The 144179-nt window shown below is 42.5% G+C and overlaps 5 protein-coding genes across 5 annotated transcripts; 2 read left to right on the top strand and 3 right to left on the bottom strand.

The window, feature by feature from the left end:
* Positions 1–62781: 62781 nt before the first annotated feature.
* On the top strand, positions 62782–63450 carry LOC306935163 (ubiquitin-conjugating enzyme E2 R1-like; the record flags this gene model as incomplete). Its single annotated transcript, XM_079518075.1, has 1 exon — positions 62782–63450. The coding sequence occupies one exon, from the start codon at positions 62782–62784 to the stop codon at positions 63448–63450; it is 669 nt and encodes a 222-aa protein (XP_079374201.1).
* A 5002-nt stretch (positions 63451–68452) lies between these two features.
* On the bottom strand, positions 68453–82956 carry LOC306934935 (uncharacterized protein). The gene is made up of 8 exons (XM_079517758.1): positions 82627–82956; positions 80979–81154; positions 78746–78990; positions 77082–77449; positions 74963–74998; positions 73148–73326; positions 70208–71709; positions 68453–68920 (listed from the first exon to the last, which is right to left on the bottom strand). Exons 1-8 carry the CDS (start codon positions 82751–82753, stop codon positions 68551–68553), a joined length of 3003 nt encoding a protein of 1000 aa, XP_079373884.1. The 5' UTR covers positions 82754–82956; the 3' UTR covers positions 68453–68550.
* A 1091-nt stretch (positions 82957–84047) lies between these two features.
* Positions 84048–109898, bottom strand: LOC306935308 (actin-related protein 3-like). Its single transcript, XM_079518294.1, has 12 exons — positions 109744–109898; positions 104185–104240; positions 99052–99164; positions 95707–95817; positions 95004–95099; positions 94262–94369; positions 92793–92936; positions 91409–91582; positions 90739–90831; positions 89052–89177; positions 87766–87849; positions 84048–86293 (listed from the first exon to the last, which is right to left on the bottom strand). The coding sequence occupies exons 1-12, from the start codon at positions 109785–109787 to the stop codon at positions 86198–86200; spliced, it is 1245 nt and encodes a 414-aa protein (XP_079374420.1). The 5' UTR covers positions 109788–109898; the 3' UTR covers positions 84048–86197.
* Positions 109899–114977: 5079 nt separating this feature from the next.
* Positions 114978–118050, top strand: LOC306935114 (uncharacterized protein). Its single transcript, XM_079517988.1, has 4 exons — positions 114978–115220; positions 115522–115565; positions 116715–116995; positions 117865–118050. The coding sequence occupies exons 1-3, from the start codon at positions 114989–114991 to the stop codon at positions 116991–116993; spliced, it is 555 nt and encodes a 184-aa protein (XP_079374114.1). The 5' UTR covers positions 114978–114988; the 3' UTR covers positions 116994–116995; positions 117865–118050.
* A 9814-nt stretch (positions 118051–127864) lies between these two features.
* Positions 127865–128236, bottom strand: LOC306935867 (microtubule-associated protein 1 light chain 3 alpha-like; the record flags this gene model as incomplete). Its single annotated transcript, XM_079519159.1, has 1 exon — positions 127865–128236. One exon carries the CDS (start codon positions 128234–128236, stop codon positions 127865–127867), a length of 372 nt encoding a protein of 123 aa, XP_079375285.1.
* Positions 128237–144179: the final 15943 nt, after the last annotated feature.

The following is a 144179-nucleotide window of genomic DNA, read 5'->3' as shown; positions in this document are numbered from 1 at the left end:
CTGTGCTTAACTGACCAGCCAACTGGCCTGACCTGAACCCCACAGAGAATCTAGGTTGTATTGTCAAGAGGAAGGAGTGAGACATGAGACTCAACAATACAAATTAATTTACGGCTGCATCAAACAAACCTGGGCTTCCATAACATCTCAACAGTGCCACAGGCTGTTCACCTCCATGCCACACCCTATTGATGAAATAGATTGTTCAAAAGTAGCCCAGACCAAGTATTGACTGCATACATTAATATACTTTTCAGATGGTCGACATTTCTAGTTTAAAAAAAACATTTTTTTACTGTTCTCGTAAAATATTCTAATTTGTTACATATAGTTAGGTAAAGTTAGCTTAACCCTTGGGGTGCCACCCCCAATAGCAGCCCTTTTGTGACATATATTCATATTTTTAATTCATCATTTTAATGCCAAAAGAAAAATCCGCGGTATACACACTATATCTCATTTTGACGGGGCAAGACCATAGTATTGGGACAATCAGTCCTGATGGTGGCGGTAACGTCACCATTATGCCGATTCTGACCAAATAGAGCGAGTGAGCGATGCCGACTTCCGGTTTGGATCAAAATATCCGGTAGTATCTTTGCTTCTGTACACCATCAGATGTCCGGAATGCTAAGCTATCATCGTATTTTTCATAACTAAGTCAAATTAAGCTCTAATCAAGCCCAAAACATCGCATTTTACGCAGCGATGCATGCGTGATCATGCGCGTGCGTGATCGACCATGCACGCGCGGATTTCGGCCAGTTTTAGGAACATTACATCGGCCGTTAGCCAAATTAGCCCAAAAATGCTACATTTTGCGACATTAAGGTCTTGATTAGGCTCCCGATTGACAGCCCGTCAATTCCGTCAACGGAAGGTTTGGATTTATTGATTAATTCCGTCAATCCCGTCAACGAGAGTTCAAGGGTTAAGTTGTGGCAAATCTGCAAAAAATGCTTACCAATAGCTTTCTTCACAGATGTGTTCATAAAGGTGTCTACTATCACAAAAATTGTTCCAACCCAACTCCCTTGGGAAACTTTGTGACAGCTGCTGAAAGTCGGGGTACCATTATCAACCAATATAAGGCAAATCATTCCAAATTTCATTATACTTTAAGTAGCATGTGACATGTCAAACTAGCGGGTTTTCATGATGCTGAATCCATTCCAATAGGCCATAGCCACTTGCCCTATGTGCCCAAATGTGCTGACCTCAACACATTTGTGATGATGGCTATGGTTTTTTGCGCAAAACTAATGCTTGCAATGGATTCAGCATCATGAAAACCTCCTAGTTTGACATGTCACATGCTACTTAAAGGAGCATTCAGTGATTTGGGTGATTTGGAAAACCACCCAGTCCGCCCCGGTAACAAAATGTGCACATGCACGCTCTACAGTGGGGGGAAGTGCAACAGGCCAACAGCATGTGCACCAAGGCCCGCCCCCAGTCGATCATGATTGGAGGAAGGCCCCTCTCATCCTGATTGGATGAAGGCTTTGCCACCCGCCACCAAAACTGAAACTAGGGTTTTTTTACCCCAGGGGCTCACTGGGGACAGGGAGGAACTCCTTATATGGTCAGCACACTCTATAGTAGGGAGGATTATCCAGAAAAAAAGAAAAAATAAGTGATATTTGAATTAAGTAAAATCACTGAATATACCTTTAAAGTATAATGAAATTTGGAATTTTTTGCCTTATATTGGTTGATAATGGTACCCCAACTTTCAGCAGCTGTCACAAAGTTTCCCAAGGGAGTTGGGTTGGAACAATTTTTTCTGTGATAGTAGACAACTTTATGAACAAGAAAGCTAGTGGTAAGCATTTTTTTTCCAGATTTGCCATAACTTAAGCTAATTTTCCCTTATTAATATGAAAGTTTCACTTTTTGAAAGTTTTTACGGAAGAAAATGAACTTTTACACAATATTCTAATTCATTGAGACGGAGCTGTATATATCTTTAAAAAAAGGGTAATTTCATCGTCTACTCAGGCTTTTGTGAACACCCCAGAAGTTTTTAAATTGCTTGATTCAGTATTTAGCTATTTGATATTCGTTTTAGCTGCCCCGCACCCTTCCTTTACAAACTCAAATGTAACTTCAAACTCCATTTTAACCATGCTAGATTCCTCTAAAACGCCTATCCCTGGTTCTCTTAACCATGGTAGATTCCTCTAAAACGCCTATCCCTGGTTCTCTTAACCATGGTAGATTCCTCTAAAACGCCTATCCCTGGTTCTCCTGACTGATATCGTCCTTGCAATACGTGAGGGTGGTGTGTTTTTTTAAATTACTTTCATTTATTTTATTATCTATTTTTGGAAAATGAAAAAAAAAAATCATAAGAAAATCCGCAAACATCACTACAAATGGCTGTCAAATGTACAGAAATATAAACACGCACGCACACACGCACACACACACACACACACACCTCTATAATTCATAGCTCCTCTCCCCTCACCGGAGTCGAGACTTTGCTGACCCCATCTGGCAGGGGATTGGCTGGCAACGTGTACCGACTGGGCCACCCAGCAACAACTGCAGCCGTGATTGGATAATCCATCACTCGCTGATTTGTCAAGCCGTCTGTTGTTTTGTGCGGGCGAGTATCGTGTGCGTGCGTGTACATGCGTGCGTACGTGCGTGTACATGTTTGCAGTGTGTGGAGGAAATTACAGATTGCTGATCCGTCTCTCTCTCTGGAAGTTAAGCGACCAGCGGCTGCAGAAGGCTGTCAGCCTGGGCCTGCCACCCACCCTGCACAATGCAACACATGCACGCACGCACGCACGCACGCAGTCTGTGATATAGGCCCAAAGCCTCTGTATGGAGGGAAACAGCACAAACTGTGTCTCTCTCTGTGTGCGTGCGTGCGTGCGTGCGTGCGTGCGTGCGTGCGTGCGTGCGTGCGTGCGTGCGTGCGTGCGTGCCAGGTTGGCCTGCCACACTGGATTAGGATCCTCATGTTGCATTGCGTTCCTGCATGTGTATTATTTTCCCTTGTATGTATATATGTATATACGATCTCTGGAGCAGGGCCTGCTCGGTCAGATGAGATGGGTGGGCGTATACGCGGCCCACCCATATCTGACCACCTGCGTAGGATCAAGGCCACAACACTACCAGGGTAAGGAACAGCTTCTTCCCTGAAGCTCTGAGACTCTGGACCATGAACTTGTCATCATTACTAGGAGGGATGTTAACAATTAATTAAAATGTATTATTAATATATATTTTTTAATAATTTTTATCCCACAATTTTGTAACCCATTTTTCACCTCTGTGTCAATTATCTAATGTGATCCTGGGCTCTATACCAACCTGGGGAGAGCAACGGACTTGAACTGCATGCATCGACACGTTGTGAGCTTGTAGATTGGCTATTTTAACTATTCAAAAAATATTTTCAAAATAGTAAATAAAGGCAAAGAAGTTTAGGGATAAGGGGTTTAGCATGGATGAAAATAGAGCCCTTTGTCTTTTAGTCTTTTGAATAACACTGTTTATTCAATGCATCACAACTCTGCTATTTTCTGGTACATTTTATAGAGGGTCTAAGTGGTTTAACTGAAGTGACGTTGATAAATTCCCAATATCAAAGCGTAATCTTACACGTGTAAGTCTCTCTGGATGAAGAGACTAAATGCCTCATCATGTGGGTGCAGCATATTGCTGTGCTGTCAAGCAGAAGCCTTGTATCTCCATATTTCAACTTTTGAAAGTTTTGTTTAGTTTAGTTTTGTTTTCCTAAATGAATGCCCTACTTCATCATACTACAGCGTCACACAAAAGTAGCAAATATAAATAGCCAGAAAATAAGAGCATGTGACTAAATAATAACATCAATTATTTTGGAACACATCTCTGGAAAAGTACAACCGTTTTGGACATACAAGGTTTACACCGGACAGCGACGATATGCACGTGTGTGTGTGTGTGTGTGCACGCGCAATGTTGTGCATGCGTGCATGTGGATAAGGAGAGGGTTGTGTGAAGGTAGGAGGAGGATTAGAAAGAACACTTCAAAGTGCTGCTCGCTTCTATAAGCTGTCGGAGGCAAAATGGCTTTGTGTAAAAATACAGCAATCCTTGCTCTGTGTGAAAACCTGGATGACACACACACACACACACACACACACACACACACACACACACACACACACACACACACACACACACACACACACACACACACACACACACACACACACACACACACACACACACACACACACACACACACACACACACACACACACACACACACACACACACACACACACACACACACTTGAAACAGAATAACTCACCTTGACTTCACTCAGCTCTACACACATGTCCTGGCGTACTCCTGCATAACTCTGAATGTGAGTGCTGTGTGTGTGTGTGTGCATGAAACGTGCGTGTCTCCTTTCTGAGTATCTATTTATGTATGTATTTATGCCACACACACACATCTGGCCCTCATAACTACAGTAATACCTGGTCCCACACACACACACACACACACACACACAGAGAGAGAAAGAGAGCGGACAGTGGATTTATGTGGCATGGGGCGGCCTGTGGTCAGAACGCAGTAGATGGTCTGGGCTGGAGGTTGTGCTGATTCATCGTTCCAACACAAACCATCTAATCATTCCAATAGAGAACGCTTGATTTATGCAGAGGAATGCACGCCTTATAACCACCGGGCCAAACATGTCAAAGGTATATATAAAATCAAATGAAATATGGAGATACAAGGCTTCTGCTTGACTAGCCTGGTTAATAAACCAGACCGAATCAGCCGTTGGCAAAAAAAAGTTGCCTACCAGCGGATTTCGGTCTGGCGAGGCTCAGTAGCACGCCTCTTTCCTACAATCGAGAACAGGTCGGACCAATCGGGACACGGTATGCAATATGGGCGGGCTTTGGTACAGTGACGTTCAATGCTTGAGACTTTTGACTGACAGTAGCTCTGACCAATTGCGTCAAAGAGAAAATGTTTGAACCCGCCCCCCGGGAAATGAAATCCAAGTGGAGCCAGCCCAGACTGATATACCGCGACAGTGTTGTGTGATATTAGTCTGGCTTATTAGCCAGGCTACTGCTTGACAGCACAGCAATATGCAAGTATATGCTGCACGGACATGATGAGGCATATCGGGCTCCATTTTCGTAACCGCTAAAGCCCTTATCCCTAAACTTCTTTGCCTTTTTTTTACTATTTTGAAAAACATTTTTGAATAGTTCAACTAGCCAATCTACATTGACACGCTGTGATCTTGTAGACTGGCCATTTTAACTATTCAAAAATGTTTTGCAAAATAGTAAAAAAGGCAAAGAAGTTTAGGGATAAGGGGTTTAGCGGTGACGAAAATGGAGCCCTTAGTCTCTTCAGGAACAGAAATACATTCTCTGTTCCAGTTCTAATTGTGTCTCAGTCATTTCTTTGTGTCATCACTTCCATAACTTATCCTGTGTGAGTTCACTCACTGGATGAATTAGGCATCTCGACCTGAAAATACATTTTATGTTTATTAAAGAGCTGGAGAGACAGGTTACTGTTACTGAACAAACACTCTATAGCAATGATTACTATCACACACACACACACACACACACACACACACACACACACACACACACACACACACACACACACACACACACACACACACACACACACACACACACACACACACACACACACACACACACACACACACACACACACACACACACACACACACACACACACACACACACACACACACACAACAGCAGCAGTAGACCAAATATTTTCACTGCGTCTGCATCTAATGATGATCATTTTACCATCCTAGTTATACGCTGTAGCAGACTGTTTGAGACTGGCATCGTGTGTGTGTGTGTGTGTGTGTGTGTGTGTGTGTGTGTGTGTGTGTGTGTGTGCGTGTGTGTGTGTGTGTGTGTGTGCGTGTACACACATCGGGTCACCCTGCATTCACCGGTTCTACTCCACTACGTCTCAGAAGTAAATGTTTTCTTTTGACAGCTTTAGTTAGTTATTTTGGAGATTTAGATTATTTTCATGAAACATACCTAATGTATAAGAAAGAAGGGTGAAAAAGGTAAAAAAGGAGGAGAGGACGGATATAAAATCAGCGTACTTTATTAAAGTTAAAAAGCCAACATGTTTCGACTCCTTAGAGTCTTTGTACAGTAGACTGTGCACCTGCAGTTTTATTTTCTTATACCTAATTTATTCAGCTATTTGAAAATAGCTTAATTAAGTAAGTCAGTTCTATAAGTACATCTTCCAGCGAAGAAGTACTTTGATGTTTTATTTAAAAAAATATATAGCAGATCTACAAGCTCATGACTCATTGCAATGCGACGAGTCGAGAGCTCATAGATCCGCTATTTTCAAATAGCTGAAGTATAAATTAGTGGTTATAATAAAAAATAATACATTTTTATTTGTATAGCAAGTTTTATGACATGAAATGCAGCTCAACGTGCTTTACAGAGCAGTAGAGAAGAAAAAAAGAATAGAAAAGCAAAGGAAGGTGGCAAAAGAAAATTAAAGTAAATAAATATGCCTCAAAACTGTACTTTGGTACAGTTGATATAATATATTTTAGGTTACTTTTTACCACCAGGAAGACGGCAGGCCGCCCTACAATCTCCGTCCACCCCGTCAAACACTGTGCTTGGACACAGAGTCATTAGTGTCACAGTGTGGAGGACTAGGGAGGGCACAGCCACAGTCCCTCCCACCATAGCTGGCTTGTGTGGTGGACATTTTTGTCAAAATTCAATTTCTGCCACGGACATACAAAATGAGTGGACATGGACAATAATATTACGTGAAACACAAATAGCTAGTGCTGAGTACAACCTTGAACCTGAATGACCCTAACAGGTCTGTAACTCTGAGAGTGTACTAGTTGGACTCCTGTCGTAGTAAATAGGTATCATATATTTTCTGAAATAAAAAAAGAATTGAAAAATAAATAAAACCTGGAGACTTGACATTCAATAAATGATCAAAATAACAATACAAATTTGCCACGGACAAGGCCAAGTCTTGCCATGTACACATTTATGTCTGTGAATGGACATTTTTATGGATTAAAACCAAATAAAATCTCATTTTGTATGGCCATGTCCTAATTTGTCCGATTTGCAATTTGTGTAACAGTGTGAAGGTAGCCCCACAGTCCCACTCCATGGGTGCTTTTGTCCATATACCCAGTCTGTTCTTTGAAGTCGGCCTCCCACACGCATGAGGTTATCTTCATCCAAAAAGGGTTTCAAAGAAAGCACCTTTGATTTTCTGTCCAATTCTTTTCCATTTTTCAAGTCTCTCATTTCATTTGAATAGTGTTTGTTTTGTGTCACCTTGATCCAATATTCTTCTGCTGAAATGATTTCTTCTGTACACAACTCTCCACTGCGCTTCTCCACGCTCCTTGTGTTGTGCGTAAATCTCTGAATCCATGCTGTAATTCTAAGCACTCTGGTTAGACTACTGTATTTCTCCAGCAATAGAATAGGTTCGGTTGTTAAGTCCTTATTTGTGTTTTCTGTACAAATCTGATTGTGTGATACACTCATCATCACACTCATCATCATTTTCAAATGTCTCTTTAATTGTCCGCACACTGTCCACTTCACTCACCAGCTGCGTGGTCGCTCCCAGCCAGTGTGGTCCATTCCACCATAAGAATTCATTTTTCAGTGCATCTGCAGTTATTCCTCTTGTTCCTCGGTCTGCAGGATTGTCTTTTCCACTGCAGTGTGTCCAATTTTCTGGCAATGTCAAACTTTGGATTTCCACCGCTCTGTTAGCAACGAATGGTTTCCATTGTTTTGTTGCACTCTTGATCCAATGTATGGCTATCATAGAGTCCGTCCAATAGTGACATTGTACATTTTTCATTTTCAGATTTTTGCTTACATTGCTGCCAAGTCTTGCGCCAATTAAAGCCCACAGCAACTCCAATCTGGGCAGAGTTATTTTCTTTAGAGGTGATACCCTCGTTTTGGCAGATATTAGACTAGTAGTGCATTCCCCGTCCACGTACAAACATTCATTTAGCGAGTTAACTATTCTTCTTCATATTGTCTGAGGTGGTGTCTAATGGTGGCTGCTAATAGAAATGGGCTAGATGATACTCCGACTGGAACTCTTGTCATTCTCAGAGTCGTCACTTTAATCTCATTTTGAAGCATTGGCTTTTCTTGAGTCCATAGAAATCTCAACACATCTCTATCTCTCTTGTTCAGTGAGATTTGTAGAAATGCCTTTTTTATGTCTGACATCATGGCAATTTTGTGCTGTCTGAATCTTATCAAAATACCCAAAAGGTCAGGGTTTAAATTGGGACCTGATAATAAGCATTCATTTAATGAACAGCTGTCTTTCTCATGTGAAGCTGCGTCAAATACGACTCTTAATTTGGTAGTCGTTCTCTCTTCTTTTAGCACTGCGTGATGAGGTAAATAATAAACTGGGCCATTTATTTCATTGCTTTCTACTGGCTCTACAAACACCCTAAGCAATTTAACTCAAGATGTAAAGTTCAGATGTTTTACAAATAATTATGCTCTACCTGTACATACGTACTGCCAAACAGGTGACGAAATCGCAGATTGAGGCTTTAACCTTTTGCTTTTATGAAATATATACTTATGGAAGACACTTCTGAACGTTTAACAACTTCAAATGCTCCAATCTTAAAATAATAACGGAACATCTACAAGACCGTTTAACAACTTCAAATGCTCCAATCTTAAAATAATAACCAAACATCTACAAGACATGCTGCTGGCTTCTATGGAATCCAAAAGACTGAATTCAGTCGTGGCGACTGAGAACTTTACCATGCATATTGATGAACGCTGCCTCCCACTACACCGGAGAGCTCTCAAATGCCACATCATGTCCTGAATGTAAAAGAGAGACTCCAGTCCAGAGCAGCTGTTGTTGAAAACTGGCATCCTTATGTTGGCCATGACGCGTGATTATGAATCCCACAACAGTTCTAAGGAGACACGCTGTGATTGGCCAGCAATCGTTGTGATTGACAGTTCTTCCTTCCTGGCATTTTGTGTGTGTGTGTGCGTGTGTGTGTGTGTGTGTGTGCGTGCACTCGCATGTGAGTGAGTGAGTGCGTGTGAGCACACACACACGCAAACATATTGGGGGGTCTCCTCTTTTGTCCTGTAAGGAAAACGCTTTTCTCCAAGGAAAAGCGGTTGGGAACAGTAGTGTAGTAGCCTACAGTACTGCATGTTCTCTGTATGGAAATATCATTGACCTGCACTATAGCTGGCCCCCTTTTCTTCTCTAATGGACATTTGATTAGTGTCAAATGAATCACGGTAGCAACCGCTACGGAGGGCTATTTCTGCTTCATTCTTTTGGCACGTTATTGAAGAATTATTAGCAAAGTGGGAAGGCGTTTTAAAAGATGCTTAGTGGAAGCGCCAGCGGACATATTTACCGGTAGAAGACTGTAAGTACTGTGAAAACTTGAGTTACTAGTTACTTTGTGACATTTAGATTTATCGTTGACAAAACGATGAATCTACATTAAGCCATTAAGATCTGAGGCCAATGTTTACAAAAGCCTTCTAAATCAGTTGTACTGCCCTGCAAAGCCAAAGTGCAGTAACTACAAACGATGAGTTTACTGAAAAACGTGTTTAAAAGTGTTTCAACTGGTCAGCCAAATGAGATATTAGCATACAAGTGATATTACACTAAATGTAAATCCGTTCTTGAGGTACTGTAATTGTTGATACCCCAAAATCACAAAGTCTAATTTTACTTTTGGTTTTGGAATACACAAATAAGTCTGTGTGTCCAGAAACGTAGTTGCACTTTGGCTTAGGAGGGCAGAGTAGTTCTCACGTTTTTTTTGGAAAAAAGTTAGAAATAGCAGATGTGTAAGCGAGCTTGTACATCTGCTATTTTTGAATAGCCAATGCCAATTACATGGATGCTTCCCCGGTTTTAGTTGTGATAATACTCAAATACTTGACTATTTCCATTTTGTGGATTACCGTACTTCTCCACTACATTACTTTGTAGATTTAGATCATCAATAAAATACATACTTTAACCATACTTTTTATTTTATTTTATATTTTACAATTGTGATTAGAGTACCTTTACTTGGGCACATATTATATTTAGTATATTTCGATGTCAATACTTTTTTACTTCACTTGTGCAAAAGTTTGAATGCAGTCCTTTTAATAACAAATTATTCTTAAATTGTGGTAAAAAAAATGTGGTTTAAAGTACTAGGTACATTTACTAGGCACAAGTACTGTACTAAAGTTGATATTTATTCATTTTATTTACTGGAGTATTTACTACTTGTACTCCACTACATCTGAGGCAAATATTGTACTTTTACTTCACTAGAATTATTTGAAAACTTAAGTTACTAGCTACTTTGTAGATTGTGCTTATTATTGCAAAACATGCGTTACCCACTTCAGTCCTATAGGCCTACAGAATACTTATCCTAGGCCTATACTATCTACAAGCTCGCAACATATCCATGTCACAAATCCACGTGTTGTGCAGCTTTGCTATTTTTCCAAAGACTAAACCTGTACAGTACGTGCCCGTCGGCTGTCGGCCTACTTGAGAACGATGCAACTTGGGAACCTAATAATAATACCCGTTGTCAACTATCTGTCTGTGTCCCACATGGAGATATCTGTATCTGCCGGTCTGCCTTTGTTTCAAGAGTGCAAAACTGACTGTGAAAAGTGGAGTGGTTAAGTAATCAATTTGCAGGTGTGGGGTTGCCATGGCAATTTGAGGCAGAGGCTGGAAATTGCACAGGTGAGGGGACTTTGGCTCATTAGGCCCACTGGCAGAGCCTGAAAAGAGCCTTTTGTGGTGGTTCTGGAGAACCGTGGGTCCGACCGACTCGATACCGGGCACTGCAATCCCTGTGGGGGTGTGGAACGTGTGTGTGTCGAATTTGAAGTCGGTGGGGCAAACGGTTCACGAGTTACGTGCATTACAACCGTACACACACACACGCACGCACACAGACAGAGACGTGTGTATGTATGTATATATATATATATATATATATATATATATATATATATATATGTGTGGTGTGGTGTGGTGAGAGCAGAAGTGGACCTCAGGGGCCCGTTTCACCAAACTTGGATTAGAGATTAAACCGGGATTTAACAGATATCCTGGTTTAATATATCCTGGATCAGCAATTAACCGGTTTCATGAAAGATGGGTAATCTTGGCAGATTAATTTAGCCAGTTAACCTGTAAATGTTGAGGCTTGATTCGGTTTCATGAAAGCAATGCCACTAGTTATCATGGAAACTAATGCTGTGGATTTAGCCTGCTCCGGACCAGGCTAACAGCCAGGTTTAACCTAATCCTGATGTCTTTACTGTTCATTAAGCATGCAGTCAATCTGATCACAAACCAATGATTTTTTCCACACTTATTCAATTATTATGGGTTCATGTTGCCGTATTTTTTTTGGTCTGCATTAAAACATCATATTGGTACACATTGCCATAACGGACTAATTTAAGCGCTATACACAAAATCAAAGAACCAAAATATATAGGCTGCACAACCTCATCATGACAGCTTGTCGGCTTGTAGATCAGCTACTTTTGGTGAATATTCCCCCAGAATAGGTTTGCTAAATTGTTGAGAAGAATTTATTTATTTGTAAAAGTGAAAACATTACTAAGTATTACCATTACTCATTGTATTTTCTTATACAACATATTACAATTGTAACATTTCACGCACCAACGGCCAAGAAGTACATCACCCCAAGCCAGGATTGAACCCATGACCCATGGTTCACCAGTCTGGGCAACAACCCACTTCACCAAGGTAGCTCCCTCAGAGGAGACAAATATATCACAAATATTCAGCCAGGCTTTATGATCCTGGCTCGACAAATCCGCCCATTCTAATCCTCGCTTGGCTTTAGTGGAACGGAATAAACCAGGCTGTACAGACCAGGATTTAACAAGCCTGGTTTTGGTTTAAATCCTGGATTAGTTAATCCAAGTTTCGTGAAATAGGCCCCAGGTGAGACGTAGGAGGAACCCGGACAGGAGTCAACCCACAGAGCCTAGGCCTTGCACACACCAGACCTCCCAGTCCCGGCAGAGTAGTTCGGGAGCGGCGGACTGTGTGGTCCTGGTCTTTCCCTCATGGGACTGATCGTGGGTAGCTACTGGGATATGTGTGTGTGTGTGCGTGCGTGCGTGCGTGCGTGCGTGCGTATATATATATATATATATATATATATTTGTTTTACTTGGGGGCATTCTGCACATTGAGTACTTTAACTTTTTATAGTATAATTTAATCCGAATACTTTCTGAATACCGCACTTTTACTTAACAGTAGTATTCCTACATTGCGGAACTAAAGGGATAGTTCACCAGAAAACAATACTTATTGATATTTCCTATCGATTTTTCAACCCACATGGAGATTGATTTCATGGATTTTGTATTTATTTTTTGCATTCGTAAACCGATAATATGATGACCAGCAGTGGTTCCCCCTCTGGAGACAAAGAGTCTCTATCCCTTTAATACTTTATGTAAAGGGTTAGTTCAGATTTTTTGTCCTAATTCCGTATGAAATACTTGCCATTAATATAATGAATTGCATTTTTATAGCGCTTTTTTATAGTGCTCAAAGCGCTTTACAATGGTTCATTCATTCATACATTGGGAGGTGACGCGGCGAACAGTCGACGCCAGCATCCTCACTTCCCACATTCACACACCAATGGTGGCAAGCTCACACCAACCAACTCATTGGAGGCAATGTAGGGTTCAGTGCATGTCTTGCCCGAGGACACTTCGATATGTGGACAGGAGGAGCCGGGATTCGAGCCGCCGACCCAGGGATCATTGGACGACCTGCTCTACCTCCTGAGCCACAGCCGCCCCAATATAGTGGTTGGAAAGGCATTAACTGCTTGCCTGAGTCCTGTGGTGGGAGTTCTGCTCTGGTTTTGGTGAATATTAAGTAGTTCTGGTCATTTGGTGGGGGGGGTCTGGGGGCAAAGCATTAAAAACAAATGAATCCACAAAACTAGCATAATTTGTATTGTTGACCTATTTCTACCATATAGAGCAACTTTAGTTCAACTTTGACCCCTCTGTCACATGGAACTGTATTTCGTGTCCAGTATCACTATGCGAGCAGCAGCAGCACAACAACACAGTTGTTAATACCTTTGCAACCACTATATTAATGGCAAGTATGTCCTACAGCTTTAAGTCCAAAAAACTGAACTAATAGTCGACAGGCTTCTTTTGTTTAAAGTAGGAAATGTGTCTTTTTTATTGGCCTAAAATATTGTCTATATAAATACATTAATGAATCCACTTGCTGACCGTCTGTCGGTGTTGAGCAATTTGTTTTATAGGGGTTTATATGTGATCCTACCATTAACATCCTATATAAGGCACGATTTTCACATTTTCATTATGCTTTATATAGCATGTGACATCTGAAACTAGGGGGTTTTCATGATTCTGAATCCATTCCAATCATTAGTTTTGCACAAAAAACACTCCTTCGGCTAAAAACGGCCATAGCCACTTGCCCAAATGTGCCCAGAATGTGCTGACCTCATCACATTTCATCACATTTGTGATGACGGCTATGGACGTTTTTAGCACAAGGAGTGTTTTTTGTGCAAAACTAATGCTTGGAATGGATTCAGAATCATTAAAACGCCCTAATTTGACATGTCACATGCTACTTAAAGAATAATGACATTTTACATTTTTGCCTTATATATAAGGATGTTAAATATATAAACCACTATAAAACAAATTGCTCAATACCGGCAGCCAGTCAGCAAGTGGATTCATGAATGTATGTACTGTATATAGACAATAATGTAGGCCAATAAAAAAAGACTATACAAATTTCCCACCCCACAAGCATGGATGCCAGACTATAACCCTTAAATGTGCACGAGTAGTGTTTAAATCAGTGACTCTTGGAAGGGGGATAGATGGCTGTTTTATTTCAGACGTTCTTTGTAGTTCTCTCTCTCTCTCTCTCTCTTTCCACGTTATTAGACGTTATCCAGTCACATGTTATTCTAATAGAAGAATCTGCATGGCTTGAAAACACATCAGTGGAACCTACTGTAAGTGGTAGTTATGGATTAATTGACCCCAGTGGTCTCTCCTCTCTCTTTGTATTGGAAATATATTGCACTATGATTCACCAACAGGGTCACTTTAAGTTCACTGGCGTTTACAGTAATAAAGCCATGCACGCACACACGTACACACAGGCTGCGCGCACGTGTGCTCGTGCCTGTGTGTACGTGTGCATGGCTTTATTACATACACACACACACAGGTTCATATTAATATACTTATAAACATTTTAAGAGAGTGATGTTATGAATACTTTATTTTAAAGCCAGAATGGCAATTCTCCGATGCACGACACCAGCTGTAAGGGTTCACTATGTCATATACTTGTGGGGACATTTGGCCCTCACAATCACACACACACAATCACACACACACACACACACACACACACACACACACACACACACACACACACACACACACACACACACACACACACACACACACACACACACACACACACACACACACACACACACACACACACACACACACACACACACACACACACACACACACACACACACACACACACACACACACACACACATTTCAGCGACGAGGCAATTCAAACCATTTTACACAACACGACGAGCAATACATTTATTACACGCTGATGCAATGAGACGGAATATGTTGCACTGCATGCTATGGTTAAGTATTTTTAATTGCCCTGGTTTTGCCTTTATGTCAGTGGTTCTCAAACAAGGACCCCCAAATTATTATGAATCTGAAAATACACGATTTGTATTAGAATGTAAAAAAAAAAAAAACTATAACGGAAAACAAAGAAAATAAATCAAGTTGTCGCGACACATGATCTGTGATCTTAGATGAGCATTTTTAGAGCACATTTGATTGATCTGTCTGTCTGTCTGTCTGTCTGTCTGTCCATCCATCCATCCATCCAGTCGCACAAAGGGAGAGCCCCACGCTCAAAGCATTCAAAAGACAATTGAAACAGTGGTTACAAAAATAAAACAACCAGACTTGTACCAGATTATGGTGAAGTGAGTCCCTGTAATACTCACGGCCAGTGGGGCCCCAGCGCCACAGGTTGAGAGTCCCTGTAATACTCACGGCCAGTGGGGCCCCAGCGCCACAGGTTGAGAACCCTGTAATACTCACGGCCAGTGGGGCCCCGGCGCCACAGGTTGAGAACCCTGTAATACTCACGGCCAGTGGGGCCCCAGCGCCACAGGTTGAGAACCCTGTAATACTCACGGCCAGTGGGGCCCCGGCGCCACAGGTTGAGAACCCTGTAATACTCACGGCCAGTGGGGCCCCGGCGCCACAGGTTGAGAACCGCCGGCGCCCATAACAATAACGCTGCCTCATGTTATCTGACACGGAAGCAATTTAGCAGAACGTACGCTTCCAACAGAACATTGCGTTTAATTGCTGAACAATGCCTCATGTTTAATGGAGCCATGGAGGCCCCATTGTGTGTGTCTGTCTGTTGGGGAACACAACAATACCACCTGATTGGATCAGAATGGAACCCGGCGGGAGTTAATCGCCGGCCGGATCGCTCGCTTGTCCTCGGATCCTTAGCCGCTCGCCGCCGCTCCCGGCCGGGGGCAGGGGGAGGTGCCCGTTGTTGCCAGGATACGGGCCCCCATGCCTGGGGTCCCACTGCTTTATTGGGCCACACGCTTGACCCCTGTTGGCCCCCCCGACCCCGGCCAGTCGGACCTAATCAGTCCAGCCATGCACACACACACACCACACGTCGCTATGAACTCAGGCTGAGATTAAGCACTGCCTGCCTGCCGGCGTGGTGTTACCGGTGGTGGAAAACGTACTCAAAATGTTTTACTTTGTAAAAGTATCAATTACTGCAATATGGAAATGAAGTAACAGTCAACAACATTTATTTCCTTTCCACCACTGCCAGCGCCTCGGCATCGCAACTGGTGAAAAGTGACGTTTTTAGTAAAAGTACATTTTGTCGCTGATGAGAAGAAACTTCCTATTTCCATATATTTTTTTTGTAGATCTGCTACTTTTGCCATTTTTAATTTGAATCCTGAAAAAGTGACAGTTTGGGACATATTAGTGTTGATTTTGTCGACTAGAACTATGACGAAAAATGTTCGTTGACTAGTTTCTTTTGACAGAGGAAAACTAAATAGAAACTAAATAAAAAATAAACTACGATGACTAAAACTAAGCGCCGATTCATACTCCTATTTTACCGCTGTTTCGGCGCTGTAGTGCCGAAATGATTTCGGTTCGTCAGAAATTTTCAGTAGCACCGAAGAGCCGACTTTAGGACGGTATATCCGCCCCCCCGAACCTCAAATGACGTCACATTGTAGGCTCTACAGAGCCGAACCGACTTTTATTCGGCTCTAAAATAGGAGTATGAATCGGCCCTAAGACTAAATATACTGACATTTTCATCAACAAATAAAAAGTAGACTAAAATGTTAGGAAGGGACTAGTGATGGACAAGAGATCCAGTATAAGTAATTTTACACTTGGTTGCATGCTGAAAATAGCAGATCTACAAGCTCACACAAGCTACAAGCTACAAGTAGATCGGCTATTTTCAGCAAGTATAAAATCAGTCATTACGACGGCATCAAGGCCCGCCAAAATACATTTTAGTCGACTAAATCAACTGTAGATTTTGTCGACTAAACTCTTATGATACTTAGCTGACTAAAACTAGACTAACACTAAAACATTCCAGGTGACTAAAATGTGACTAAAACTAAATGAAAACTATTCAAGAGACTATATGACTAAAACTAAAATCAAAATGTGCTGCCAAAATCAACACTGGGACATATGATGTTTCCACCTGACAGACTATATACTCTACTACATAAGTGCAGTTTTTTTATATCGCAAATACTCCGGTGCAATTATTTGACAGCTTCTATGAGTATATTTTGTAATGCAATCAAAAAACAACAAAACAGCAAAAGCATAAAAACATAGTACAAACAAAGTATAAGGTATAAAGTGCATCTATTATGGTTTAGCAGTGTTTCTATAGGGAAACACAGAATCATAACTAAAGTCAATTGTGCATAAAGTGCATTATTGCTTTCAAGTAATCCAGGATACTTATTATTGACCATCAGCCCCATTTCACGCTTCTTTGTCTCGTAGTGTAATGTGCTTCACTGCCTGCCTGTTTTGTTTTTATGATTTGTGTGGGGACTGCGGAGGAAAATTAGCATCTTTGCTAAATCCAGTGTATTTGCAATACACTCGACGAATTTACAATTTATTTGTAATGTCCATTAATATGCTTTGTCCCGTCAAAATAAATAAATAAAGTAGAGTAAAGTAATAATTAGCTGAATTATTTTTTTGTTTACTTTTTTTTTTATTATTATGAAACCGGGCATTCTGCATAATGACATATTTTAACGTCGCTACATTTTTATATATTTTAGATTATATTTTAAATATTTTTAATCTGTGGTATTGTTACTTTTACTTAAAGGATGACTTCCACCCATTTTCCATATTTTTATCCCATAAATGAATGCCCTACTTTACAATTTTTACAATTTTACAAGCTTGCATTGCAACGTGAGCTTGTAGGATATTTTCACCACATATTTATAAATATATTATATATATAGGTTTGAACAGTCACAATATTTTCATAATGTGGGATTAATCACTCCAGCTTGTTTGCGTATCATCCATAATAATTAAACAGTTGAAGGCATGTTCATGGTACAGTTCATACTATTTCCACAGCGTATAAAATAAAGCATTCATGTCACATACTGTACATATTATAGAACCATATATAACCATAATATATAACATCGATATTGACACTGAAAACAAAATAACGTTGTATTTTCAGACCGTTCGAACATCTGCGCAACGTTAAGTCAGCTTAAGCAAGAACTCAACAATTAGAGTAATTCTATAATTGTATTCTGTCATGACGGGAAATATTATGAAACCGCATGCTTCCTCTCTTCTTTTGCATAGTACATCCTAATGAAATACACACACACACACACACACACACACACACACACACACACACACACACACACACACACACACACACACACACACACACACACACACACACACACACACACACACACACACACACACACACACACACACACACACACACACACACACACACACACACACACACACACACACACACACACAATCTTGCCATAGCACCTTCCCTAGCCTCGACGACCTTACAAGCTTATGCAAAGGCTACAAATGTAATTTAGATAGCATTATGCCATTCAGGCCAATATTGATCCGGCATCCTAGTGTTTATAGTTTCAAGATTATTTATTTTCTTTGGATATTCTACCGTTAGACTGATGTAAGGTTCTTGGTGGTATCCTAGATGACTATTTCTATGCATTTTGTGTGCATGTGTTGTTCTTTCTTACCTGAAGTCGCTCGGGATTAAGAAGTGTGTCTGCTAAATGCCTAAATTTTAATCTATCTCACAATGCGTTGTCATCGATTAGACAGTGAAATTATGGCTGCCATTTGTTTGCCCTTTTTTGCACTCTTTGTCCTATCTTTTTTGCCATTGTTGATGTTATCTATGCTGCTGCATTGTCTGAAGGAAGCCAAACAAAAAATAGGTTTACTCTTATGTACCTGTACACAAGATGTAACAATTAAGTTCAACCTTGGACCTTGAACTTTGAGACCCACTGGTGTGTTAGCAGTAGGAGTGTTTCCAGTGAGCCAACATGCACATATATAGCAGCACCCCGACTGTTTGACCACAATGCAACGGAGCCTTCATTAGTATCATTGGTAACACCTGTGAAGGAAGTAGGGAAGGGAACTGGAAGTGGGAAGAGTTATTCTGTGTGCACTGTGACACGTCTTATTATACAGCGAAAGCTTTTCCCCCACAATAACAGAAAACAGAAAGGATACTAGCATACAGACCTGAGGGACATTATCAATGATTCATTCAATGTTCCATTGATCCAAGCCGGACAAAATCGATTGACTAATCAAGAGTTTCAAGTGAGCCCTGAATTACAAAAAAAGGTTGGGAGCAGAAGTGTTTGAGAACCATTGGTGGACATAGTAGTAGTATTGGACATGGTACATTTACTTAAGTACTCTACTTAAGTACAATTTTGAGGTATTTGTACTTTACTTTACTATTTCCAATACTTTTACTTCTACTCCACTAAATCTCGGATTCAAATATTGTACCGTACTTTTACTCCACTAGATTTATTTGAAAACCTTAGCTACAGTAGTTAATTACTTTGTAGATTTGTATTATTACTGCAAAACATGCATTAACCACTTCAGCCATTTCGTCCAGTTGAAAATAGCCGATCCACAATGGGTCCACAATTGCAGTATTGATACTTTTACTTAAGTAAAACATGTGAGTACTTTTTCCACCACTGTTGAGAAGGCAGGCTGCCATCTTCAGGTGTACTCATCAGCCCAGAGTCCCCCAGAGAGAGGCAGGCCAGGCTGGCTCCAAAGCTTTGCTTCCAATCGAACACAATTATCGTGTTAACAGACAGGCAGGCCGGTGTCAGAGGCAGGTTAATAGTGAACCAGTCTATTATGTGTATGCTCTGCCTACAGCGGAGCATGCTACGGGCCAGTCGAGTTAATTTGATGCTTCTATAGCCAAAAGACCTCCAATGTTCAGCAAAGGAAGTTCCAAGGTTTCTGTATTGTTAGGTTTGTTATTTAGATATCTAGATGAATAGGTTTGTTGTGTACAAGTGCATGGCTATCTAGCTCTCTTCTTAACCTCTCAAGGCGTGTAGCATAGGCTCTGATGCTCGACAAGTCCTGTGTTCGATTCCTTTGCTGCATGTCACACCACAACTATCTCTCTCCCCGTTTAATAAGGGAAAATTAGCAAAATGTGTGGCAAATCTGCAAATCTGCAAAAAAGAAATGCTTACCACTAGCTTTCTTCACAAATGTGTTCATAAAAGGTGTCTACTATCACCTATCAATTTGTTCAAATGTGTTTCCCTTGGGAAACTTTGTGACAGCTGCTGAAAGTTGGGGTACCAACAACAACCTATATACGGCAAAAATAAAAAAAAGCGTTATGCTTTAAGTAGCATGTGATGTGTCAAACATGATTCTGAATCTGTTGCAAGCATTAGTTTTGCACGAAAAACACTCCTTGGGCTAGATTCAGCCATAGCCACTCTCATCACATTTGGGATGCCGGCTATGGATGTTTTTAGCCAAAAGAGTGTAATTCATGCAAAACTAATGCTTGCAATGGATTCAGAATCATGAAAACCCCCTAGTTTGACACGTCATATACTACTTGAACCATAATGAAAATGTGCCTTATATAGGTTGTCAATGGTACCCCAGCTTTCAGCAACTGTCACAAAGTTTCCCAAGGGAGTTGGCTTGGAACAAATTGATAGGTTATAGTAGACACCTTTTATGAACACATTTGTTAAGAAAGCTAGTGGTTAGCTGTTTTTCTTTTGCAGATTTGCCACCCATTTAGCTTATTCTCCCTTATTATTTTCCCCTGCTGCCACCTGTGTGTGTGCATGCACGCGTGCATGGTCCATGTGTGTGTGCCTACGTTCAAAATAAGCTAAATGTGCAAGGTGAATAGAAACTAATGTTGATCAGATAACAGTGGAGTAAAATAGTACAATATATTCCTATGCGATATTATGGACCACAAAAGTACCTCAAATTTGTACTTATACTACTTAGGTGCAATACTTGAGAAAAGGTAGGCTACTTTCTAGTTTTCACCGTTGAATACTGAAACAAATTGCAAAACAGTACCCCGTCTGTCTGTCTGTCTGTCTGTCTGTCTGTCATCCATCCACCCGTCTGTCTGTCTGTCTCTCTCTCACTTCCTCTCTCTCACTCTCTCTCTGCCAGCATATTGGGTCTCGTTGTCATGTTTTTTTTTCTTCTTAAGCGCTCATTCGTCCGTCCCAATGAGATTAGAGGGTGCGTGAAGCTCTCCTCTTCCTCACAGGCCTGGGAAGAGCCTGCGAGAGAAAAGCAAGCGCTGATTTGGTGGAGAGGAAACCGTGGCCTGACCTAAATTTATATGTTAGGAAGGGAATCTGGATGACAGCACATGGAGGGAGGGAGAGAGAGAGAGAGAGAGAGAGAGAGAGAGAGGAGAGACACAGAGAGAGAGGAGAGACACAGAGAGAGAGAGGGGGAGGGAGGGAGGGAGGGAGGGAGGGAGGGAGAGAGAGAGAGAGAGAGGGGAGAGACAGAGAGAGAGAGGAGAGACAGAGAGAGAGAGAGAGAGGGAGAAGGAGGGAGGGAGGGAGGGAGAGGAGTGGAAGATACAACGGGAGAGCAAGAGAGGAGCCATGCAGAGAGCGAGACAGAGAGAGATGAAGGGAACAAGGGAGAGAGGGAGAGAGAGAGAGAGAGAAAGAGAGATGAAGTGAACAAGGGAGAGAGTAATGGAGTGATGGAAGGAGATGTGAGGAGCATGAGCGAATGGTGTAGGGCGGGTGTGGGTTTTTTGTGGGGGGGTGCTTCTAAGCCTGTCAGGCTGCGTGGCACGAGAACCAAAGCGACGCCTTCATTCCCTCATCTAAAGAAACAGAGAAAGAGTGATTTCATCTTCCTTCATTCTCATTTATCCTCCCGCTGAGAAACTGAATGAGAGTTCACACGCTGTCTTTATAGCGAGTGAAATAATTCACTTTCACTGCAGTACTGTAAAAGTCTGTAATTATGAATTCACTTCAAATTCAGTTCAAAAGTATTGGTATCAAAATGCAGGGGCACCCACCAGTGACCATTTGGTTGCTCCACGCGTGATATGTTCATGATGCGACGCATTGTTGATTGTAGATTGGCTAGTCTCTGATGGCCGAAATGTATATAATGTATAAGTGGTTAATCTATGACTTGTATACATGTGTTTGTGTGCAGGCACACTTTATTTTTTATTTTTTTTAATGTTTTTTTGTGGCTTTCGCCTTTATTTTATACTTTTTTATGGAGGGACAGACAGTAGGCTGACAGGAAATGGGGAGAGAGATGGGGGGATAACATGCAGTAAAGGCCGTCGGGATCGGGAGTCGAACCAGGTTGCGGCCGAAATGTGTTTTCTTCGACGGAAGTTCAGTTACACGAGAGAGACTCGGAGTAGAGTCGCTGCTTCTTCGCCTGGAAAGGAGCCAGCTTAGGTGGTTCGGGCATCTGATTGGGATGCCTCTCGACCGTCTCCCTAGGGAGGTCCTCGAGGCACGTCCCACTGGGAGAAGACCTCAGGGCAGACCAAGGCACAGTTGGAGGAAACACATCGACTCACTGGCCATGGAACGTCTCGGGATCCCCCAGGAGGAAGTCACTAATGTTGCCCTGGAGAGGGAAGTCTGGAGCTCTCTGGTGGAGCTGTTGCCCCCGCGACCCGACTACAGATAAGCGTGAAGATGGATGGATGGATGGATGGATGGATGGAAATTACGCTCATGCGCATCTGCAATTTGCAGCGTCGGCAAAACATTTGTTTTGCCTTACGCTACAAGTTGAAGCCGTGCACTAGCATCATTTACAACCACCAGCTGTTTAATAATGACACCTGGACTAGGCGTTTTCTTGCCACCTCTTGACGCGAAAGTGTGCCTGCACCCTTTGTGTGTGTGTGCGTGTGTGCGTGTGTGTGTGTTATGGGGTGAGCTGGCACGGGACGCTGGCCATGCCATGCTGTGTGTGCCAGTGTTCCTGCAGTGTACTGTAATGTACAGTATGTACGGATGGATGGCACACACACACACACACACACACACACACACACACACTTACAGTACAGTATACTGTAGCTTGCGTGATGGGAACAAAGCGAGAGAGCATGACAGAAAATCCCTCAATGCCTGGCCCGTTTAAAAATGCACGAGGTCCATGCACGCACGCACGCAGCAGCGACTAAGGTAGATGTATAAATTATGGGACCGAAAAATAAAAAATAAAACAGAAACCCTACACTAGTACTCCATCCCTGACTGAAAAGGAAGGAGAGATCCCCCACATGAGGCCGAAAACTTTATTGCACGTTGAGGGCTGTGGGAGAACCGGAGTGCTGTCCTAGCGAAGGCCAAAAAACGATCTACAAGCTCACAACGTAATATTTTAAGTAGTATTTAAAGTGGAACAGTATTCACTGTGTGTTGGTTCTTTATTATTCAAGTTGCTGGTCACATCTGCTCTGTGCAAGTTCTGTTTACAAACCCCTAAAGGGTAAACAGAAACATTTTTTTTTATTAAGAAAGATATGCAAACATTTCTTCCTTTTTAAGAAGATGGAATCCACTGTGACATCAGAACATGTGCTATGAATAAATTACTTGTTTTTGACTACGATAGTTTTCCTTTTTTTCAGCTACTAAAAGGTTTTGACAGCAAATGCATCTGAAGGTTTGTGTACGACCGTTCAAAGTATGACGACTTACTTAAAAGTGCAGCTATTGTTTCTGAAGTAATTTTGGAGATAAGAGCCAAAGAGTTGCATGTCAAACTACCAAATGCAGTCTCTATCCTTCAGCAGAATGAAATGTTGTAAATTGTGCCTGCATATTATAGGTTGTTAATGGTACCCCAACTTTCATCAGCTGTCACATATTCTCCAAGGGAAACATAGAATTTCAGTCTTTGTGAGATGCGTTACTAACTTACTAGTATTGGTAAGGAATGTATTACCAGAAAAGAGAAATCTCCATGGGACCCAAATAAAAAATAGGAAATTAGGAATTAATATTAAAGGTGTATTCAGTGATTTGACTTAATTCAAATATCACTTATTTTTTCTTTTTTTCTGGATAATCCTCCCTACTATAGAGTGTGCTGACCATATAAGGAGTTCCTCCCTGTCCCCAGCGAGCCCATGGGGTCAAAAAACCCTAGTTTCAGTTTTGGTGGCGGGCGGCAAAGCCTTCATCCAATCAGGATGAGAGGGGCCTTCCTCCAATCATGATCGAGTGGGGTGCCTTGGTGCACATGCTGTTGGCCTGTTGCACTTCCCCCCACTGTAGAGCGTGCATGTGCACATTTTGTTACCGGGGCGGACTGGGTGGTTTTCCAAATCCCCCAAATCACTGAATGCTCCTTTAATCATTTGAAGGAGCATTTCAATAATAGTGAAAATTCATTTTTTAGAAAATCTTACAATCTGTACAAAATAAAATAAGGATGTATTTGTATTTTATATTAGAAATCAAATATAAAATGTAAGGCAAATAATAATTAAAAGAAATGCTGCCCAGTGTTCCGGTGACCTGACCTACAAACATTTAAAATTAAACATATTTCTTGCGTTGATGACCGGGAAAGCACCTGTGTCATTTTAGATTAATCACAACTTTATTTGATACCAATAACTTGTAGATATACTGTATTTTGAAAAATTGTGCAAATCTCTCTCTCCCCCCTCTCTCTCTTTGTAGAAGAGGCAAACTAGGCCCAGGCGGTGGCGTAACCGTCTGGGCACCCGACTGGTAATCCAGTCGCAGTGTGCCGCGGGTTCGACTCCCGAGCCCGACACGGCCTTTACTGCATGTCTTCCCCCATCTCTCTCCCGTTTCCTGTCAGCCTACTGTCTGTCCCTTCAAAAAAAAAACAATAAAAGGCGTAAGCCGCAAAAAAAACATCTTAAAAAAAAAAAAAAGAAGAGGCAAACTAATATTGTTTATGCCGTTTGCTTTGATTGAATGATTGATTGATTGAACACGTATTTGTATGATTTGATTTGGGTGTGTTCTAAATTAAAGTGTTGATTATCGTGTATTAATCTAATTATAGGAAAACTAATACTATTATACTAAAAAGGGATCAAGGGAAAGGAGACCTTTTTACAGTACAATAATGTTTCAAGTTTAAATAAACAGCATAAACAATATATTAGTTTGCCTCTTCTACAAAAAGGCAAACTATAAAAGTTACTGTCGCGCGTGCCAAGCTGTCATTCTCTTGTATTACAGTATATCGTACTTAACTCATTCTGGGCGGGAACCCCTTTTGGTGTTAGCATTATGTTATGCTTTAGCTATTGAAAAATAGCAGATCTACAAGCTCATAGCGCGCCACCGAGTGGCGCGCTACGAGCTTGTAGGTCTGCAATTTTTTTATTTTTTTTATGTTTTTATGTTATGTCTTTATGTTTTCACATAAAGATGAATGAAAGGTATAAATTATAAGCACAATACAAGAAAACAGACAAGAAAAACAAAAAGCACAGAAACAAAACAAAACAAACAAACAAAAGAAAATGGCGAGCAGCACACACAATACAGTCAGTTATTCATTAGGGAAAAATATATAAATACAAATATATATACAAATATATACACATATATATATATATACATACACAACACACATGGGCACATCAGAAGGCAAATTGCAAGAGTACAGCTGGGGCTCTCCAATCCAATGAATCACTTCCTTTATAAATCACAGTAGATAGATAGGTCTGCTATTTTTGAAAAATCAAAGAACGACTGACATAGAAACATAGCTTTTCCAGAAAACTGTCAGGATGTAGAAGAACATTTTTAGAATCTGATCTCAGGTCAAAATGGGTTAAGTTGTATTATTTATTTATTTCCCATCACGGAGTAACCTCTTGGCAGACAATCCAGCATATAGCTATCCACCTCGGAGGAAAGTCTGGTAAGGCAGTGTCGGTAGGCCAATCTGAGGCAGGCGGGGCGTTACCATGTCTATGCTCGGACGTAGAATAGATATACGCCCTGTCAACCAAGTACATATAGGGCTTGAGTGGTTGAAGTTCTCACTAGTGGTGGATATTGCTTGCAATCTCACGATAGATATGTATCACGATACAGAGGCCACGATATGATATAACACGTTTATTCAAAATAATGACCATGTTGCACAAATAAAATAAAACACTCCCACAGAGATCTTTAAATTAAAATAAAATATCTAAACATCCTAACAAAGGATCTGGGAAGGGAGTGCATTGCAACTTGCAAGCTTTGATAACGTTAAACAGAGGTACATTTGTCAACACTGCATCACAGAGATAATGCAGCCTCTCGATCGATTCACCTATCGTCCGGATTTTCGATCGATATATTGCCATATCGATTAATTGAATGCACCACTAGTTCTCACAGGTGTAAAACACAAACGTAACAACAATCAAAGGTACATTACATAAACATGGAACGGCAAGAAAGAAAGAAAGAAAGGGGGGCAAAAAAAGTAAATTTCGCACAACTTTCTCACCGCAACCGAAAATTGACCCCCGATTTATTTGTCTTCTTTTTTTTTTCGCTCCAGTAAAATAGGACAAGCGTTGCATGCGCTGTCGACATATTTCATCTATTTTTTCCTCTGAGGGGTGGGTTATGCAACCCTCTGTTAATTCCATCAAAGCGTGGAGAGAGAGCTTTCTAATTGGGCCTCTCTATTTTTGGTTGTCTTCCAGTGCCTCATGCATTCTGCTGCCTGTGAGAAAAAGCAGCGATAGATAGTGTACGTGTCTGGCTGCCAACGTAGCGCTGCATGTGCACGGGTGGAAAGTAACTAAGTACAGTACGTTGTTGATGTCGGGCAGAAACCTATCTCCATATTTTAACCCATTTTGACGTGAGATCAGATTCTAAAAATGTCTTCTACATCCTGACAGTTTTCTGAAAAAGCTATGTTTCTATGTCAGTCGTTCTTCGATTTTTCAAAAATAGCAGACCTACAAGCTCGTAGCGCGCCACTCGGTGGCGCGCTATGAGCTTGTAGATCTGCTATTTTTCAATAGCTAAATTATAACATAATGTCTAAAACACCAAAAGGGGTTCCCGCCCAAAATGGGTTAACCTTTTGTGGGGTTTTAATTTTGTGTACATTTATGCCCTACTTGATCATACTACAGCATTACACAAAAGCATCAACAGTAGCAGATTCGCAAGCTCAAAACGCGACAAAATCGGCACACATTTTTTGCCGTTTTTGAATTTGAATTCTGAAAAGTTTTGGGTTTTTTGGACACATGCACTTTCCACCCAACAGATGATAATTATGTACTCGAGTACTGTAGGCTACTTGGTACAATTTTGAGGAACCTTTACTTGAGTGTTTCCAATTTTCAATATTTATACTTCTGTTCCACTACAGAGGCAAATAATACAATATTGCACTTTTTACTTGACTACAATTATTTGGAAACTTTAGTTACTACTACAGGTAGTTACTTTGTCGATTTAGATTATTATTATTATTATTACAAAACATATATTAACCACTTCAGCCCTAAATAAATACACATTGTGAGCTCGATCTGCTGTTTTCTAAATATGTTTTTATACATTTTAGGAAACAGATGGTTCATTTAGCATAATTCAGTACTTTAATTTTGGTACTTTATAAGAATACTTTGGTGCCAATACTTGTATCAGAGCATTTTTACATTGTGGTATTGACATGTTTACGTGGGTTAAAATAGAGTGAGTATACCGCCACTGGCACATTGCGATAACAGGCTGGCACACATTCGCCACAGCACTGTGTTTGACCCGCACTTGCACCCGACGCCATGACGGATCTGGGCGCACATTCACCCACCTCCGTGACGGATGAGAGATGATTCACATGCCCTGCAGCTCTACAGCATCCAAAAAAATAAAAAACCCACTCTCATCACTCTGAACTCTCTCTGTGTCTCTATGTCTGTCTCTCACTTTTCAATCACATTCAAAGGGGCTTTATTGGCATGAGAAAACATACCTTTGCATTGCCAAATCAAAAGTGGAACAAAACAATCAAGTATGCGTACAATTAAAAGGGAATACATACATGTGCAAAGAGAGAAACTTAAGTGGGAAAACTATCACAAAACCATAAGAATTGGCTATATTTTTTACAAAATAATGGCAGCAATATTTCAACGTTTTGCAATCACTTTGCAACAAATAGAGGATCATATTTGAAATTGCACAGAAATAGCAGCATTTTTGATGCGTTTTTTCATGTTTAAAAGCATTTCAGTCAGGACAACTCAAGAATGGATGGAATATATATTTATTGAATATAAAATGAGCAATATATTTATTATGGTTTGGCGATGAATTGGATCTGCTTTTTAGGTACTGAGATCAAGCGCATCAGTCCCAACCATAGGGACTCCGAATCCCCAGTACCTGTCCTAAACAGCAGATCCAAAACGACAGGTGGTAGCTGGGGTGGAGGAGGGTAAGCAGCAAAAGTTTAAGCAGACAGCAGCGCAGCAGTATCAGTGTGCAGCAGCAAGTAAGCAAGCAGATTGAGCAGTGCAAACTTCCAGTTTATATAGCCGGTATGAAGATGGAATGAGTGTGTGATTGGATGAAGTGAATCATGTGAATGAGAACATGATGCTGAGGCGGCCCAATTAACGGCCGGCAGCAACTGCACTGAGTTTCCTGACTGAACTTGCTCTGCGCATGTCTGTGACAGACAGGCACCATGTCTGTGACAGACAGGCGCCATGCTCATCTGTTATGAAACATTGTACCGAGATCACTGGGTGCAGACAGACAATGATTAGTAGTCTGTAAGGTCTCTCTCTCGCTCTCTCTCTCTCGCTCTCTCCCCCCCCCCCCCCCCCCTAAAGGAGGGAGGGGGGCATTGAGAAGAGGTGACTCACACCTTTAAACAGATCGGCTCAACATACTGTGTGCGTGTGTGCGCGTGTGTGTGAGAGAGAGAGTGACAGCACTATGCTTGTCACTTGAATAGAAGAGGATTTAGGCAGAACTAAAGGCCACGTTGTGATTTAACACCACACACACACACACACACACACACACACACACACACACACACACACACACACACACACACACACACACACACACACACACACACACACACACACACACACACACACACACACACACACACACACACACACACACACACACACACACAATACTGTAAGATATAAGATTTAAAAAAGCCTTTGTAGGTCGACACATGTTGGGCGTTTGCCTTGTATTTCCTACGTAGTTAATTTAATCCTCTGCTTTTATAAGACAAGATAAAGCTTTACTTATGCCACGTGCGCTAGCACACAAGACGTATGATGATGAGAGTACATAGAGAGACATGAATAAACGGCTTCTCAGCTTTATGAAATGATTATGGAATAAACGTTCATAAACATATGCGGCTCCAATCAGGTGGATTCACTCACTAAAAAGTGCAATTGGTACACTCTTATCGATTCGAAAATCAAGTTGCCAAATATATTTGCCAAAAAAGTGTTGTGAGCTTGTATAGATCAGCTATTTTTGGCGATAGTATTGTTAATCACAATTCATTTTGCCACAATAATGCTTACTGGTCAGCACAAACGGTGAACTTAAAAACAAAACAGGCATGTCTCTTTTTCACCATGTGATTCATTTAGACCAGAAACTAAGAATAATACAATAAGCTACAGAAATTGAAGTAAAGAATTCGTCGAAACTCATCGATGGGTTAAATTTGTCTGGCACACCCCACACCCCCCAGAGAGACAGAAAGACAGACAGACAGACAGACAGACAGATCGAGACAGAGAGAGAGAGAGAGGAGAGTAGCACTAGCCCTCCATTTCCTCTTCTGGCTGTGTGTGTGTGTGTGTGTGTGTGTGTGTGTGTGTGTGGAAGGGGGGGGGGGTAGGACCAGTGAGCGTGGCTAACGGGTCAGGACAGTTTCTGCTTATTATAGCATCAGCAGCACAGATAGAGATAATAGCGTCAGAATCAAGCAGCCAGCCCAGCGCTCCTCTCCTCTTACATTTTTAACCTGCTGGAGAGTTGTCTTCTCCACAGCCGCGGTGGAGTCGAGTATCACCCCGCTCGCGTGCAGATCCTTACTTAACGAGCCACCCGGGGGCCCGGGGCCCTGCACAGACAGACACGCATGCAGGTGAGCTGCCCAAGCTGCACACTGCACATCATTACACTTATGGCCCCTTCTCCTCGGTCAGTGGAGCGAGAAATACTCTCGGATTGTTTTACTTAAAGATGGAGTGCCATAGTTTTGTACTTTGTACTCTGTTTTTTGTATGTGTCTATGGAGTTGAGTCAGTTGACATTACTCTAATAGACCCCCATGTGTTTTGTATGTGTCTACAGTATGGAGTTAATATGACTCTAATGGCGCATAGCAGTGGGTGTAGTTTAATTATTTTGTTTTATGTTCATGATTCACCAGGATCCTGGATGGCTTGATTCTATAGGCTTAGAATACTTATATTAGATACAAATATTCTTTTGTAAATCTCTATGGGAAAAATGAATTGGAAAGTTCTCAGTGGGAAAACCACACCCACTACTGTGCTCTATATAGACCAGGTGTTTTGTATGTGTCTATGGAGTTCACATTACTCTAATAGACCCCCAGGTGTGGTTATAATATTTAAATATGTCTCGTCTTCCCTGTGTATTTTTGGTTTCTTCCTGAAAGCTGAAAAGGCCCCATCGAAAAATACACCACTTTAGTGGCATTATAAAATCATCCATTCCCCTAACCCCTTTCCCCATTATCATATACGACAACAGCTGTGGGCGAGGCTTAAGTTCAGGTGGAGTGCTGGGAGTCTGGTGCAACAGATTGATCTACTGTACCTCCCAGTCCCGGCAGAGTAGTTCGGGAGTGGCGGATTGTGTGGCCCTGGTCTTTTCCTAATGGGACTGATTGTGGGGACGTAAGTTAGGACTTGATCACCCCGGCTGGGTCACCTGAGTGAGGGGTATGATGTTGTGAGACCTGAAACCCCGATGACCTTGGGATACATTACTGAGGATACGTCCCAGGTGCATCCATGCAATGTTTTTTCGTTCTTAGGTTATTAGAGAAAGAAATCTGCTGTTTTCAGAGCGCAACACCCGAGACACACCAAACATAAAATTACTTTCCTTTTAGTTCTACTGGATCTCTTCTCCACTAGTCCCTCCCTAACATTTTAGTCTAGTTTTTATTTGTTGACGAAATCGTCAATAGTCTACATTAAATGTATTTTGGTCTTACTTAGTTTTTGTTTAGTTCTTGTTTTTTGTCAGTGAAAAAAGGAAGTTGACAAATGAATGGCTTAATGTCACCGTCCTACCTCTGTGCCCTCCCATCATCCTGCCTGTGCCAACGTCCCCATCTGTCTGCTTACTCAGCCCTTAATATAACCTGCATGGCCCGTTTACCTGTGTGCCCGGCACACACGGACACACACACACACACAGACGCAAATGCACACACACAGTTCCAGAATGACCCCATCAGCGCACTCCATCCAAGTGAAACCTCTGCAGTGGTGCTGCAGAGTAATTAGGTACCATACTTATGTACAACTGTAATTTACTTTACTTGAGGATTTTAAAAATGCCAGAATTGTGTTAACTAGTCGATCTGTTTTATTTTATTAATTTATGTATTTTTGACACATTTGTAAAAATGTGAGTACTTTGATAATGCAAGTAGCCTACATTTATAATGTGAGTACTTTGATAATGCAAGTAGCCTACATTTAAGAGTACTTTGATAATGCAAGTAGCCTACATTTATAATGTGAGTACTTTGATAATGCAAGTAGCCTACATTTAAAATGTGAGTACTGTGATAATGCAAGTAGCCTACATTTAAAATGTGAGTACTGTGATAATGCAAACTGCCTACATTTAAAATGTGAGTACTGTGATAATGCAAACTGCCTACATTTAAAATGTGAGTACTTTGATAATGCAAGTAGCCTATATTTAAAATCTGAGTAGGCCAACTGTGATAATGCAAGTAGCCTACATTTATGGCAATGGAATACAAGTCATTTCACTTTGTAATAGAGTATTTTTATGTTGTGGTGTTGAAAAATCGGAGTACTTATTTCACCACTGACCTTTTCAAAACCTCCGACAACCTGTTTCATGTTGCTCTCATTCTTGTCCCCCAATCTGCTCATACTCACCACACGCATGCATGCATGCACGCACGCACACGCGCACACACACACAAACACACAGAACAGCTGACAGCCTGTGATGACTCAGTAGTTAAGCTCAGGGGCCAGGGCATCAAGACTCGTCATGCTCTGGTCTTGCCTACAGTGTGTGCAAACTATCTTGGCTTTATGTTTGCGTATCGTCACTTTGGGTAGAAACACACAGATCTGCAAGATCTGCAACTCGTCTGTGATTATCAGTCCAGGACTGGCCACTAGACGCAATGTCCAGTGGGCCGCCCAATGAATATTTCATATTCTTTTGGGCCAAATGTCAGGGATTAATTTTTGACCCAGTCCAGCCCTGGTGATTATCAGGATCGAACGGGAATTCGCGCCCGCGGTGTTCAGACGAGAACTCAGCGTAATTAACGCGGAGAACAGAGTGTGTACAAGCTCTGATAGTCGTGTATAATTTATCGTCTCTTAATCCTATGCTTCCATTTGGTGACAATTTAGCCGTTTACAGACTCGACCAACAAACCGTGTTTTCCGTTGCAGATGAACATCTTTATCCACTAGTAATGTCATGGGTCCTTTTCTCAGCCTCTTCAGTTGTGAATATACATGAAGCCATTAAAAGAAAAATCCTATGGAATTTTACACAGCTGGTGCCAAATGATTAATTGATTACATCACTAGCAAAAGACGCAAAACTGGGTCAATTCAATTAGTATAAACAAGTTTCAAGCATCGCGGTGTGAGCTTGTAGATTGGCCAGTACAGGCAGTGGTATACTTCAATTATGATGATATATAGTGTAAAACTCACTATATACAGTTATAACTACATCTCAACTCATAACAAAAAATAAAGTGGCACTTTACAGTTTGTACAATCTAATCTAATCTGTCAAAGCTGCCATCTAGTGGATGAATAGTTGATTGCACATTATAGACCCACACAAGCCTATAGCGACGCAACTCACGCAGGGACTCTGTAGGACTAAATAACATTGCGTGTATTGTGTGTGTTTTCTCTCACCCCTACGCAAGGCAAAACGGACTCTGTCGAGGCCTTTAGAGTTATAGGGTTAGATTTAGTCGGACCGAGGCCACGTCGAACGTCTCTGTGTTTCCTAATCACAGCCAGTAGGCTCCCAGTATACATGCAGTAGGTCGATAAGGTCGTCTTGATAACAAAATCAACTGTAGATTTAGTCGACTGACTCAAATCTTATATTAAATGGAATTTTATTCAAAACTAAATCAAAATTAACACTGGTCTTCACTCAGAGCGTGTGCACACACACACACACACACACACACACACACACACACACACACACACACACACACACACACACACACACACACACACACACACACACACACACACACACACACACACACACACACACACACACACACACACACACACGTGTGTGAAGAGAGTTAATGACATTATGAATAGTCTGCCAGGTGGCCAGAAAAGGAAACAATGGATGATTTAGCTGCAGAACACGTGACGGGCATCAACAAGAAGCTCGTTAGCTAGGAAGAGATGATTATAGGTCTGGAAGAGCGTGTGTGCGTGTGCGTGTGTGCGTGCGTGCGTGCGTGCGTGTGAGAGAGAGAGGGGGCAGGGTCATGCGAGTGAGACAGACAGACAGAGACGGGAGGGGGCGTGCGTGCGTGCGTGCGTGCGTGCGTGCGTGCGTGCGTGCGTGCGACAGAGAGAGATAGGTCAGGAGATTATTATAATAATTCTGATTAAAATTATGATTGATTATTATTGTTATAATTATACTAAATTCAAAGTTACAGCTAACCTGTCTTGTGTTATGCTCGATTTATATGTAGTGATACGCCGGTGAGTCATATCACTAGCTGATCCATAAGACCACAAGGCGTTGCGTATGCCAGTGGTTCCCAAAGTGGTTTCCGGGGACCCCCAAGGGTCCTTGAGGGAGTTCCAGGGGTCCCCAGCTAAATTATAGTTTGGAACCAAATGGACCCTTATGAGTCTGTAACTCTGAGTTAAATTAACTCTGAGAGTCAAGAGCCCTTGAAATTAAACAGGTTGAAAATCACTGCTAGAGCCGTAAAAATCTTCTCTTATGGGGGTCCTTGGCATATCTTTTCAAATGGGGGTCCTCTGTAACCTGACTCCGCCAGCTGGTGGCAGCAGTGAGTTCCTCCTCCTGCTCCCATCTGGTCCCTCCGAGCCATTTCTGACCGGAGAGATATGCGGCCGTATGCGGCCACTAGAGGCGGGATCAACACGATACTGATGATGTATTGAAGCGCTGCCACAGTGCAAATGTAAACGCAACCTAACAAGACTACATCTCGAAATTATTATGTAGATATTATCATTTTTGTCCCGCTGCTTCCGGTTTATCGTTTCTGCTTGAGAGAGCCCAGATCCAAGCAGGTGGAGGGAACTTGTCAACTCAATACTGGTCTGGTGCCAAAAATGGCACCAGACCAGTTTTAAATTAAATGGTGAAAATGGCTGCATGATCTTACAAGCTCACAATGTTTCACATCAAGGAAGATAGAGGAGGATAGAGTGAAGGATAGAGAGAAGGAAGAGAGGGAAGAGGAAAGGGATAGAGTGAAGGAGAGAGAAATAATAGGGAAGGAGAGAGAGAAGGGAGATAGGGAAGGAGAGAAATGAGAAAGGGATAGAGAGAGGGAGAGAGGGAAGGAGAGAATGAGAAAGGGATAGAGAGAGGGAGAGAGGGAAGGAGAGGGAATGAGGAAGGGATCAGGGAAGGAGAGAGGGAAGGAGAGAGAGAATGAGGAAGGGATAGAGTGGAGAGAGAGAGAGAGAGAGAGAGAGAGAGAGAGAGAGGGGGGGGGGGGGGGGGGGGGGAGAGGGGAATGAAGAAAGGAATAGTGAAGGAGAGAGAGAAGGAAGAGAGGGAAGGGGAAGGGGAGTGAAGGAGAGAGGGATAGAGGGGAGGAGAGAGGGAAGGAAGGGAGGGAAGGGGAGTGAAGGAGAGAGGGATAGAGGGAAGGAGAGAGGGACGGAAGGGAGGGAAGGGGAGGGAAGGAGAGAGGGAAGGAAGAGAGGGAAGGGGAGTGAAGGAGAGAGGGAAGGAAGAGAGGGAAGGGGAGTGAAGGAGAGAGGGAAGGAAGAGAGGGAAGGGAGTGAAGGAGAGAGGGAAGGAAGAGAGGGAAGGGGAGTGAAGGAGAGAGGGATAGAGGGAAGGAGAGAAGGAAGAGAGGCAATGAGAAAAGAGAGAGAGGGAGGAGGAAGGGTATAGAGCCTGGGGGAGCATGTAGGAGATTATTAAGTCTAATACCCTAATTTGCAGAAGAGCAAATTACAGCAGGGAGAAGAGAAGGAGAGTCTTTATCTGATGATGAAGAGCCAACGCAGATATGGGTCAGAAATAAAGGATGTATTAATAGAAGTACAGGTCAATTAAAGTGACCTCGTCGTCAAATATTATGAAGGCTACTGTAGTAGGTGGACAGAAAAAAAAGGAAACAAGAAGATATCTGTGTCACACGATAACTACTTAAAATCACTGCCTGACAGTGCTGCATTAACCCATTTTGTGCGGGGACCCCTTTTGGTGTTAGCATTATGTTATGCTTTAGCTATTGAAAAATATCAGATCTACAAGCTCATAGCGCGCAGGTCTGCTATTTTTGAAAACTCGAAGAACCACTGACATAGAAATATAGCTTTTTCAGAAAACTGGATGTAGAAGACATTTTTAGAATCTGATCTCAGGTCAAAATGACTAGAGTAACTAGAGTACAATTTGGATGCATTTGTACTTTACTGGAGTATTTCCAATTTCTACATCTCAGATCCAAATTGTACTTTTACTCAATTGCATTTATTTGACAGCTTTAGTTACTAGTTACTTTGTCAATTAGGATTAGTATTACAAAACACTGCACATTAACCACCCTAAATACATTTCGGCCGTTTGAATAGCACATCTACAAGCTTGCATTGTGTCGCATCATTTTCAAAAGATTTTTAATTATGTGACAACTTGAAATGAGACATTCTGCATACATTTGAATTACGGACTTAGTATACTAACAAAAATTGATACTTTTAAATAAGTAATAAGTACTTTTTACACCACTTCTATATGGCTTGGAGCCAATCTGCAAGCTCACAACGCGCAGTATCAACTTTATTTATAAAGAAAACCAAAGGAAAATACAATACAGTAATCATGTAAGACAGTCAATGATAAAACAACAGACAATTATTAGTACACAAGCAATAGAAGCTCATTGAGAGCAGTTAAGAGCAGCAAAGAAAAAAAATCCTATACACTGTATCAACGTAAAAGTGCAGGATCATGAGGGGATCAAAGGCTTGTGAATATAATTTTAAGTCTTGATTTAAAAGACTCAACGGAGGGAGCAGACCTAACAGCGAGGGGAATGCTGTTCAGTGTAGGGGCTGAAACAGCAAAGGCACAGTCGCCCCTAAGCTTGTTTTTTTGGTGGTGGGATGTGTAAAGTTCCCCTGTCTGCTGACCTGAGGGTCCTAATGGAATATGATAGGAGGTCGGTGATGTATAGGAGGGGGCCAGCCCGTTCAGGGCTTTGGAGACAAAAAGGAGGGTTTTGAAATCTATTATGGGAGTTATAGAAAACTAGGGCTGTGTGCCAGGGTTCACATGGCACTCTTAATACCTTGTATGCTTACCCCATCGCTTGACAAAACGTGCGTGTCTCTTCCTTTGACCATGTGACCTTGCCCTGTGTAAGTCGCTCCAGATAAGAGTGTCTGCTAAACACCTACATGTAGCAGGGGTGTGTGTGTGTGTGTGTGTGCGCGTGCGTGTGCGTGTGTGTGTGTGTGGAGACTGAGAGTGGTGTTGCCAGATGTTGCAAAAGAAACAAGCGGACAATTCTACAGAAACATAGGCCCAAATAACATATTTGCCATTTTGACCACTTCAAATGCTCTAATTTTAAAATAATAACCGAAAACAAGCTCTCAATGAGTCTGTGATGACACATTGAGAGCTTGCAGATCGGCAATTTTCGCCGCACAATCTGCTGAAATCAGTCTGCGTGCTTGTAAGAAGCAGACTTGGCAACACTGGAAAGAGAGGCCTCTGCCTGTTTCCCATAGTCTCCTCAGCAGCAATCCCCCGCTGCCCCTTCCTACCAAATTACAGGAAATTGCTAACTTTGCAGTTATTGCCGTGAATTAATTCCGTCCTGAGAAGGGAAGCAGGCATGTACCGCTAGTCAACACATGTTGTCTGACCTTCCCCGGGCGGGCTGGGGAAGATAATGTCCATCTAATGACCGGTCCGTGGCTGCCTGAGAGATCTCATTTCTGAAACAACAGCCCCGTTAATGGCGGAGATGGCGATCGCATTACACTACAATTGGATTGAATGCATGCACAATATTTAGGTTGTTACCCCCGAGATACACTCATACCAACACCCCGCCCTCGTCTCTCCCTTCAGCAAACCATCATATTATTTATATCGAGGTTGTTCTTTGTCCTCCACGACCCAGTGTCCAGTCAGACCGCAGTTTGTCATCCTCGGACTGAATTAAGTGCCGGGATATACGTTTTTATAGTGTGTGATTATTATTATTTTATAGTGTGTGATTATTAACCGATCTACATAGGTAGATCGGTTGGAGTCACTACTGAATCGGACGTCATCCGTTGACATCTGAATTCAATTATTGTGCTAAAACTAGGTGGAAACAATGTGAAAATGTAAAAGATATCAGCATCACTTCAATGTTTTTCAGATCAAGGACCCTGAGAGAGAGATGAAGCAGGGGCCATGTGCTACAGATTGTAAAACTGAGGGGTAAAAAACAAAAACAAAAAACAAACAAAAAACACATTTCTGGCTAATAAAGTATTAAATCAATAAATCAAGCAAGCAATGATGGTGACAGGCCTGGTTGTACCATAGTTGAGAGATAGAGCTCAGCTTGGAGGCAGCATTCATCCTGTGAAAGGTGACGCCCGGCCTCCTGACTGGCCGGCCCGACCAGAAGAATGTTTTCCAGTGCGTAGGGTCATCCATCTTCATTTGCCCTGCTGAGGGGCCTGTTAGCAGGGCCGTACAGCACTAATGCACACCGCTCCCGGTGTTTGGATATCCCACTCGCTCCGCACTAATCACACTGCAACCGTCTAACACAACAGCCATCAGTCAAAACCAAAGGGGATAAAAAATAAAACACTGCTTTGTTAAGAGATTGGCCTTTTACTTTTAGTCTCCCTCTCCTTCTTCCCCTCTCTGTCCGTCCATCTGTCTGTCTCTTTCTCTCATTATACAATGGTTTCTAATTTGTTAGTATCGGGATCGTGCCGCCTTGTGAGGAATGATACTTCACTGATGTCAGACTTCTGCAAGCGATGCTGGCTGGCTGGCTCGCTGGTTTCGCCAGCCAGTGATTAAATGGAAGTGTCGTCAATATAAACGGGGTGATCCACGCACTCTACTCTAGCGCTGTAGCGTAAGTTATGTGTAACAGAAGGCAAGGCAGAAGGCTTTTTACACCAGAAGCGTTGCTTCGGCAGCACTACGGGCCTGGGAACACTCCACAAAACAATCTATAAATGGACCCAGAGGCAAGATCAATCTCTCCCCGCGCATTGATTGAAAGAGCGTCTAATCTAGCTCATTTATTGTGTTCATAATTCAATGACACGTCAAATGCTCACTTGGAAAGCGTTCATCATCTCTGTGGCGATGTGTGCTTTTTAAAAAATGTGAATAATGCATATGTTTAACAAACACATGCTTGTTGTTGCTCATCAAATACGGTATGACTACTTCTTCAAATACTACAACACATTTTACCTTAGTGTTGTTGTTATGAAACTAGAACACACTACAACGTACTGCCACTCCATGTTAGATGGCATGACAAGGCTGAAAAAATGGGCATTAAAAAGAAGACTGTTAAGTTGGGTTCAGAGTCAGACTTGAATAGTTATACATACAAAGTCAATGCAAAGACGAGAAGTTGCGCAAACGGGCGCGGCGTGAATGGGGAGACGCAAACGAAGCAAACGGCTGCATGGTATCCTTGCGCACCCCAGAATGGAATATACATGAAATTGACTGAAAAAAATATTTACAAACCCTTGCAAAGGTTGCTGCTCATAAATGAGATTAGCAGTAGCAGGAATGATGTTAAATATATTGAACTGAGCCGTCTTGGGTGAATGAGTGGGTCCATTTGGTTACTCTCCCAAAGTTAAATTACTGTGTCTACATCGAATCGTTTTTTTTTTTTTACCAACACTGACCTGCGTGACCAAAGTGAAGGGTTGAAGCGACTGGAAACGAATATATATCTTCAGTTTTTAACACACGTGTAGGCCTCTTACTGTCTTTGTTCCTAGCAGTCACTTATATGCTATTGCAGCAGACAAACGAGCATCAGTAAGTTAAATAAATTGCACTTTTATCCAAGGAGCTTTACATTATGGTGTTCTGCCCCTCCCCCCCCCCATCAAACAAAAATGTTTGGTCAAACCATGTGACTCCCATTGGAAAAGCATTGTGGTGGCCTAAAAAAACAAAAAAAATTACCAAACATTTGCTTGATTGGTGTTTGATACGTGTGAATGAGGCCTAATTGGTTAATTTCATTGTGGCCAACATGACCATGAACAAGAAGTTGTGGAGCTAAATTATGTTACCTCTAATCTACAAGCTCACACGCCGCGACGGGTTGTGAGCTTGTAGATTGGCTATTTTCATGCCATTAACGTGCTGCCTTCTATGGAATCCATAGAAGTCCACGCACCTCTCTAACCACAAGGGTACTTTTTTTAACTTTAGTCCATGCACCGTTTTAAACCAGGGTATGTTTTTTACAGTGTGTTAGCCATCTGTAACAGTGCTGCCACACTATCGAAAGAGCTGCGCACGGTCTCGGCTGCGCGCAGCTTAAATTCCGAGTTTTTAGACAGCTGGTGGATGGAAAAGAAGCTCCACCTCCGCCGACTTTTTGCGCGACGGCCAGATTCCCGGAAACGCTCTCCTCCGCCCAAAAAGTCTGCGGAGGTGGGGATTATTTTCCATCCACCAGCTGTCTAAAAACTCAGAATTTAAGCTGCGCGCAGTTTAAGAAGTGCGCAGCTTAAGACCGTTTTGCGCTAAGGTGTGGAGACGGTGTAAGAGTGTGTGCGTGTGTGTGCATGCGTGCGTGCACGAGCATTCGTGCGTGAATATGACAGACTAAAGTGACCAGCGTTGATCCTGTGTCTGAAGTCTTTGGTCTTGTTGTGATTTTGTCCAGTTGTGTTTTTCTGTTTGTCTGTTGTTTATTTTTACATTTTACATTATGCTGCTGTAACGTATCAATTTCCCTGCGGGGATAATAAAGTACATCTCATCTCATCTCAACGTTAATACATGTATATTTGTGTGCATGTGTAGCTTATATATTCTGTACATTTAGGGCTTGTTTGGATCCAGACACTGAGACACATGTTTCGAGTGTGTGGGACATCAGAAGCAACTGAAAAAGTATCTGTGCCCTTGATAATGTATTCTATAAATGTGGACTCAAATAAAGACATTGAAGCGTGTGCACGTGCATGTGCGTGCGCGCACGTAGATAATAAAATAAACCGCTTGCAGTCCTCATATATGGGCATTTTACTACAAGCTACAAAACTACAACCTGACAATGGCAGAATGAATATTGTGTAAGATCAGGTCCGTTGCAGTGAGTGGAGCTGCAGGCCTGAGATGAGAGCCGTCCTCGTGGCGGTTGGTTTCTAGGGGCAACAGATCTCCGATCAGCCTCAGGACCCGTTCCGTTTCCATCGCCAGCCAGCCATGTTTTATTAAACCCCCAAAACTAGGCCAGCAACACACACTGTTCTGTACACACACCAGGCTCTCCACTTGTCCTTTGCCTCCAGACTGTCAGCGGTTTATTGTAGAAGGGACACATGTACAGTGTTGGCTTCGTCAACTAAAACTATGACGAAAAATGTTGGTCGACTATGTTTTTTTCAATGACGAACTAAACTAAATTAAAAACTAAGCTACTGTATGATGACTAAAAGTATGATTAAAAGGAGAAATCCACACCAAAACACATGTGGCCTGGGTTTGCTTTCGATGCAAAATGAATGACCAAATGAGTGTGGTGCGAGGGAGGGCGGGGCCTTTGTGCCTCTCATGTACAGTAGCTAAATGCTACTGTCAGCCTGCCTCCATTTACACTGTACACATCTGACCACATGCACCTAGTCCACACCGGTTGCCTCCCGTCTCTCTGTGTGTGTGTGTGTGCGTGTGCGTGCGTGCGTGCGTGTGCGTATTACTTCAGAAATAGACAATGTTATGGTTAAAACAAGAAATTATTACATAGTAATATTTGTCAGGTGAAAGAAGTGCTGTCTTCGTTGTGTTCTTGTCTCCGTAGTCTCCCCCCCCCCCCCCCCCGTAACGTGTATGTTTCTGTGTCAGAACCTCGCGGCCGTTTCCGATGTTCTGTTCGTGGTTCAGTCATTGTGTTTTGTTGTGGCTTTGCTGCTGCTGCAGCTACTGTAGCTCATAACACCTCATGCCACCGTGCCACGCACCCCCCACCTTGGCTGCGCTGCACTGTTTCTCCCACCTTTAGTATGAAGTTATATCAAGTGACAATTTGAACATTGCAAACGTGTCAAAAAACTGTAGTATGCGCCGTGTCGTGGACTCGGGGTGAGCTCTTCCCTGTGAGTGTGATCTGCTTTGCTGCTTTGATCTGCACTGTCTGCAGCCTGCATGGCTGGCAGAGGTATTTGACGTTGCTTGCTGTCTCATTGGCCAGAGACAGCCAATCAGGACGTCGCTACTATGATGGGCAACCAATCACGAGGAGGTCACTACTATGATGACTAAGTCGTCTACATTTCATGAGCTTTCATTAGTCAGGTTTCACCTGACAAAAATCACACCCGTGTGAAGTGAACGATGGAACATACTGTAATTGTTATACTGTACTGAACTCCTGTACTACTTGTACTGTACTCTGTAGTGTACTGTATTGTACTGTACTCTTCTGTACTTTTACTGTATATATATATATATCTCGAGCGTCTCCCTATAGGGAGGTCCTCGATGCACGTCCCACTGGAAGGATACCCCCCGGCAGCCCAAGGATCAGATGGAGGGATTATATCTCCAAAATGGTCTGGGAACGCCACAGGATCCCCCAGAATGAAGTTACTAATGTTGCTCTGGAGAGCAAAGTCTGGAGCTGAGTGTGTGTGTGTGTGTGTGTGTGTGTGTGTGTGTGTGTGTGTGTGTGTGTGTGTGTGTGTGTGTGTGTGTGTGTGCGTGCGTGTACCGCAGGTACCGCAGTGCCTCTTTGTTTTTCGTGTATACTCAACTAAATTACTTACGGTAAAGTGCGTGGTGTAAAAAAAAATGCGACTCTTGTGGTGTACATGTGGCTTGTGAAAAAAGGTCCCACTGGGGTACGTGGGATCCGCACACACGCAGCCCTTGCTGGCACACAGAAGCAGCAACCATGCAGCCACCCAGGCTACCGTTAATTACAGCCCCTAATGACAGGCTCTGGGCTCTCAAACAACTTTATCACGGCACACATAATGGCTGCGTGTGCTAGTTAGCAACTGCTGGCACAACTGCAACCATCTGCTGTCTGAAACGAACACATCTCTCATGGAATCAACTATGTATACTCAAGTACAGTATATCCTCTTGTATTCTCAATTACGAAGTACACGCTCGTTGTCAGACATTTTCAACAATTTGCAATTTAGGCATTTAGCAGACGCTCATAATACAGAGTGACTTACAGTAAGCAAGAACACAATGTTATACATCAAATGCATATAGAAATAGTCATCTAGGATCATAAGTAAACCAATAACCTAACATCAGTTCACTATAGGATGCCAGATCAATAATGACCTGGCATCAGTCAGTCTATACTGTAACATGCTATCTAAATTACATATGTTAGCCTTTGCATAAGCCTGCAAGGTTGTCGAGGCTAGGTCAAGTGCTACTGGCTAAGAAGACTGAAGAGGTGAGTTTTCAGACTACGGCAGAAGATTGGGAGTGAGTCTGCAGTTCGAACTGCAATGGGGATACCAATATAGTTAAAATTACATCTTAGGCACCAAGAGTCCCTTCCTAGTAATGTAGTGGAGTCAAAGGTAGGCCTACATAATTTCTATTCAAAATGTAGTGGAGTTAAAGTCAGCCTGCTCCAAAAATGATTTACTTTAAGTACAGTACTCAAGTAGCCTAAATGTACGTATAATACTGCCCACCACTGGTATAATGGCATGCATGGAGTATCCGTGTATACGAGTCGGTATTGATTTTGACAGGACATTTTCATTTATTCTTAGTCATATTTTTGTCATCTGAAAGGTTTTAGTTGTCGTCTAGTTAGTCGACTAAATATCATGAGATTTTAGTCTTAAATCTACTGTTGATTGTGTCAACAAAAAAGCATTTTGGTAAGCCCTATTTCATACTTTGAGAATAAAAATCACGATCTTGGATTAATTAATAATATAACAATAATGTATTCTAAATCTGCAAAGTAACTAAAGCTGTCAAAAAATGTAGTAGAGTAAACCACATGTATAAAGCAAAAGTACCATGAGTTTGTTCTTGTGTACTCAGTACTTCATAATATGATTTATTACAGTGCTTCAAACCAGACAGGAAGCAGATACATGCTTTAGTCTAATTGCTCTAATTGGCTGGGCCATTAGGTTTCAAATGAGTGGATTGAGTGGACATACATTTAATATTCAACTATATTGATCACGCAGTGAACACAAATTCAAATACAGCATCCTTAAAACTAACTGGTGCAAACCACCCCCAGATAATTAGAAAACCAAAGCGCAGGCTATAATGACAGGCTAATTGAATCAATAAGGGCCGTCGCTGGTTCTGTGTTTTGCATTATATTTATAATGGTAAGAAAAACATTGTTGTGAATTAATTAATCAGTGTAAAAGTGTGATAAATGTGTGGTAGGTTTCACAGGCGACACAATGTAAATGGTTGAGGAATGCAATTGCAAATGGAGGGGGAAAAAAACATCTTCAAACTGACGGCAGTAACAACCCATACAGTCCAGAGGGCACTTGCCTGGAATGCCTGGCATGGGATGAGGAGAGTGTGGAGATCTGACATGGGAGAAGACCTCAAGGGGCGGCTGTTCGTAGCTACAGTGGAGTCAGTGCTGCTGTATGGGGCCGAGACATGGACCCTCAGTGGAGTCAGTACTGCTGTATGGGGCCGAGACATGGACCCTCACAGTGGAGTCAGTACTGCTGTATGGGGCCGAGACATGGAACTTCACAGTGGAGTCAGTGCTGCTGTATGGGGCCGAGACATGGACCCTCACAGTGGAGTCAGTACTGCTGTATGGGGCCGAGACACGGAACCTCACAGTGGAGTCAGTACTGCTGTATGGGGCCGAGACATGGAACCTCACAGTGGAGTCAGTACTGCTGTATGGGGCCGAGACATGGACCCTCACAGTGGAGTCAGTACTGCTGTATGGGGCCGAGACATGGAACCTCACAGTGGAGTCAGTACTGCTGTATGGGGCCGAGACATGGACCCTCACAGTGGAGTCAGTACTGCTGTATGGGGCCGAGACATGGAACCTCACAGTGGAGTCAGTACTGCTGTATGGGGCCGAGACACGGAACCTCACAGTGGAGTCAGTACTGCTGTATGGGGCCGAGACATGGAACCTCACAGTGGAGTCAGTACTGCTGTATGGGGCCGAGACATGGACCCTCACAGTGGAGTCAGTACTGCTGTATGGGGCCGAGACATGGAACCTCACAGTGGAGTCAGTACTGCTGTATGGGGCCGAGACATGGACCCTCACAGTGGAGTCAGTACTGCTGTATGGGGCCGAGACATGGAACCTCACAGTGGAGTCAGTACTGCTGTATGGGGCCGAGACATGGACCCTCACAGTGGAGTCAGTACTGCTGTATGGGGCCGAGACATGGAACCTCACAGTGGAGTCTGTACTGCTGTATGGGGCCGAGACATGGACCCTCACAGTGGAGTCAGTACTGCTGTATGGGGCCGAGACATGGACCCTCACAGTGAAGTCAGTACTGCTGTATGCTGTGGCGCGACAGCAGAGTTAATATCACCGCAGAGCTCAAGACCCGGCCGCTAGACAGGAGGGAGTGGAGGCCTGAGCTGGTGTTGGCTACCAAAGAGCGTGCTCTTGCATCGCATCATCATCTCATATGAGCTGCACTTCTGTTTCCTAGATACCAAATAATAAAACAATAAGCACTGACTGAATGTCTGATCTGTCCACAGAAGCAGTGACGTATACATGCACAGTGACACATTAGATGACTCATCTGAGTCACTGTCATACAGAGATATGAGTGTAGGGGTGGAAGGACACCCCCTCCCATTTAGGATGGGAAACCCTTTTGGGGGTTTTACCCTTCCAGACAGGAACCCATTTTTGTGTTCTTGTTGCTGTACAGTATACAGTATATGTATTAGGAACATAACATTTTTGTAGTTTTTTAGAAGAGATCCAGTAGAATTAAAACAAAGACAAGTCATTTTTTTATATGTGGTTGCGCTCGGGTGTTACGCTCTGAAAATATCTACAATAGGCTATTTCGTTGTGAGCTTCTACTGTACATGCCATTTTCAGTATGCAACCAAGTGTAAAATTATCCATTGTGACGACAAAATAGATTATGGTCGCTATGGTAGCTTTAGTTGACTAAAATCTTGTTATTTAGGCAACTAAAACTACACTAAAACTACAACATTTCACATGACTAAAATATGACTAAAACTAAATGGACTTTTTTTCAAAAGACTGACTGAAACTAAATCAAAATGTGTTGTCAAAATCAACACTGCGTTGTGTGTGTATAAATAATGGTCACTTGACAAATCCAAGGCAGGACGTACGTACAGTACTGTTCTCACTCCTAACGTGACAACTTGGCTCAAGATGACGTTTTCAGCAAAACGAAGAAATATCCCAACGACAGCTAAAATAAATAAAAAATACATTTAGCTGACAAACGAAATACAGCAAACTGGCAGATTAGTGAAAACAGACATATTGACCCACTCCCTCCTGGGACAGGACAGGAGAGACCCTCACAGCATTCCTCATGTCTGCATAATAAACACAAAGTGTGTGTGTGTGTGTGTGTGTGTGTGTGTGCGCGCGCGCGCGCGCGCGCGCGCGCAGTGCCTCATTGTTTTTCGCGTATACGCAACTAAATTACTTACGGTAAAGTGCATGGTGTAAAAAAAATGCGCCTCTTGTGGTGTACATGTGAGCGGTGAAGCGCTGACCACCGCGGCGTGACGTCACGTTGTAGTTTTCGGTGGTCACCTTTAGGGATGCCGCCGATTAATCGATTTTCCGATTAATCATCGGAGTTTCATAATCGAAAGCCAAAATATAGGCTAATAAGTAAGGCTGCATGATATATCGAACATGTACCTTCATCACAGTGGAGAATATAAGTATAAATCAAGTTGAGCAAAGGCACTCTTCTCTGCCCCTCTCTCTAACAGACACAGTTCATTAATCGATTATTAATCGGCAGAGCTGTCAATTATTCCATTTGGCTGATGGTCACTTTCTGGCATCCCTAGTCACCTTATCACCTAAAACTAATCAGTCAGATGGTACCGCTTGCAGATCTACTGTTTTCACAACTTCTCAAATGCTTTGCAATTCATGGAATTTGTTTTGTTTTTTTATATTCTCGTGAAAAGTGTTTCAGTTTTTGTGACGCCCCAAAAATGGGTCTGCGACCCCCAAAACGGGTCCCGGCCCATTGTTTGGGAACCACTGGCCCTAACAGTACAGCCACCATCAATTCCGCCGCCCTCTTCTCTTCCCGTCTTCCCTTCTCCCCTTCATGCGATGTCCTGCTATCCAAAAACAAACACAACGCAGTCCAAAAGCATGCTTTATCAATCAAAGTGACCTCCTTTTTCTGCTGGCGCCTCCATTACCCAGCAGCCTCCAGCCTCCACAGCGCGGCCTCATGGGTAAAGTATAGCATCCGCAAGATGAGCAAAATTTGAGCTCATCTGGATTTTGTCCTTGGAAAGGAGTTTCTGAAATGGGCGGGATGGGACCCGTAGATTTGTCACTATAGACGTGGGTACAGTGAACCGAGAGCAACTTTCCAAAAGTTGCTACAAAGTATAAATCTACTTTGTAGTTCGTGGCACGACGGAAACAGACGATCCGTAAGCTTTGAGAACAGCTCTGAAAGCTCACAAAACAGCTGATCTATAAGCTCACAATTACACAATTAACGACGACGATTAATTAAAAAACACTGATAATATGTGATCAATGATTTTGTGTTTTTGCCCTTGGACATTGGAACATATGAATAAAAGCATGCAACCAAGTGTAAAAATAAATTATCCATTGTGACGCCAAAATAGATTATGGTTGACAAAAACAACTGTAGCTTTAGTTGACTAAAATCTTGTTATTTAGGGCAGGCAACTAAAACTACACTAAAACTAAACGATTATGATGATTATGACAAAACGATTATCTCAAATAACTGGAATTAGACGAGTATGTACTAATAATTGTGTGACATGCCTAACAGCGGATGAGTATACTTGCCCTCAGACTAAAAATAAAATCTTGTTATTTAGGGCAGGCAACTAAAACTACACTAAAACTAAACGATTATGATGATTATGACAAAACGATTATCTCAAATAACTGGAATTAGACGATTATGAAATAATTGTGACATGCCTAACAGCGGATGAGTATACTTGCCCTCAGACTAAAAATAAAAAAATCACACCCGTGTGAAGTGAGGGGCGCTCTTATCATCTTACAACATCGAGGAGGGAATTCTAACTCATGTTGCTATGATTAGGTAATGATGATGTAAAACAAACGGTGACAAAACAAACATTAAATTCTCTTTATTGTTAATGGTATTTAATGTTTGTGTTAGGGACAAGATGACGTAAAATTTCCCTTCATTGTCAATGGTGTTTTTAAAACAAACATTGAACTAAAAACAAACATTAAACCTATGAGGGGCTAGCGCCCCTCAAAAATAAAAACACCTTAAATATTGTATTTCTTTCATAAATAGAGAATCTTTCATTCAATAGGGACTTCTCCCGTCGCAAGTTGATGTTGTCATATCTGCCCATGTGTGGTCTAGCCCTATGGAATGCATATGCTAATACAAACCCACTTAATACTTCCTAAGGATAATATGAGCATCAAAGCAATATTTGAAATACTTTGTTAGCACGTGCGTTCCACATAGGACATATGACATCATCAACTTGCGACAGGAGCAATCGGATAAAGCGGATTTTCATGAAAAGGAACAATGATGTCGGTGCGGTCGTTCTTCAAAGGTTATTAGTGAAATCTAGGCAGTGAACGGGGCATTGCAATTAATTAATTCCGCAGTCAAACTGTAAATTTCCGGGCCTGTTGAGAACTCTAGTTTTCACCGGCTGCCAGGCACAGCTGCGCTAATGACTTTGGTGCGGGGCCATCTAGAGTTTGAATGGGCGGCCAGGTATCAGTCAAAAGGGAGACATCGAAGAGGAAGGACGGGTGGGTGGAATATCAGAACAGGTCAGCTCCATATATGGAGATCTAAGGGTTTGAGGTCAGATGTAAAGTTGCTGGCCGGCTCCATATGATCTAGGTGATGATCCAGTCTTCTCCATGTATGGCTATCCAGGGTTTGATGAGGTCAGTGTCGTGATCTTCATATATGGAGACGGCCATATATGGAGCGTGTTACGAGGCGTGACGGACTGACAACCATATGGAAGCGTGACGGACTACTTGACAGGTTTTCATAGTACTGTAACTGCGACCTATGGCCGCAACTAGTTCCAGACAATCTAGCATTCAGAGATTGTGGGATTGTTGTGTGGCTACGTGAGACTATACCTCTTGGCCAAAACGGTCTGCATGAACGGACGAGAAGAGAGAGAGTGGACATGGCGGAGGCGACTCCAGGTTTGGTGGAGTCACTCCTCGGTGGGACGTTAAAGTCAAAGTCCTTTCGAAAATTCTTCAGGAAGACGTACAGTACGTACAGGAAACAAGAAATGGATTTTAATAAAGGGATAACGCTTCTCCCGGGGATAGCCCATAATAACGTCTGGAGCAGTTAGCTGTTCTAACGTTGGGAGCAGAGCCTCGAGGAAGTCGTCAGGCTTCAGGGGATTTTATTTGTCGTCTGGGCCAACCGTTCGGCTCACCGTTCCACCGAGCACTGACCCCTGGACGCGAACCCTTTTTTAGGTTGCAGCTGCCCGATGAATCACTCCCAGAGAGCTCATTTTCTAGCGGCGAGGCCGTGCGAGCTGCGAGGTGACAGGGTAAGGGGGGTGACGAGGTGAGGGGGTGACGGGGTGAGGGGCCACACATCCAGGTGTGAGGTGATACTTTTACTGCTCACTCGGCTCGGCCGCCCGGCACAGACAGGTAGGTGTATGTATGTATGGCTGCCGAGGGAAGCAGTGGAGGATTATCTTTCATATGCACGCATACATATCCCATTATGGTAATCCCATTATGCTAACTAACCATGTCTAGACCGATATCATCGGTCTGCTGCCGATGTATATGTAATTATTTGCCCATATAAGGTCAGTTTTATGTAGATGTGTTGCTGACATCACTGTGTACTATAATGTCAGCCATATGCAGCTGTGTTGCTTACATCACAGTACTATTAGGTCACCGTATGCAGCTGTGTTGCTTACATCACTGCTTGCATCACTTTCAACCTGGCGTCCCCATTTTGGGCATCCCTATTATAGGTGAATGTAACACCCAGGATTCGAACACGGGTCCCCCCGCGTGGAAAGCCAAACATCTTATCCACTAGCCTAAAGTAGAATGCCCACTTAACGAGGACTGCCCATAATTATTTTTTCTTGATTTTTGTCAAATTATCTAATGTAATCCTGGCCTCTACACTCCCTCTGCCAACTTGGCGGAGGGAGTGTAGTGCGCGATTGGACGTAGCGCGTGGAAGGAACACGTATTTTCAACCAGTTCCTTTCCCCTCCATCAGAGGCCCTATTTTGCGTGTCTTAACTACCCATTTAGGCCTGACGTCGAAATTAAAAAAATGTCTTCTAAATTCAGACAGAAAACTTCATTTTCTGTATCAGGAACAAATATGTTGTCCCAGGGACCCTGGAACAACAAAAATAGCAGATCTACAAGCTCGTAGCGCGGCACTCGGTGCCGCGCTATGAGCTTGTAGATCTGCTATTTTTCAATAGCTAAAGTATAACATAATGCTTAAAACACCAAAAGGGGTTCCCGCCCAGAATGGGTTAAGACAGTGAGGCGTGGCCAATGCTGTTTGGCCACTCAAAACAGCCAAACAGCATTGGCCACGCCTCCAGGTATTAGGTTAAGTCATAAGACCTGGTACTTAAGACACGCAAAGTAGGGCCCCAGGACTAGTGCATATTTCTTGTGAGGGTACCTACCCTATAGGACACGGGGACAACATGCAAACGCCACACAGAAAGGCCCTTTCGCCAACCCCACTTAGGGTGCCCATAATTCCAACTACCCATTAATCCGACTACGTGTGTTTAGGGACAGGCTTAGTAATGGGGCGAGTCTGAATAATGCGCCGTCTGAACAACGACACGGCACCCCCTTGACCGAGGGCAGACGTTAGGCTTTTGGTCATCAAGCAGAGGCTCCGAGCCACGACTGCATACACAAAAACACACTCAAAGGTTTTCAAACTTTTTTTTATTTGCCAATCTACAAGCTCCCTCTCCATAATTGCGATCGGCATGAGACCCAAAAATCTGGCATCAGTCGGGCTAGTCACTCATCTGAGCTGCTGCATTACCTCAGCGGCTGTCATCATGAAGGTCTTTCATTGCACTATAAACCTGAAGATTAATGCCGGCGTAATAATTGATGTGGACCGCGTTGTTCCGTTGTGAGAGAAACCCCGTGGTTGTCACGCTGTTGGCACAGTGTGTACCCTTCTCTGATTACCAGCGGTGGAAAGTAACCAAGCAGTACATTACAGTACTCAAGTACTGTGCTAAAAGCAGCACTATGTAACTTTATTTTAATGAATACAATGCAAAATTCTAATGCTAATCTGTATGTGAGTATGTGAATACAATATAACTTTATACAGGCAAGCTCTATTAGCTCAATCATAAAAACTTCTGCACACACTCAGGAAATCGAGTCAGCTTTTGACAAATGTTTAGTCGTAGTCTTTTGATCAAAATTACATTTAGTGTGTCATATTTTGATCATCTGAAATGTTTTACTTTTAGTCTAGTTTTAGTTGATTCAAATAAATCTAGATCCATCTAGATTTAGTAGATATGATTTTGGCGGGCTTTGATGTAATTGTAGCTTTCTAGATCAGCTACCAAAAATAGCCTGCGATTGGCTATGTTCGGTGTGTGACACGCAAGTGCAGCCAAGTATAAAATTACCTTTCTTAGTTCTACTGGATCTCTTGTCCACTAGTCTCCCCAACATTTGAGTCTAGTTTTTATTTGTTGACGATGTTGGTAACAAACGGTATATTTAGTCATCATAGCCTAGTTATTTACTTTGTCAGTGAAAAAAGATAGTCGACGGACATTTCCTGTCATAGTTTTAGTCTACACAATGAACACTGCATAACAAAGTAAGTAAGTAAGTACATTTTATTTATATAGCACCTTTCACAGAGGACTCACAAAGTGCTTTACATGATGCAATAAAATACAAGAGAAGGAAAACAAGGCAGATACAAATTGCTGTACAATTCAAATAAAATGACAATACAAGCGTAATGAATCAATAAATATACGATGAAACAGGAAATTCAGGTTGAACCATCCACAAATGCTTGTGCAAAAAGGAACGTTTTAAGGCTGTTTTTAAAAATGTCCACAGAGGGTGCAAATCTCAGGGTTATTGGAAGAGAATTCCAGAGTTTGGCTGCTACAGCCTGAAAAGCTTTGTCACCTTTTGACTTTAGTTTGGTGGAGGGTGGGTCTAATAGACCCTGTTCTGCAGACCTGAGGGCTCCACTGGGCACATAACGTGGCACCAGGTCAATTAAGTAACCCGGCGCCTGACCATGCATGGCTCTAAAAGTGAGCACCAGAACCTTAAACTGGACCCTGAACTTCACCGGGAGCCAGTGTAAGGAGTCCAGGACTGGCGTGATGTGGCAGCGTCTGCTGGGCCTGGTTAGAAGTCTGGCTGCAGAGTTTTGGATCAGTTGGAGGCGGTCCATGGAGGTTTTGTTTAAACAGGTAAAAAGAGAATTGCAATAGTCCAGGCGTGAAGAGACAAATGCATGAATAATGAGTTCCAGTTCTGTGTATGAGACTACGTATATGGATGAGCTTGGCGATGTTTCTGAGGTGGAAAAAGCATGTCCGGGTAACTGATTTGATGTGAGTGTCGAGGTGCATTGACTGATCAAAGTAGACGCCAAGGTTTCTGAGGGTAGGACGCACGTTGGGTTTGAGTGGCCCAATACAGTCTATCACCTTGGGAACAATGTTTTCGGGGGCTACAATGAGTACTTCTGTTTTTTCATTATTCAACTGCAGGAAGTTATCTGCCATCCAGGCCTTAATGGCTGATATACAGTCAAGTAAAACATTAAAATTAAAATCTGCTGGGCACTTGGTGTTAAAAGAATAATAGAGCTGGATGTCATCTGCGTAAAAGTGGTATGAAATATTATTAAAAGTGCTAATGAGGTGTCCTAAGGGTAGCATATAGCGAAAATAAGGTTGGACCAAGCACCACTGAAAACTTCCTGCCTACAACAAACAAGAGGTGGGACAGAGAAAGAGCATGGCTTTCTAATGCAGTGTGCACCGAGCTGCCACACACACACACTGCTCAACGGTCCCTTCTCTAATTACCAGCCTTACGGTCTGTCCCCTACCGGTCCAGATGCTGGGAATGAGCCAGATGTTTGGCCACCTGCTGCTGGGACGGATCAGATTGGGGGAGGAGAGGACGCAGAGTTATGACCGAGGGGTCCGAACAGAACACAACAGCCCTGACCACTAACTGCTGTTAATGGCACACAAATGGCCGGCCACTGGTGACACATGACTGAACTGTGTAGTAGGATGGATGGATGGATGGATGGATGGATGGATGGATGGATGGATGCGTGTCTGTATATACTCTGTATACAGTATGTGCCTGTGTACCGTATCTACAATTTAGGCATTTATCAGACGCTCTTATTCCAGGGCGATTTACAGCAAGCAAGAACACCACAAGGTAAATAATACATCAAATATAATTTCCTTGATGACAATAATTATCATCAAGGAAATTTGAAGAAAGCTAAGAACCTAACATCCATTTAATAGTAGACTATCTGTACAATGAAACTATAAGACTATTGGCTCCAAAACTATGGAATGCACTTCCCATTGCAATCAGGACTGCATACTCACTCCCAATCTTCCACCGTAGTCTGAAAACCAACCTCTTCAGTCTCCATCTTAGCCAGTAGCACTCGCCCTAGCCTCGGTGACCTTACAGGCGTATGCAAAGGCATAATTTATGTAACATACTGTCATACTGACATACTGTAGCACAGTCTATAGTGTATATACGCATAGTTTCATTATATAAATATTCCACTGTTAGGTTCTTAGCTTACGTATGATTCTTGATGACTATTGTTTATGTATTTGATGACCATTTTTATGTATTTGATGTATTACTATGTTTTGTTCTTGCTTACTGTAAATCGCTCTGGATTAACCCATTTTAGGCGGGAACCCCTTTTGGTGTTTTAAACATTATGTTATAATTTAGCTATTGAAAAATAGCAGATCTACAAGCTCATAGCTTGTAGGTCTGCTATTTTTGAAAGATCATGAAAATATTTATTTCAGAAAACTGGAGGATTTAGAGGTCAGGCCTAAATGGTTAAGAGCATCTGCTAAATGCCTACATTGTAAATAAGTACTATAGAATGCTATGTCTACATAATATACAGTATATATCTAAACCTCTGCGCACACGCACGCGTGCATGCGTGAGATAGCGTGCGTCAGTCCATGCATGCATGTGCTTGTCTGAACTGAATGCCTCTCGTGGTCCATGCAGTAGTGGTTTCCCTGGGGAACTGGAATTAATGAAGCGTAATCAGAAACAAACAGCTAAGCCCAACGCAGGGCAATTAATACAAGCAATTAATACAAGCCAGAGCAGAGCAAGACGGACTAGGGCAGAGAGATGAAGGATTAAGATGCTACAGCAGACAAACGCAGCCCCCCTAACGTCTCTCACACACACACACACACACACACACACACACACACACACACACACACACACACACACACACACACACACACACACACACACACACACACACACACACACACACACACACACACACACACACACACACACACACACACACACACACACACACACACACACACACACACACACACACACACACACACACACACACACACACTTTATGAGCATAACAACATTTAGGATGCCGATTTGGACCATTTTGTGAACCATAAAGCTAAAGATCAGCTTATAGCCGATCTACAAGTTCACAAATCTTTGCATGTTTAACAACAAAAAAATAAATAAAACTATTTCTCTTGTCCTCACAAACTCGGTTTCTCACACATTATATGGCCCTCACAGGACATGTGGTCATAAAAGTACTGCACAGAGTACGCACGCACAAACACGCGCACACACACACACACACACACACACAGGCCCAATCAGTCCACTTCAAGTTGACAGAGTTTCATCTCATCTGTAATGTAACAGTCCGGGCCAAGAGGGAAGGCCTTCATCAGGGCCTTAATACGCAAAGGGCTGAGCCAACAGAAGACACATATAGAGAGAAAAGTTGGAGCGATGACGGTTTGCATCATCGCTTGAAACCAGGTTCAAATCTTGGGTAGAAGAGGAAATAGTGCAGCTTTAACTAAACCTACAACAACAAAAAATAAGTTTGAATATGGAGAGATACATGGTTTCTGAACGACATAATAAGTAGCACACTTTGAGCAAATGTACTTATAGAGTTAGAAAAAAGAGAGAAGAAAGAGACGATCCGGGCACTCAAAGTTAAAAAGAGGTGGAAAGTCTTTATTAAATTAAAAAGGCAACTGCCAACATGTTTCAACCATTAACTGGTCTTCATCAGGGCAAGAATGAACTGTACTCATGGAGTTACTTTCCACCACTGTCCGTCCGTGGTGGGACTGGGACGGCCGCTAAACAAGATGACCTCATTTCTTTTGTCTGTGTGTTACGAGCTTGTTTCCGTGCGTTTTTCCTGCGCATATTATACACGTCTGCTTTATGAAACACCGCCGGGGTCAGAGGGCGCGGCGTGTGATTGAGTACGGTCCTCCCGAAGCGAACCCACAAACAACCCAGGCACAAACTTTGTGCCAACAATCATTTGTCACTCGGCAGCAGCAGCGGCGGCCCAGGCTATAGGAATATCATCGTCCTATTGATTGATTCTCCCTCCGTTAATAAATCCTCTTTTCATTGTCTTTATATCCGGTGTGGGGGGAGCGTTAATGCCTTCAAGCCGACTCTTGACACGTTCACTGGGCGATGGATGAATTACCGATGCTTCTCAATAACGTCTGAAATATGGGCTTCGGGTTCCGCTGAAAGGCAATACTTTTAATGTGCCTTTTTGTTTAGAACGCCATTAATTTAATGGAGGACAATTCACAATAAACTCTTTAAATTTACTGTTGTTGCTTTGTGTGCCGCGGTCGGCTACAGGAAGCTGCCTGCTATACCACTAAAGCACTTTAAGTCACTCGGGCTGTAGTTAGCGTTTGATGAAGTTTCTTAACAGTAATAGCATTAAAAGCTTTGTTTGGGGTTTTTTTTTTGGCCTGCAATCAAAATCCCTCACTTTTGATGTGGTTAAGGCTGCCCTCTGCTGGCGTCTTCAAAACAAATCAGGCTGTTGGACAAGGCCTGACCACCAGCATGTCATCAAGCTGGCCTTTGGTGTGAATTTTACCTGTGAAGGTTACTGCCAGTGGTGGAAAAAGTACTCACATGTTTTACTTTAAGTAAAAGTATCAATACTGCAATATAGAAATACTCTGTATAATTAAAAGTCCAGAATTCTAAATGTAGCCTACTTGAGTAAGTGCAAAATTATTGCCATGAAAATGTACGTAAAGCTTGTAGATCGACTATTTTCAAATGGCCGGAATATAGGGCTGATGTGGTTACTGTTTTTTTAATAGGCCTAATAATAATCCAAATCTACAAAGTAAACTAGTAACTAAAGTTTTCAAATAATTGTAGTGGAGTAAAAGTACAACATTTAGATCCGAGATGTAGTGGAGTAGAAGTAAACGTAGGCCTATAGGAAATTGGAAATACTCAAGTAAAAATACCTCAAAATTGTACTTAAGTACCGTACTTAAAGGACCATTTCACCACTTTTCAATATACCTTCATATAATTGGTCCTAATGTTCATGATAAAATGCCACAATATTTTTCTACACAGTCTGTGTCTCATAGGAGGGCTGTGGGCAGTTCAGAAACCCGTCCACCAGTGACATCATCGATGGGGAATCCAAGCTAAAAACGGCAGGCATTCTATTCCTGAAAAGTTGCAATGGGAAAATGGAAGCCATTGTTCGCACGATAATACAAATGTAAATATATATTTTTTTTTTAAATCTTGTTTAAAAAAGAATCTGCCTAACGATGATGTCACAACATTTGTGGTATTTTATCATGAACATTAGTGAGGACCAATTATATGAAGATATGTTGAAAAGTGTTGAAGTGGTCCTTTAAGTAAATGTACTTAGTTGCTTTCCACCACAGGTCTTATTACCACACTGTGTGAGCCTGTCAGCATGCAGCCTGGACCACTTCACCCATTTCCAGTCCACTATATAACTAGTCCTCACAATGCTCCTCATATAATACGCCAGTCGTTCTCAAACTTTTCCATGTCAAGGACCCCCAAATTGACACTTATTATTAGCCCGCGGACCCCATTTGAAAAGGTATGCCAGCCAGGGACCCCCATAAAAGAAGATCTTTTTTTATGGCGCTAGCAGTGATTCTCAAACATTTTCATTTCAAGTACCCCCAGTTTGACATCCATTAGGCTACGGACCCCATATGCATTTAATGCAATTTCTATCTCTGGGACCCCAATTTATATTGTAAAATCAATGTTAATTCAACTCCGAGTATACAAATGGAACCAAATAGACCCTAACGGATCCATTTGGTTCCATTTGTACCATCTATGATTTACAGACCCATAAGGGTCCTTTTTGTTCCAAACTATCATTTATCTGGGGGACCCCCTGGAACTCCCTCAACAACCCCTGGGGTCCCCAGACCCCACTTTGAGAACCACTGTATAGTGCTGTACCACTATTTTTTTTCTGTGTACAGTTCAGAAACCCGTCTAGCCTACCAACCATTTGACATCATCGATGGCCCGGGGAACCAAGCTAATTATGTAGAAACAAAAGCTTATGGTTCGTCGCCCATAAGCAATATATTTCAAAGATCTAGAGAGATGTGAGCTTTAGCATGTATGTTTCTTTATGGGAGAAAGAGACTGACAGGGCGGGGGGGTCTCTCATACATACAGTCATGGCCCATCATCAGACGACGCTGCATCATTTTGGAAATGCGTGCGTCAGAGGCTGGTGTGTGCGCAGCCTGCCCGCCCGTACGGGGCCAAACCGCGGCTTATTGGAGAGAGAGAGAGAGAGAGAGAGAGAGAGAGAGGTGAATGGATCAATGGCCGCCTCAGTGGTGGGAAAAAGTACTCAATAGTGCAAATACAAGAAGGCCTAATTTTAAGTCCGGAATTCAAAATGTACTTAAAAGTACATTTTAGTAGTAAAAAAAGTAGTAGTAAAAAGTACAAATGTATTGGCATCAAAATATACTTGAAGTACCAGATGGGAAAGTACTAATTATGCAGAATCTCCCAATTCAAGTTTTCAAATGTAAATAAAATCCTCGAAATGTATACAGTAGAAGTAGTAGAGAAGAAGTAAAAGTATTGGAAATAACGGAAATACTCAAGTAAAGTATACAAATATACCTCAAAAAGTACAGCACTGGAGTACCGTGAAATGTACTTAGTTGCTTTCCACCTCTGATCTGTCTCTTTCCTTTTAAAAAACCCACAACTATGGGGCCCAAAGGGCCTCGCTGGGCGCCCCGACCCGGCCCGACCCGTTCAGTACAGTCAGAAATATTAACTGTTCCAGCAGGGAGGAGGAGGTTCTCTTTGAAAAGGCCTGCCAAGAATAATTTACCACATGTAACATTTCCCTTCGAAGCCACAAAGAGCCACCATCCCGGTTCCTCCCTCTCTCTCTCTCTGAACCCATGGATAACAAGGGCCTCAGCGCAGCCAGCGCTGTGGAAATAATAGAGAGATATAATATAATGGAGAGACCGACGGCATTCATTCATAAGTACTGTAGTCACTCACATTCTGAACTTGTGAAACTCTCTCATTGATGTGGCAAAGTTGGTGCATGCGCACATGTGCGTGCAAGCATGTGTGCGCACACACACACACACACACACACACACACACACACACACACACACACACACACACACACACACACACACACACACACACACACACACACACACACTTACAGTAGTAGCCTATGTACAGTATAATGCATGCATGCTGTGTAGTCTGGTATCAGTAAAATGCATTGTGTGATATACTTGCAGCTGAAACGAGTGAAAAGGAAAACATACAGCACTGCCACTGACTGATGGGGAGAGAGAGAGACACACAGACAGACAGACAGACAAGACAAGAGGGGTGCAAACCAAATGGTGAAGTAATTGATGACATGTTTAAGTTCCATTCAAGTGTGTAGGCTATACCTCAGTTTTGTTTTCAAATGCAGAAACCATGCCGTACAAATATGCCCATTTGGAACCTAAACTACCTCTCTCTCTCTCTGGAATGTTCCAATAAAGTCTACACAACATAAAAGCCACAAGAAACAATCAGTCTATCAAAGCTGACTGCTGTCTTAATGTAAACAGCAATGACGCGAGACAACACACACACACACACACACACACACACACACACACACACACAGCTGTGCACTGCACAGTACACACATATCAGGTGAAATATTCATTGGTAATAAGGTAAATGTAATTTCAACCACTTGAACATAAGCATAGCCTAATAAACCTTACTAGGTTACAGTAGGCTACAAAAGCAACCTGATATAGAATGTATTATGCTCATTACATACATATAGTCATATTAACAACTCACAATGCATGGCCATATTGAGCTATACCGGTACCACAAGCATGAGGTTCTGCACAGCGGCAGCAGCAATAACCAATAATGATAATAATGAATGAAAGCTAATTAAAGCAATCTTTTTACCTGTTGGAAGACTAGAATAAGGGCCTGCTCCACCATCAGGCTCCACGTAGGCTACAGCACTCATAGCAGCCTCTTCATGGAAGTCTTTGAATAAAGAGCAACTTATCCATTCTCCATCATGAATAGTGGATATAGCCTACTGTTGTTGCTTCATGGTCTTCTTCAGCAACAAAAGTCCGACACAGAAGCTACTACTAGCATATAGGGGAGCTGTTGTTGAGACTGTTAAGCCCCAAAGCCCCTTTTTTGGTTGTTTCACACAGTTGCAAAAAAAATAAAACTTTCTTTTTTTTCTCAGTAGGCCCTGGCTTATATAATAAATAATATTTTCATGCATAATTAGACAGCTAGCAGCAGCAGACCGCTACCAGGTACTGAACATCTTTCACAGGTGTTACCGTGATGATACTAATTTGTTGCCAGATCTTGCGAGAGAAATAAGCAACCATGTCTATGAAACCAAGCCAAAATAAGTGACTATATTATAGGCCACACAAGCACTTAAACCTATGTGTACATGGGCTATTTGAAAAGCAATAGCCAATCTTACAAGCAAAACAAACAAATCTTTGTGAAAATTGTGGAATGTTTTTTAAATTAAATACACAAATCTTGTATGGGGGGGGTGAATATGTTCAGGTGAAGATCCGCGGACACATATAGGCTACATATTAATTCAATATTTAAATAACTTTTTGGGTCTTTTTAGTAGCTTAACTACAAAAAACAATTTGGGGGAAAATGAATAATGTATATATTAATTTTGATATACCATTGCTGTGTTCTTGTAATTGAAAAGTCAAGGACTGGACTGTTCCTTTTTAATCCATTCGGATTACTTTGGGTACTCCCAAACAGTTGATTCACGAAGATGCAAGTTGCAGCTTAGCGCAGCAGTCTCTTTCGGTGGAACAGCTGGTGGATGGAAAATGAAGTGCGTGCACGTCTGCAACTTGCAGCGGGGGTGGTCCTATTGGAACGCTTTGCCGACGCTACAAGTTGCAGCCGCGCGTAAGCGGCATTTTCCATCAACCAGCTGTTTAAAAACCAGGAAGAGACTCCTGCTGTAAGCGGCATCTTGCCGCCTCTTGTCGCGTATATCTGGGTTCACTGAGGGCCAACAGCTAACAGCTGCCTCTAAAATTGGCCTCTGATTGGTCTGGCCTGGAGTGTCAGAATGCTTCACAGCAGCAGAAGGCAGTGTGAAACACTATATAAGTAAGATGGACAACACTCCTGCCACCCTTGTGGGTACAGAGGCTACCACCACTTATCTAATAACTTTGAGACACTGCTCATGTGCCGGGTAAACAAGCGATTCTGCCCTGGCATCTTAACCAGTGCTACTTAACCCGCGGCCCATGGGCTGCAGCCCCTGCTTAATTCTTTCTCTGCATCTACGAACATATTCGGACTCCCTAGGCTAGGGTAGGCAGGTGCCAACTACGAACATTCGTAGACCCCTGTATACTCCATATATGAAAGCGGCAACCCTTTAGCATTGCTTCGGTTGCTATGCAACGCCTCCGTCTCCACCAGCAATGGGCTCCATTTATCACCATTAATGTATCTGCGGCCTGTCAAGGTCATACCAAGCCCCCAGGGAGGCTTTCCAACGTTGAAGCGCTCGGCCCTACTGGTCAGAGTTGGAACTGCAGGTGGTCCCGTGGATTTATGACGAGGAAACCCCGTGCAGCTGTGATAATCCGGTTGAAGTATTCCTTGGGTACGGCGACTGCGGCGGCGGGCCCGGGAGAACAATAACGCGACACGAGACAGTATCACGCTAAAGGTTCACAAAGTGTATTACACAACAGGGAACATATATAGTGCTGGATCATAATGAAGATATGAGACAAAATAACGTGCCTACTGCAGCAAGGCTGACCTTGCTAACGCTGAGATGTCTCTCATAGCCTATCTATAAAGTATGCTACAGTTCAGGCAGTACACAATACATATCAAGTACACTGTATCTCAAGTTCAAGTACACAGACATGGGCAACTCATGATTATAACAATAATGTATACTGTAAAAGTATCCTCAACTTTTTTTGTTCCTTTTTAAAAATAAAACTCAGTTGACAGAGCCACATTTTAATTCTCAATTTAACACTGAGAAAAAAATTAGCTCAATGTAGGTCAGCTACTTTTTCTATGTATCTGTAGCTTTTCAACCTACATTTCTCCAGGTCTGGCCTTATTACAAATACAAAGCCTAAAAGACAAAAAATAAATGTATTTTCTATTCATAATGTTCCAATGTCCGATGCCAAAAACACAATTAAATTGTTAACCGCAATTATTTGTGTGCAAATTAATCGTCAGATGAATTAGGCTAATTAATCCAGCCCTAGCAGAGCCAATATGCAAAATATCTCCGATTCATATAGCACATTTCTAGATACTCAAAGACACTTTACAAGGGGAAGGGAGAAAACCACACAGAAGAAATAATCAACTTTATTGTTAGAATAAAAAGGGGGACACACAAGAATTATGTCTAAGGAAGACAGACAGACAGACAGACAGACAGACAGACAGACAGACAGACAGACAGGCAGGCAGGCAGACAGACAGACAGACAGGCAGGCAGGCAGGCAGGCAGGCAGGCAGGCAGGCAGGCAGGCAGACAGACAGACAGACAGACAGACAGACAGACAGACAGACAGACAGACAGACAGACAGACAGACAGACATAAGCCCAACAACATCATCGTAAATCGGCACATCACGTAGAACAACAATGTTATACCCATACATGGAGAATGAGTTTGCTCGCTGGTGTGTGACGTCAGCCCAAAGCCGGATCAGAGAGAGAGAGAGAGAGGGAGAGAGACAGTGAATATCCTAACAATCACAAGGACGTTGCAGAGAGGTAATTATTCATATAAGAGAAAGAGCCAATGGTGGACGAGCATGAAACTCATAATGATGTCACAGCACCATTAAAGGAGGCCAATGGGAGTATTTAGAAGGAATGCTCATCGTGTGGCTGGTAAGCAGCAGTAGAGTTGATCTGGTTGAAATCTCTGAACTCCATAAAGTCCAGTCAAAAGAATTCTAACGTGTTTCTGGAAGGAAATCATTGTGGAGTTCAAAACCTATAAGGGCTTATTGGCTAATATACTGTATATCATTTGAAGACTCATACAGAAGCGAAGCTATTTGCCGACAGCTCATTGGCGGAACAGCGACATGGCTCACGTAACCGGCTCTCAGAAAGCGTTGATGCTGGAGATGAAACGCCTCCAGCTCGAGCCCGTCGAGGGCTTCAAGGTGAGCCTGGTGGACGAGTCGAACATTTACACCTGGGACGTGGCTATCTTCGGCCCGCCCAACACGCACTACGAGGGCGGCTACTTCAAGGCACGCATCAAGTTCCCCTCCGACTACCCGTACTCGCCGCCCGCCTTCAGCTTCCTCACCAAGATGTGGCACCCCAACATATACGAGAACGGCGACGTGTGCATCTCCATCCTGCACCCGCCCATCGACGACCCCACGAGTGGTGAGCTGCCGTCGGAGCGCTGGAACCCCACGCAGAGCGTGCGCACCGTGCTGCTCAGCGTCATCTCGCTGCTCAATGAGCCCAACGTGTCGTCGGCGGCCAACGTCGACGCCTCGGTCATGTACCGCAAGTGGCGCGACAGCAAGGGCCGCAACAAGGAGTACGCGGAGGTCATCCGCAAGCAGGTGATCGCCACCAAGGCCGAGGCGGAGCGTGACGGCGTCAAGGTGCCCACCACGCTGGCCGAGTACTGCGTGCGGAGCAGCGCCACACACGACGACGACGGAGACGACGACTACTACGAGAACTACGACGAGCTGGACGAGGATGAGGATGACTGCTACGACGAAGACTGATGCCGACGTCTCCGTCCCAAAGTTCCCACCGAAAGATAGCGTAGCTTTCTAGTCGCTCGAATCGCGCCACATTATCTTTCGGTGGGAACCCACCTTGAGAATTATCGCTCCTTAAATGCTGTGATTCTCGAGCTTATTTCATTTCAAGGACCCCATCCAGTTTAGTGTCCACAAGACCATGGATCCCTCACAACTCTGTAAATTGTTCTATTCGTGCACTTTCTTTCCGTTGCAGATCTGTAAGGGTCCATTTTGTTCCTAAATTTATATAATTTAGGTAGGGACCCCCTGGAACCCCTGCAAGAAGGACCTCTGTGGGTCCCCGGGCACCACTTTGAGAACCCCTGCCTCAAAGTGGCGATTCTCAAACTTTTCAATTTCCAAAGAAATATGGACCCCTGCTTGTACCCCGAACCAGACATTGAGAACCAGTGCCATAAGGTCTTGTTGACAGATGACACAATGTGCGAAGTACGATGTGAGGTTTGGAGAGACGTCATATTACGGATCTTAGGGCCGAATGAATGACCTGATACTGACTAAAGCTCTAGCTTGATAGAGGGAAGACAGAATGCCGGAATTTAAATTAAGTTAAAAAAATAAAAGACTGACGACCTAACTCTCACCGTGGTCACAAACTTGAACTTAAATCTCTCACTGTGTCCCCCCAGCTCTTACAGAAACCCACTATCTCGACCTTCATCTTTAAGAAACCCATCGTTGTCTTGTCTCTCAGCACAGGTTCGACAACTCCATCACCGGTGCAAGCGGAGAGCTGCACGCTTAAACAAAAATCACACCTGTATGAAGTGAGGGGTGCTCTTATCATCATACATCATCTTATTCTGGCCAATCACAATTTGTGTCCTCACTTTTGTCTTCAATGTTTGTGTTTACACACTTTTGTCTTCAATGTTTGTGTTTACACAAACCCTCAAAGCTGGACATAGGAGGGGCTAGCGCCTCACACAAATACATAATACATTTGCCAACAGAAAGCTGCAACGGCTTTTGCTCACAATTTGCCTTTCACGTTGGGGTTTTTCTCACGACTCCAGGAGAGGCTGCTGGTGCTAGACTAACTTAGAACCACAAGTCATTTTGTTTCCCCCCACACGTGTACCATATATTTATCTTTCTACTTCTTTTTTTCATCATGTGTAATAGAAGTCAAAGGACGGCCTCGGATTGTCCAGATTTTGGCACGGATGATATATACAGATGTGCCATTCCAACTCTTCGCACTTTCCTGAAGGTCTTCTGAGAATGCATGTTTTCCTGCAGGTTTTATTCACCGATTAGCCTTGCTAATTCTACTGCTTAGAATTAGCACCTTGGCAAATGCCACCCTTTTTCACTGACAATGTTCTGTTTCTGACAATGCTCTGACGATCTGAATTGCCAATGGCAGGACATGAACCTACAACGATTTGCCGTAGCCTAACGTTTTTTAACGTTCACCGCAGAATAGGGGCCATTGGGGATAAAATGGTTTTAAACGGCATGTTGTTTTTCTTTTGTGGACCGTAATTTGATTGCCCCCAAAAATAAATGATAATAAAATCTCTGGGAACAGAACAGACCTGTAAAGGTCCCTGGACCTTATGTTGACAACCAGTGGAGTCGAGGTTCCATGGAGGTTTAAATTATTGGTAACCTAACTCCGCCAGGTGGTGGCAGTAGTGAGTCCCTCCTCCTGCCTCCATCTGGTCTCTCTCGGGCAGAGATGATGTTCCCCGAACCAGCGGATTCGGGGTACATGAAGCTGCGCCACAGCCCACATGTAAACACAACCTGGACTAGGACTAGCCTACAACTCGAAATTATTATGGAGTTATCAGATTTTTGCCCCGCTGGTTCGGGTTCATCGTCTCTACTGGAGAGAGACCAGATGGAGGTAGGAGGAGGGAACTTGTGAACTCAATACTGGCACAATTTATTGGTGCGTCTCCTGAATTTTTTTTCCCCGGCCTCACACGTGAAGCTTGGCGTAGGAGGGGCTAGCGACACTCAACTGATCTACATGTTCACAATGGGGTCACGTTGCAAAGCATTGTCAGCTTGTAGATCTGATACTTTTGCCAGAGAGTTGGTGTAAAGGGAAAAGGAGGGGGGCCAAGGATAGACCCCTTGGGAACCCCAGTCAATCAAGTATGGGGTTTAAAGGAGAACTTCACCCTATTGAGTCATGTGTAATTGATAGAAAATAAGTATGGTAATTGCTTGGGTGAACTACTCCTTTAAGTGCCACTGTTGCAAAAAAGTAATAAATTAAAAAGAAAATTAAGAAAGGAAGAAAGAAAAAAGAAAGCTTGCTCAGGATTGGCACAATGTGGGGTCTCTAAATGTAAATGGTCTTGAGACGACGTGTGATTTGGCACTATAATAACATTGGATTAAGTTTGAGTGTTAAATAGCTCTATATTGTGATAGTGTTTGTTCAGTAACATGGTCTCCCCGTCTCTTCCCAGCTCTTTGATAAACAGAAAATGTTCTGGTCGGGATAACGGATTTATCCAATCAGGAGAGAGAGAAACACGTTGAAATTGGAAGTGATGACACAAGAGAAATGAGCAGACAGTTGTTTTTCGCTGGATTGGATAAACAACTCAGTCTCATGATTGGATACAATTGATATCCTGACCTGAAAGTATATTTTCTGTTCACTAAAGAGGTAGAGATGTGGGGAAGTCCCTGATACTGAACAAACATATAGGAATATAAGGAATATAGAGCTTACAAATGTAACCTTTTTGAGGGTCGTTAGCCCCTCCTATATGCTTTGATTTGATTTTGATTGATTTGATTGGCGCAGCACAGTTTTTCCCCTACTATGAAAGAGTAGCCTACTTACTTGATAGCATCAACACAGAGCTACAGCACAAATTGTACCACAGTTCAGAGCATACCAGCTTTTAATAAGAGGTGTGTGTATGCACAGTGGCATTATGGCCACAGACCCGCATACCTCAGAGAGTGTTCAAATGGGGTCCATTTGGCTCCATTTGTATTATACACACTCAGTTACAATCCTGTCAGGGTCAATTTGAACATTTGCGAATGTCCATTTGCGGACTTTTTGAAAAATAACAATTAAGATTTTAAAAGTAAATATTTTTTGAAGCATTAGTTATTGTTATTCACTCAAATTTTTTGAATGTTCCATTGTTCATCAATCCGTGTATCTTAGTTAAAAAGCTGATATTGGAAAAACAAGACAATTTTCGATTTTCAATTTTGGGACACCAGACAGAATATTGATTGAACACAAGATACACTGATTTTCATCACTTCAATAAAAAAGCAGGCCTGCATAAAACCAAGGGTTGTGTAGCCATTTACAGTATTTGAAATTTAAATATTCTATTTTCAAATGGTTTATTGGCGCTCCATGAATAGAAATAGCAATTCTCATAGCAAATGTCTTCTAGGCTACAAGTATAATACTAAAAATGAAAGTCAATAATGTAAGTAGCTCTTTTCTTAATAATAAATATAATTTGTGTGATATACTGTAGTGTAGCTATAGCAGTGACTGGGACGACATGAAGAAAAACAAAGCCAAGTGACAGCTGTGTACGTAAAGATGCGTGGCCATGCTTGCAGTCCGCGACTGGTTGCACCGCTCCGGCCCTCATAGTCACATTTCGTCCAATGCGGCCCCCCACCCCAAAATGAGATCCACTCAAGAGAATGTCCCCGCTACCACCCTTAGGCGCGATTCATACTCCTATTTTAGAGCCGAATAAAAGTCGGTTCGGTTCTGTAGACCCTACAATGTGACGTCATTTGAGGTTCGGGGGGGGGGGGGGGTACGGTCCTAAAGTCGGCTCTTCGGTGCTACTGAAAATTTCTGACGAGCCAAAATCATTTCGGCACTACAGCGCCGAAACAGCGGCCCTTAGAATACTGTATGGAGCTGACCTGTTCCGACATTCTATAACTGACCTCATCAAATCCTGTACACTCAAGACAAGGCCAGTACAGAATTCATTCCATATTGATCGACCTCGAGGTCGCTTCTCTCCCTCAGGCGTCTTACTAGTAGATAATAACCTGTCTCTCGTGTGATCGATAAAACATTGTTGAAAATAGCTTGTAGACCCCCCCCCAAATGGACGGTTACGAGTCCATTTGGTTCCATATTTATGTACACTCTCAGAGTTAAATAACCACTGGGGATTTTACAGTGTAGATAGGGGTTCCAGTACACGGAGTACAGTTTCGTTCAGTGGTTCCTAACCTTTTTAATATAAAGGACCCCCAGTTTGATATGCATAATAAGGTCACGGGCCACCCATTTAATGGATATAATAATAACATCAGAATGTTAAAAGGGCGACTCCGGAATTCTCCACATGACCCTCATGTTATAAAGTGAAATATGCTTTTAAATCCTCTAATTTCTTCGTTAAAAACGGACCAGGTTAATTACTGTACTTTTAATTTGTTTTATTTATCTTCTATTTTTGAAACATTCCCCCCAGAATATGGATGCTAGGGGTTCAAGTGGTTAAATAGCTTCATTGTAATGTAAACTGCAGACTGCCAATCATCTGCAGAGGAGCTGCAGTTCGCTGGTGTCGTACGTGTACCTTCACTAAAAACGCCGGGGCAACACTCCACACGTCCCAAACTCTTCTCCCTTCTGGCTCCAAAACTATGGAATGCACTACCCATTACAATCATAACTGCAGCCTCACTCCCAATCTTCCGCCGTAGTCTGAAAACCCACCTCTTCAGACTCCATCATGGCCCGTAGCACTTGCCCTAGCCCCGACGACCTTACAGGCATATATATGCAAAGGCTCAACTTATGTAACTTAGATAGCACTTTATGTAGACTTAGATAGCATATTATGCCGACTTATAGCATTCTATGTAGACAGCACTAGAATAGCATTTCATGTAGACATAGCACTTTGAAGTATATATGCATAGTTTCATTATATAGATCCACTGTTACGTTCTTAGCTTACGCATGTTTCATGTGTATGTGATGTATTGCCATGCTTTTTGTTATTGCTTAATGTAAATCGCTCTGGATTAAGAGTGTCTGCTAAATGCCTAAATTGTAAATTGTAAACTGCAGGCGGCCAATCATCTGCAGAGGAGCTGCAGTTCACTGGTGTCGTACGTGAGTGCCGGCGACGACCTATCCGCTCCGCCCAGAGCTCCCTGGCCTCCTCGGATCTTCATGTTGACGAACTTGATCTTCCAGGTGTCGTCCAGGGGCGAGCGAACGAGGCCGAAGGCCTGCTCGTAGACGCCCAGGCAGTGCTCCCCCCGGTGGATGGTCCCGGCCACGGCCACCAGCACGGGGCCGTGCGCGGAGGCCATTGCGCGCAGGCCGCGAGGCTCCATGTTGGGGCTGAGGAGCAGTTGCTCCTCCTTGGTCAGCGCCAGGAGACGCCGGCTCACCTGCTCTGCTCCCTGCAACTCAACCTCCGCCTGATGGCCATCGCCGTCGCTGCGGGGGAAAACACCATGAGGAGAAAACATCAAGGAAAGCGCCCCGTCATATTTTTTGCTATGTTTTTACAGTTTAATGTTTGTTTTTAGTTCAACGTTTGCTTTAAAAACGCCATTGACAATGAAGGGAAAATTTACATCATATTGTCCCTCATTACGTCATTGTCTCTTTATTGTTAATGGCATTTAATGTTTGTGTTGGCACAGTTTGTTTTACATCACCATTACATCACCTAATCAACATGAGTTAGACTATATTAGCGCCCCTCACTTCACACGGGTGTGATTTTTTAATTTTTAATTGTAACTTTCAAACCTGCCGTCCCTATTTTGGGCATGCGTTATAGCGTATCTACAATAAGGCGAGGGCAGGCGTCCGCCTGTCCAAATCCATTTCTGGCCTGGCCAAAATCCATACAATGAGAAAAAAAGAGGACAAAAACAAGACCTGAGAACTATTAATGGATAGATGATTGGCCGTTGCGTTATTATTTTTTGGGTGACAGTATTTATCTACACACTTGCAGTGAACAGGTACAGTTAAGTTTCCATGTAACTGTTGTTGGCTGTTGCACTTCCAATCCCTTGTGTTATTACCATCACCATACTTTTTGCTAGCTTTGACTATTCTGGCTACTGATGCTTCTGGAATATTGCCGTTTTGCAGGCATATAGCTCCTCAAAGTAGCAGGTTTTCTCCATATCTGCTTGACTCAAATGTTTGTTTGACTCTTCTTTGTGACTATCCACTACCAACAGGTGTTGCCAAATGTGAAGTGAGGTATTTATCAGCTGTGGCCAAAGGCCGATTAACCAGGTGGCCAATCGTAAAAATATTTAAATTAATTGAAAAGGTTGGCTTTAAATTGGGTAATTACATATTTCTCTACTTTTTTTTGTTGCAACAATTTTATATTTCATCCACTAGGCATATGGATTACATTTCAATAATAAAAGTTGTAGAAAACTACATTTCAGAGCCCAAGAAAATCCCTGTAGTGTATTTTTTAATACAGAGGTATGGTCACATATAAACCCCTATTAAAAAAAATCCCAATAACTAGAGCCGGTCAGCAAGTGGATTCATGAAGGTATGTATATAGACAATATTTTAGGCCAATAAAAAGACTATATACAAATTTCCCGCTTTAAACAAAAGAAGCCTGTTGGATGCCGGACTATCATAGAATAGATCTGTGAATGGTTGAAGTACTTGCGTGTGCAGTGTACTGCACCTAAGTGGTAGAAGTACTTGCGTGTGCAGTGTATCGCACCTCAAGCATACCTGGAAAGGAGAGACATTTTCACGTCGGGCCAGAAGTGCTGCGGTCCCCAGTCCTGCGGCTGCTGCCCTAGCGAGGGATTGTGGCTGTTCAGCAGCTGGAAGAACCACCGGCAGAACTGCTGGCCCAGCACCAGCGGGTCCAAGCCGGCGGCGGCGGGCTGCGACGACGCGGCAGGACACAGGCTGCCTGCAGCTGGCTGCGACGACGTGGCAGGACACAGGCTGCCTGCAGCGGGCGTCTTCTTCTTTACAGGACACAGGCTGCCTGCAGCTGGCTGCGATGATGTGGCAGGACACAGGCTGCCTGCAGCTGGCTGCGACGATGTGGCAGGACACAGGCTGCCTGCAGCGGGCGTCTTCTTCTTCACAGGACACAGGCTGCCTGCAGCTGGCTGCGATGGTACGGCAGGACACAGGCTGCCTGCAGCTGGCTGCGATGGTACGGCAGGACACAGGCTGCCTGCAGCTGGCTGCGACGATGTGGCAGGACACAGGCTGCCTGCAGCGGGCGTCTTCTTCTTCACAGGACACAGGCTGCCTGCAGCGGGCGTCTTCTTCTTCACAGGACACAGGCTGCCTGCAGCTGGCTGCGACAACGTGGCAGGACACAGGCTGCCTGCAGCTGGCTGCGACGACGCGGCAGGACACAGGCTGCCTGCAGCTGGCTGCGATGACGCGGCAGGACACTGGCTGCGTACAGCAGGCTGCTGCGATGACGGAGCAGGACACAGGCTGCGTACAGCAGGCTGCTGCGATGACGGAGCAGGACACAGGCTGCGTACAGCGGACTGCAATGACGCGGCAGGATACAGGCTGCGATTAGCCGGCTGCTGTGATGACGTAGCAGGATACAGGCTGCGTTTCGGGGGCTGTGATGACGGAGCAGGACACAGGCTGCGTTTCGGGGGCTGTGATGACGGAGCAGGACACAGGCTGCGTACAGTAGGCTGTTGCGATGACGGAGCAGGACACAGGCTGCGTACAGTAGGCTGTTGCGATGACGGAGCAGGACACAGGCTGCGTACAGTAGGCTGTTGCGATGACGGAGCAGGACACAGGCTGCGTACAGCAGGCTGTTGCGATGACGGAGCAGGACACAGGCTGCGTACAGCAGGCTGCTGCGATGACGGAGCAGGACACAGGCTGCGTACAGCAGGCTGTTGCGATGACGGAGCAGGACACAGGCTGCGTACAGCAGGCTGCTGCGATGACGGAGCAGGATACAGGCTGCGTACAGCAGGCTGCTGCGATGACGGAGCAGGATACAGGCTGCGTACAGCAGGCTGCTGCGATGACGGAGCAGGATACAGGCTGCGTACAGCAGGCTGTTGCGATGACGGAGCAGGATACAGGCTGCGTTTAGCCGGCTGCTGTGATGACGGAGCAGGATACAGGCTGCGTTTAGCCGGCTGCTGTGATGACGGAGCAGGACACAGGCTGCGTACAACGGGATGTGAGGACAGAGCAGGACACAGGCTTTTCACATCATTGTCCTCGTCAACCTACATGAACCAAAGCAGAAGTGTACTTTCCTTTAAACTATAAACATTCACCTCCCAACCAACAAACTACTTATACTTATATCATCGTTATATATTACGCAGATTTTTTTTTTTAAAACAAGATTTTAAAAAATATATATATTTAGATTTGTATTATCGTGAGCACGATGGCTTCAATTATGGCATTGCAACTTTTCAGGAATAGAAAGCCTGCAGTTTCTATTAGCTTGGATTGCCCATCAATGATGTCACTGATGGAGGGGTTTCTGAACTGCCCACAGCCCTTCCGTGAGACACAGACTCAGTAGAAAAAATGGTGTCATTGTATCATGAACATTAGTGAGGACCAATTATATGAAGGTAGGTTGAAAAGTGGTGAAGTGGTCCTTTAAAGGAGGATTCAGTGATTTAATTTAATTCAAATATCACTTATTTTTTCTTATTTTTTGGATAATCCTCCCTACTATAAAGTGTGCTGACCATATAAGGAGTTCCTCCCTGTCCCCAGTGAGCCCTTGGGGTCAAAAAACCCTAGTTTCGGTTTGGGCTTTGGGGGTGGCAAAGCCTTCATCCAATCAGGATGAGAGGGGCCTTCCTCCAATCATGATCGAGTGGGGCGGGCCTTGGTGCACGTGCTGTTGGTCTGTTGTACTTCCCCCACTGTAGAGCGTGTGCTTGTTACCGGGTGGACCGTTTTTTTTTCTCCAAATCACCCAAATCACTGAATGCTCCTTTAACATCGATGAAAACATGCTTCAGGTGGGAGTAGATTCTGACTGATATATAGGCATTGAGATGTGCACACAATCTTCTCTGTGAGTAGATTCTGACTGGACATTGTGGTTCTCAAACTTTTTGCATTAGGACCACCGTTTGATGGACCCCCAATCTACACTGTAGTATCATCATATTAACTTAACTCTGAGTGTACAAATGGAACCATCTGGTTTCATTTGTACACTCAGAGTTACAGATAGGGCCATCACGATTACACATTTAAAAAGCCAAGCGTTTCGATGGGCACCCTTTTACCTGTGCCAGGCAAAAACTACAAAAAACTGCAAATCACAGGTCCTGTGACGGCTCTTGAACCGGAAGTATTATCCGCATCCTGGTCCGTCGCTCAATCCGGCCCTAAACTAGCATGAAACAGGGTAATATGCTAACCGGAGCAACGCGCAAGGTTTTCATTGACATCCTAAAATCATACTTCATCTCATCTGAGCTTCAATTCCGAGATAAACTCTGCTAAAGATTGTGGCCATTAACTCCTTTAGCGCCATCTAGTGTTAGCATGCGCACACCTAAGAACATTCATGGAAACAATTGACGATTATGCAAAACATAATTGCGATTAGCTCGAATAATTGCGATTAGGCGATTATGTAATAATTGTGACAGACCCACTCCTCTTATAATATTTATGTTAAATTGGTACCACCTGTCCTGCTGACCAGAACTCCAGCGTCCTGCGGGCCAGCTGGTGTTTATCGCTCTGCGGTGATATCATGACACCTTCGCTGGCTAGGTACCTGAAGATGGCGTCGCGATTAACCTTCTTACGCTTCAGCAGGTCCTCTGCAGCGTTGCTGTATGCCAAGATGGCAGTCATGGCCTCTGTAAACACAAAACATAAGATGGCTGTCATGGCCTCTGTAAACACAAAACATAAGATGGCTGTCATGGCCTCTGTAAACACAAAACATAAGATGGCTGTCATGGCCTCTGTAAACACAAAACATAAGATGGCTGTCATGGCCTCTGTAAACATGAAATATACGACAAAGTGGCTGTCACGGCCTCTGTAAACATGAAACATACAACATGATGACTAACTTTGTGAACGACCATGACCAGCGATATTTAGGCTATCACACACGTTATGTTTTTTTGACCAGACCGTTTTTGCAATATCCATAGTGAAACGTTCGGTAGCGTACTGTGGCTACAGGACTCTGCAGTCGTGCGAGGGGCGTGTCTTGATTTAGCTCTAGGCTTGTTACAGCGGGCCAGTGGGGCCACTGAGGCAGCAAGCCCTAAATGAGTTATGTTATCTGTGGGTAGAACAAGCAAGTTTTTTTCTTCCCGCCAATCACATTTTAGTGTTGGGTCCTGGGACAAATATGACAACATAATATAATAGGGGACAGGAAGCATATGTGAGGGAATGTTGAATAAGACTTAAAAACATTTAAACCAAGCACTTTGCCAACCAAGGCTTTGATGATTCGAGAGTTGCCAGGATTTGAGTAATCGAGTGTGTTGCATAAATCAGTAGACCTAGGCTATTCATTCATATAAATCCCACCTGTGAAGTGAGGGGCGCTCTCATCATCATACATCCTCTCATTCCGGCCAATCACAATTTGCGTCCTCACTTTCATCTTCAATGTTTGTGTTTATGCAATGTTTGTGTTTCAACTGGCCATTCATTGTCAATGGCATTCAATGTTAGTGTTTGCACAAACACTCAAAACTGGCCATTTATTGTCAATGGCATTCAATTGTGTTAGGACAATGTTTGTGTTTACACAAACCCTCAAAGCTGGACATAGGCTATAGCGCCCCTCAAAAAGGCCATCAGGATTATATTATAATTTTACCGGCCAATAGACTAAATTAATCAGCATTTTTGAGTGGTGTAAACCACTCCTACAACTGGCTTTTTTGTGCAGAAAAAATGAGCATGGTTGCTATGTTCACCCTGTTGTAATGACGTAATGAAATCACACCCGGGTGAACAGGGTGAACATAGCAACCATGCTCATTTTTTCTGCACAAACAAAGCCAGGTAATGAAATCACACCCGGGTGTGATTTCATTACGTCAGACATGATTTCATTACGTCAGACAGACCTTACACCACTCAGTTCACACGGGTGTGATTTTTTTAATTAACGTGAATAATGTTCAACCAAAAACAGGTTCTATGTTCCCCACTCAAAAAAGGTTCTATATGTTCCCCAATGCACACTCAACCAAAAAAGCTTCTGTTCAATAGAGGTGGCTGTGGACAGTTAAGATGTCCGTCTACCAGTCTTAGGGCGCGGATTCAGAAATAGCGCACTAAGGTTTCCACAGCCGAGTAGAATAAGAAATGTTGTTTAGGCCTACTATTTTATCGCATTCATATGAAGTCTCCTTTAATTGACAACACTCCGTAGTAGGCTATTCCTTAGTAGGCTACCTCCCTCCCCCCAACACACACGCACGCACACACACGTGCGCGCGCACACACACACGCAAAACCTACCTCTGGTGTTCTCCACTGTGATCATCTTATTGGTGACTGTGTCGCACAGGGACATTAACTCACATGTTGACAATGATCTCAGCAGTTTCTCACAGCCTCGACGCTCTGTTTCTGTCAGTCCGAGTCCAGACATAGGTTCCATCCTGGAGGCAAATCTTACCGGTGATAATGGCTACCAACGTAATCAAAAAAAGTCAACCAAAGAACAATATTCCTGTATTGTACAGGATCTGTCAACAAAAACACTAACAGGAGCCCTATAGTTCATACAAGGTTTGTTTAATCTGTATCCTCCTTTTCTCCGAGGCTAGTATAGTATCCTCCTGACTGGTGACTGCGTTCTCTATTCTGATCGGATCAAAGTTCAGTTTCAGTTTCATTTTTCTGAAAATGTAATGTGATGTCACCATGCTTTCCACTGAAAATGCATGTTCGGTTTAATAAAATAAAAGCTGAAGAGACATGGTCCTGTTACTACTGAACAAACACTCTATAGGCCTACTATATCAATGAGTTATAGTACTATCACAATACAGAGATATTTAACACTTATTGTAACCAAAGAAAGTCACTTAGCCAGCCTACACTTTAAGTGCCGCTCTTGCCAAAAAAGAAGGGAAAAAGAAAGAAAAGAAAGAAAGAAGCTTGCACAGGATTGGCACAATGCATGTGCATGGGTCTCTAAATGTAAACGGTCTTCAGACAACTTGTGATTTGGCACTATAATACAATTTGATTCAATGTAAGTGTTAAATTATTTAACACTTAAATTGAATCAAATTCTACTACAATATATAGAGCTATTTAACTTAAATAGCTCTATATATTGTAGTACAGTGTTTGTTATATTTTCCTATTATGCCTAATTTGCATATATACATTTGTAAAACCATAAATTGTCTTTGTGTAAGTAATCAACTGGGGAAGTTTTATGGTGAATAACAATTTAATATAGGTATGGTTCTGCCCACTCAAATCATAATTAACATTCCAATTTTGGAGCTCTGGCTCATAGACTAAGAACCAAAAAGAACTGAACCGGTTCCCAACCGGTGGAAAAAGGGCCATTGTGTTGTGTCATCCATATCTATGGTGTCATCTACCCAAGTACATGTGATACTGTCCATGCCCAGTAGGTGGCAGTGACGCTATATCCCTCGTTGGATGCTAAACATCAACACTAAAACAAAATGTCGATTTACTGTTAAATTGTTCAAATTATCTGTAAGTTATTGTATCCCAAAGAATTCTCCCCGCTAATTTTAAAGAATGTTAACCATTTAAAAAATAGCAGATGTTTAAGCTCGAAATAAAGACACTTCCATCTAGATATGAATGCAGAAAAGTTAAATAAGACTGCATGTTATATATGAACGTACGAATGGTTTATTTTGCACCAGGAAATAAAATCACCCTTCCAACCAGGCTGAATTAAAAAATATTAACACACACACACACACACACACACACACACACGCACACGCACACGCACACGCACACACGCGCACGTTGGAAAACCCTTTAATATAAAACAATTATTTGCTATGATACATATTTACATAAACAGAAAAGATCCACCCACCACAGACACACAACATAGAGCTTGAAATTAATAGTAGATAATATCCTGTCTTGTGTGAACAATACAACATTGTTTAAAATAGCTTGTAGATCGGCTATTTGAACAATCGTTTAATGTATTTCAAAATAGTAAAACGGTTTAAGCATAAGGCAGCGCCTTACCCCTCATATTTAAACTGCCAAGTTAACAGATCAGCCAACGCAGGGAAGCTGGAAGTACCTTCACTAAAAACGCCAGGGCAACGCTCCACACATCCCAAACTCTTCAGACTCCATCATGGCCCGTAGCACTTACCCTAGCCCCGACGACCTTACAGGCATATGCAAAGGCTCAACTTATGTAACTTAGATAGCACTTTATGCAGACTTATAGCATTCTATGTAGACGGCACTAGAATAGCATTTCATGTAGACATGTACGCATGTTTCATGATAGCTACTTTTTATGTATGCGATGTATTGCCATGCATTTTGTTATTGCTTAATGTAAATCGCTCTGGATTAAGAGCGTCTGCTAAATGCCTAAATTGTCTAAATCATCTGCAGAGGAGCTGCAGTTCACTGGTGTCGTACGTGAGTGCCGGCGACGACCCATCCGCTCCGCCCAGAGCTCCCTGGCCTCCTCGGATCTTCATGTTGACGAACTTGATCTTCCAGGTGTCGTCCAGGGGTGAGCGGACGAGGCCGAAGACCTGCTCGTAGATGCCCAGGCAGTGCGCCCCCCGGTGGATGGTCCCGGCCACGGCCACCACCATGGGGCCGTGCGCGGAGGCCAGGGCGTGCAGGCCGCGAGGCTCCGTGTTGGGGCTGAGGAGCAGCTGCTCCTCCTTGGTCAGCGCCAGGAGACGCAGGCTCACCATCTCTGCTCCCTGGAACTCCTCCTCCGCCTGCTGGCCGTCGCCGGCGCTGCGGGGGAAAACATGCAGGGGAAAGCGTCAAGGAAAGCGTTTATTTATCACATTATAATTAGCCCCCAGCTTGTCAACTGTCGGTTGAAATGAATGAACATTGAAAATTAGGACATTCACGATGAGGGTATTGGGCTTTTCCACACCTTCTCTGTCTCCTTGAGTCCTATTCATTTCTCACCAGTGGTGTCTGATATTTTCAGTAGCAGTTATGTGCTCTTGTCAAATTAGACAGAGATGTGACATCGATCCACCACAGGAGAAAGTCTGTCAAATTAGACAGAGATGTGAAATAGATCCACCATGGGAGAACGTCTGTGCTGGGTTCACTGTTAGAACTGTTTACATTGGTTGTGTGCACGCCTAGTGCTGATGAAGTCATTTCAAGCCCAGTTTGGATTGGTTCAATGCACTCACAGTGTGAATCACATGATTTCAAGCCTGCATTGGCGAATTCTCTCACAGTTAAATTATTACAAACACAAGGAGGAACACCGATGTTCATATTGGCACACTGCCGTGAACCCTTTGACACTTCCCCAGATTTGCCACTGGAATTTTGTGTTTAATGCCCGTAAGTAAGTACATCGTTCTGAGAGGTATCAGCCGAGAAGAACGCGGTGTCTATCGCTGTTTCACAACACCCTAGACCCCTGGGAAGAAGGATTGCTGAGGTGGAGCGCCACACACCATCAGCTCCCAGTACTTACCGCACGGCTTGCCGCACACATGCCGTACTACTCATACTGTGAGTTGTCTCTCATGCTCTTTAACAAACATTTTCAGGTGGAATTTCATCCATTCAGGAGAAAAATACCCATTGGTGTTCCGTTAAAAATGTGTCTACTCAAAAATGAGATTGAAAAAGAAATTGTATCCTGATCTGAAAATGTGAGTGGTTGAAGTGTACTTGCGTGTGCAGTGTACTGCACCTACAGATGTGCCATTTCAACTCTTCACACTTTCCTGATCCTTTCCTGAAGGTTTTCTGAAAATGCATGCTTTCCCTGTTGATTTTATATTCACGGATTAGCCTTGATAATTATACTGCTTTGCTACTGAAAAGAAGTGTCCAGCAGAGGGACTCTATCTTTTCAGGAATCTGAATAGAATTAACATATAACACCTTGGCAAATGCACTTCTCACTGTTCTATTTCTGGCAATGCACTGACAATCTACTGAATTGCCAGTGGCAGGACACGTGAAGCTCTCAAACAGCACATCTGTAAGTGGTTGAAGTACTTGCGTGTGCAGTGTACTGCACCTCAAGCTGTATCATCAAGACAGCATTACCTGGAAAGCAGAGACATTTTCACGTCGGGCCAGAAGTGCTGCGGTCCCCAGTCCTGCGGCTGCTGCCCCAGCGAGGGGTTGTGGCTGTTCAGCAGCTGGAAGAACCACTGGCAGAACTGCTGGCCCAGGGCCAGCGGGTCAAGGCCGGCGGCGGGCTGCGATGGCGCAGCAGGACACAGGCTGCCTGCAGCGGGCTGCACCTCACGGCCCGGGTCTTCCACTGGGCTTGGGTCCACTGCCACCACCTGGAAGACAAGAGCATAGGGGTGCAAAACTTTGAATTAATCATGTTAAAAAAGTATAATCGATAATGAAATTAATCAATCGTTTCAATCCCCGTTTTGTGATCCCTATTATTATTATTATTATTATTATTATGGTTTCAAATAATATAAATAATCTTAATAGCTGCAGCCCTAAAGAGAAATGATTGAGAAGCTATTGAAGAATAGTGTGGATTTGTGCAATAGCCTATTTAAAGCTGCAGGGGCCAACGTTCAACCACTAGATGGTGCATTAAGGGGGGGTTTACACTTCCGGATGAGCACTCGGGATCACTTGGTAGTGTGAATGCTGCGTACCGTTCCCGGGACCGCATCGGGACCGATTGAAGTGTACTCGTCTCGGAAACAGATCGATGCAATGTGAAAGCATTGAATACAATTGAATGAAGTGTACTCGGGTACGGAAGAATCAAGGCCAATGTGAATCATGGCCAGGGGGGACCAGGCAACTGTATTCGGGAACAGTTTGAATCAAACAGACTCATTGTGAAATCCCCTATAAGCCTTCGCCTCCACATCACAACGCCTTTGGAACTCACACTTCACTAAATGGGTGTACAAAACATTAGAAACACTGGTTCGCTGCCACTCTGCCTTGTCATTTGATCGTGGGCCAGAAGATATTCAACGGCTAATTTAAGAACTGGAACTTACAACAGACCAGATCTTACACATGATTATTACTATGTTAATTGCTAAAAAGGTTAATAAATAAAGATTTGCGTTATAACTGCATACTGATGTGTAATCCAATGCCACAGGACAGGTGTAGACAGAAATAATTTTGTGCAAGCCTCATATTCTATTGAGCATTTTATCTGGAGACAGACAGTCATACTCCAGAGATAAACAAGTTATTTCATAGGACAAGAGCTCAAAGTCTCTTCTTAGATAGTCCTATCTTAGAATAGACTTTGTTTCTCTCTACTCTATATGGAGAGAAACACTGTTTAACAGATGCTTGTCATTCACTCACAAAGTTGTTAAAAGCATTCTTCAGGTGGGTGTAGATTCTCTATCTGGACATTATATACTGTAGACCAGTGGTTCCCAAACTGTGGTGCGTGCACCCCTTGTGGTGCGTGAGCGCCTTCTAGGGGGTGCGCGACATGAAAAGGCTAATGGTGGTGCTATGGTTTTATTTTAAATATATTAACATACTATGGCAATATATGGCAAGTATATGCAGAATACAGCCTATCCTGCATATATATGCCATATTCAGGTTCATATATGTGCATATAGGAAATATATGTCTCTATATAGCTTATGCAATTTATATTTCCATGTGGGGGGGTGTGTCAGCTAGGTCGGGAGGTAACGGGGGTGCATGGCCAAAAAGGTTTGGGAACCGCTGCTGTAGACCAGTGGTTCTCAAACGTTTTCATGTCAAGGACCCCCAAACTGACGTGTATTAGTCACTGTTATAGCAGTGATTCTCAACTATTTTAATTTCAAGGACCCCCAGATTGATATGCATGAGGACCACGGATGCCCGTTTGATACCTTATTGATCTCTGGGAAGCCCCAATCTACACTTTAGTATCATCTGTATTAACTTAACTCTCTGAGTGTAAAAATGTACCATTCTGGTTCCATTTGTACACTCAGAGTTACAGATAGGGCTGTAACGATTACACATTTAAGTGGACGATTAATTGTCATACAAATAATTGTGATTATTCTGATTAATGATTTAATTGTGTTTTGGCATTGAACATTTTTTTTTTTTTGCCTTTTAGGCTTCGTAATCACAAATTGCACAGGGCAGATATACTTAAATATACAAAGAAATCACTGACACATTTAATATTTATTTTCTTTCCAAAAAACGATTGACGATTAGGGAAAATGTAATTTGCGATTAGCTCAAATAATTGCAATTAGGCGATTATGTAATAATTGTGACAGACCCACTCCTCTTATAATATTTGTTAAATTGGTCCCACCTGTCCTGCTGACCAGAACTCCAGCGTCCTGCGGGCCAGCTGGTGTTTATCGCTCTGCGGTGATATCACGACACCTTCGCTGGCCAGGTACCTGAAGATGGCGTCGCGATGAACCTTCTTACGCTTCAGCAGCTCCTCGGCAGCGTTGCTGTACGCCAAGATGGCTGTCATGGCCTCTGTAAACACAAAACATACAACAAGATGGCTGTCATGGCGATAGAATGGCTGTTATGGCCTCTGCAGAGAAAACAATAGGGACTTTAAGCAACGACGGCTACGGCAGTCGGCTCCAGCAACCGGAAATGGATCAGTGCTCGATACATAAACCTGCTTGCCGTCGCAGCCCTTTCTACTACGGCAGAACAAACACTTAGAAGTAGTGTCTACAACGCCATGTCATAACCATGTTTATTGAAATTATCATACATTGTCATACATTCACACCGATTGCTCTGAATGAAGAAATAACACAAATACCATGTCATATTAACCATGTTTATTAAAACGGTTTTAGAATAACACAGATTGCTCCAGCACCTTCCTCTTTCCACTGCTGATCATGTCCAGTGCACATCTAAGAATTAAGCGATATCGGAAAGTTAGCTGACGCGCGACGGGGTGTTTAAAAAAAGTGTTTATGTTTGACACATCCTGCATTATTGCATAGACGCGTCACCATGGGAACCAATGTCGCCGTTGCCGACGGCTGTTTGCTTAACAATTTTGACAGCTACGGCGATGGCGTCATAGCCGCCGTACTTCCGCCTAGCGGAGCCGTCCTGAAAACCGTCATTGCTTAAAGTCCCTATTAACTCTATATGGAACCTCTCTGTCCGGCCTCCGCTATGTAGCTCCAAGATGAGGTTCCAGCCACTGCCCCGGGGACTGGCAGAGCGGGACACCGGCAGCCAATATTTGCCACGATGCACAATTCTTAGCCGTTTCCGCACATCATATCCAAAAAGTACAGGTTGGGGTACCTGCTCTCAGATGTTTTATTTTATAACGGGCTTTTAAGACTTATCTCTTTAGACGTTTCTGCCGTGAGCTGGCACCACTACTAAGACTGGTGTGCGTTTAGCATCCTCCTGCAGTGCTCTACACTTCCTCTGCCAACCTGGGGGGGCAGCGGACTGACCTCATGCTTCCTTCTATGCATGAGGAGTCCAAGCTGCTTCTTTTCACCTAACAGGGGGGAGTTTCCCCGGCCGGATGTAGTGCATGTTTTTTGTAAGGGTACCTACCCTAGGGGACACAGGGAGAACATGCAAACTCCACACAGAAAGGGGCACTGAACACACCCCCAGCGCCCACAGCGGGAATCGAACCCAGGACCTTCTAGCTGTGAGGCGACAGCACTACAGACTGTGCAGATTTTTATTTATTTAATATTTAGATTTGTATTATCATGGGAACGATGCCTTCCATTATCGCATTGCCACTTGTCAGGAATAGAAAGCCTGCAGTTTCTATTAGCTTGGATTCCCCATGGATGATGTCACTGGTGGATGGGTTTCTGAACTGCCCACAGCCCTCCTATGAGGCAGACAATTGTGGCATTTCATCATGAACATTTGTGAGGAACAATTATATGAAGAAAGGTTGAAAAGTGGTATAATAAACATAATAATAATAATAACAAACCCACCTGTGGTGTTCTCCACTGTGATCATCTTATTGGTGACTGTGTCGCACAGGGACATTAAGTCACATTTTGACAATAATCTCAGGAGTTTCTCACAGCCTCGACGCTCTGTCTCCGTCAGTCCAGACATGTTCAACAGAATGTAAACAACATTTAACTAAACAACAATTCATAGCAGCCGGTATTAGTATAACTTAACAGCCATAGTGTAGTGATATACATTATGCAAACACTCTGTTTACTGTTGCCTGCATAGACTTCCTTCCTCCTCCGTACGTACGGTAGAAAGAATGTTCCGTGTAGAAGCACATACCATGGCAGCAGGAGTGAAACGTTCCGTCCTACCGTGGTTGCCGGTTGCTGCGGAACAACACAACGAAACTGCACACACCGCCACCGGAAACGGAATTTGTAGAGTAAGGCGGGCTCTAGACAGGATCTGCAAAGCTTGCGGAGCCGCCTTCAACCAACCTTAAACATTGATTGATTGATAATTGTATTGAAAGTTTGTAGAATGTGTGCATTTCATATCTACAAGCTCACAGTCATGTACGGTTTGTTCCTGTTTTTTTATATATATATATATATATATATATATATATATATATAATATATAGAGAGAGAGAGAGAGAGAGAGAGAGAGAGAGAGAGAGAGAGAGAGAGAGAGAGAAATATTAACAGTTTGCAGAATTACAGTACATATCAAGCAGTGGACAACCCAATTAAGCATTACACTTGTTTACAAGAGGGTCCACCTTGTTCAATTCATCAAAATATATGTGTGTGTGTACGTCTCTAAATGTTCTGATTAATTGAAAATGGTGGACCCGGTTGTAAACAGGTGTGTAATGTTTTATCATGGTGTCATCCACAGTAACAGTTTTTGTATTGACTTGTGCTTTCGCTTGTATATAGAATGTACCCATTCTATATAGCCTACTGTTAATAACATTTTCAATCAATGTAATAATCAAAATCTATAAAGTAACTAAAGTTAGCCTATTTGGATCCGAGATGTAGTGGAGTAGATAAGTATTGGAAATGAGAAATAGGCTACAAGTAAAGTAGCCTACAAATACCTAAACATTTTGACTTAAGCACAGTACTAAGTAAATGTAGGCTACTTAGTTACTTTCCACCACTGCCTCTTTGTTTTGTGTATTAATTTTCTCAGCAAGGAAGCAGTGATGTGTGAGGCTTTGATGCCATCATCCCACACATGCAGGCTTGCAGCTCTCTGCTTTGTGACAGGAGTGTGCACTGCAGACAGCAGTAGTACTAGCAGTAAGCCCTGTGCAATCAGGTTACATTGGTGTGACATGTCCTTAAAACTGTTTTGGTGCAAGGAGTTGCTGTACACCTTTGAAAACAGGAGACGAGCCGGTTATATTCATGAATAAAGATCAACAACAGACAAAGCCGGGTACTTACAAACAAAATGGAGCCTTTATTGGAATGTTGCAACAAACCACATCCTTATATGGAATCATTTAGTATTTAACAATAAAAAAACTTTATAGTCAAACAATACTGGTTCCTCAGTCTTTCTGAATTTCAATTTATAATCTCATTCAGCCCTGCCGCCCGCCCCCCCCCTCCTCCTCCTCTGTCTCATCAGGTGGTGTTCACAAGTTAAAGTGGGCATTTCACTTTAACCCCAGAAGGAAACACTCACTAAAATAGCATATCAAAAAGCTTAAAGCTTGTACTGTAGATCGGCTATTTTTGGATAACAGATTTGGCACAGACGGAAAAAAGTAGTCCGACTAGTACTGTTGTAACTCAATTCCGTCTCACTTAAGACTAAAGCGGCTTAAGTGGTTGAATCACTTCTGGGGTCATTTTAACATCTACTCAGGCTTTTGTGTGCACCCCCAGACAGTCCTGAAGTAGCTCGATTCAATTTGTAGATATTTAGTATTCATGTTTCACTCATTTAAAAAACATCCCTGGTTCTGGTAGGTTTCGCCCTACTAATGCGTGAGGACAATATCAGTCACCAGAAGCAGGGATACATTTTACAACATGGAAACAAGTTTGAAGTTATATGATGGCGTGACTGATAAAAGATGTCAATATTGAACCAAGTCAACATGCAAACTGTCTGGGGTGCATGCAACAGCTAGAGTAGACGTTAAAATGACCTCAGGAGTGTTTAAAAGTCAAATACCTTTCAAGCAGGAGTGAATTAATCCCTATTCATGCTCCAGTTTAAGGTGACCACTGTGGTAAGAGACTCAATGCTCACCGCAACACATCTCTCCATCACCGTTTCGGTGCTCACCTTATCTCCTAAAACTAGAGTATGAATAGGCCTTTAAGGTCTGGACAATTCAAGAGGGGGACACAAAGGAACCGTTAAAGAGGTGAAGCGTCTCATACTTTAAGGAAATACTGCGTGATCAACGCTGTATTGTGGGTAAGAACAGTCGCTCCCTGGAAACTGAATGCAATCGAATGTTTTATTTATTTTTTACCCCTGATTACCCTACATTTTACATATAAAAAACATTTCATGAAATATAAACATGTTCTTGGCGTGATACAGAGAAACGCACCGGAAGCAGGGAGGGAGAAAAATATATATAAAAAAAAATAATAAGAAGAAAGAATGCAGACAAAATAATATGTTCTAAAGTCGATCACATGATCTCAAGAGTCGTCAGATAGCACCTGGACTCTGCTCCTATAAACATAAATAAGTTCAGATGTCCTGTTATTATCATCATCTATATTACTGTAATTATGAGTTTCCACCACCAACCTTATAATCAACATCACGTTCAGAATCTGCTCGACGCTCCGCAGATCCACAAATGCTATCTGGTTTATACAAACCATGTTTTCCCCCCCATCATTTCAAACCATGTTTTCCCCCCATCATTTAAGAAAGCATAAACAAAAAAAAAAGAAGATAAAAAACAAAAACAAAAAAGAAGAAATAATCATTCCCGATAAATTTCCAGCTGGCGTGCGCTTGGTCTATCATCAACCAACGTCTCTCTTCGCTTTCCTCTCTTACGCTGTAAAAGCCTCAGTGTTGACTTAACTCTTGAGTTACAAATGGATGAACGAACACTGAGAATTCTACATCGCCAATATTCCAGAAAATCCCAAACACAACCACCATGGTTCCTGCCAGTCTCCTGTATCCCTCACCGACCTAGCTAGGCCTGTCACAATTATTACATAATAGTCTCATCGAAAGGATTTGAGATGATCGAAATTATTTTTGTATGATCGTCATAACCGTCAAAATCATTTTTATGATTTTCGCATTTATTTTTAGGTATAACATTATTAAATATAGGTCAATATATATGTCAGTACTTTCTTTGTATATTAAAGTTATTTATCATATCTGCCCTGTGCAATGTTTAATTACGAAGCCTAAAAGCAAAACGGAAATGTAAATTTCACTTATATGCTCCAGTTTTCAAACGACAGAAACCCAATTAATGACAATTGACATTGACAATTAATCGCCAACTTGAAATTTTAATCGTGACAGCCCTCCGCCCACCCCAGAGCCCAACCCTCCCACCCAAACTAAGCGCTCTCCCTGTATGTGGAGTTAAGACATGACTCCGAACACGGGGTTGTGACGGCAGATGCTCGGTCCCATCTCCTCGTAGTCTTTCTTGGTGTGGCACACCTGGTAGAACTCAGGCTGTGGTGGGGTACACGAACAGAAGTCATACAAGGCATTACTTACAAAGCACAATATAAGTTAGTAAGGAATTTTTCAAAATGTGTCATTTCAAAAGTTATGAAGTATAAAATCCATCCATTTAAAAAACAACAACGTTTTCAAGGTTCATATTATTTACAAACGTATGATATTATAAGCTAAATTAGCCTGGTATCCAGCCTGCTTCGCTACGTTCGGCGGATTTGTTTTTCTCTCTTCGCTTATCAGTCTGGAAAGCCTCCTATCTCCAAGGGAGGCGGGACATGCCAAAAGCTTCGAAACCTAACGTGGCTTCTGATTGGTCTGTGGTGCGGGGCGGGACAAAGCACCAGTGATTGACAGAAGTGTAGACCTTTTGGCATGGAGGGTGGCGCTGGCTGATGACGTAGGTTGCCTAACGCTACTCTCATTCGTTGGAACAACATCCAATCAGCAACGACGTTGACTACGTAACATATGTAGTTCTAGTGTAGTTCTGCAAAACCTCCCAATGGGAGGCTTTCCAGACTGATAAGCGAAGAGAGAAAAAAAAATCCGCCGAACGTAGCGAAGCAGGCTGGATACCAGGCTAAAGCTAAATGTGTTACATTTAAAAAGGATTAAAACATATGAGTCAATGATCTCTTCTGCTTTAGTTGACCCTAAACCTAATTCATGAAGTATAATGAAATAATATGTATACTAGGGTTTATATTATGATCAAAACACATTAAAGAAAAATCTACAGATATATCTCTGATAACTCTAGACTTAATAACACAGGCTCATTTTCCTACTTATATTGATCCCAAAAAAAAATCTGTTTTGCTGAATTTCCCCTGGTGTCCAATTTCCCCAGCAGACCTCATAGCATAGAGCGAAGCCTATAAGCATATTGCTTTTGCGCTATTTGTTAGGTGAAAAGTGTTTTTTTTCTTCCATGAATGTGATATTAGTTGTCATAGCCTCCGTTCTACGTTATGAGGGCTGCTGGGGAAACTGAACGACAGGGGCAATTCTGCAAAATATCTGTTATTTAGTCCTTTAAAAACTCTACTATGGGCAGAGTGTAGCGGTCTGGGCACCTAGGCTGCTAAGCCAGCCTAACGGCGTGTCGGTTCGACTCCCGATCCAGACGGCCTTTGCCCGACGACCCGTGTCACCCCCCCCCCCCCCCCCCCCAATTCCTGTACACTATCCAATAAAGGCAGAAAAAGCCCAAAAATAAATATATATATATATATATATATATATAATTTAAAAAAAACTACTATGATATACTGAATTTATGGTATGATAAATACTATACTCTAATACACTACATTGAATTTATGCATGATGATAAATACTATGATATACTGTATTCCCTTAAATACTCCACTATGATATACTGTATTTACTTAAATACTCCACTATGATACACTGTATTTATGGTATGATAAATACTCTACTAAGATACACTGTATACGTACAGTTGATGCCAACATGGAGCCTCCGAACCATACGGCATATCTCTGCATGTGGTGAGTTATAACTTGGACGTCAATGGGTTTGGGCTGAGGGGAGAAGAACACACTTAAATTAAAATGTGGTTTGAAATGACAACATGACAGCCTAGAGCTGCTGAATGGGATGAAATACACATAAAAAAATACAGCACAGTCTTGTACTTTGTTTCGTGTATGCTGTATGTATGTTTCTATGCTTTGTCTCGTAATGTACCGGTAATGTGCTTCACTGCCTGCCCGTTTAGTTTTTTTGTGTTGTGCGGGTGGGGACTACGGATGAAGTTTATCATTTCTTTTAGCATTTAGCAATTCTGTTTCTTTTTTTTCCAATTCATTTTCTTTTTTACGTTGGATGTATTTGTAATGTTCATTAATATGCTTGCCCCTTCCAAGTAAAGTAAAGCACAGAGGAGGTTGTGTAGTGTACTGTAGTTAAAGTTGTCCCGATTGGATCGGGTGATCGGAATGCGGGGCCAATCACGTCCTTTTCAAATGATCGAAATCGGATCGGCAGCCAAAAAATTTGATCGGGGCATCGAAGTATATCAACATTATATCCATATCATGATATTCGACTGGAAATTGTCTGTGATTTAGGATATTGTACTATTGTGATATGACGTGTTCTATAAAATATAAATATCGGATCGGGGAAAATCGGTATCGGCAGATGCTCAAAATCAAATGATCGGAATCGGATCGGGAGCAAAAAAACGTGATCGGGACATCCCTAACTGTAGTCCATAGATATGGTTCTGTAGGGTTACTGTATACATGTGTATGAATGTGTAAGTAGCATTGAAAAGGAGATGTACAAGGAGATGTACGGTTATGGTAATAGAAATATGGAATAGCTGTGATAACGACATAAAAATGTGCAGTTCAATCTATATATATATTCAAGAAAATGTTTCAAGATAATATGGTTGATAAAATAAAACTTGAAAGCATTATAACCCATCAATTATTACTTCTAGTATGCGTTTTAAGTATATTATTAAAGGGTAGGCATTATTTATTAATTAATTAATTAAGCTACGGCTACAGCCTAAACCTTTTGGTCCAAGTATTGTTTTGACTAACTCTGTACATTGGTTAAGACGATTCACTCATTCATTCATAATGTGGTTCTGTAGTGTACAAATCATTCATAATGTGGTTCTGTAGTGTAGTGTATAAATCATGTGTATGTGGTGGTTCTGTAGTGTACTAGTGTATAAATCACGTGTATAAAAGTCCAGTTCTCTTGCCTTCAGCTTGCCTCCGCTCAGCTCCTCACTCAGCTTCAGCCTGGCGTCCACCGATCTCTTCAGGTCTCTGCCCAGACGTCGTCCAAAGTCCCTGAACATGGTGGAACCTCCAGACAGAACCACGTTCTATAGAACAAGACACATGGTGAAATGGTGGAACCTCCAGACCAGTGGACCCGGGAAGGGGAGCACTTGATTGCCTTACAAGCCCATGCCGTGCGGGCATCTAAGCACCGCCCACGCTCATATGACTGAATGTGTAGCTTCGGGCGGCCTCGTAAAGACATCAAGCGCCTCCTATTCACCCACCACACTGGCTGACTAAAAACAAGGAAGCGTGGCTCGCTCTGGTGGGCGCAAAGTGTAGCTACTTTTGTGAATTTAATAGTTTTGAGGTTAATATTTATTGCTATATGTTTGTAACCGTTTTAGAAAAGCAAAAAGCCACGCGAGGCCCCAGCTTTCCGTGAATTTTATAATGGGTGAGAGGGTTGGAGACAATCACTGCGCTCGTGTCTCACCACGCCTCTCACCCATTATAAATTCCACAGTAATTCCACATACAAAATGAGTGGACAATAATACCAGAAACACATAACGAGATAGCCCTGGATGACCATAGCAGGTCTGCAAATCTGAGTGGAACCAAATGATCATAGCAGGTCTGTAACTCTGAATGGAACCAAAGGGACCTGTAATACATCTGTACACTCTCATAGTTATGAGAAGTTTGAGAACCACTAGTACTAGTGGACTCATAATATGCCAAAGTGTCGTAGTAAATGTGTCATACATATTCTGAAGAAAACCTGGAGACTTGACATTCAGTAAATGGGTCTTATGACCACCATAAGAACATCATCCCTCTTCTTATTCCCTTTTTATGGAAATAGCAAAAACGTGCACAAAAACACATTTCACGCACTGCGTTACACCTGTAAACCTGTGATGTGACAAAGTTGATTCTGACTTAACTACAGTATGCCGAGGAATCCCTGCACACAGGTGCCCAAACCAACCAGTAGGTGGTGCTAGTGCACTGGCAAAGAACTTCACTAGGACTCATGGCTACATGTGAGCTTGTATATTGGCCATTTGTCACAACAGAGTATATAGGGCTTAAATGTTTAAATGCGAGTTATACCAGATATAATAATAGGCTGATAATAAACCGTGCCATTACATTTTATACTATTTTATACTTTTGATTTCTCTCCTCTGCTGTACACCACAGTATATATTTCTCTTTCAACAAATGCCTTGAATCGAATTGTTGCTGTTGGGCAGAACGCTTGAATCTCCACATTTCAACTTTTTACATGTTGTTCTTATTTTAGTTCAAAGCTACAAATTTAAGCTGAGCTGGGTTCAACTTCCACATGCAAAGCTACAAAGCTACAACTGTAGCTGCAATTTCTTTTAATTCCCCGTTTTTTCACCCTGTTCTGGCTGACAAAAACTTCTTCTAGTCCGTTTTCCAATGCATATAAATGCCTAGGTCCAAAAGGGCTCACAGTTGAGACTCCATGCTGGATTGTTGTTTTTTCTCAATCTCCCCCACGACACACATCACTACGGACACACGCTTGATGACGTCAATGACCGTGTGAGCAACAAATATACCATGAACTTTGCATCGTTGCATATGCCTCGTGTGAACACACATTAAGAGTTCTAAGAGGCGGACCTTGTACAGAGGACGTCTGGTGTCGATTGGACAGTTCTGGATGACCTCGTCCACCACCTCAGAGATGGGCTGGGTGAAGTCAGGGTTAGCAAACTGGAAGGACACAAACACACAAAATGTGTCATTCATTTTTTCAATTCTACTTTTAGTTATCTGAAATAAAAATTTAAACGAATGAAAATGTTGAAACTATAATAACCTTGCTTCTAACGCTCCTGAAGTACTTAGGCATTTAGCAGACACTCTTTATCCAGAGCGACAGTAAGCACACATTAAATGCAGCGACAGTGTAGTGCCTCAGTAATCTAGGATCATAGGTAAACAGAGAAACTAGCCTCAGTAAGCCCCATTTAAAAAAAATGTGAAAATAGATCTACAAGTGTGTGCCAAGTCTTTTTATTTATTTATTTTATTTATGGATTATCTTTCTTTTTTACATATTTTTAAATAAACAAATTGTGGCATGACTCAAAAATGCTAAAAAAAACTGCCCTACAAAGCCTAACTATACAAATAATTAAACTGATAAAAAGGGCCTTGAAGCCCCACAAAGGCTAATTTGACCTTTGACATGAATAAATAAGTCAGCGAAGGTCTCCAAAAACACAGTTACTGCACTTTGGCTTTTGCAGGGCAAAGTTTGGGACCCACTGAAGCTGGTGTTTCGTACCTCAGGGTGGAAGAAGATTTCGGGTCCCAGGAAGCGCTCGTAGCCCACGTCGATTGTGAACTCCTTCTTGTTGATGGCGTTGATGCCGGTGTACTGTTTGATCCACTTGGACCCGTCTGTGTCGTACTTGTTGAACTCTTTGACCAGGTCTGGACACACGTAGCTGTAGCGTTCCTGATGAAGCACAACACCATTTACATTACATAGAAGTTACTTAGCACATACTATATTGTTGCTGTCGGGCAGAAACCTCTCATCTCCTTATTTTATGTTTTTTCGTAAATGAATGCCCTACTTGATGAATGATCATATGAAACCATTTAGACCGTAGGACGTGTGGAGCCGTCCTAGCTATTCCAACCGATTGATTGCGAGGACGTGTACACCCGTCCTAGCACATTTTCATTGATATCAAACGAGAGAAAAATATTCAGATTTTTTTTTTGGGTTGGCCTCTCCTTCTGCACCATATACTCCTTGCTGTTCGCGCATGCGCGCTCCCGTTCACTTCCCTGTTTACCGCTCAGAAAGAAAGGCTCGTATCTCCTAATCTAGGGAGCTCTCCGTGGTTTTGACCAGATACTAAACTCTTCATTTCTGACTTTGTTTAAAATATGAATGAGAGGGATTATCGAGCGACTTTATCGTAATCATAGCGAGGTAAGCAAGCAACATTATGGGCGCGTTCGGAAATAGTGCACTGAGCGCACTGTGCAATGCAAACTAATAGGCGATTGTGCTCCGGTGCGGTATTTCCGAACGCGCCCCATTTCTCCCGGTTTTTGTACAGAACGGAAGGGAGGGGCTTTCAGAGTAAAAGCTGCCATATCTGCGCGGCAAAATCTGCTATTTTGAAAGAAATCCCGGCGCTGATTGTGTTAAAGTGGCTCACCAAAGCATCATAAGTAGCAGATCTATAAACTCGAAAGCTTGTTGATCTGCTACTTTTTAATCCTGCTTTGGACATGTGACATTCCCACCCGAAAGAGACGATATCTGTATTTTACAGATATTATACTATATTAGATGGATAACATGGTTGCCAGTGATTATCCAGTTTCCACTGTGATAAAATGCTCCGTAAATTGACATTTGCACGTATATCTATAGTACTTTGTCATCATTAACCACCCTAGTCTAAACTGGACCAGAGTCAGCTCTGTACTTGGACCGCTCCCCCACCCCCCTCCAAAATCAAATCTTTAACAAAAATAGCTGATCTACAACAAATGCTAACGTTCCCCCCAGGATATGGATGTTGGTGTTCCGAGTGGTTAATGAAAAATCATGTGTCTGACATCAGGATGCACAACTGCAGTCTCACTGGTCGCCGGCCAAGGTGGCTGATGGGAAACGTAGTCAGGGCAGGGATAGATGAACCTACCTTGACGGCCTTGGCTGTCTCCAGAGACTGTTCTGGAGGGATGCCAACCTCACGCTCCCTCAACAGCTGCTGCGTGAAGTAGGTGATGTCACGACCAGCGATGGGGATGTGTTTAATACAGCTACCGATGACATAACCCTCCGCCTGGAGGGGAGGGGGGGGAGAGAGAGAGAGAGAATGGTCTCAGTTTTACTGGTAAAATAAAGGTTTATAAAGATTTTAAAAAAAATGGGCGGAAGTTGCGAAATTTGGGCGGAAGTACCGCTCAAGGAAATGACATTGACGCTTTACAAATCTGTTTACATCTCCGTGAATGAAACAAGTGTTTGGTCGAACATATATTGTATCCTGGGAAAATACATCTGACGGATGTTGCGGCACGACACTTCCGCCGATACCGTCTCTGCCTTAGGTTGTGATCAGGCTTTTCTCTTCGCAGATGAGTAAGCCTGGGACCGAGGCTAGTCTAATACAGGGTTCCTCAAAATTCCATGCTACAGTATAACTTCAGGCCCGTGGGTCGCTCCCCGGGCAAGCTGCACCCGAAGAATCAAGATGTCAGAGATAAAAAGTGGTCAGAGAGACTTCCATATTTCATTACTTTCAATACTTAATTGAAAGCGTTAATATTGTAACCACGATGCAGCATGCCCACGTTCTGCTCAATCACCGTGGATGCAGCCTAGATTCGGAGAAAAAATGGTTTAAAGACGGCGCTAAAACAGGATGTGGAGGGCGGATAAATCCCGCATTTTCCTTCTTCCGATTGCCTACGCCCGATCACGTGACACGCCGTGTCATGCAGTGCAATGCATGTTGGGTTACAGGTGCATGATGGGACGCCGACTGCAATTACCTAATTTTATGGGTCACGTTTTTCGTGTTTTCTTTTTGTGTTAGACTTGAGGCGTGCAAAGGCACGCGGAAATTCTAGTATATATATAAAAGCAGAAGGCTGTTGATGTCACAGCACATCAAAGCAGGTGGTCAGATGAACATTAAAACGTTTCCATTTCAGTGTGCTGTGCATTCAGCTGGTGGTGTTGTGAACGAGTCAGCAGGTCAGAGGAACGCTGACTCATGTTTCCTTCCCTGGCTAGCTAGCCTCTCTCTCACACCGACGTCAGCTGGAAATGCCAGTAGGCTGCGTTTTTCAGCACATTGCAGAAGACGAGGAAAACCACCGGGAATCAAACCAATCGAACCACAAATATATCATATTACAGATTACACCGCCTTCAAATTCAGCGTCCAATGTAAGCACCACTACCCAAACGCGTCCTGGAACTCAAACACCCTCATCGAACCAAACGTATTCTCAGACCAGTATCAGACAGTCAGTCAGGCTGTCCATTACAGACAAACACGCAGTCCATTACAGACAGACAGTCAGTCTATTACAGACAGTCAGTCAGTCTATTATACAGACAGGCAGTCAGTCTATTACAGACAGACAGACAGACACTCACCACAGGGATGACATGAGTGACTCCGTCTCCACTGTCGATGACACATCCTGTCAGCGTTCTCTCACCAACCTGTCTGGACGTCCAGGAGGCTGCTAGGGCCAACACAGCCTACACACACACACACACACACACACACACACAGACGGACTGTTAATTTGCATGTTAAAGAACAGTGACACCTTGGTAGAGGTTTGCGTTGTATAGTTAGTTAGTTACATTGACATGTTTTGAATTAATCATCCAAAAATAGTGTCTTCATTGAGGTACACTGTACAATGAAACAGCTCTCAAAGTCACTCTTTCAGCAAACAAAAAAAAATCCTGCCAATATAGAGCATCAAAGAATCCGATAAAGGCGTTCTTTATACCATGGTCATTTTATTGTTTGACGATCCGGCTCCACAGATCCAGCACGGGTTGGAATTAGTTTTTAATGCTGTACTAGGTTGTTGTATGTTGTACAGTATTGGCAGTATCAGTTTTGCATTCAATTATTTGCTAAAGAGTGACAGGTGTTTCAGTGTGTCATGCAAGTCAAACAATAAGGAGACAATGTTTTCTTTCTAATCAACAAAGCAAGATATCTCACCAAGTGAAGTTACATCATTACATGGTAATTAAGACAATCCAAACCTGTGTGTCATTGTGCTTCATAGAGGAATTGCACTGCTACTTTTATACCGTATTGGGTTGTGTGTGTGTGTGTGTGTGTGTGTGTGTGCGTGCGTGCGTGCGTGCTCACCTGCACTGCGATATACAGTCCTGGAACGTTGAAGGACTCGAACATGATCTCGGCTGTGTACTCTCTGTTCTCTGGAGTGTTGAGTGGAGGCTCCGTCTGTAACGCGCACACACACACAGAAAGTTAATTGCGATTGCAATTACATTTTTTTTTATGTTTTGGGATTTTTCTGCCATTATTTGATGGACATGGGGGAGAGAGATGGGGAGTCGTGATTAGCAGCCTACGTGATCAGAAGGCTAGGCCGGCCCAGGCCTGCCTTTAACAATTGAATTGAACTGAACCTGATTTCCGTTTGTCTTTTAAAAGTCACTGTTATTTGTCATGTCTGCCCTGTGCAAATAATGCTGTTATTCCATACGTTTGGATGTAAAACAAGTGTGCAGCCGATCAAAAGAAGTAACGATAAACACACCATTGAGAACTTAAAATCCTAACTAAAAAACGGCCTTTACTACATGTCACCCCCCTAATCTCTCTCCCCATTTCCTGTCAGCCCACTTTCAATCTATCCCTCTATCCCTTTTTGTGGCGAAAGCCACAAAAGAATATATAATAATGACCGGAAAACCGACCAAAAAACAAGCTCACATCACGTTGCGCTGCGACGTGATGTGAGCTTGTAGATCTGCTATTTTCAGTGCACAGCATGGCGTCACAGAAGCCAGCGTGTCTTCTGTGAAATCCAAATGACTGAACCTACCAATAGGAAGTAGTGATCCTCTGGCTCTGCTCTCAGGTACTTGAAGATGACCTGCTCCATGAATCTCTCCATCAGGTCCCAGTCCTCCACAATGCCATGACGGATCGGCCACTAGGGGGCACAGGCAAGCAAACAATCAGTCAGTTTCAGAACAGCATCATGATAGAAGTGGTTAGAGTCCAGGTGTTTCATTTAAAAACAATGGTTTTCAACCTTTTTCACATAAAAGGTCCATTATTTATTCTGCATTTGAACCACGGACCAACGGGACCACCATTTCATCATTTAGCATGATTTCAGACCCAAGTCTTTTATTTTGTAATCGTTGGATACAATTTTGTCCACAATCGTGGAGCACTAGTGATATTCCAAACGGAGCTAGGCGGGAGGTGACCGTTATCTTTACCAGCCTGCAGTGTTAAAGGAGAATTCCATGCTAGAAGGCTTTCTTACCTTTCTTTGTAATCATTACGTCCCCACCAAAGAGGTCCAGGTGTTTTTTTGTGCAAAAACTCCTTATTGGCTATTTCCCCTAACATAAGCCCTCAGTGAATTGCATTGAATGGGAATTGAATGGGGCTATGGGGTGTTGTGCTAATTCGCTTATTTCCATCGAAATAAGTAGTAAAGTGTTCCGCTTGGGATATTATTTACATTATGAAGAGAGGATATATACAAAAAAATAATAATTTTGAGCGATGGAAATAAGCGAATTAGCACAACACCCCATAGCCCCATTCAATTCAATGCAATTCATTTAGGGCTTATGGTAGGGGAAATAGCCAATACGGAGCTTTTGCACAAAATAACACCTGGACCTCTTTGGTGGGGACGTAACAACTACAAAGAAACGTAAAAGCCTTTTAGTATGGAATTCTCCTTTAACATGAGCAGCAGCTCACATACATTTAATAAATCATGACTTCTGACTGAGCGCCACAGGAACATGAATGCCTGGCCTGCATCATGCAGGTGCTTCACTGCAGCAGCAACAACAACCATCTTATGAATCTTTTAACAGACAACCTTCCAGAACCTGAACCTTTGCAAAACCCGTGGAGTTCACTACTTCGTGGTACGCCTTTAAAAGAAGGGGAAATAGCCGATCTACAAGCTCACGTCGCAAACGCATTGTGAGCTTGTAGATCAGGTATTTTTTGCCATTTAAAAAATAATCTGACCGGTCTGAAGTAGAGTTCTCAATCTCTGCCCGAACCCGGCCCGGCCCGACCCGGCCCGACATTTTCGGGTGGGGCCGGGCCCAAAATGCACGATAATTAGTCGGGCCGGGCCGAGCCTCGGGCTCTGTGATTTTTATTTATTTTTATTTATAATTTTATTATAACAAAAATAACAATTCTGTTGTTTGTGTAATGTATTTATTTAATATGAAGAGGGCTGAGCTGGTGAATGTTGGCGATTAACTTTTACAGTTTAGGCTATTATACTATATGTGACTGAAGGAGGAGGCGGCGATGATCAGCAGCAGGCAGCAGCGCACCAAAGTGACAGAATAGAACGGTGGTTGTTGAACTTGCTACCGCTGGCTGGCCTCTGGTTTGCCAACCAAATGAGCTGCTTACTGCTCAGCATCAACTATATAACTTAAGTCAACTTGCCATATGCTTAAATATTTTATAAGACCATCGATTTATCCGCAATAGCTCGTTTTGGAAACGTCGGGGCTTAACGAGACACTGCTGTCTCGTTGAACCCAGCTGGGTGAATAAGCTAAATTAGGCTACCTAATCAACGGTAAATGCTCCATATAACTATGAAAGCGCCTGCACGTAATATAGTTACATGATGACCAAGCAATGTTACAGTCACACTGTATAGGCTACAGCTATTTGGTTTACAAATCGTATCGCAGCGCGCTGTAGCCTACAGCTATTTAATTTCCCCATCGTAGCGCAGCGCGCCTCGTTGTGTGCCCACTGCCCAAAATAAAAGATCTGCAAGCTGTCGACAGACTCGACACGCCATCGAGCGGCATGTTGATGGTTTGTATGTCTGTTCTTTTGGTTAGGCAACGCACATTACGCGTGGTATGTGGGTTTGAGAGGCAATGATTAATGTAAACTATACAGTAACCTAGTAGATTATAGCCAAATTGACAATTGTCATAATATTGCCAGTAGCCTATTGGACATAATTAACTGCGTCACTTCAGAGGATCGCTGCTACTTTGATTCAGAAGATGTTTACTCACCCCTGGAAATTGCTGGAAACCATTAGAATGTTGAAAATGGAACATTATCAGCCAATTGACGTGAGTTACATAAATCCTTTATTTCGGCGACTAGACTATAAGTGCGTTCTCTGACACGGTCGTCTCAATAATCCACGGCGCCGCGGCCATATAGTGGCATTTTTCTTTTTCCTTTTTTTCTCTTTTTTTTCACTCGGGCTTTTTCGGGTTTTCGGGCCTGACATTATGGTAATTGTTAGGGTCGGGCCGGGCCTCGGGCCGACCCAGTTAGGGTAGGGTAGGGCCGGGCCTTAATTTTCAGGCCCGATGAGAACTCTAGTCTGAAGTGAGTGGTGCAATAGTGCCCCCTGTTGGTACTCTAAACATAGGGACATGTTGGTACTCTAAACATAGGGACATAGGCCCCATAGGGACATAGCTGTTCCTTGGAGTGGTTGCACCACTCAAAAAAGTTTAAAAATGATTAATTCTGAGTTTGTACCACCTCCGGAGCAAGGCCTAAGTTAGGTTCTGAGAACTTTTGTTTCAAGGCATGTCGTTTGATTTCTTGTAGTGAGAAATATCCTAAAAAGATCCCGGGGCAGCAGTCACTCAGTCAGGGGTAGAGTTGCCGCCGGTAGAGTGGCTGGATCGCAACCGCGAGGATCCCAGTTCGATCCGAGGATCCCCCAGAGTTAGTGTCAAAGTGTCCTTGAGCAAGACTCTGAAGCCCTAATTGCTCCCGATGTGCAGTTGGTGCCTTGCATGGTTTGCATGGTAGAGCGCCTTGGATAAAAGCACCATATAAATGGACCATTTACCATTGTATTTACCATTAGATGCTCAACATGTAATATATAGTACACCAGGGGTCTGCATTCTGCAACATTTTTGACATGAAGTGCCATGTTTGTATTTTCTTGATAGTCTGCCATATCAACATTAGATTCAATTATAACCAGCAGGGGTGCACATAATATGGTACACAAGTGCGCCTGCGTGGTCAAAATAAATGAAGCACTTTTGTTGCACATGTTCAAAACTTTTACTCAAACCTGGTTATGCGAGTATGCACACATGTGTGTACACGCGCAAGTGGCGAGCACACACACTACACACAAAAAGCTGAAAGTGTGTGTGCGCGTGGGTGATACCTTTGTGGAGTACGAGGGTTTGTCTATCGCTTCGTCTCCGATAAAGAAGTCCAGGTCATCCACACCCTTCATCATCTGCCGGCCCACCTTGGCCGACTCTTTGACGGCGATACCTTTAGGAAACAAACAATGATCCGTCACTACAAGTCGCACACGAGAAAGATATATCAATGTTTTATAAGGAAAATAATCTCAAAATACAGTTGACCTTTTTAATTCATAAAGACAATACTCATCTGTGAATGAAACAGGGTTTTGTGGGATATATATATATATATATATATATATATATATATATATATATATATATATATATATATATATATATATATATATATTTATTATTATTTCTTTTTTATTATTATTATTCTATTACATTGTTCACTTATAGCGTTGGGGTAGTCATGATGAGGGCAAAAATAAAGCAAATAAAAAAAAGGTAATGTAAAGCTACTTTAGGGATGTTTTTGGGATGGTAAAAAAAAAGTGTAATGCTTAATCATGGATGTCGACTAGGGATGTCAAACGACTCATATTTGGCAAATCGATAAATCGAGGCCGCAAATCGACGAGTCGATCGACTTTTTCCTATTTTTTTTTTTCCATTATTTTTTATTTTTTTATTTTTGTTGTTGCTGCGCAGCAGTTGAGGAGAACGCAACTATGCATTCCTTTAAGCAACAACGTCTGCAGCTGCATCCATATGTTTAGAATTTGCATCAATGATCAAAGCCCAATAATAAAAAATAAACTTTATTTTGTAAACAACGACACTGAAGGAGCAGCGGCGCTATCGGCTGCTATGCTATCAGCTAGTCACAACTCTCAATTGTATGCAGCAGCCTGTCACAAGTCCCGTAATGAACTGATACAGGACGCACGTTGTTCCGTATTTTAATGTCGGGTCGGGGAATAAATACAGTATGAATGACGGCGGGATTTATTTGACAACGCTGTCCTGCTTTCTTCACAAGAAGAGAAGAGCGCTCACAGCTCAGAACAGCAATGAGAATCCGAACCTGGGGTCTGGGAGGCTCAGAGCTGCAGCCATTGGCTCATGATACGAGCACACGACCAATGGGACAGAGCATTCAGTGTTGCTAAGATACCCTCCCCCTTCACCCCACACCCTTGGACGATGGGGTCTAGCCGCAGGCTCTAGCAGCCAGGGCATGCACGTGAGGAGCGGCGCTGACTGACAGGCGCAGCACAGCAGTGTCACACAGACAAAAAAAATAAAAACGATTTTTCGACTCATACGTTTTTGAGTCGCGGAAGGCATGAGTCGACAATCGAGTCGATTTTCAACTTTTTTCAACATCCCTAATGTCGACAAAGTAACAGTTTTTGTATTGACTTGTGCTTTCGTTTGAAATGTACCCAGTCTGCATACTGTGAAAAAGAAATCTCAATCAATCAACGATAAAGCATCGGAAAAAAGTACATCGAAATGGAAACTCAACATATAGTATCGCTTCTCGTTTGTCTTTGTATCATATTGAAACGCAAATAATCAATACTAAGCACTCTATCGATAAATGTGTGTATTCTCTGTGATCATGTCAAGGTGCAGGTTTGTCCATGTGTTCGAATATAATCCCTATGTATTTGCAAGAGAATCACTGTGTTTACTTTATATTCATAATAATAAATGTTTCCCTTAAAAAAAACCCTGCTCTATCCACAAATAGCCTTTGTATATCGGCTATTTTCTGAAAAGACATTTGGTGTAGTACTAGTTGTGAACGAAGGTCGGGAGTGGCTTATGTCGGTATCAGCCGGTAACACGTGGGAGTCTGTCCCCATTAGAATGTGCTAGACCCCTGGGAGATGGATTGCTGAAGTGGAGCACCACACCTACCATCAGCTCCCAGTACTGCACGACTTGCTGCACCCAAGCCATGCTACTCATACGCAGAGTTGTCGGTGCCCGGGATCAAACCCATGAATTTGTGGTCCACAGGTGAGAGCTCTAGCAACTGAGCTACCCAGACACAAAGGAGGGGACCAAGTATAGAGTCCTGGGGAACCTCCGTTAACAAAGTATATAAGGATGAGGCCTTTATCTGTTGAACTGATGAACTTCCTCTTTCTGATATAGAGAATGAGGAAGTGTCCCTTGTCATCAGTCAAAATAGTCACTGTGATAAGAATTCAGTGGCTCAGGGGGTAGAGCAGCTATCTTGAAAAGGAAGGTTCCCGGTTGGAAGTCTGGCTCCTCCTGGCCAGATGCAACTAGTCGCAGCTCCTTGCAACAAACCACTTTTATGGCCACTCCACTCTTTGCAACTGCCATCGGGGATAATGGTTGCAAGTAGTTGCATGTTGCAAGGAGTTGCATTGGTGTGGACTGGCCTTTAAAAGGGATATTTCAAAACCGTTCCATCTCCCTCCTAACGTCCTTTTAATCTAGTTTTTGTTTAAATAAATTGGCAAGATATATAGTCTCAGTTTAGTCATCATAGCTTAGTTTTTAATTTCGTTTTTGTCATAGTTTTAGTCGACGAAATAGACCCTGCGGTATAACTCCGGAGTTATACCGTCACTTGTCCGGAGCACGAGCACACAAATAGGCCTACATTTTAAATACTAACTGTAAGTTGGTTTTACTTGGTGATATGTATATATTGAATGATAGTGAATACAATATTAGGTGAATATTCTAAGTTTGCAAGTTAATAGCCCTAGATTAGAATGTCTATGATCTTACCGGTACATATATTTCATGTATTCCAAATACACAGCCATAGATCAGTCCTATCCGTGCCCGGTTACCAGACTGACCTCATGTGCATTTAAACTTATAGCACTGCCTGTACACCCACCCAATTATTAATTCCTAAGACTTAGAGTCGTTTTGGGGACTAGTTTCATATTCATTTGAAAGTTCTGGCAGAAAATGTGTATTTAGTCAAATATGTCCACTTTTGCACGAGCTGCACACGGACAACATTCTCTCCGGCGAGGGGAAGCACAAATGTATGGGGCACACAAAATAGGTTGTGTGGTCAATTACCCAACACCAATCGCAACACACCTGTCAATTGACCTATAGCTAAAAGCCCCTCCTCAAACTGCTATGGTCCAATCACAGATAAGCATAACATGGGTTAGACAAACCTCACCGCCAATAGTTTTCTTATTATGATAAAACATCGTTTTAAAAAATAAATGTCACGAACATATTTTTCCAGTGCATATACACCGACACCGACTTTTGTCATCAGGGGTGTCAATATAGCTGGGGGGTGGAGCCGGGGGAAAGTTCAGAGTTCTCCCAACCGGAATAAACAGTGGAGTGTTGGGTTTTCAAACGCAGATGCTTTAAATAATACTAATTTAAAAGTAGGCGTCATGCGCTGTGAGCTCATGGTAGCCATGGCCTGGACTGAAGTGTTTTACGCAGTCTCCATTTACAGTCCTTACGGCGGCTTACGCCTACACAAATGTTCCGATTACAAATATAAAGTGCTCACCCCAGGGCCATGGATGTTACAATTCTGCTAGGGTGGGAATAAGTACCGGTATCTTCCACATTGTTCAATAAAAAGCAATGTTTAATCAGTTTCTGGCCATGCGCTTTCAACTATGCGCCCCTATCGGTTGGTGCATTATAACTCTGATAAAATGGCCACCAATCGCTTTTTATTGAACAATGCAAAGACACGGGTACTTTTACCCACCCGAGGAGGATAGTAACATCTGTGGCTCTGGGGCGAGCACTTTATATTTGAAATCTGAATGTATGTAGACGTTAACGTTCTAAATGGGAAAAGTGCATAAAACAGGTTGAAGTTCCGCCATGACAGACCAGCGCCATGTGAACCATGGCTAAATCGTCTCGTATACGTAATAATAAGTCAACTTTCCGAGGGCGAGTGTTCCAGATGTCCTTCTGGTGGATTTTTCTTGGCTGTCAATATTTCTATCATCCAACAAATCGCTCTGAAAGTGATCCAAAGGATCGTACGCTATTATAACTCTATGGGGAAGAGCATTTTGTTTACCCCGGGCTAAAACCGGATGTGACATTTGTGGGCGTTCCTGTCTAGCTTGGTGTGAATGTATGGCAGGCTTTGTTGACAGATTTGGAAGAGATTTTGAAGGTCTGGTTCCAAAAATGAACCAGTATTTAATGTGTAAAATCCATGATATTTACATTGGAATGAATGAGCCCAGCTGGAAAGTGTCCAAGTGGGAGTGTCTAAGTGGGAGAGGGCGGGGCTTAGCTAAAGGCTGATTGTGTGCGCCATGTTTGTGCTTCCCAAACATCGACTGTTCCCAAAGGAAGTTTATATTTTCAGTCTAGCTTTTCCAAATGGAAAAGTGGTGATATTTTACAAAACATATGTTTTCTGCCAGAACTTTCACATAGATATGAAACTAGGACAATATCTGACTCAAAGTCTTAGGAATTAATTACTGGGTGAGTATACACGTAGTTTACATGCTGACGTGGTCAGTCTGCTAACTGCTCTGATATATGGCTGTGTATTTGGTATTTGGAATACATGAAATGTATGTACAGTAAGATTACAGACATTCTAGGGCTATTAACAATATTGGAAAGGTGATGATTAGGAAAGCCAGACAATAATGCCAGACAATATTGTTGGCTTGTATGAGCGTCACAGAAAAAGCAAAACCAGGAGTCACTTGTCCAACGGACAAGTACAATTTTAATGCACTTGTCCGGGAAGATATAATACTTGTCCTGGACAAGCGGACAAGCCTTAATGTCAAGCCCTGCTTATCACCTAAAACTGGAGTATGATGAATAGGCCTTAAAGGGCCACTTCAACCCTTTTGCAAACATTTTTTAATGATGTTTAGGACACAAGAAACACTTTCCTAGGTTTTTGTGTGTGTGAAATATGTGTTTTTAGATATTTTAGTATTTCGAAGTGCCAGTGATAGACACTGGTCTTACACAAGCAGGAGCAGTGCAGCAAAGCATTATGGTCATTGTAGGAAATAATACAGAAATCCAGTCAAACCACACAAACTACATTATTTTTCTGGCCATAGCGTGGACATTTCAAATTGTGCTACTGTTATCTACTACAAATTACTATTAACATTGAGTGACTGCAGATTCTTCGAGCGGTGAAATGTCCCATTAAGTATACTCACATGAAGGTACGATGAACTGAGGCTCTGTGTTCCCTGCATATCCTATCTTTGTGTATCTGAAAGACAAAAACAGTGACTCGTCAGTCACCCACTGTCTGTCACCTGGATGAAATAGCACATACAAAGTCTTGTATGGGGGTCCCTGTGGGTCCCTGGCACAAAACCACTTTTTCAGAGGTGGGTCTGTGCTGCGGCCAAATACTTTGGGGCTCCTTGACCTGCAAATAACCACTTTTCACAAAAATACCCCTTTAAAGCAGCACAACAGACACTGAGGGACATACCTTCAACATCTGAGGATCAAAGGGAACCTTTTTACTGCCGGGTGTGTGTGTTTGTGGTTTTCCACTGGCAGAAGAAGCACTCAGATTTTCTTTTGCTCAAGTAAAAGCAGCAATACAAAACACATTGAATGCAGAAATACTGTTACAAGTCAAAGAAAGTAAGTAGAGAAAATTATTAAGTAAATGTAGTGAATGCTCCTAGTAACTTTACACCACTGCCTCTTCCAGCCTGTGCAGCGGTTGTGTGTGTGTGTGTGTGTGTGTGTGGGGGGGGGGGGGGGTCTCCTGGGGCACATGCTGGCCAGATGTAAGGCTGGTGGGCAGATTGCTTCCTGCTCCCAGGACTCGGATAATCTTCTATATCAGGGCTTCAAAAACTGTTTCCGCCCTGGACCCACATCTTGGGGTCTCTGGGACCCAAAACTTACAATAATATATTGTTGCCGACGTGCCGTCTCGGGCAGAAACCTCTTATCGCCAAAGTGCTTTACATAGATTGAATGTCATTCACCCATTCAGCATTCACACACATATATATATATACACCGATGGCAGAGGAAAGGCACCACCAACCTGCACGTCTTGCTCAAGGACACTTCGACACTAACTCTGGGGGAGCCCAGGATCGAACTGGAAACAATCCGACTGCTCTACCGGCCACTCTACCCCTGAGTAACTGCCACCCCAATAAATGCCCTATACTTGAACAGACACTACAGCATGCAACACACGAAAAGTATCAAAAATAGCAGATGTGCAAGCTCAAAATGCAGCACGTTTGAGCTTGTAGACAGTTTTCGGCCCCGTTTAAAAAAAATAGTAAGGCATGGCTTTCCGAAATTACATCATGTGGCAGCCAGCCAGGTCTAAAATATGGACTTTTAATGTTTGTTTAGCACACTAAATGACGAGGTGAGACGTCATATCATTCATATGGCCGATATAAATACAACTTACTAATTCCGTTTCATCATACAATAACGCACTGAATTAATGTCTGGTGGAGGACGATGAGGATGATGATGATAGTGTCAAGACTTGTCAAACCACTGAAGCACAAGAAGGAAATTAACTTTTTGAGTTGTTCTATGCACCGCTTTGTGTCTGTGTGTTTGTAGCACGGAATGTGATGATTTGATTGGCTTATGTGCGTGTGATTTTTAGACATCATTATGTCCCCTGTGACGTTGTGTGGAAGCCACAGTAGGAGCCCCTCACTTCGCACGCCATGAGTGTGATTTTTATTTCCAAGCGTAAAGGGCAAACAGAAATGTAAGCTTTATTATCTGACCCAATGTGCAATGCCAAAAAACACAATGGTTAATCGCAAATCATTTGCACGACAATAGTCATGATGGTGACTGACAAACGCCACTGTATCATGGAGTCAGAGTATGGTGCTTCATTCATTCATTCCACAGAACAGTCACAGCGTGCCTGAACATCTCACCTGCCTCGACAAGCCTCCGTCAACCAAAGTCCTGCTAATAGGTCTACAGCACTACTGTACTTAGGCCTGTCACAATTATTACATAATCGCCTAATCACAATTATGAGATAATTGCAATTCTTTTTTGCATAATTGTCAATCGTTTCCATGTTGAAAAATTGTCCAACATTTTTTTTTAAATAGCGGACATCTAGATCAACTATTTAAGCTATTTTATAAATGTTTTGGAAAGAGAAAATTATTAAAAATGATTAAACGTTTCAGTGATTTTTGTATATTTAAGTTATTTATCATCTGTGGATTTTGTGGTTACGAAGCCTAAAAGGCAAACAGAATTGTAACATTCCAATGTTCAATGCAAAAATAAATAGCAATTATTTGTGTGACAATTTGATCGTCAATTAAATTTGCAATCGTGATTCGTGCCAACCCTAACTGTACAGCCAGTCCTGCTAGTAGGCGATATGGTTCAGAATGTTGGATATTGGACTGACAGAAAAATATCCCCTCAAACTGTCATACTAAGACTTTCACACCACCAAGCCTACAGAAAACAGTATTCTAGCCCAGAATTATATCCAAGTTATCCAACATCTTCTTAACCTGTTTTAACAGGAAAACATGGCTACCATTCTTATGAGAAGGCCATATGAAAGGACAACAGATTGGGCAAGTCTTCCACAGAAAGCAGGACAACATCACCCTAAATGCCCGTCACTGGACACCAGACGGTAAATGTAAAAGGTAAGCTGACCCAAGAATGCCTGCCATAGATAGGAGAGTGGAGGGAGAGCTGAAGACCCGAGAACACCAGAACACACTTACCACCCACAAGGAGTGGAAATCCTTTGTTGCATCTGCTGCATCTGAGTTAAGTGGACGTGTGAATATTTCCTTTGCAAAAATGCATCGTCATCTAAAATGTCATCATGTCTATCTGTGCTGCTGGGCGCACTCTTAACTAATGTTTTATAGCCGCCAGTTATGAAAGTTTGCTCAGTCAGGAGAGATGAAGTGAGTGACGCCACCTTCATTGTTTGCCTAAGCTAAGATGTATCGTTTCCTCATGCGACTAATCCTGATAATGTTGCACAGACACATTTTGTCTGATGGAGGTTTGGCTAGTTTGGACCAACACATGGGGGAAGACTCCAGACTTCTCTCTCCAGAGCAACATTAATAAATTCCTCCTGGAGGATCACGAGGCGTTCCAAGGCCAGTGAGTCAACGTAATCCCTCCATCTGGTCCTTGGTCTGCCCCGGGGTCTCCTCCTAGTGGGAGGTGCATCGACGAGGACCTCCCTACCTAGGGAGATGCTCGAGAGCCATCCTAACCAGATGCCCGAACCACCTAAGCTGGCTCCATTCCAGGCGAAGAAGCTCTCGTGCATTATGATAATGCACACTCTGCTATAGTAAATGTGACACGACTGAAGTGTCATCTCATCATCACAATATTATTTATGTTAGAAATGTTAATATAGAATATACCTTGATAATGTCACTTTTTCTGCACGTTCATAATTACACAATAGAGCCCAATGTGTGCCGTACATACCTGCAAATGATGCTAACATTCTACATATCATGTATCTGCTATTCTGCTTTCACATCTTCTCATAGGAGGATGGGGCGTGCACACAAAAAAAAGTATTTCACCCACTGCTTTACACCTGTAAGTGTAAACCAGTGAAAAATGCAACAGATTCCGATTCTCTGCTGCAAATGAAATGACACACTGTCACACACATCAAATCAAAGACCCATGGAGGAGATGGTTTATGAATCCTTTACAAGTACAGTGGTTCTCAAAGGGGGGTCCAGGCCAGGGACCCCCAGGGGTCCTTGAAGGGGTTCCAGGGGATACTCACCAACATTTTTATCAGTTTAAACACTTCAACCCCATTTTATAATATGCTGGATATTAAAAATTAACTGATCTTCAAGCTCAGCGATACAGTGTGTGCTTTATTTAGATATGCTATTTTTGAATTATTTAGAAAAATGTTGAGCTATATATTTAATTAGAATAACTCAAGACATTTTTCAACACAAATCGTCTAAGTTCTGGGTGTTCATGTCACAAAATCTTTTCATGTCACAAAATCCAAATACATATGAATGTATGGGTCTTTGCCATGAAAACGTTTGAGAGAGCTACTGCGTTACACTGTTGAAAGACATAAGACGTACTACTTCCAATGTCTCAATACTGAATTTTCCATATGGTCCAGTCTTGCATATAAATGACAGTCTATAAATGTCGCTGGAAGTTGATTAGCACTGCCCTTTAGTTGCAAAGTCATAGAAATCTGCTGTAATAATAGTAGTAGTGACTAGTGAGTTGAGAGGGCGAGACCAGAATGATGAGAGGGGAAGTGGACCTCAGACCATCGTGTCTGACTAACACAAACTTCTCCGTCTTCTAGGCCAACAATAACAGCTGTCTCAGCACTCCACAGTGTAGTGTAGTGGTGGATGAAGTACTCTGATAATATCAAGTAAAACCCCAGGAAGATTTATTAACTGACTGTTATGCATGCATCAGCTAATGGTGTTCCTAAAAGAAAACTCAATAAACCAAATAATATCAACTTGGGGGTCCTCCATGTGAAAATGAGAACCACCAGTGCTACAGACAGATTTCATTTAACAAGCCGAAGACAGGCAGGGACTGGGGACACACAGACAGACAAGACAGGCAGGCAAGCAGGGGAACCGCGGAGAGGAATGCAACGTACGAGAGGAGTGAAGAGTTCAAGTCACTACATGCAAGCAATGCAGAGCAAAGCCAGCACAACACGTCTGCCAAAATATCTGCAAAGACAGGGCCGTCTGTGTGTGTAGAGCAACACACCAGGAATTCACTTAAAACTGGACAAACTCAACAAATCAATAGCCTACATCTGATTCAGTTGTACTTTTTTGAATAATATCTCAGTGTTATTATCAAGGCACCCCTGGACTTGGGTCAATAAGGCACCCTAGGGTGTCATCATCTCAAATTTGAGAGAGAAGCCCTTGTCTGTCCATTTGTGTCAAATAGAGAAGTGTAGTGATGGAACATAAAGCCGGATCACTTGACTCCATATATGGACTGAACTGCCTGAATGAGGAAGTGTGTGTAGTTAGTACACACATAGGAAGTGGCTCTGCGCATGCTCACCAAACACCCGTGCAGAGGGAAAAAAAATCATATTTATGATGAATTACAACAAACCAAAAATCATAATGTCACTTATCAACGGACAAATATGAGCTTCATAAAAAAAGGCATTTTCTTGACAAAGCCGAGTAAACAACATACGACTCTTATGAGTAATGCATGGGGTTTCATACTTTTGCAGTGATGATAGCTTTCGGTCTCTCAAGAAAGATGGAAGTCCAAACAAATTGTTTTTTATTTAGGGCTACAGGATTTAAGATAAATACTAAATTATTCATGAATAATAAATGAATCCACCCCGTTTCGTTTTGTCGTGTGAATTAAATCAAAGCACCGTCAGTGCAAAAAGGAGCTAGTTTGTTGTGAGATCAACGCCTATTGCTAACGCTGCCTTCATTCATTTTGAGATTATCATCGTCGTTTATTATTATGATTATTAGCTTTAACATTAATTAACACATATTTCGAGCAGTTTGTATAGTTTCACATTTCGACATTAACGAACGAACGAACGGGCGGAAAATAAATGACACAGATGTGTGACTCTTATGTTAGCATGCTAGCTATAGGTGGCTAAATGAAAACACACACACAGTGACAGTCCTTCATAATATTATAAATGATATAAATATGGTTATTGTTAATAATAATAATCTGACCCGGTGCCGCAGTCCACCACGCACGCCGGTAGCCGTCCTGCCATGTCTGTCTGTCTGTCTGGCTGGGGGTGCGAATCCGACTCCTTTATTCACTAAAGACTGACTCTCTCTCTCTCTGTTACACACCCTGCACACACACACACGCACGCGCGCACACACGCTCACGCGCGCACACACACACACGCGCGCGCATTTTCACTACTTAAACATTTTGTTGTTTTCTAATTTATTTATTCACAACATCTCTTTGATTTTTCATTTTTATTTCTTCGTGAAATTTAATACTGAAAAAGAATCATTGAATGAAAAAAAAAATGAAAGTGTTTTGAAATAACAATAATTCAAAACAGAATGTTAGTGAATCAAAAAATAAAGGGACTCATAAAATGCGCACGCACGCACGCACGCAAACACACGTACAGTCACACCGTATACTTCCGCGTTTGGTCTTGGTTTGGTCGCCCGCATACAGTAAGACCGTAGTGCGCGTTTAACTTCCGGTCATTGGACTTCACAATAAGACACACGAGCAGATAAGAGCATTTGAAGAGAAGGCATGATTGGTATGTATGGTACCTTTATTTGGATCTGAACGGTATAGACTGAAATGTGACACAACAGTGCCCTCTGGTGTTTTTTTGTTGCAGTTTGATGCAAAGATTGAAAACAAACAAACACAGAGGTAAGGTACAGATTCATGCAAAACTAGAAAAAGTGCCCTTCTGGGCACAGGTCTCCACCAGGAGGATAGGAGTGTGTGTGTGATGTTTGGCAAAATGTTTAGGAGCAATATAAACGTGTGTGTGTGTGTGTGTGTGTGTGTGTGTGTGTGTGTGTGTGTGTGTGTGTGTGTGTGTGTGTGTGTGTGACGCGGCTTGGCCTGTTGTAGCGCCACCATGAGGCTGATTTGAAAACTGTCAAGCGGCATTTCTTCCAAAGCCTAGTGGGAATATGCATGCACAGTTTCACCACAATCGGACACTGCGTTGAGTAGTTGTGGCGATTTGTACAAAACGGGTACAAAGCGGGCTACTCCTGAAAAGTTTAGAATCTTAACCAATGAGGGTGGATTATGAGAAATCAAACAAACCCGTCTTGATCACAGGACTATGAAGAGCATGTGTACCGATTTGCGTGACATTTGGATAAAATCTGAAGGAGTAATATTAGAAAATGTGTTTTACATATGTCGGCCTCCTGGTGGCGCTATAAAGAGCAGATGTGAAAAATTCCAGGCAAAGGTTTTTCCTTGGCCTCTAGAGAGTTGGCATACAAAGTTATCCACAGATCCGTGCAGTTAGAGGTAAAACACTTTTCGGCCAGTTATAGCGCCACCTTGAGGCTGAGTTGAAAATGTTCATTTGGCATTTCTTCCTCGGCCTAGTGGGAATGTGCGTGCACAATTTCACGGAAATCACTCGATGTGTTCATGATTTGCAGCATTTTGTTTGAAACTGAGCACTCCTGCTTGCTTTGGAAGCCAATCTTAGCCAATCAGGATGGAGTCTGAGAAATCTGAAAGACCCGTTTCGTTGAATGGCTCTAGAGAGACTGTGTACCAATTTGCGTGATGTTTGGACAAAATCTGTAGGTGTACTGTCCAAAAACTTGTTTTGCACAAAGCGGTCTCCTGGTGGCGCTATAACAGGCCGTTCTGGAAATTTTGGGGCAGAGGTTCTTCGTTGGCATCCAGGGAGTGTGAGTGCAAAATTTGGCATCGACCGGGTTAACGGTGCCGGAGATTAGCTGTTCACAGACGGAAGGACGGACGGACACACACACACACGGACGGACGGACGGACGGACGGACAAGTGCAAAACATACTCTCTCCCCATGCCTTCGGCCTGGTGGAGACAATAATGCCAAATAGTATCAGGGAATCAGAAGAATGACCAATCTGGGAATAAATGTGTTAAGGTGTCTATAGTAACACATCTCAAGACTGCTCCCTAGGAGACAGCTGCTGAAAGTTAATAATACTATAATATCTTTCATTCTGCTTTAAGTAGCATTGATTGATTGATTGATTGATTTATTAACAGTTTGCAGAATTACAGTACATTTCAAGTACAACTCAATACAAAAACTGTTAACAGTGAGTGGACGACACCATAAAGCATTACACTTGTTTACAATAGGGCCCACCATTTTCAATTCATCAAAACATTTAGAGACGTACGAATATACACAACTATATAGTCAAAAAGAAATCATCATAGGAGGTAAAAAGGGAAAAGAAATATATACAGTGAGGGGAAACAGGGGTGGGTGGGGGATTCAGATTTTACGGGGGCCAGTTTCGAATTGCAGCCGTCCGTAGGTGCCCTTTGAGAGCAGTTTTGAAGGAGTCCAGGGATTCGCATGTCTTAATGACTGTTGGTAGGGCGTTCCACATTTTGGTGGCATAGGAGCGAAATGAATTTAATCCCTTGTTTGTACCGAATCTGGGTTGCACATGGTTTGTTGCACTCCCTCTGGTGTTGTGGGAGTGGACTTCGTTGACATTAAGGAAGTATTTAGACAGGTAGGCCCACATAGATATCTTGGTGGAGTAGCGAATCTTGTGTGTGACAGGTCAACCTAAGGCTGCACAATCGCGACACATTGTGAGCTTGTAGATCTGCTATTTTAAAATAGCAGATCTACAAGCTCAGATCTACAAGCTCACAATGTGTCGCATCGCGACACATTGTGAGCTTGTAGAGCTCACAATGTTATTTTCAAAAGATTTTTATACATTTGAAAACTTGAAATGAGACATTCCTCATATTGACTACTTTCTACTTTTGGTCATTTAAAGTACATTTTGATGCCAATACTTTGTACTTTTACTCATACATTTTGAATTCCTGACTTTGACTTGTAACGGAGTATTTCTATATTGCAGTATTGATACTTTGCTTAAGTAAATAATGTGAGTACTTTTTCCACCACTGCCACTACTTTAAGTCAAGTAAAGAATGTGACTGGGCAGCCTTTGGTGTATAATGGAGTCGTAACGGCCAGGGATTGAACCCCGACCTCAGACCTACAAAAGGTAGAAGTACTCACTATGCAAGATTGTCCCGTTTCACAAGTTATCTCATATGTATTTTCAAATAGCCAAAGTTTAAATAGGGCTGAAGTGGTAAATGTATGTTTTATAATAATAATCAAAATCTACAAATCTAACTAAGTTTTCAAGTAATTGTAGTGGAGTAAAAGTGCAATATTTGTCTCTGAGTTGTTAGTGGAGTAGAGGTAAAACCATTGATATTTGTAAATACTCCTAAAAATGGCACAGTACTTGACGTTAGTTACATTCACTCCACCCTTCTCCATACAGCCATTGAACCCTGAGCTATACAGGGTTGGACACAATCAGCAGCAGCACTAAAGGAGAGGAGATATACGTTTCTACCAACTGACAGAACTGGATCATTCACAACTCATTCATTACATGGTAAGCACCTAATATATAATATAAAATATAATATGTACATGAAGCCAAAAAGTTGTTGGAAAGAAACCTATATCAAACTTTGTATTATGAGGAAATGGGTCATATATGTCTTGAGTCTTTGACAGAAGCTTGTAACAAAATAGCTTCATATAGCTTAAAAGTATGTAACATTAACATAATTTATGAAGTGTGATATTTATACAGTGCTGTGTGCACTCTTCATGGTGACTTAGGGTTTGGATTGTGCCAATAGGTTAATGCAACCGCATGTTTTAAAATAATTATGCTGATGAAAGTGAAAATGAAAGTATCATGAATACTTTGATGACTTGCATAATGAGGCTGAAAAACAAAAAGGTGCGGTATGCTTGACAAGTGTCCACCATGTAGAATACAAGTATTCATTACATTTACATAACAAACATTTAAAACATTTTGGATTTCTGACAACAAAATGTTGTCCATCAGGTTGCTGTTGACGGCTTGATGCAATACACATCCGTGGTGCAATGGACGCAGAAAAAAAAGGTGAGCATTTTCCATCCTTGTTAGTTCAGTAGTAATCTCAGCAAGGCAGATGGCTTCTTGGTTAGAGTGGGTGACAATATTATCACACGTAAAGATGAAATTACCTACCTAGGTTCCATCCTGGAGGCTAATCTTTCCGGTGATAAAATGGCCACCAACGTAATAAAAAAAGTCAACCAAAGAACAAGATTCCTTTACAGGATCTCCTCACTGGTCAACAAAACACCTTGAAGACCTTAACAGGAGCCCTCATACAAGGTTTCTTTGACTATGCATGCACCTCCTGGTACCACAGCACCTCAAAGGCCCTTAAAACAAGGCTCCAGAATTCCCAAAACAAACTGGTCAGGCTCCTACTTGGCCTCACCCCCCGAACCCACCTCACCCCTGCCCACTTTGACAGGCTGGAATGGCTTAGGGTCGACGACAGAGTACAGCATCTTGCAATGGGTCTGGTCCACAAGATTCGATACACCACCAAGATACCCATGTACCTGTCTAGATACTTCCTTAATGTTAACGAAGTCCACACCCACAACACCAGAGGGAGTGCAACGAACCATGTACAACCCAGATTCGGCACAAACAAGGGACAAAATTATTTTCGCTCCTATGCAACCAAAATGTGGAACGCCCTATCAACAGTCATTAAAACATGCAAATCCCTTGACTCCTTCAAAACCGCTCTCAAAGGGCACCTACGGACGGCTGCAATTCAAAACTGGCCCCTGTAAAATCTGAATCCCCCCCCACCACCCACCCCTTTTTCTCCTCACTGTATGTTTCTTTTCCCGTTTTACCTCCTTTATGATGAATTCCTGTTCTGTTCTTTGGCTATATAGAAATGTCTATTTGTACGTCTCTAAATGTTTTGATGAATTGAACAAGGTGGACCCTCTTGTAAACAAGTGTAATGCTTAATTGGGTCGTCTACTCACAGTTAACAGTCTTTGTATTGAGTTTGTGCTTGAAATGTACTGTAATTATGCAAACTGTTAATAAATATTTCAATCAATCAATCAATCAATACTTGAGGTGATAGAGAGTACAGTATATTGTAGGCTAGTTGACCGGTTCTAGCTTTTGTATAGGGTGTACACTTGTACATCCGTTTGCAAAACTATGAATGTATAGGACCAGCTGTTGTTGTGCTATACTATTTATGAGGCAGATGTAGAGATGAGAGCTTTATTTTCCATTGAAATGGCAATAACATTCTGTGATGCATTTATCTCCACCACTCTCCCTTTCTCTTGCAAACAGCACGTTATGTGATGGAGCACAGGGCACGGTTGATTCAAGATGTGTCTGCAGTCATGCCTATAGTAGACAGTCTAGGGACCATGGTCTATTCTGAACTCTACACCGAGATTCTAGGTGAGAAGACAAGACAGCAGCAGATGAGGATACTGTATGTCCAGCTGCTACAACCAGGAACATCAACAATCCGTGCAGAATTTTACAATGCCGTAAAAGAACACCAACCCTTCCTGCTGGAGAAAAATGGTAAGATGTTCTACTATATTACTTTTAATTTTTGTATTATTATTTTTAGAATAGGTATATAACTTTAATAAATAAATACATTTTGAAAAGCCTCTCGAAATATTGTTATATGCAACATAGTTGGGGTCCATAAATGTTAAAATGTGTGGTTTGCAGAAACATACAATGCCAATTGCCAACGTTTCACGCCATGGCTTTGTTTGGAGGCTAGCCTAGCCACCAATAAGATAAGAGGGTCTTTTTGTCTGTCTATGTAGGCTACTGTACTGTATGTATAAGAAATGTCCTCCTCTTTCAACAGCAGTGTCAAGAGAAGAGACCATGGACCGTGTGTCCTCGGAGCAGGTACAATAAATGGCTTCAACCTACAGTAGTGCTGTCCAAAGTAGACCTAGAATGCCTGTGATCATTTAATTAACTTCGTAAATTTTCATGTATCATAGGCATAGAACGGTCGCTACTGTCCCTGGTTGAATTCAATTGTGTGCGGCCTGAATGTGATAAATGCTCCGTTTGTACTCACCCATTAAATAATTCCAAAAACGTGGAATGAAATATGGTCCTCTAGTTTTATATCCATGTGAAAGTTCTGGCACAAAACGTGTATTTAGTCAATTATCTCCACTTTTTCAAGAGATTCACACGGACGTCTTTCTCTCCGGGCGAGGGGGGGACTGGAATGATCGATGAACTGATTTTAGACGTCATCACCAATTGACAAGGGAAACACAAAAGTTTGGGTCACACAATTGGCAGGTGGTGTGATTAATTACCCAGCACCTATCGCAAGGCACCTGCCAATTATGTGACCCAAACTTTTGTGTTTCCCTTGTCAATTGGTGATGACGTCTAAAATCAGTTCATCGATCATTCCAGTCCCCCCCTCGCCCGGAGAGAAAGACGTCCGTGTGAATCTCTTGAAAAAGTGGAGATAATTGACTAAATACACGTTTTGTGCCAGAACTTTCACATGGATATAAAACTAGAGGACCATATTTCATTCCACGTTTTTGGAATTATTTAATGGGTGAGTACAAACGGAGCATTTATCACATTCAGGCCGCACACAATTGAATTCAACCAGGGACAGTAGCGACCGTTCTATGCCTATGATACATGAAAATTTACGAAGTTAATTAAATGATCACAGGCATTCTAGGTCTATGTCCAAAGATATTTTACATTATAAAATCAACACATCTGTTATGTTATGTCCATTACAGCTCGCACACATTCAGAAACATGTCAAAACTTGTTAACCTTTCTGTTAGTTAATTTTGTTTGTCTGCTTTTTCACATTGTCTGCTTTTTCACATTGGCCCTTAATTTTTGCTTTAAATAGGTTACGTAACATAACATAACATAACAGAAATGCACATTAATTCGTATTCCCTGCTTATTTATTTCAACTGAAGCTTGAGTTCAGTCTCTTCACAAGGATGCATGCATTAAGTGAACAAAGCAGAGACGTTAACCTTCATCTATTTGTACCAGGATTCAACCCGGCAGGGGACTCTCGAGGAACGTATCTTTGATGCTCTGAGCGAGCTGACAGAGAAGGAGTTTGATGAATTCCGCTGGTGGCTGCGAAAGCCAGCATCTCTGGAAGGCCTGCAGCCGATCTCGACGGACCGCCTGGAGAAAGCCAACAAGACAAGGACCGCCGATCTGATCGTGCAGACGTACACCAATGAAGGAGAGAAGATAATGGTGAATGTACTGGGGAAGATTAAACGCTCTGATCTGCAGGGGAAGTTTGGAAGCATACCCTAAAGGTAAGTGAAGAAGAGCTGCTCATGTTGATGTCTGCCTGCCTGCCTGCCTGCCTGCCTGCCTGCCTGCCTCTCTGTCTCTCCAGCTCTTTAGTAAACACTAGTCCTTACCCGTTCTGAATATATGAACAGCAAATGATGTTCAGTGTGGGTATTAGGGTAATGCAATGTAATAGATGACATTACTGATAGGGGGGAATTGTTTACAGATGGTCTAACAACAGGGTTTAAGTCCACCCGGATGGGGAATTGCCTTGGCAACAGTTACAATCCTGTGCACTTTTATATCTGTTGCCTGTTGCCATGATCATAACATTATGAATACTTGTGATGGTGATGTTCAGTGTGAGCTGGCTTTCAGGTGCCTGTGCCACGCAACCCCTGCGTTGGCCGCGATGCTTCCCCAAAGAAGACGTTCTGTCGACTGACCCAAGAGTAGCTAGTAGTATCAGGGTCCGAGTTGTTTTCCCCGTGTGGGTCTGTTATGCGGAAAAGTGTGTCCCAGTATTAATCTGTGTCCGTCCCAACATGCATTTCACTGGTGACCCGGAAGTGGACAGACAGACAGCAAGTACAATTGGACATGATGAAATGGGATTATTTTCTTTAAACGAGCAGACCAAATTGAAACTGGAACACTATAAAATTGAAGCTGATAAATGGGTACTTGGTTCAGATTGGATGGAATTGGCAACCCACCCGTATTTTCTGTTTATTAAGAGCTGGAGAGACTGGGGTCACGGTGTGAGCCCTTGATATTGAACAAAGACTCTAGTCAATAGCAATGATTACTATCACATTTAAACACAAAGTATCAGCTGCTACACCTGACTTTAATTGTAAATGAAAACAATGCATTGTTTTTCCTCCAGGTCGTCCAAGGCAGCGGCACGAATCAGATGTAAGATGCAGAGATCAGATGTTGTGGTTAATACTACTCACCACCTACAATTATCAACACCACTATGTCACAAGTATGTCACAACAGTAACACGCCGCATTGGCGACACACTGTGAGCTTGTAGATCAGTTATTTTGAACACAATTCCTTTGTACTTTTAAGGTCCCTGCACACTGCTTTTTTTTCCACCGGTTTTCCGAAAAACCGAATACAGGACTTTTGCTATTACAGTATTTTCATATTGGTATTATTGCTAATTTCACTTAAGCACGAGGCTTTGTATTTTGTCCCGCTTTCTCAGTGGAACTTATTTCCAACCCTCATCAAAGTAGACCCCCACTTTTTCTTTTAAAACCACCCTCAAAACTCAACATTTCTTCCCACTATTTTTGCTCTACTACTTTTGTCTACTACTATAAAGTGCTCCTTTTTTATCATATTTTGTAGCTCCTATTTTCTTTTCTTCTCTTTTCTTTTTGATAGATTGACATTGTGATTGACACAATGCATATTTGTACATATCTGTCAAAAGGATGAAAGACAATAAAGCTTGCAAGCTTATTTCCATTGTCGTCCTTTGAGTGTATGGTGAGTGTGTCTAATCAAATAAATATCAAATATCTAAAAATTGAATCAAGCAACTGTCTGGGGTGCACACAAAAGCCATATATAATATAATATAATACAACTGTAAGTAAACGTACATGTATATGTGACGTGTGGCCGTTTATGTCACAAGAACTTTGAGAAACACAGTGTATTTAAAGTGCACTAATTAAAGTGCGGGGTGCATTGTACTGTGAGACTCATTTAAAACCATATAGCCAACTACGCCACCCTTGGATTAAAAGAGTCAAGGGAACTCTAACTCTAAACAATAAAAGGACACTCAGGTTCGATATTAAAACCAGTTTAAAAAGAGCAATAAATTAAGGAAAACGATAAAAAGACTGAAACAGGATTAAGGTGGGGGATTACAACAATAGTTTTATTTGCCTTATACAAGGGGCACACTAAAACTGGCCAATACAAAATACAATGATTAAAAACACCCTAAACCTAAAACCCTAACCAAAACAAAAACAAACAATTAAAAAGGTCTGGAGAACAATGTGCAAAAGAACGATGTGCAAAATAGCAAGGGGAGGTTGTGCAGGCAGTCAGGGAAGGGGGTACTCTTCTACGCCTTGTAGTCACTGAAACACAATAAAAATAGACGCCAGTTCATCTGGTCCGGAGCACTCTACATTCACAGCTCAACAGCGAGGTTCACGTGGGTAATACTGTGGTCGGGTACTTACAGGCGCCCCAGGCTTATTACACCTGGGCCGATCTGTCTCTGGCTTGCAGTATTAAAACCTCTCCGTCGCAACGCCGCCTCGCCTCTGGTTGGACTGGAACAATCCCTTCTGGCTCCTCACCACAGATCCTCCCTCCAGCGTCTTACTTAAAGTGCGTAGTGCCTTCCCTATAAATCACATCCCCTGCATTCCGTCAGTTCGTCTCGTTCTCTACGTGCACATCCAGCTCTCCTCTCGAAACCTTTTCACTGCTTTCCGTGTCGTCTCTCTCTCTGTCGGCGTTCTGTCAAACATTTGTGCCCCGCGCCTGTGTGTCGGGGACACTCCCATCGACTGACCTCGGCACCGGATTGGCCGAGAGCTCTGCTACTGTCCCAGCTGATCGCTACCTACATCACACGGCTGCTGTCCATAGTAATTTAGAGTCCTGGGTGCCGTGTCAGAAAACAATCATTAATAAACCCAATAAATGCACACACACAACCAAAATGTAATATTCAAACAAAACATGATCAACTCAAAAGCATGCATAACACACTGGCAAAATCATAAATCAAATAGAGCACATCAAAACACCACAGCAAACAAGGAAATAACAGTAATAAAAGGAAAAGCATCTTTTCTGCCTGCTGACATATACATAGGCATTACCTTTAATCTACCCGACACTGAAACATAGCTTTACTACTTTACTTTACTATACTACTCATCAACTTACTAATTACATATACATATATACATATTGAAACCAATATTTCACAGAGAGGCTGAGATTTGAAAGTTCGTAGCGGTCGACAGGCACTCGACAGAGTGCAGTTCTAGTTATTATTATTATTATTATTATTATGGGCACGGCTGGTGACGTAACCGCACGTCATGGAAGATCTGCATATAGCAGCCGCCGATCTCATAGCACACCATAACAAAGAAGAGGAAATAATTGAAAAAAAGAGAGGTGGAAATATACGGGGGTTAAATGATGATCACTGAGAACACCACGGTCCACGTCGAGGTACGTGAGTTGGAGAACAACAAGGTGGATGAAGAGGAGGAGAGCCTGCTGGAAGGGGACGACGACAGACTGAACACGTGGGGAAACAATCTGGTGGACGAGAGGGACAAGGCACTGAGGGAGATGGAGGTGAAGTTTGCTGCTGAGAGGGAGGAGAAAGGTAAGATGATGATAATGGAGCTGGAGAAGCTGAAGGTGGAGGAAAGAGAGAACACTACGGTTTGGGAGAAAGACAGCCCCCTGGACACCATCCCTGTACCCGAAATACAGAGTCCCGGAGACCGTCAGCCCGTGGTACACAGGGGACCCGGGCCGGCGGGGGAAGAGAAGCAGGGGGAGGCGGCGCAGGTCAGCAAACCCACCACCCACCAGCTGTTTGTGGGGAACATCCCTCACGACGTGGACAAGGCCCAGCTCACAGACTTCCTGGAGCAATTTGGCACGGTCGTGGAGCTCACCATCAAAAAGTGCGGGAAGCTCCCCAACTACGGCTTTGTGGTGTTCGACAACCCAGAGACGGTGCAGCACATCCTCAGCAAGAAGCCCATAAAGTTCCGCGACAACTGCCACCTCAACGTGGTGGAGAGAGAGACCAAAGCGAAGGAGAAGGACACCGCAGACGCCCCCGTGCCCGACAGAGACCAGAGACAAGGCGGCCGCCCGCCCGTGCACAGGGGACCCAGGCCAGTGTGGGAGGGGAAGCCGGGGGAGGTGCAGGTCAGGAAACCCACTACCCACCAGCTGTTTGTGGGAAACATCCACCACGATGTGGACAAGGCCGAGCTCACTGAGTTCTTTGAGCAGTATGGCAAGGTCCTGGAGCTCACTATCAAGAAAGGCGGGAAGAGCCCCAATTACGGCTTTGTGGTGTTTGACGACTCGGAAACCGTGCAGCAAATTCTCAGCAAGAGGCCCATAAAGTTCCGTGGCAACAGGCCTCTCAACGTGGAGGAGATGAAAACCAAGTCGCCGAGGAAGGGTGTTACACGGGGCTTACTGACCAATTCACAGAAGGCGATCTTCGACAGCAGGCAGGGCGCACGCCAGGAGGAAGAGAAGTCTGTGGCACCTGCCAGCCCTGGGCCCTCGGTGGAAGGTCCAGGCCTCCACACAGCTGTGGCGCCCACAGACAAGAGCCCCAACCCTGACCCCACCACCATCGCTGCTGCCTACGAACAGACACCCCGTTTAGAGCCAGGGGTCCCTGCCGAGGGGCATGAATCTGCAGCGCCTGCCAGCTGTGAACCCTCTGCGAAAGCCAAGGACGAGGTTGTCGTGAAGCTCAAATGTTCGTCAGTCCCCAAGGTGAGGATTTTTGATCAGTTTTGCAGGGAGCGACCCAGAGAGAATTCGACATTGGCACGGGTAACATATGATCGCAACACACTTTTAGATATCGAATTACGTCAAACTCACCGCTTTGCTGACTTGCTATCCACTACTTCTTCATGGCCCGCAGAGATTCTACGAGATGAGTACAAACCACAGCATTGTGCCTCGAGGGAAGTGAAAACAGTAACGGGGGAAAACATGCCCGAGCAAGAACAAGGCTGATAACCCAGGTTCATCCACTTCCTTAACCCGGTAACCTGCATATAAACAGATCAATGTTTGCAAGCAGGATACCAGGTAAACGTGGATGAATCTTTGGAGAATAAATTGGCTAAACATGGGAGCCAGTGGTGTGAGCCAAGCAAAAATGACGGATATCTGTCGGCCAGTAGGCTGAACCGTCTACAAGAGGGGTCTGTCTGTGTGTCTTGTCTGTCTGTGCGTAGGCGGCTAATCTCGCGAACCACTGGAACGATCAGTGCTATCTCATGCACAATGCCAGTAGGCCAAGGAAGTAAATCCCCAAATATTTTTCATATCATTTTTTTGTGCAATGTCACTATGTCAAAAGTACACCGCAAGATGCCAGTGAGGGCAAGTTACATAATTTGACCAGTCACCAAATATGGTGTAATATTGCACCGGCGGCTGTGACATTTACTGATCTAAAGTACCATTATTGGAGTAAATTTCCTTGCAATGCCACGACCTGTATACATGAATCAGAATGCCAGAAAAGAAGAAATAGAGAGAGTATAGCTACAGCCTAACTAAGCCTTGAGGATATTGTGCATGTTCATCAGTAGCAGGATAGAGATCCTTTAGTAAAATGAAAATAATAATGAACTATTTTCTCTCCACAATGGACCAGGATAGGCTCAATAAACTGTCAATACTTAATACTTGCCATGAAGTGTGAACTTGTCTAAACAGATGAACTTTAAATACACAAGGACTTTACATCCAGAAAGATAGGGAAGATGGTTGTACAAGAAGCAAGACGAAACCATAATGGTAAAATATAAATGTATCCTTTAATCAATGCAGTAAGGTTGTCTCCCTGCTACACTCTGGCTGTCACACCTATTGGACCAAGCAATGTTTGGCAGGATTGGCGTGTATCTGTGGGCCGTTATAGGCTGTTTTTTCATGGAAGAGGATCTGTCTGTGCCAGTGGTAGAGTTTTTTTTAACACAGGGTCATAATGTCTAAAGTGCACCGCAAGTCAAGATACCAGTGAGGGCAAACTACAGAATCTAAACTGTTACTTATACTTCCCTGACATCCCTGTAGCGATCACTTCTTCAGGACTTTCCAAGCCTTTCATTTGACTCTTTCAAGTCTGTACTGAAGAGACACTTTTGGCAAATAATTTGTTTATTTTTGTTAATGTACAGGTTTTTGAAAGGTACTTTATAAATTAAAGTTATATCTAAACTAATAATTTTAGTTATTATTATTATTATTATTATTAATAATATTATTAAACCTTGTCCCCTCTTCTCAGCCAGAGCCAAACACAATCTTGATCCAATTCTTTTTTCAAGGCATTGACATGCAAGGGCCAAAACATTTGTGTCTATCCCTGCCAAGTACTTTAACTGCTTTATGTATGGACAGAAGAAAAGGAGTTTGGAATAAATAGGGATCTTGTTTTATACCAAACAACAGTCAGCTTTTTAATGGACTAATTAACTCCATAGTGATCGGGATTCGTAGCCGGGTCTGCGAAGGTGGGTGATATCCCAATAAAAGATTTACAGCATGGCGTCTTTAGGATATTCACTGTCAACTGATTTTTGTTATATATTTCATGTTTTTGTTTTACATATTTAATAGTTTAGTAATTCTAAACAGAAGTCAATGCTGTTTGGATCAGGCTGAAACCTTGCCCACAAATGGAGTCTCCTATTAGACCTATTAGTGAGTGAGTACCTTTATTCCACCCATGTGTGTGAATATATATATATGTCTGTATATCTATCTATAGCTTGGCTCTACCACAAACGATGACAGATATTGCTAATTTGCTATCAAACACTTGTTTTTGGCCTGCCATTAGCCCCCCAATATGGAGTTCCACCTGTCCTTGCACTCTTCCGCCTATAAGTTCATATTTGGACAAGATGGCGGTCATCAGTATGACAAGTTTTTCCTTTCACTGTGTGTGACGAGAGTGTGGGTTGGCTTCTCGCATCTTCATCGTTATTTGTTCCCCTTTTCTTGTCTGATTTATTTGTCGTTGCCTCCATCTTTCTCTCCCCTGGCTCTCACAACAACCTTCCTCTGTACTTTTTATATTTTTTCGTGTCACGTAAAAACAGCTAAAATAGCTGACATACAAGCTCAGAACGCATAGTTGTGAGCTTGTATCGCAATGTGTTAACATTGTTAAAGTTAAAGTGTTTACGTCTGTGGGTCTTTTATAAACTTTGCATTGTTTGACCAATGAAAAGTATTAATTAGGATCCATTAGAACCCAGGCCTTTTTTTTCTTCCTTTTGCAGAGACCCGATTCCTGCATACCCATCATATGAAGATTCACCAGAGCGGAACAGTGTGGCGGTATTCTATGAGCAGTGAATATTGGCACGGCAGACGATACTACAACTAAGTAATGTCCAACATAGTACAATATGTAATACATGTAGGTGATAAAAAATAAAAGCACTAGGCCTACTGCTAGTAACAAGCAATAGATTAAGTCTATATAATAACATTGACATTGTGCGTCTGTGTGATAACAGGGGGTCAGATTGAGGAGTGTGTTATGATCTGGGGAAGGTCATGGCCAGCTTTTTGTAAATGTTTTATATATTTTAAAGGAGCACTATCGATTTACAATTCCTTAGCAGTGACATCATCGATGGGGATTCCAAAATAGAAACTACAGCCTTTCTCTTTCTAGAAAGTTAGCATGTTGAAATATAAGTCGTTCTCGCATCAATAAAAAAGCTAATATGTTTGACATCATGTTTGTAATGATTTATTTTCCTATTTTTTGTTTTAAATTTCAATTTAGTTTAATCAGTTAGGTTTGCTAGTGTAGTTTTTATTTCTTGAGGGGCGCTAGCTAGCCCCTCCGATGCATGGCTTTCCGAAATTGCGTCATGTGGCAGCCAAGTCTATGTGGATTTTAATGTTTAGGGTAGATATGATGATGTCATTCTTTTCCAGCCAAATCTACAGCCTTTAATGTTTGTGTACGTAATGTAAGATGTCATCTGGCCGATATAAATACTGCCCTCGGTCACTGTGCCCCTCCCTTCACCAAGTGTGATTTTGTGTTAAGATCCTTACACATCATTTTGTGTGATTTATGTGCATTCATTTGAACTGCTGTTCATGTCATAGGCTATCCACGCCGAATGCAATTACATACATTTTTCAAAATGAGAATGAGGCAGCCGAGTGTACGGCAGCTGGGATGAGGATCAGCGTCTCCAAATCTGAGGCCATGGTTCTCAGCAGGAAACCAGTGGATTGTGCAGTCCGTGTAGGGAATGAGGCATTACCCCAGGTAAAAGAGTTCAAGTATCTCAGGGTCTTGTTCACGAGTGAGGGAAGGACGGAGAAGGAGATCAGCCGGAGAATCGGTATTGCAGTCGCTGTACCGCACTGTTGTGACGAAAAGAGAGTTGAGCCAGAAGGCAAAGCTCTCTGTCTACCGAGCAATCTTCGTTCCTACTATCACCTATGGTCATGAAGTGTGGGTCATGACTGAAAGAATAAGGTCGCGAATACAAGCGGCCGAAATTAGTTTTCTTCGACGGGTGGCTGGCATCTCCCTTAGAGATAGGGTGAGAAGTTCAGTCACACGAGAGAGACTCGGAGTAGAACCGCTGCTCCTTCGCCTGGAAAGGAGTCAGCTGAGGTGGTTCGGGCATCTGGTTAGGATGCCTCTCGGGCGCCTCCCTAGGGAGGTCCTCGACGCACGTCCCACTGGGAGGAGACCCCGGGGCAGACCAAGGCGCAGTTGGAGGAAACACATCGACTCACTGGCCTTGGAACGTATCGGAATCCCCCAGGAGGAAGTCACTAATGTTGCTCTGGAGAGGGAAGTCTGGAGCACTCTGGTGGAGCTGTTGCCCCCGCGACCCGACTACGGATAAGCGGTTGAAGATGGATGGATGGATGGAGAATGAGGCATCACCAACTTAATTCATGTGGAATGTATGCAGATGCATTTTTGTATTGTTTATTTGTCACTCCTGGTGTGCCAAGGACCATAGGTTTTACTTTTTTATGGATTAGTCAGGGACGAGAATCCTTCTCTGCTATTTCTTTTATAGCTCTAAACTCAGCTCAAAAATATTGGGATTTAATCTCTCATATCCGCCCAAAATACCAGGCTTATTTATGAAATATTTACAAAGGCTAAAACAATGGACATTTCCTCTATGATTTTATTTAATCTTAGTTAATTTGATAAGAGAAAAAAAGGTTCTGCACAATTAATTAATTTGATAAGCACACATAGTTTCAGTTAGTTTTTTGTGAAGTGTTTTAATTTTGTTTCCAATTAACTAAAAATATTGTTTTTTCCCCTAGACTAGTATCTAGTGGTGTAAAGTAACTAAGTACATTTACTCAAAATAATCTTCTGCACTGCCTTTTGGAACTCGGCCTTCCAGGAGTTCCTGCAGCATCGCAGGCGTATATTAATGACGATAAAGAACACCCTCTCGTGTCATATTGCTTAACTCTGTAATGTTCCCACAAGTGCTGGCACATTTTACCATGAGCTATAATAGAGCATGCCTGCTTGCTCAGGGGGTAAATTGAATATTGACCATTTCGTGTCAGATCTAGATGAAGGTGAGACATGACCTTTGACACGATCTAAATGTCTCAATACAAGAGCAGGCAGACAAAATACCACTCCAATGTACAAGTTCTATTGTATTAACACACTCTACAACACAAACTGTGTGTCCTGCTCTGTCCTACCATAATGTCACCTGCCTTTCCCATCCTTCTGGTCTACTGGGAACACTGTCGGGGAACAAAAATTGTATCTTCATATTTCATCTTTTAATGTTTTTTATCTTTATCATAATTGAATGCCCATTTCAGTAACCTGACTCCACCAGATAGGGCGGTATTAAGTTCACAAGTTCACTGTGAAACAAGAGTGAAGCAAGCTTCGTCCATCTGGTGGAGTCAGGACCATCTCAGCGCTTCTCAATGTATTTATTTATTGCTTCAGTACCCCCTTTTCCTGATTTCTGGATCAAAGTATACCCCCTTTAACTAGCTCTGGTCTATAACCAGAGCTATGGTTTTCGCCGGCATTCCCATATATGGGCTTAATATTGATGACATCATCCCTGGTGTATTGAGGGGTGACATCAGGCATGACCATATATGGTCATGCCTGGGGTGACCAACCAACCAACGAAACAACTGACTGACTGACTGACCCATTATGTTATTATAGAGCAAATATTTTCTTCAAAATTCTTCTTAAATAACAAAAATAGCAAATCTACAAACTCATAACGTTCTATAAAGCTCATGTGCTGTTTTTAAAGGGCTTTAATAGGTGGTCACCTCATTTTCTCCTGCTGAAATGACGGCTCTCCTCCATGTCTCCACCGTGTTGCCAGTGTTGATTTTGACAGCAAATTTTGATTTAGTTTTAGTCAGTCTTTTGAATAAAATTCCATTTAGTTTTAGTCCCATTTAGTGTTAGTCTAGTTTTAGTAGACTAAATATCGTAATATTTTTGTCTAATTAATCAACACATGATTTTGACGACTAAAATGTAATGGCACACTGTGAGCTTGTAGATCTGCTATTTTCAGCACGCAACCAAGCGTGCAACCAAGCGTAAAATGATCTCTTCTCCGCACTCTAACATTTTTGTCTATAGTTTAACATTTTATTTAGTTATTATAACATTTTTATTTAGTTTGCATCTGTAAAAAAGGTATTTAGCCAGTAGGCCAGTAAGCTAGTTCCCTCGGTTTAGGACATTGGTGTCCGGTGAGAACTTAACCGGGATGTCTAAATCTCTGACACAACGATATCGGGGTTGTAAGGCCAACTATCGCTGTCTCGTACAGAAGGCGATGTAGTCTCTCACGAAGAGCGTAGCAAATGCTGCTTGCATCTACAATCAAGGGCAACAACCACTCGGGGTCGGCTGAATGCTTGTCACGATGACGATGCCAGTTGTTCATATAGTTTTTAGACATCAACACCGCTAGCAGCAGCCGAAGCCAAAGGTGTCATAGATATAGTTTTAGACGACAACATCAACGGCGCCACTAGCAGCAGCCGAAGGTGTCATATAGTTTTAGACGACGACATCAACGGCGCCGCTAGCAGCAGCCGAAGGTGTCCTGCGAGGCGTAGACCATGTAGAGGAAGCCATCCTCTTGGTCCTTGCCCTGCTCGTAGACCTCGGCCATGGTCGAGGACATGGCCACCAGGGTGCGCTGGTCGACCAGCAGGTAGAAGGCCTGCCGGGGCCCCAGCTGGAGCCGCTGCCTGACGATGTGGCTCAGCTGGCTCATGCTGATGTGGTCGGGCACCAGGAACTTGATCTTGTCCAGAGAGGGCAGCATCTTCTCTCCCGGGTATCTCTCGATGATCACGGGGATCTTATCGGGATGCTGCTCGCGGGTCCGCTGGACCTCTTTGCACCGTTGATCCAACGGCTTCCTCTGTTTGAAAGGTTTATCGGAAGGCATCCCCTGTTAGTTGGTAATAAAATAAAATAATATTATTCTATAATCCAAAAGAGTTCAACTAAAGACAGTGCTTACAGTGTTATAGGCATAGAAAGCTTTAAATAGGCAGTGAGCCAATGACATCACTTCACCATGTCACCAATTACATCACCGTCAGCTGATTTTCCCTTTGCTAAGCCCCTTTTTGATAATGGTTGCTTTGGAGACCAAACTAACTGTATATGGATACTTTTACGTTACGTCTCGCTCCCCATCGCCTCCACGTCTATGTGCTCTTCAGCACCACCAGAAGGCCCCAGAGCACACCACAGCACACCCCTCCTGGTGCCAATCTCCTCACCTGATCGGCGTCATCAATCAGTTCCAGAGGCTATGCAAAGGCCAGGTCTGCCTGCAGCTTGGCGCCAGATCTTCACCAGTCTATGGTTGGTAAAGTATAACCAGCCAAACTTAGATTCACTGAGTTATTCAGTTATAGAGCTAGCCAGTTAAACTTCACACAGTTGCTGTGCATTGTCTTCTCACCTGTAAACTGACTCTGCCTTCTCCTCTCCTCTCCAATGATTCCGGGTCTCAAGCTGTTTGGAGCAGCCTATGGAGCCCTCATCCTTCTGTAGGCAGTCTCCCGATTGTAGTTTCGGGAGACTGCCGACTGCCGTTGCTCTGCTCGGGAGCGGCCCCCTCGGGGCTCCTATAGGAGAAAGAGAAAGAGAAGTGTTAGAAGGGAAAAGCTGTGGATGAAGGGGGATTGTTGAGGAGGAGGAGTGATCGAGATCGAGGGTGGTCTCTACTCCTGAACCTACACGTACATTGAACACAACTATTAATGCAATAATTATTGCACTCCTTGAAGAACTATGTTTTTAATGGTATGTCAGAGAAAGCCATACAGAATGATCCACAAAATGTATTTGAAGGACGTGCGATTTTAGATATTTAGATAATTCACAGATTTCATAATCGGTTGATGACTGAATGAATTTCAAATGAGAGTATAGTCCTACATATAAGCATTATTCACATCTATCTCTTCCTCCACATACAGTATACACCCACAGCCACAACTTTGCCCAAACTCTTGTGCGTGCACGTTTGTAAATGTAGGCCAGGAAAGTGGCTGATCCACAGTGGCTCTCAAACGTTTACATTAAGGGCCCCCAAAGTAATATGTATTTGGCCGCATGCAGACCTCATTTTGTGTCAGTGACCCCCATAAAAGATTGGCCCTGGAACGTCTTGGAATACCCCAGGAGGAAGTTGCTAATGTTGCTCTGGAGAGGGTCAGGAACACTCTGGTGGAACTGTTGCCCCTGCGACCTGACTCCAGATAAGAAGTTGAAGATGGATGAATGAGTGAGTGAGTGAGTGAGTGAGTGAGTGAGTGAGTGAGTGAATGAATGAATGAATGAATGAATGAATGAATGAACCAAAAAATACATCTAACTAATAATCTAACTAATCATTTAGTAATGTCCTCTGAAAAATGACCATGTATGGCTGAGCATTGCCACAGGAGACACCCGTTTGAACCCGTCTGTCCAGCGCCAGTGAGGTACATAAAGTTCATGCTAACATGCAACTAGGATACTTGCTTCTCTCAGAAGGAGCTGAACCTCACAGAAAGGCTGCTCAGCTGCAGAAAAGAGAAACAATACAATTACACACACACACACACACACACACACACACACACACACACACACACACACACACACACACACACACACACACACACACACACAGTCTTCCCATGTGTGGGGGGGGGGGTGTCGCATAACGTTAACCTCTGTTGTACTTTCACAATTTGATCTGATAATCTGATATCATCATGATGTGTGACTGAGTGGCATAATTTACTCCCCTGTTTTATTACTGTTAGTTGTGTAAAGAGATAAGAAATGTGGGTGGATGATTTCCACCTGCCAGAACACTGAGGATGACTGGGACTAAGTCCATGTGTCTGCTGCATGCAAATACAAGTCAGAAACACAAATTAAGGCTTGAAGCAATTATTCATCATAACAAATAATAAAAAAAACATTATTAATTACTAAAGAGGCTAATTTTCACAATATAAATGATATAAAAGTGTATGTATTCCCCATATATGAAAACATAAAAAAATGACATTTCAGTCTATTTTCTACCTTATTTAGTCAAACATAATAGTTTTATTATGTTTCAGCATGGTGGTGTCCGCCATCTTTAAATGGTCCATTTTGAGGGCTTAGCGGCCATTTTTGAGTTATACATACAGCAGACCTTAATACCCCTAGAAAACATGTATGTAATAAATTAACACAATTTGCCTTCGGGGTTCATATTTTTGGGAAACGGACCCAGTCTATATCTGATTGTATTAAACAACGTCAAACTCACCAACATTGGAGCTGCAAAAAGCTTGAATTATGCTCTTTCTATCTGCAAAGTGTTTTAATGTTACATTAAAACGCACCGTAGACATGTTATGGGCTACTTTCTGTCAATACATTCCGTGCAGGAGATAATTTTGTGTTTGAGCATGTGATGGCACTGACGGGTCAAACTAGCAGGTTTTCATGATTCTGAATCCATTGCAAGAAATTGTTTTGCACGAAAAACACTCCTTGGGCTAAAAATGGCCATAGCCATCATCACAAATATGATGAGGTCATCAAATTTGGAAAATGGTAAATGTTGCATTTATACAGTATAGCGCCTTTATCTAAGGCGCTTTACAGAGATTGTGCATTACATTCACCCATTCACACACACATTATACACTGATGCCGGAGGAAACCATGCAAGGCACCAATCTGCACATCGGGAGCAATTAGGGGTTCAGACAGAGTCTTGCTCAAGGACACTTCGACACTAACTCTGGGGGAGCCTGGGTTTGAACTGAGAACCGGTCACTCTACCCCTGAGCCACCCAGCATTGTCCTGCTCCTCCCAGTACCATTTAGCAACCTTTATGCCACCGCTGCGCCCACCGTCTGACAAATGAATGCATGCCACTCTGCCCTGATGCGGCACGCCCACACACACATGGCTGCTGGAAGACCTTTGTACACTTCTCCTCCATAAATCACTCGTTACAACAGCAACAGTAAAAGCGCATAAAAGGCTTCAGTCCATTTTGCATATTTTGCAGCATCAACCTTGCACGTCTAATTCTTGGACCGAGTAGGTATGTGTTTTTTCTTTCTCTCTCTTCTTTATATAAAACTGTTTGGTTTTATATATTATATACAACCAAACAGTTTTCGACCATGCATGTTTTTGTTTAGTTTACTTAGTATCTTTAAAGTGCAAGACCACTTTGGTAGAGGTCTGGGTTTTATTTAATTTTTTATAAAAATGTTAACTACCTGGTGATTTTACGATTTGAAGATCTGGATCTAGATCCACAGATCTAGTCCGGGTTTTCTTCCTAATAAAAATGGCCAAATCAATAGGAAGTTAACGTTTTTAGAAAAAAAGAAAACAGTAGGACTTTTGGTGATGTTCTATATTGTCTGAATCAACTTCTTTTGTGTTTGTTTACGTACTAAAAGAGTGACTTTGAGAGCTGTTTCAGTGTACAATTATGTAAGTCAATGAGGAGCATTTTTAATTATCAATTTCTAATCACTGGAGCAATTATTTTTGATTTATTGTCCACATTTGGAGTTAGATCATAGCAGTGTAACAACACAACCCAAACCTCTACCGAAGTGGAGCTTTTTGAGTGCTGGAAAGAACTTGGATGATAAATAAACTGATTGACAGATGCAACGGCTATATGGACATTGAATTCATCATGCACGGGTCAAACTTTTAGTCAACCCAGTTTCCCCTGCTGTATAGGCTATAAGCTTTACACATTATAATCGTTATTGATCTTGCTTTGTGGGATGGTGGGAAAGATTCTGGGGCATAGAGCGCAGACGTTCTCGTTCACGCCCACCCCCACCAGTAGTACATACGGTGTATGTACATGTACCTGCGCCTGTACCTCCACCTCCACCTCCAACTTTTAACGACCAGAGTTTTCATGTTGCACGGCAATACAGTCATTAGTATTATTGCCATCACCTGGGTGGGTCAGTCGTGTAACTTTCCCGACGTTAAGCCATGTAAATGTTCAACAACACAGCCATGCAAAATGACATTGACAGCTATGAGGTGGCGAAAGCTTGACCTGCATAGCAACAGTTGCTAAACTATTTGGATTGGCATTGGACAATCGCTTTTTTGGGCTAATTACCAAACTTGGGGAAATTAGACTGAACGTTCTACGTTCTTAGATTTGCAAGATTAATCTCAGAGATTTCTGAAAAAAATCTCTGAACTTTCCGAGTTTAAGCAGATTTGCCACATAAAAGTAAGAGATTTCTGTGGCAAATCTGTGAGATTATAAAGTCAGAAATTAGATTTTTCTCAGAAATCTCTGAGATTAATGTCACAATTCTGTGAGCTTTTGAAGTGAGAAATATCTGAGAAATTTCCGAGTTTAATGTCAGAAAATTGCCCCGCCCCCACCAGCATTTTTGTCTTCTTTTTTTCGTACTTTATGTGCATTGTATGAAACATAATCGTTAATGATCTTGCTTTGTAGTTATGGGAAACTGGTTTAATCCTCCACCTCCACCTCCAACCCCTTTTGATCGTAAGAATTTTGAAATGTTCATTTATGATTAAATAGCATGATTCACAATGCAAAATGACAAATGCTTTAATGTTACTTAATCTATGTTTATTGTTCTCTTCACTTTTTCCCTCAGCTGAATGGAGAAACGTGGACTGGGAGTAAGAAAACATATATGGGCCCTATTTTATCCCTAAACTTCTTTGCCTTTTTTACTATTTTGAAAAACATTTTAGAATAGTTAAAATAGCCGATCTACAAGCTCACAACGTGTTGATGTAGGGGGGGGTGGGGGGGGTGGGGGGGGGTTAGGCATGAGGGGTTTAGCACTTACAAAAATAGGGCCCTATGGCTTAAAATAACAAATAATGTGTTAAAGCTGTAGTCTTTATTCATTAAAGGTATATTCAGTGATTTCACTTAATTCAAATATCACTTATTTTTTGGATAATCCTCCCTACTATAAAGTGTGCTGACCATATAAGGAGTTCCTCCCTGTCCCCAGTAAGCCCCTGGAGTCAAAAAACCCTAGTTTCGGTTTGGGCTTTGGGTGGCAAAGCTTTCATCCAATCAGGATGAGAGGGGCCTTCCTCCAATCATGATCGAATGGGGTGGGCCTTGGTGCACTTGCTGTTGGTCTGTTGTGTGTCCCCCCCCCCCCCCCCCCCCCCGTGCATGTGCACATCTTGTTACCGGGGCGGACCGGGGTTTTTTCCAAATCACTGAATGCTCCTTTAATATAAACATGAAACTTAATAAATGTGTTGCAACACTGTTCATTTAATTATTATTATTTTTAGAATGTTGTGGGTTCTGTGACGTGCCTTCTATAACTAAATAAATGTATAAATTAATGAATACATAAATAAATTAAAAATAAAAGCGTGTCCTACAGTTCACGTATCTCTAGATATACCCAATGGGGTACTTAAAAAATGTAAAGTGAAAAAACAAAACAGCATAAAATATCTCTATGTTAACGTTATGATAGCATTGGTTAGACATAGCATTGGTCCGACTGGATTAAGGTTGGTGAGGGGTGCGTTAAAACTCGGTGTACCACCCGCACTGTCAGGGACAACTGTAGTAATTAATCCCATTCACTATTTGTAGACCTGTTCAGGGCCTTGTTAGAGTATCCGCTCTGGGAACTGGGAGGTCGGGGTTCGATCCCCGGCCGAGTCATAAAAATGGGGCCCAGTGCCTTGTTGCTTGGCACTCAGCATCAAGGGTTGGATTGGGGTAAGTCCCTGCAACATACTAGTGTCATGTCCAGAGGGTGTATACTTACATCAAGCTGCCTCACACAGTCACACTACAGAAACAGGAGATACTCCTGCCCAATGGGACTCATGGCTCGGCAAGGCTTACTTATATTACTATTTGTAGAAATATCAAACTTCTAAGAAATGTTAAAATTTCACATTCAATGTAAGTAATCAATTCATATTCAATTTCTAATTTATCATATTTCTTTATAGTAAGAAAGATGCACTGCTTAAACACATGATGGAATACAGCCGTGAAGACAAGGACATCAAACACATCAGGATCTTGCTCTCTGGACCTATAGGAGCTGGCAAGTCCAGTTTTGTCAACTCTGTCGACAGCATCTTCAAGGGGAGAATGGCCCAACGTGCCTCTGTGGGTACTGGAAATGCTAGTCACACCGTACAAGTGAGTATAGCCTAATACATTGTGATCGAACAAATCTACTGGAGAAAGTATTATCAGTAATGTATGTAATGTATGCTTTTGCTTAGAATATCGTAGCCGCCCTACTGTGTCATGCACATTAAGACAAATCATCATCACATGTATTTAAACTCAGAGTTGAGGGGCAAGCTATCATTTTCAATGTAGCCAAGGTTACAATAATAGACCGAATCCAAATAAATCCATTGCTGATTGACAAGGAATGTGAATCAGGCCTACAATTACAAAATAAAAATATAGATGCAAGCAGCGATAAGATGGGGCCGAGTGTGAACTGAGCTGCTCAACAACACCACTCACTGGCTGGCTGCAGTTATAGTTATAGTGCTCAGTGTGAATGGCCCTTTTAGGCTGCTCAACAATGCCACTTTAGGTCACCCAGCGGTACCTCCGTACCTCAAACAGACCCGCTTAGTTATTGTATAGTCTTTCTGTTATTGTTGCATTCCTTGGCCCCTCTTATCGCTGCTTGCAGCTACTTTCTTTTAGAAATGTCTTCACGTACAAAGTGATATATGTGTTCCGCATAAGTCAAGGCACATGTGTAAACAAGTGCCATGGCTTTTGGCCAAACGAGGCATGAGTTATGCCTGTTCAAAGGTTTCCTTTTCAAACGATTACTATAGCGCCCCCTTTGGCCAATTGGAGTAAGACTGGTTTCAGCACTACTTGCATGACCCTCTACCATACTGTAAAGTTTCATAAACATGTGACTCTGCATGTATGTATTAGGGGCAGAAGAAGAATTTTCATAAAACTGCAATTTTCATTGGCTCATAAAATCTTCATTTTTAAACTTAAAAACAAAAGCCCAACATTTTCATTAGATATTGTCCAAAGTTTGTGTGTAGAAATGTCTGCATTTTGATCAAACATCCTGGGAGTAGATGCCGGTCCATTTTCTATTAATCATGATCAATACTTTGATGAAGTTCAATAGTTCATATAGAAGCCTGAACATGGCAAATTGCAAGAAAAACACTGTTCATGTTTATCTCTTTTTTTCTTTTCTTTTCTTTTTACAGTATAAAACCTATAAAATCGAAAAAGAAAACACACAAAACCGATGCTACTTCCCCTTCGTGTTCAGTGACCTCATGGGCCTCGAGGGGACTGCTGGAATTCAGGAAGAAGACATTAAATTGACAATGAAAGGCTGTGTAAAGGAAGGCTACATGGTAAAATTATTGCATGTCTCACTGATATTTGATCATTAATGCTAATTCTTACACGGCTTGGTTGAATGCTTGATTCTAATTTGTTGTCAATCGCTGCAGTGTGTTATTTCTTGATAATGACTGCTCCGCAGCCTCCGCTCTATAACAGACTGCTGTCTAATCAACGCCTCAGAGCACCTGCTGTGCTGCTCAATGACAGCCATCATGTAAACTAACACACACTGTAATTTAGAGCTAAACATTGCTCTCAAGAATGTTTTTGAAATAATTTATAGTGAGAAATAGACAATCAGTAACAGTAAATTGATTCTATTTGATCAACTCACTTCCTTGTTTTCCGAGGCGGTGTGCTGCAGCTATAGACAGACGTCCAGCGCAACACTTTCATTGCCATAAGCAAGGAAATACCTTGTTTTGTTGTTACTTTTGGGTCAATTTATTAACTCCTATAGCACCATTGCCGTTGATTAATGCCAATTGCGCTTTTATAGTGCATTCGATCGATCGAGACATAATGCTACTTACGTTAGCCGGTTAGATAGCTATGTTGTTAGCACAGCACTGGATCGTCCATCTTAGATCGTCGTCGCCATAATAATCCATTCTATCCGTTTCTTTCAATCGCCTGTATCTCCTATTCCTTGTCCCAGATGGCATTTTTGGTCAAAACAGTGTTTCTTTGACGGCACAGAGCTTCCTAGGTTATGTCTACTGCTAGTGGACCGGAAATGCGGCTTTTCAAAATAAGAGCTCAAATGAAAAAAATGCTGGCGTGAATTAGATCCTAATTTTTCAATAAATGCTGGCGGATTAAGAGTTAAATTGTTAATACAGTTAGCCGTGTAATAATGTATGATGCGGCGTTAGTTGTTTAGAAATAATTCAGGATGATTAAACACCTCGACTTCGTCTAGTTGTAGAGACCAACAATGACCGACAGACATCCTATTTTTTCAACAACTACCGCCACGTCATACATTTTCCCTTGCTTAATCATTCATGACTAACGATTAAGATATTGAATTGTCTATCGTGATGTCATATTTTTATTCAGTTCAATCCTGCAGCAGCGATTTCAGACAAGGATCCTTTCTACAACAATCAGCCCACTCCAGAGGACCAAACCCACATTCTGGTTTGTGTCATTCCTGCTGGCAAAGGGGTCCAAGGGGACATATTAACCAAAAAGATGGCAGAGAAGATACAGCAATGCAGAAATGCAGCCAGAGACTTGGGTTAATAGCACATTTTTGTTGTCCTCCTAAAACTAAACCCTATTAGTGTTGTTAATATTTAAACTAAAGGTGGCGTAAGTGATTTTCTTTGGTTCAAATCAGTGTTAGAAATCTCATATATATAGAACTCATTCATATTGAGAGTATCCATGGGCGCGTTCGGAAATACCACACCGCAGCGCACTCGCCTATTAGTTTGCATTGCACAGTGGGCTAGTGCGCTATTTCCGAACGTGCCCAGTGTCTCTCCAGCTCTTTATTAAACTGTTCACCGTTTAGCTCCTTCAGCTGCGGCAAATATTATAATATATTTGTCTTTAAAATGTAGCCAGACACTGAATTTCATTTCACTTCATTATTCAAGAATAGGCCTACATTTGTAATGGGTGTGGCTAGTGATTCAGGGGCTGCAGCCAGACTAGAGTGAAAGTCAAGTATCCAAAATTCAAACACTCAAGTTAAGTACAGATACTTAACCCTAGAACTTCCTTTTTTCAAACCATCGGGTATATTTTACCCAATGTAAACTATTCCATAAAAAATACTTCTCATCAAAATATATTGACGTATACGCTACAGCATTTCATCACGATTTCATTCAGGAGTATGTTTCTTCACTTTTGACAGGCATTCCACAGATCTGCATTGTGACCAACATTGATAATCTTGATCCTTTGATGAAGAAGGATGTAAAAAATGTCTACAAGTTGGAGATTGTGAAGAGAAAGGTCAGACTACTGGAGGTTTTATGTATTAGGCCTACTGTATTTTTCATCGTATTAATCTGTGTTGAATGGCAAATTACATTTTGCTTTGTAGTTAACAGTAATTTTATTTTAACACTCTTCTACTGGCCTGTCAATACTCTCAACACAGATGGAGGAATTCAGTGCCAAAGTGGGTATCCCAATGAACTCCATCTTTCCTGTGAAGAACTACCATGAAGAAAATAAACGGAATGATGCCGCTGATGTTCTGATACTGGAAGCACTGCAACACATGATTAACTTGGGAGGAGACTTCATTGAGGATAATCAGGGGTGCACACAACTTTTTTGGTCTAGTACTCAGAGGAGTACCTGGAGGAGTTACTTGGTGCTCCTAAAATGCGGCGACCCGTCTCGCCGGATGGATAAAAGAGGGATGCATGAATAACTTATAGCAAAACGATATTTATTGGATGAGTGGGGAGTCAATAGATTTGTTTTATAATGGGATGAATCTAGAGTTGCAATACCCTCCGTATTGCAACTCTAGATTCATCCCATTATTAAAAAAAATCTAGAGTTGCAAATTGCCTCTAAGTCCATGTGTGGTCCAGCCCTATGGAATGCATATTCTAATAAAAACAACTTAATACTTAATACTAATATTTAGATACATTTTTTATTTTGTATTTAAATAACCGATCTACTAGCTCACAGCGTGTCGCGGAGGCGACACGTTGTGAGCTTGCAGATCAGCTATTTTTTTTAACATGCGACACATCGTACGGCGAAGCATACGTCAGGCTTCCCTTTCGTTTTTAGCCGAGGTGACGTACAGTCAGACAGTCAGACACACATGGATCCTCAGTGCAAAAATAAACAGTGTATACTACACAGTATGTCGGGACACGGTGTTGATAAGCTTCATGTTGTGCAGGAGCAGTGCCAGTCCGCAATGCTTTAAACTCTTCCCATTCCACTACGTCGGAACTAAAACCTGTACCCGTAAAAAGTAGGTGGCCGGTGCCTAGGCTGTGAGAGACGGCATCGCACACGAGCAACCATGCTGCTCCAGCACCCGGAAAACAAACACAAGCACAGCGGCGAATGGGAAGAGTGCAAAGCATCCACCAGCATGCCATTTTACACCGGGGACTACAGTAGTTTGCTATCTGAAACGGAGAAGCCGAAACATTTGTGTCAGGTCTTCTCCGTAGTAAACTCCTGTCGTCCTTCTCCTCCCAGCAGCGAGCAGAGCCAACAGCAGAGCAGCATGGAATCCTCCCTCGTTTGCGTAAGGACCTGCTGTTATTGGAAGGCCGTCATAGGCAGACCTGTATCCGGAGAGAAGACAGACTATGCACCCACTGCACACAAAATGAAGTGGAAACCGAGCTACACAGAACCATCTGTCCATTGTACCAAGACATCAGAGACACATACTTCCCACAGATTACAACCACACACAGAGATTTTGAAAACATGACCAATGACAAAAAACTCCCATATCTGCTGGGCGAAGTACAACAATGTGCAAACACAGCAGCAAGATTTGTGAGTTGCTGTGATAGGAGAAGGATATCAAACGGAACACAACCACCCTAAAGACTAATCATTGTGTATATTCCTGCACTATACCTGCATCCAGTGATCTTGGTACAATATAGAAATTGATCTATTGAAGATTCTGACGTTCAAATGTACATATTTTTTGTTTTGATTGTATTGATGTATTGTTGTATTGTGCTTTCTGCTTTGGCAATGTAAACGTATGTTTTCTCATGCCAATAAAGCCCTTTGAATTGAATTGAATTGATTGGCCACAATGGCCAGCGCACTAGTGCAAGACGTGCTGTGATTGGCCAGTAGCCACTTTGAGTGGCAGTCGGTGGGAAATGCTCTCGCCACAGAATGCACTAGTATCCTGGCCATAATAATCATTCTGGGCGGCCCCAGCCCCCAGGTACGCAGAAGCGCTTCCCAGCGCTTGATTGACAGCGCAGAATGAATTTTGACGACGCATGCGCACTGGCGTACCACTTGTGTGCCCCTGAGGATAATGTAGTATGATGAAGTCTATAGACTGATCCATTGTCATCAAAGTAACTGAAAGCTTTAAAAAGATGATTGTTTTTATGTTTTATAGCATTTAAGCTTAATTTAGTCAGGACAGTGAGGTCAGAGGGTCAGAGACTGATATATACAAAATTCAAACACACAAGTTTATATAAAATCAGCAGGGTGCTTCTTTGATATGAGAAACATTTCTGACAGTGCAGATCTGGATATATGTCAGGTATGTCAAGAGTAATTATGCTTCAATGATCCTTAATTCAGCATCTATATAAATATGTCTGTAACATGTCAATGATTAAAAAAAGATTAATGCTGCAGACACACAGTAAAGTAGTATTTTGTGAAAAGTCATGATTGGAGCTGTCAATGTTATTTTGCATGGCTGTGTTAATTGTTGAACATTTACACGGCTTAACGTCGGGAAAGTTACACGACTGACCCACCCAGGTGATGGCAATAATACTAATGACTGTATTGCCGTGCAACATGAAACTCCGTTAAAAGTTGATTTCTCCCTCTGTCATTTCCTTGTATTTCTAGTTTATTTAAATAATGTCATGCACATTTGCCCAGTGCATAGGCCTAGTTGACTAGATTTAGAAGACATTTTGAAGGTTTTGCTTCTGAAATGATTCATTATTTATATATAAATCCAGTCATTTAACAATTAACATGCATCTCAATGGGTGGGAAGGACAGCTTGACCTGTCTCTTCGCTGCTAACGTGCCTATTGGACAAGGACGGGTTGGGGAGGGACTTAGCGGAGGGCTAATTCCCGTTTAAAAAATAAAAAGGTTTCAGTTACACTTAGGAGCACCATAATACGGAACCCGGAGTGGCCATTGAGAGAAAACAATTATTAACTTGTTAACTCCTCCCACAGTGTCAACTCAACTGTGTAAGTGTACCAAAAGTGTACCAATGTCTTCATCAGGTCACATCAGGGCAGAGTGACATTCATTACACAAAGGGAGCATAATTATATAACAGTTCTGTTGAGTTGATTGCACTATGGTTACCACTGTCTTTATCTTATCTTGTCTTTATGGTTGTGATGCGGACTGCCAGTAAGTTGCATGATGATTAATCATTGGTGCGGTTTGGGTGATTTTCCTTGCCAACTTCAGGTCATTGACTGTTAAACAGTCACAGGACAGCAACTTCACCGCTGTCATACGACTGCTGATGTGCACATACAGTTTGACGTATACAGTCACTAAAATAAATATTTTTTTGGTTACAGTAGCCCATAATAGTTTTGTTGTGGCATTGCATGAACTTTCATCACCTCACTGAAGCATTAGACAGACAGACAGACTGACAGACAGTCATACACATTTGTCTTAATGAATGAATGAATGAATTAATTAATTAATTAATTAATGAATTAATTAATTAATTAACATGTCTACAAATGCAAGAACCTGAAGGAAAAGGTGAGAATGAGTCCCTCCCCAACCCGTCAGTGGTGGAAGTAAATTTACTACATCTCAGAGGTAAATATTCTAGTACAAACATTTGAAAACTTTAGTGGTGGAAAGAAACTTTAGTAAGTAAATTTATTACATCTCAGAGGTAAATATTCTAGTACAAACATTTGAAAACTTTAGTTACTTTGTAGATTGTGATTATTATTACAAAACATACATTAACAACATCAGCCCTACAGTATATACATTTCAGACATTTGAAAATGGCCTATCAACAAGCTCTATTTTCAGAAGATTTGTATACATTTGAAAACTTGAAATGAGGCATTCTGCATAATGAGTACTTTTGATTGATTGATTGATTGAAACAAATATTCACAGTATGTCAATACACAAACTGTTATGAGGATGAAACTAAAATAGCATTAAGACTCACATCAGGGTCCTCCATTTTCAATTCATCAGAACATTTAAAGATGTACAAATATACACTTTCCAACCTATAAAAATCACACCCGTGTGAAGTGAGGGGCGCTCTAATCATCGTACATCATCATCAAGAATTGTGGTCCCTTATTGGCCAAGGGTTCCCACCGACATACATTTGCCAATTTGCTCAGACACACAAGTAAATTATCCATTTATTGTCAATGGCATTTTTAATTTTGTTCAGACAACACAAACATTAAGCTGTATATAGGAGGGGCTAGGGCCCCTCAAAAATGGGCAGGGGTTAGGTGGGTCCTGGGAGTAAGCAAGCAGTAACCTGACCAGTCTGTTTTGGGAAGTCTAGAGCCTTGTTTTAAGGGCCTTTGTGGTGCTGTGGTACCGTGAGGTGCATAGTCGAAGAAACCTTGTACAGTATGAGGGCTCCTGTTAGGTTCTTCAATGTGTTTTTGTTGACCAGTGAGGAGATCCTGTACACAGGAATCTTGTTCTTTACATTTGGCACTTTAAGTACACTTTGATACCAATCATTTTGCACAGTTGCTCAAGTAGCCTACATTTTGAATTCCAGCCATTTACTAACAGAGTATTTCTACATTGCAGCATTGATACTTTTACTTAACCGTTTGACCGCCTGGATGAATTAATCTATCTACCGCACATTGCCAAGGTTTTATCATGCGCAACCCTTATTTTGAAGAGCCAAATTACAATTACAAAATGATGTGTGTGGTGTCTTGACCGGTTGTTGTTCTCTCGGTCGGTGGTGAAAAAAACCCGACCGCGAGTATCACAGCGCCTGCTGTCGGCCGTTGATAAACCTTGTTTTCACCAGAAACGACATTCATTGCGCCGATTTGGAGATACAGGCCATTGAAAGCAGCACATGTGCAAGTGGATGCGCACGCATCTTCAAAATTGCCGCAGCCACTGTCCCACTTTGACTGTTATGCTAACGAGCGGCAGCTAACGATTCGATCGGATCAAAACATGGATTAAAGAATATAAACCATAGAAACGTAGCCTACGGTTCTGGCGGGCTAGACGATTAATTTAGTCATACGGTTACTACGGTTCTGATGGGCTGTAAAACCTTTGAGTACTTGTCAACTTTCCCAGGAAGACTGAGCAGTGTGATAATTGGCACACACTCGCTGGTCTTTCTTAAAGAGTGGCACCACTACTCCAGTCTGCTACTCCTTCGGTACTGTCCCAGACTTCTAGGCAATGTTGAAAAGACGTCTCAACCAAGACAGCCCCTCAACACCCAGAGCCTTCAGCATTTCTGGGAGGATCTCATCAACCCCTGGGGTTTTTCCACTGTGGAGTTGCTTAAAGGGTTAGTTCATATGTTTTGTCTTAAAGCTGTCGGAAATACTTTCATTCAGAAATCTATCTATCTATCTATCTATCTATCTATCTATCTATCTATCTATCTATCTATCTATCTATCTATCTATCTATCTATCTATCTATCTATCTATCTATTACAAAGGATTTTGCTATGCAGCCAAATGAAGCAAACATACTACAACATCTTTAAGGCTTTGAGTTACTGTGATGACATTGGATCAGACTCCATCCTGTTGATGAAGTCTTCTCCAAGTTAATCATGCGTTTCAGTGCAGTCAGTATCAGAACATCAATGTCATCATCCAGGTCAGTCTCTACATGGTAGTTCTTCACAGGAAAGATGTCGGACAATGGAATCCCCACCTTGGTACTGAATTCCTCCATCTGTGTTGAGAGAAAATTGCAGTTAACATTCAACAGAGATTAATAGGTGGTTAAATAATCTTGTATAAAACTCCTAATATTCTAGTAAATGTATAGTAAATGGTACATTTATATAGCATTTTATCCAACACACTTTTACAGAGATTGTGCATTACATTCACCCATTCACACACCGATGGCGGAGGAAACCATGCAAGGCACCAACCTGCACATCGAGAGCAAGTAGGGGTTCAGAGTCTTGCTCCAGGACCCTTCAACACCAACTCTGGGGGAGACCGGGATCAAAATGGGAACGCCATGGTTCCCATCCGGCTGTTCTACTGGACCCAATTACCACTTCACTAAACCCCACCCCAAAAAGCAACTGTTTAGCAACCGTTGCTAAGGATGTCAAGCTTTTGTCATCTCATTGCTGTCAGTGTTATTTTGCATGGCTGTGTTGTTGAGCACATACACAGCTTAAGGTCGGGAAAGTTACACGACTGAGCCACCCAGGTGATGGCAATAATACTCATCACCATAGTCTTGACCATAGTCGACAGCCAGACGAATTTTCCGGAAGTGCATTATTTGTCAATGGGACCTGGCAACTACTGTCGATAGCAGGCGAACAGGCGATGGTGGGCGGAGGAACGCACCCCGAAAAAATGAAAATATTTTTTCTTTTGGGCGACATCGTGCGGTGAGAGCGGGCGATAGCCAATGAAATTCATGTGTCGATCGCCGTTGTTCTTCCGCTGTGAAAACGTTACTGTGCATTACGAAAATTATGAAAACTAGATTTAGAAGACATTGCTACTGCTACTG

This window comes from Electrona antarctica (genome assembly GCF_951216825.1).
Source record: "Electrona antarctica genome assembly, chromosome: 13".
NCBI classification, from domain to species: domain Eukaryota; kingdom Metazoa; phylum Chordata; class Actinopteri; order Myctophiformes; family Myctophidae; genus Electrona; species Electrona antarctica.
Note: the sequence above shows the minus strand (reverse complement) of the source record. Positions and strands in the feature narration are given on the sequence as shown.

Bases quoted from the DNA above. Each gene is read 5' to 3' on its own strand.
- LOC306935308 (XM_079518294.1), bottom strand. From the start codon at position 109,787: ATGGCAGGACGGCTACCGGCGTGCGTGGTGGACTGCGGCACCGG. The intron at 99,165-104,184 runs GTGAGTATACTT...TGTTTCCTAAAG, and splicing joins TCAGTTCATCGTACCTTCAT to GTATCGCCGTCAAAGAGTCG. The intron at 91,583-92,792 runs GTAGGTTCATCT...GTGCTTCATCAG, and splicing joins AGACAGCCAAGGCCGTCAAG to GAACGCTACAGCTACGTGTG.
- LOC306934935 (XM_079517758.1), bottom strand. From the start codon at position 82,753: ATGTCTGGACTGACGGAGACAGAGCGTCGAGGCTGTGAGAAACTCCTG. The intron at 77,450-78,745 runs GTAATGCTGTCT...TTTCCCCCGCAG, and splicing joins AAAATGTCTCTGCTTTCCAG to CGCCGGCGACGGCCAGCAGG. The intron at 68,921-70,207 runs GTATGCTTGAGG...TTTCCCCCGCAG, and splicing joins AAAATGTCTCTCCTTTCCAG to CGACGGCGATGGCCATCAGG.
- LOC306935114 (XM_079517988.1), top strand. From the start codon at position 114,989: ATGGAGCACAGGGCACGGTTGATTCAAGATGTGTCTGCAGTCATGCCT. The intron at 115,221-115,521 runs GTAAGATGTTCT...CTCTTTCAACAG, and splicing joins CTTCCTGCTGGAGAAAAATG to CAGTGTCAAGAGAAGAGACC. The intron at 115,566-116,714 runs GTACAATAAATG...TATTTGTACCAG, and splicing joins ACCGTGTGTCCTCGGAGCAG to GATTCAACCCGGCAGGGGAC.